Below are 128,994 nucleotides of genomic sequence, written 5' to 3'. Positions count from 1 at the left end.
TTGCTTCTGAATGCTGCTCCTTCAGCTCTTGGATACCTACTCATACAGAGCTGGGAAGAAAATCCCATGGCTGCCTGCTTACAAGGTGAGTTTATGCCAAAGTCAGAGCTCTGGGGGAAATCTCTCCATCCCTATCCTTTTAATGTATCTAATACGTGGGGGTGTGCATAGGTGTGTCTTGTATCCAAAGGAAGGAGTGTGTAAGCAACATGACTGACACTTTTACTCTCCTTGTTTGTTCCATACCCATGGGTACAACAGCATTATGGAAACCTTTGTACAGACAGACCCTTCTGTCCATGGATACAGAGACATCCAAGAGCCCCTTGCACAGATAGATAGATTCTTCTATCCATGGATACAGAGACATCCAAGAGCCCCTTGCACAGATAGATAGATTCTTCTATCCATGGATACAGAGACATCCAAGAGCCCCTTGCACAGATAGATAGATTCTTCTATCCATGGATGCAGAGACATCCAAGAGCCCCTTGCACAGATAGATAGATTCTTCTATCCATGGATGCAGAGACATCCAAGGGCCCCTGGCACAGATAGATAGATTCTTCTGTCCATGGATACAGAGACATCCAAGAGCCCCTTGCACAGATAGATAGATTCTTCTATCCATGGATGCAGAGACATCCAAGGGCCCCTGGCACACACAGACCCTTCTGTCCCTGTAGAACAGAGTGCGGCGGGTGGGGGCGGTTGGTGGGCAGCGAGTCCTGGACAGCAGGCAAGACCCGGCTCCACACCTGCCAGGCTGTGCTCAGGTTAATGCTGGCTCCTCTGCAACAGGAAAGCCCTTCAGCCTTGTCCCTGCGCAGAGGGACACTGCTGGCCTGGCAGCACAGGCTGTTTTCCCCACAGGCTGCAGGAGATGAGAACACAACACTGACTGCAAGGCATAGTTAATGGTGCTCCCCAGGAACGTCAGCTCTGGGACCACTGTGTGTGCCCCAAGCTCCAGGGGCTGCAGTGGGAGCCTGGCTGGGCTCTGCCCTGGGGCCATCCTGCAGTGAGCTGGAAACAGGGAGCATTCAGCTGCCACAAACAGCCACAGCCATGCAACGGGTCCAGACTGCTCTGTGCTCTGGGGCTGGGGCTCTCTGCAGAGGGGCTGGATTGGTGTGCCAGAGGAGACAAAGAGGCTTCAGCTTAAGCCTGATGTGGGTGTGTGGACTGGGAAGAGTGGGGAGGGTGAAGGGGATTCACAGAGCTCATCCTGCTGGAAGGATGAGGAAAGGGAGTGGGAACTCAGCAGTGAGGAGGAGACTATGCACACTGGCATAGTCAGTGTGGAAATACTGCCTCAGTTTGTACCACTAAGGAGCTGGTATCCATCTTAGGAAGGTGGTCTCCTGACAGATTGAATTTGGCATGTGGCCTCCACTTCTCAGAGGTGGCCTTCTGAAATTCTGGCAGCACATCTCTCAGACAAGGTAAGCAGAGACACGGAGTCTGGGTGTGCAGCTGGTCTTGCACCCTGGGTGGGTAATGCCCAGTAACAGTGCTCCAGCACTTTGGTATGGGATCAGTCCCTGCATGTTTTGTAATTTAGAGGAGGGGATGCCATTTCTTTTGAAATGGGCTTGTAGTTCCTCTCTTTGGCAAGGAAAGCAAGTTTGGAGCCGCACACTGGGTGCTCTTAGTGAATTTGGAGGCTTTTCCCAGCAGGCAGTTCTCTGGGTTAGAGCTGTTCAGCTGCCAGGGGGAATGCAAACACCAGGCTCTTGAGCTTTTTGTCCTGGGACCTTCAGTGTGTGAGCAGTCCCCAGTGCCATTCTCTTTGGATCCAGCCTCTGGGAGACTGAAGGCTTCATCTTGGTACCTAGAGCTGAGAAGGAAAGTGCTGACAGCAGGGTGTGTGCTGGTAAATTGATGGATGCAGTTGAAGTTGTAGGGAGGGAGAGCTTTGTCAGCTGGCAGCTTTCTCTGTGAGCTCTGGTTTTGCAGATGTTTTCAAGTTGGTGGCTGGACTCTGGGAGAGTGCAAATCTTTGTTAGGGCAAAGGAGTTTGTGTTGCTCTTTGAGTGGGGTGCAAAGAAGGCTTTGCACTTGGAAGGGGCAGATTGGGGAAATCTTTTGTCCTGACACCGTGGATTAGGGAGCAGGGACATTTCCGACGTGGCTGTGTCCTGGGGGTGGTTTCGAGCTGGGCTCGGTGCATTTCCTTGTTTCACAAGCCGACACCACCATCGTGTGGTTGTTTGATGAGCGCTGCCAGTGCCCAGGACGGAGCCCCGCGCTCTCCTGGCCCGGCCCCGTTCCTGTGGGAGCAGCGGGGGCCAGAGCTCTGGATCCTGGCCCCTGGGTATTGACAGAATGTGGCAGAGAGGAAAGAGGAATCGTTTCACTGTTGGCTTTGCAGTTTGTGGGCTGCAAAGGAAAAGGCAACTCTAGCACAGCCTCTTTCTTTAAAACTTTTTCTGTGATCAGTGTCTTAACATGTGCACCCACTGCGCTGCACCCAGCTCCCTGCACTTTCCCTCTCAACTGTATCTAGAGCATCCTTCCATTCTCTCAAGGTGGCAGAGACCATTGCTACAGCGAGGTGTTCCCAGTTCAGTTCAGACTGAGAGATGTGCCAGGACAGGAGGCATTCAGTGACCTTCCACCTTCCCTGTAAAACCTGATTCCCAGCACAATTGCTTTCACACAGCTCCAGCACAGGTCTGAGAACCTTTCTCTGATACTGTATTGCTTAGCTTTTATTTCTGTGAGTTCCTCTATGTCAACCTGTCTACTGAGTGCTTTAGTACAAAGTTCATGTCTGCTTTGGTAGTTCCTTGAACTGTACTTTGGTGGAGCTGCATTTGGAATCCTTTGGCTTGGGGCTTGTTTTCCTGATAGGTATTACACAGCACAATAAAAAATGAGCTGTGGAGTACTGGCAGTGCAGTGGCTTGCTGTACAACAATGGCCTGGACCCTCTTGATGCCATGGCAGAGCCAGTGGTTGCACATGGTGCTTAAATGTGTAGCAAAGGAACCAAAACTTTTGCTCTAGAGAAAGTGATTTTGACTACAACAACTTCTAGAGAAAGTGATTTTGACTACAACAACTGGCATATCTCAATTCAGATTAACTTGCTTTTTAAATTTGGTTTAGGAGTTTACTAACACTGGATGAATAAAGAAAGAATTGTACTGGGTTTATATGGCTGCAAAAATGATGCCAGCTGCATTAATTGCAATCAGTTGTGGCCCCAGCTGGCCCAAGGTGAAGGCAGCAAAGCAGGCAGTTCTGCTGGAGGTCAGCTGAGGAATTGGGACCTGGGGATGCAATGCTTGGTGACTGTGATGTCACCACCTCAGCCATTAGATCAGACTCCAGAGAGAAGATAACTGTATGAGCTCTGAAAACAGACCCCAAATTTTCACATTTGTTTGGGGTTTTTTTCCAAAACTAAAAGGATATTTTAAATCTTGAAAGCAACAGATGTATCACCTGAGAGTGAGTGTACTTCATGAGACATGAATGAAATCCCATCTTTCTTAATTCATTTAGTTTTCTCAAAGACATTTTGTGATTTTTGTAAGACTATTTCCCATAGTTGTGTTGTAGGACCTTAGTGGGTAGTATGATTTATTTGGTGGCAAAGAAGGTTTATAAATCAGTCCCCTGTGTCATAGACAGTGAGGACAAAATATTTCAGTGAGATGAGTTTTTAATTTGGAAAGGATTCTAATCAGCATAGAGGAGCATCCTGTCTCTGTTTCCTCAGGGCAAAGTGTGGAGCTGTACGGCCTTTAGGCAGAACTGGGAAAGCCTGGAAGAGAGGTGGTCATTGCAGCCCAGTGTTAAGAGCCAAGAGTACTTGGGGATGCAGAAACAGCTGAGCTGTTCACAGGGCTGAGGAAGGAGGATTCCTGCTTGGCTGGAATCTGCTCTGGTGGCATCTCTCAGAGAGGTCTGAGGAGGCTTGGTGGTTAATCCTCTCTGCCATTTGTGTAGGAGATCTTTGCATATGAGATGCCCTGTTGGCAGAGCAGTAAGAGAAAAATCTGCTCTGCTGCTGACAGCAATCTGAGGGCTCCTGAGGAAAGCAGGAACAGCAGCCTCCAGGGTTATCAGATGAGTCTTGGTTGGGGCCAGACCTGACATCTTGGGCCTTTATCTGTATTCCCTGCTCCTGTGTGGGCTACAGGGACCGTAGCACTCTGGCTGTGTGTTAGGCCTTCAGGCCTTCATCACAGTTTCCCTCCATCCTCCTCCCTTCCTGCCAACTTTACCATAAAATCAACAGAGCTTTCCAGCCCACCTTATTTTCTGAAACAACAGGACAACACTATGTATGTTTTCACATCATATCACACCCACTTAGCCTTACAACGATGAAGTAGTTTGTTCTGGGCAAAATCCAGATGTGCAGGGAATCAGGAAATTTAAAGTTGCTTAGAAGGAACAAAGAGAAAAAAACTCCCCTAATGATGACTCCTTCCTCATCCTTTATCACAAGTCCATTTTACTGGCTACTAGTTTTACCTGTAACTGGTTTATTGTTACACACACGCCCCTAAGATAAAACTGATCTATTAATAGCTTTTACTATGGAAAATTTTAGAGGTCAAGATATTAGTAACAACTTTCCCATTCCTTTCTGATGAGAGAAATCACTGGTGGAAACATATCATCATCAGTGAATGTCATAGAATGGTTTGGCTTGGAAGGGATCTTAGAGATCATCTTGATCCAACCCTCCTGCCATGGGCAGGGACAACTTCCACTTGTCCAGATTACTCAGAGCCCCATCCAACCTGGCCTGGAACACTTCCAGGGATAGGGCAGACACAGCTTCTCTGGTGCCCTGTTCCAGTGGCTCACCACCCTCACAGAGAAGAATTTCTTCCTACTTTCTAATCTACCCCTGACCTCTGCCAGTGTGAAGCCGCCCCCTTTATCCTATCACTGCTGTCACCGGGAAGATTTTTCTGCAGGTGTTCGTGTCTTATTTGCGTGGAGTTAGATTGACCCAGTGCTGCAGAGACTGAGTTCATGCGAGGATAAAAACATCTCTTTTCAGCGATCGCAGCGCTGGATTTTCTCTGGGAAGGATGGAAAATGCGCCTTTTCCCGGGTCGCCTTTTCCCGGGTCACATTTTCCCGGGTCACAGTTTCCCAGTGGCGGGGCCCAGCTGGAGCGGGCCGCCAGGGGGCGCTGTGCCGCCGGGCCGCGGGGAGCGGGCCTGGATTAAACCATGGGATGAACCCGCTATCCCTGCGGGATAAACCTGCTATCCCCATGGCATTAACCCGCTATCCCTGCGGGATAAACCTGCTATCCCTGCGGGATAAACCCGCTATGCCTGCGGGATAAACCTCTATCCCCATGGCATTAACCCGCTATCCCTGCGGGATAAACCCGGTATCCCCATGGCATTAACCCGCTATCCCTGCGGGATGAACCCGCTATCCCTGCGGGATACACCCGCTATCCCTGCGGGATAAACCTCTATCCCCATGGCATTAACCCGCTATCCCTGCGGGATAAACCTCTATCCCCATGGCATTAACCCGCTATCCCTGCGGGATAAACCTCTATCCCCATGGCATTAACCCGCTATCCCTGCGGGATAAACCTGCTATCCCCATGGCATTAACCCGCTATCCCTGCGGGATAAACCCGCTATCCCCATGGCATTAACCCGCTATCCCTGCGGGATGAACCCGCTATCCCCATGGCATTAACCCGCTATCCCTGCGGGATGAACCCGCTATCCCCATGGCATTAACCCGCTATCCCTGCGGGATGAACCCGCTATCCCCATGGCATTAACCCGCTATCCCTGCGGGATGAACCCGCTATCCCCATGGCATTAACCCGCTATCCCTGTGGCATTAACCCGCTCTCCCCGTGGCATTAACCCGCTATCCCTGCAGGATGAACCCGCTATCCCCATGGCATTAACCCGCTATCCCTGCGGGCTAAACCCGCTATCCCTGCAGGATAAACCCACTATCCCTGTGGCATTAACCCGCTATCCCCGCAGGATGAACCCTCTATCCCCGTGGCATTAACCCGCTATCCCTGTGGGATGAACCTGCTATCCCCACTGCCCTGTGGCTGCCGGTCCAGAGAGCAGCCCAGCCGAAATGCAGGTGTGTCCTGTGTGGTTCTCTCCCAGGGATCTGCGGGAAGGGAACGCTCCCCTGGTTACAGCCAGCGCGGCTGGGGAGCAGTGGTGCCTGGTCCAGCAGGGATGGGCTGATTCCTGTTTGCCTGTGCGACAGGAATCATTGGCAAGCCTAAAAATACCTGAAATAAATGGTTGTGGATCTGCATTTCCTTCCAACTTGTTTCTGGGATATTCTGTGTCCTCCAAGTCTGTTACCTCAGAAGCATTTTGAGGTAGGATCTTATTAACTGTCCATGCAATATATATTTTAAAACAGTGGGCTGAATGCCCGACAATTTATGGGTTTACATTTTGTTTTGAAAGCTGCTATAAAATTTTGGTCAGGTTCCCCATCTTACCTCTCTAAAATACTGTTTAGGAGATCTTCAGAGTAGTTTATGTTTTAGAGGACATTTTGCATCAACTTCTGTATTTCCTACAGAAAGAGCTGGACTCTTTGTTCAAGCTCTGAAGACAGTCTGTGGGACCTGCATGTGAAAACAAATTGACTTCCAAGAACATCCATATAAAAGCACGTGCCATGAACTTCCCTTTTCCTTGATTTCTTGTGAAGTCAGTTACCTGGCCAACAGCCATCCCGATGCCTCCATGAACTCAGTGTTCTCATAGTGTAATTTAAATTCTTCCATTTATTGCCCAAGAGAATTACCCACTTATCTCCATGTCTTTGGTGCAGGGAAAGGTGTGGCTGCAGGGAGGGCAGAGCTGGAAGGGCAGAGCCCACAGCCCTGCAGCAGCAGGAGTGTCACTGCTGGGAGAGCTTGGGAGCACTGGGGGACAGGGACCAGCTGGACAGGGCTTGAGGGGTTCTCATCCACAATACAAATCCCCCAGGGGGCCAGGGAGGGTAAATATGATGGAAGCAGGCTTCTTTCAGTGGTGCCTAGTGAAATCAACAGAGGGCACAGACAAGGAATTCTATAAAAAATAACTTTTTTTCACTTCTTTGAAAATCCCTGAGCTTCAGTCCATGCTGGTGTGTAAGATGCCTTTTGTGCTTGTGGCATGGCAGGAAAGCAGCGCCAGGTGCTGGACCTTCCCAGACTGGTGCACAGGTGGAAGCAGGACAGCAGTACCTAGAGAAAAGAAGTTGATTTGTGAGTAGACCTCTCACTGGGCAGATGTCACACAAATGCAGCAAAGGCTGTTACCACATTGCACTGCTTAGTACATTTAAAGTATGTAGAACTGAATATTTCATCCTACATGTTAGGACATCCTGACTCTGAAAGAAATATCAGAATGGTGAGGAATATAGATAATCTGCTAAAGACATTAAAGGATTTAATTTTATTTTGCTCAAGTGTTATTTGAAATATTCATGATGAAAGCTGGGAAGGAGAGATAATTACTCCTGCAGTATGTAGATGGACAATATCCAATCCTTGTCATTAACTTGATATTTTGCTACTCTAATCAGTCTGTGGAGGCACCACCACCCTAATTTATGCTGGACTTGATATGATATGATGACTTCAGTTCATGAAGTGCTGCAGTGTTAGTTTGTGATCTCACCACCCTGCCTGTCTGCCTTCTCCCTGCCAGTGCAGCACTTTCAGCCTGGAGCAAAGGCCCTCTCTGCTGGCTGCTTTATTTCTCCTGCTGCTCATTGACACAGCTAGAAAAGCCAACTAGTTTGGATCCCAGGTCTGTCAGAACAAGTGAACTTTGCCATGTGAAGCCAAGATACAGAGTCTTGACCCCTGCACAATGTCCCAGGAATCACCTTTGTTGCTGCTGTGAATTGTCAGTGCTGAGGGTGAAATACTGGGGGAGCACATGCCCTGTCTCTGGAAACCATGGCTGACCAAAGCACTGTGCTCTGAAATCTTGCATTTGCAGCTGTCTGTTGTCTCCAGCACTGCTTTCAAAGCAAAATAGGGAGAAGGCAAACTGTGTATAGCTAAAGATACTGTAGAGTGTAGAAAACTGCTGAGTCCTGGGTCTTCAAGGTGATAATTTGGAATTACTGTGTTATAGAACTAGTGCAACACGGAAAAGGGGAGCATATAAGGAAGGGAGTTAATAGTAGATGTGAACATCTTGGATTCTTTCTTTCCATTTTCATTTAATGTCTGGAAAGCTGTTTGGCTTTTCCAAGAATCTCTTCCACAGTGATGTTTGCTCTTTTCAAGACCCTTTTCTGGAGAACTAGCTGGAGCTCCTGTCACAAGATGTGCCCCCAAATTGCAACTTCTCTTGGCTTTCCACACTGCCTGCAGCAGGACTCTTGCAGCAAACCTGGACAAAGGTTTTGAGAACTTGACAACTTGTCCTTTATTTTCCTGGTGGACTGGGGTGTTGTGCCATGGGTAAGGTTTTCATTGTTACTGTTCTACGCTGAGAAAACATGAAGGGAAACCAGGAATTGTTAGAGAATACAAGCCTGGAATCTCCAGAGCCTGCAGGCACAAGTGGAGAGTTGAGTGATAATCATTCCAGCCTCTCAGTGGACATCTTTCAAGTCATGTGGAATGTGAAAATGGTCTGGCAGAGGGAGTTTGTTTCTGAATTCAGTGTAGATGGTTCCACATCTCATGCTTTGGGGCATCAATCAAGAGCACAACCAGCCCATGAAAAGCACCAGAACAAGCTGGACCTCTCCAAGTAGACAACTGAAAGAATCTGAAAAGGAGAAATGCAGGAAATTACTTGGTTAACCTTGCCTGGAAGAAGGGTAATTTTTCTAAGAATTACTAATACATTCCCTTTGCTTTTGACCTTCTTAACAAGGCTATTTGCATCACAGATTCCCCATGAAGTGAGAACTGAGGGCTTATGTAACTGCGTGAAAGATGACCTGTTCCTCTGCAGGGACACTCGGCTGGAAACAGGAGCGGGGCGCTCCTGGGGAAGCATCACCCGAGGTGGGATTTGTGCCGTGCTGGGAGACGAGGAGGAGCAGAAGGAGGAGGAGGAGGAGGAAGTTTGGGCTGCGGGACATTCCGCCTGCCCCGCGATGGGCGGGCGTGTCCCTGTCCCGGGGCTCACCTGGCACGGCTGAGCTGCCGGCACTGCCCAGCTCACCTGGCTGGTGTCAGGTTCCGCTGGGACTCGGCTGCATTCCGTGATCACCAGCAGCGGAAAATACCTCTGGACATCTCCGTTTCCTGCTGCTGGGAAGAAGAAATGGAGCAAGTCAAGAAGTTCTGGTTTCTCTTTCTCCTGGTGGATTTTTTAATTTCATTCCACGCTACAGAGGCAATTTCTGTGCTGGCCTCTCTCAGTTTATTCTATTTCAACAGCACCAGCAACAGGACTGTGTTTGAGCGCTGTGAATGTGGCCTGTATGGTTTTAATTCTCCTTATATTGGCGCTCAGGGGGTGGTGGGCATTCCGGTGTCTGATGCTGATCCTTATGCCTGCAACAAAAATACTGCCTTCACTGTCATGGAAGCACCGTGGATAGCCCTGATTGAAAGAGGCAATTGCAGTTTTGCTGAAAAAATTCAGGTGGCAACCAGAAGGGGAGCAGCAGCGGCCGTGATCTACAATTCACGGGGCAGAGGCAACAACACCCTCCTGATGGCACACCAAGGTGAGTGGAAGGCTGCAGGCACTTTCAGGTCATTTCTTACCCTGAAATTGGGGTCAGGGCAGCACAGCCAGGCTCTGAGGAATCAGGGGTATTTGTGGATGATTGCTGTTCTGATCAAGAGATTCAAATAGAAAAGTAACATGTTATGCAACTTGAGTCTTGACTTCAGTGCTTAGTCAGCAAGACCCTGCTCTTACGTTCTGATTGGTACAGGGCAGGCAAAGGGCCGAGGGTCTGAAGTTAGTCCTGGCTTTTACTTAGTGTTTGTTTTGAAGGCACCAGTGTGTTTTTTGAGGTGAGAGGACACAAATGAACCTACAGGTATCTGCAGCATAGATATGTTCTTTGCAGATTGCAAGATAGATCTTGTCTATTTTTTTTTTCCCTAATTCTGAGAGCCAGGAAGTTCTCAGTGTGAGTTATGTGGCTTCAAATAGGTACAACTGGCATGTGGGTTTTAAAACATATCAGCTCTGCTGGGATTTCCACTCCTCACTGGCCCAGAGGAGTCACTGGCCAGGCTGGGATGCACAGGGACTGCTGGCCCCTTGCAGCTGGCTTCCCTGCCAAGCCAGGCAGGGTGGTTGAGCTTCTCCTCAATCACCACCCTTCCTTCCACCACCAATCCTTGTCAGGGCTGCTCTCAATGCATTCTTCACATTTCTTAATTTGTGCTTTTTAATCATATGATGTACTGTAATGCATGCATGCATGTGTTATAGACTGTGACTAAGCCTTATACTCAAAATCCCCAGATCTATAGGAAATTTTGTATTCTGAGAAGGTTCCAACCTTTGGCTTTGGTTCAGTTTTGTCTGGGTGAAAATGCTAGAGCTAAACATCCTTAAAGTTTTGTAGGCATTTGAGTCTGAGCAGATTGGCTGCTGTTGAGTGCATAAAGCTTGGTTGTGTTTTCAGAGGTGTGTTAAGGTTTTCTTTGCCCCTACACGGAACAGGTTTCAAAACAAAAGCACGTTTCTCTGATTGCTCATGGATTTACTTCTCATTATAGCTGGAGCTATTGCTGTTGAAATAAGTTGTCTACTTAGATGTGGAAGGGGAAAACGAAGGTTTGTTTAGGTTAGGACAAAAGTGTTCACTCAGTAAGCAATATTTATCTTGAGCAAATGGCTTAATCTGCTCTTCATTACTTGCTCTGCACGCTGCTATTGCAGCAGCAAAACCAAACCAAATGTCCTTGTGCTACTGAGCTGCCAAGAGCTGCCAAAAGCTGCCAAAAGCTGTAGCTGCTGTGCTGGCAGGTAGATGCTGGTGCAGGGGTTGGTTTTGGAGCACCTGTGGCTGGCAGGGGGAGTGGGCTGGTTCTGAAGCCCCTGTCCCAGGGGGCATTCAAACCTGAGCTGGGTTTGGCCGTGTAATGCTCCGTGTGCTGCTCTGAGCACAGGGGAGGGAAAGGCAATGGGCACCACGGGCAGATGACACATTCCTGGTTATCAGTCACACAGGCTCAGAATCTGCCCAAAGCCTGGGGTAAAAACTGAGTGGTGCTGACTCGGATGAGAAAGGGTTGAACTCGGTTTACACTAGTTTTGTTGGTGCTTGCATAGGCAGCAGCTGATCCTGGGCCATGTAATCACTGCCCAGGAATATTCCTTTCTCAGTGATGGGCTCTCACCCAGAGCTCCAGCCTGTGCATGGTGCTGTGGCTGTTTGGGATGTGTTTGAGAGGCTCCTGGGGCTGGGGGCAATTCCCGCAGGGCAGCTGATAGGAGGCAAGGCCTCTCAGTCAAAAGAGTGGCTCTCTGGAGAAGAGGAGCTTGAAATGTTCTTTCTCATGTTATTTTCCTTTGTTAATTCCCTGGCAGGACTCTACAGCATTTCACACTTGTGGTTGCAATGACTCTGCCAGCACTGATTGCACTGCCTGGTGCAGGACACCCATGCAAAAGTGTGTAAGTGCTGGAGCAAAGGACTGGTGCATGCAAAGTGGCTGCCCCAAAAATAACAGCAGGGCCCTCGAGAAACAGGACTTTTTGTTGTGAGTTCCATAGATCAAATAATAATTAATGATGCAAACACAACTAATATATAAGTAGAAAAAGGGTTTGCTGGTTGAAGTGGCAGGTTTGTAGCATCTGTCAAGTGATCGGGACAGCAATGGCCAGTCCAGTGAGGGAGCAGTGCTACCCAGTATTTTGTAAGACAACAAACATCAGTCAGGATGGACGCCGTGCTGCTGAGTGTTCAGCAAACATGAATTCAGCTGTTGGAGGCAGGCTGGCTCACGGCTGAGCACCTTGTGCTGGTGTCACTGTGTCTCCGGGCTGCTCTGGAGTGCCAGGATCAGGAGATCGGCATCTCCCGGAGTCCCCTGCCCGCCCCCGTGCTCTGTCCCCTGCGGGCACTGGGGCGGGCCGGGGGAGGAGGCCGCTGTGCCGGGGCCGCATGCTCCGCGATGGAGGAGGTGAGCCACCCTCCCTGGGGGCACCCGGGGATCACCCATCCCCCGAGAGGTGATGTCAGGAGGAGCCATCACTTTTGAGAGGTGGCCCGGGCGGGTGACCCTCCGCATCCCCTCGGGAGAAACGCGGGTTGGTGGCGCACTGCGCCCGGGAGTACACAGCGAGGGGGATGCCCGGATGCGCACCCCGCAGCACCGCAGCGCCCGGGGGTCCGCACTCCCCGGGCAGTGGTGGGGGCCCGTTCCCGGCGGGGTTCCCGCGGCGGCGGGCGGTGCGGTGGTGTGCGGTGCGGTGCGGTGGTGTGCGGGGTGCGGTGCGGTGCGATGGTGCGTGGGGCCGTGCGGTGTGCAGTGTGGTGCGGTGCGGTGCGGTGCGATGGTGTGCGGTGCGGTGGTGCGTGGGGCCGTGCGGTGCGGGGTGCGGTGTGGTGCGGTGTTGTGCGGTGCGGTGTGCAGTGTGGTGCGGTGCGGTGTGCGGTGTGGTGCGGTGTGCAGTGTGGTGCGGTGCGGGGTGCGGTGCGGTGCGGTGCAGTGTTGCGCGGTGCCGTGCGGTGCGCTGGTGCGGGGATACGGTGCGCTGGTGCGGCGGTGCGCGGTGCCGTGCGGGGCCGGGGGCGTGCCGCGGCGAGGGCGGCCCCGCTCCTCCCCCGGCAGCCGCGGCGCGGCTTTAGGCGGCGGGCGGCCGGGCCGGGCCGTGCTGGGATGCCGTCGGGGGCCGCGCTGCTGGCGCTGGCCGCGTTGCTTTGCGCCGTCCCGCCGCCCGGTCCCCGCGGGGCGGCGGCGGCAGCGGCGTGGACCGCCTGGCTGAACGTGTCGTGGGAGAACGGCGTGGACCGCAACCGGAGCGGCTGGGAGGCGGGCGAGAGCGGCCTGTACGGGCTGGACTCGCCGCTGCAGCCGGCCGAGGGGCTGCTGGTGCTGCCCGACAGCCCCGACGCCTTCAATGCCTGCAGCGCGCTCACCAACTTCAGCGGGGCCCCCCCGGCCGGCGGCTCCCCGCGCTGGCTCGCCCTCATCGAGCGCGGCGGCGGCTGCTCCTTCGCCGACAAGATCCGCCGGGCCGCCGAGCGCGGCGCCGCCGCCGCCGTCATCTACAACTACCGCGGCACCGGCAACGAGGTGCTGCCCATGTCCCACCACGGTGAGCGCCGGGGAGCGGCGGGGGGCTCGCAGACAGGGGGGTCCCCGCGCTGGGAGCGGCCCCTTCCCTCCCTCGGGGGCCGCGGGAGCGGGGCCCGGCCCGGCCGCACATCCGCGGCTCCTCGGTGGCAGCCGGGAATGTCGCTGCCTCCCCGCACCACTGGAGTTTCTGCCTGGACTGGCCAGTGCTGTTTCAGGCGCTGATGATGTTGTTTTTTCTCCGATTAATGAGTAACCGTGTCCCAAATCTCTGGCTGCTGCTGGGGCTGAGGACGAGTGGGCTCGGGCCGGGTCGGGCCCTGGGTTTCTGGCCCGAGCCTGTAGAGGTGATGGATGCAGAGGTTTTTAATGCCTGTTGAGACTCTGGAGTTGATTGGGGCTGTAAAGTAGGCTGGGTTTCCACGCTCAGGTGCTGTTTCTCCCTATGCCCTGCACACTAACCAGCTCAGGCATAAGCGAAGTACGAGACTCTTCTGTAGGTAACTTTTCAGCAGCAAAATGCCTCTTCTAATGCAAGTAGCTGAAGGTCTTTAAAGGTTGTTTTCCAGTTTGAACAGGCTGATAACAGAGCTCCTCCTCTCTTGCTATAGAAAGTCTCCTACTTAGTGGAAAGTTTTTCCTGACCTGCCCATCTTTTAAATGAAGAGTGAGATTTGGCTGTGTTTTAGGCTAACGTTACCTAAGGAACAGACCTAGGCTGAAAGCTGTGTAAATGCCTTCTGGTGCCCTGTGTGTGACAGGATGAGTGGCTTTGGTGGCTCTGTTGGACAGACATGCACTCTTGTGGGTGTGTTGGAGTTCTGTCAAGTGACACTGCTTTGGGAAGCCCCATCTTCTGGAGAGAAACTGAACCATGAAAATGAATACTGCATCTTAAAGCTCTGAGTGGTTTGAAAAATAATTATATCCCTGCAGCAACCCTCTTTGAAGGTTTGGAGAGGATTTCTGTTAGCAGTGGAGGCAAGTGTTCTGGTGAGACAAGAAAACAGTAGCTGCCTCTGGAGGTCTGCTGTCTTAATGAGCTTGCAATCTTAAAGAGCTGTAGGACTGTTGCTACTCTGCTTTAAGAATTCAAAACATACAGTCTGGATAGGCTCTGGCCTTTCTGAGGCAAGGCTTTCTTATGTAATCAAATCATCAGCTGACAAATGCTATTGAGATCTGACTATTGCTGGGCGAGTTCCTCCTGCTGAACTGACAGAGCCTCCCTGCCCTGAGCCCTGTTCTGTGTGCCTGCCTAATCCTGCAGCTCTTGGAGGAGCTCCCTTGGCACTGCTGGCCTGGCTAGGTCACTGCTGAACCTGTTCTTGAGGGGAAGGACCATGTGCTCCTGCCCCTCCTCCATGCTGGCTGCTGGGAGACTCACAGCATCTTAACCTTGCTGGGAGCTGCCTCTCGACATGAGCCAGGGGCTCCTGGCAGGGTTTGCTCCAAGAGGAGCTCCCTCCTTTCCTGTGCTGTCCTTAAGCTTTTGCTGGGGCATTTATGTCAGAGTGGCTCTAACTGTCCTGATTATCCTGCATGATGGCATGGATACTCGAGGGCATGTTGAAACTTCCCAGCTGAACTGCAGACAAATAGGACAGGGACTCCTTGGAGAAGACAGCTTCTGTCAAACCACTTATTTAATCTGCCTGACTCCTCCTTGCCACGCCATAGCACAATTGTTAGGCTAAGCTTGGGCTAAGCTTGTTGCTGCTGTTGCTTTTACTGCTTGTCTTTGTTTTAGTCCCTCACTTTCTTTCCTGTTCCACCCTCCTTTTTGTTATTCTCTGGACGTGAGTTCTTTTTCCATCCTTGTGTCTGTCTGCAAGTCCCTGCTCTTGGCTCTTCCTGCAGTGCTGCTCTTCCTCCTGCTTAAGGGGCTTTGGTGACAGCTGTGCCTGGGCCAGCCCTGCCTCCTGTCCCTGCTGGGGGCTCTCTGGTCAAACTGGACAAACACTGCAGGCTTTGAACACAGCACAGCCAGGATGGAGCTGGCTGCAAGGCATCAGCCTCGTTCTGTTTGCCAGGTGCAGGGTATCCCCTGTGCAATGCTGATGAGCTCAGCCTCCAGCACTGCCCCTCAAACTCAGGAGGTAAGAGCAGGTCACAGTGCCCTTTGCTGAGCTGTGCTTTGGGATGGCTCCCCTCTCCTGGCCTCCTTGGTGGCACCGGGTGCTCTGACTCTCCTGGAGCCAGGGGGAAGGTGGCCATGCCCATTAAAGAATGGGCTTTGTGCAACCACACCTCCCACCGTGTCTGCAGTGGCTGTAGCTGTGCTGGTGGTGACTTTGCAGTCTGGGTTTCCTACTTGGCTGCATTTCTGCTCTGACTGGGGCCATATGCCATCAAGAGAAACCAAGCAAGGCCAGATGCTTCCTCCAAGCTGAGGCCGTGGGAAGTAGCAGGAGATGGCTTTGCTGGGGCAGGGGGGAATTAAACCAGCAGTATCTAGTGCTCTCCTCTCACCTGTGGGGCATGGAGCTGCCATCTGCTTGGCAGGGAAGGAAGATCTCTGTGGGTGGGCTCTGTATGGCACAATGCACTTTTCTTTAAAGAACTTTGGTAGCAACAAAACACACAATTATTAACAGAAGCTTATCTAAAAGTGTAGTGTGCCTTCAGACACACTGGGGCCTTCAGACTTGGCTTTTGCAGCAACTTTCTTGTTTAGAGACTTAAATGGGCCTGTATTTGCAGCAGTGTTTGTCCTAGTCATCCTGCTTCCAGAGACTTTTTTTCTTATAATCATCATGTTTAGTCTGATGAATTCTTCATTGCATCAGTGCTCCATATAACCTTTTGGTGTGCCAACTTAAAAAAAAAAAAAAAGAAACAACAAAAGCTACCCCAAAAAAGCAAACCACTCTGGCAATTAAAACAACAGAATGCAGCGAATAGCCGAATCAGATATGATCAAATCCTGCCTAATCATCTCTAACAGGTACAATGTGAAGAATTTAATGGAGTCCAAAGTAAAATTTACTTTGTGGTTTATAAGCTCAAACCCATATCAATTAGCAAACTTGAGTTTTTAACTGTGCACATTTTAAGATGGTACCGCTCTGTGTCAGGCTGAGCAGGGTTTCAAAGTACAGTTCTGTGTGCTCATAATTGCACCTCTCTGTAATCTCTATTGACCTTCTGGAAAGACATTTGATTGGAGAAAACCAGCAGCATGTGGGGAAAAAAGTGGAGGGCAAGAGTTGGTGTGTGTTAAAGGTGGACCTTACCTTAAGGTAGAACCAGGCTGTTGGGTGGCTTTGGCTTGAGGGCATGGTGGTGCCTGTGGGAAGCATTCTTTGCTGTTCAGTATTTCCTTGCAGCTGGGGAAGAAGGATTCTTTGCAGGTCAGAAAGCAACTGTGGTAATTTTCTTTGGTTTCTGTGCTGTGGTGTAACTCTAGACTGAGAAGCACATCACCTGCTCTGCAGAGGGCTTATTCTGGGGAAACACAACTGAATGGTTCTCCCTCAAGCAGTAACAGTGTGAATCAGGCTGACAAGGTCTGGTTCAAGTGCAAACATGCATCAGTGGGTGAAAGGGGAAGGAAAGGTTAAATATGCAGCACTGCTACTTATTCTGCAGGAGTTTCACTGAGGTGAAGTCTTACCTTCATATGCTTAGAGAAAACAGTGTATGGCAGAAGAGTCTAGCTGTGCTCCACTGCTTTTTGTGAGGTATGATCTTCAGAAACAAGCTAAAACTTTGCCAAGGTATTGAAAGGCTGATGGGAGCTGTAGAACTGTTAAAGACTGAGTCAGAATTGTAATCCCAAGGCAGGCTGTGCTGAGACTTTGTAAGCCTTGAGAAAACAAATAGTGCACCTCTCTCTGCAGTGAGAGAAACTTGTGCTGAGAACATCTGAGGAGAGGAATGAGGATGGAGGATCTAATTAATGACACTTCCTCTCTCATGTTCCTTGGCTGTGGCCAGATGAGCCTCTGCAGATCATTAAGCCTTTCCTACAGCTCCTTTTTGAGAAGGACCTTGCCTGCATCTGCTGTGCCTGGATGGTACTTGCAGTCTGTAGTGTCTGGAGTTTATAGTTCTTTGCATCTGAAAATAGCTTTTTGATGTGTATGTGCTGAGCTTTGTCTTTATGCACTCAAACTCAGTTTGGTTCTCCTGGCTGCCTGGCTCAGAATAAATTAATGCCACAGCTGTAGTGGCATTCAGATAAGCCATTGTAGCAGGTGGGTCTGGCTGGTGACCCTGATCCCCCACCTCAGGGGATGGTGGGGTGTGACAGTGACTGGGGCTGCCCCCAGCACAGCAGTCTGTGAGCAAACAGGAGGGGCATTGAGAAACTGGATGACACAAACGGGTGCTATTGACAGCTTCTGATCCCTGCTCTTTGTCTTTATGATATAATTTAGCTACCGCTGTGCCATGGAAAACTGTAGGGTAGGCATCATCCCTTAGGTAGCCTGGAATAGGTCTGTGAAGTGCCCTTGCACTTTGGGTTTACTGAGCTGCTGAAATGTGAAGGGATGAATTAAAATCCTCAGTGACAGCTGTGGTAGCAGAGGCTTCATTGTGAGGGACATCATGTTACTAAAACAATGACAGTGCTTGTTTGCCTCCAGCCTTGAGTGTGCTGGTGAGCACACAGCAGTCAGCTCAGCACAGCTCCCCACTGTGTCCACTGTGACCTGTCATCTCTTCACAGACAGATGCTTTCTGGCTGAGACTGTGCCATTTACATCGTTTTACCATTAGCTTTCTCAAACTCACTTCTTCCCAGGGAGCACTGAGCTGCCACATGAGTGGTGAGCTCGTTCTCATTCAGAGAGGGTGAGCAATGTATTTACTAAACCAAAACTGCTGAAAACTGTTGAGTAAAGTCACCAAAGAATTTTCATTAGGAATTTTGCTTGCTCTTTCTCCAGGAGGTTGTAGATGCTGTTTGCTAGATTGAAAGGTGGTGCTTCAGTCCTGCAGGTGCCACTGACCAAGCAGCATGTGAAGAGAGCTGTCCTACAAGATCTCATTCATTTCTGTGCCCTTGAAAAGTGTTACTGTCCTGGCTGCTGTTTTAGAGGATGATTTCATGTTGTAAGTGTTCTAAGATTTAGGGGACAGGAGCATTTATGTTACACTTTAAGGCTCAAAAGGGGCGGGGGGGGGGAGAAAAAAAGGGCTGGTAATGTTGGATTCATTTGACAAATAATAATAGTATTTAAACTGAATAGAGTGAAGGTTGGTGTCCACCTCCAGTATTCCACTGTGGTGCTGTGGAGAGCTGGGCAGAGAAGAACTAATGAAGTTTAGGAGCTGTCTGCACCTGGGGAGGAATACCCCATCCAGGCTGGGGCTGATCTGCTGGAAAGCAGCTCTGTGAAGAACGCCCCACATGCCCTGGTGGACTCCTCTCCATGACCAGCAGTGTGTTCTTGTGGCAAGAAGGCCAGTGGGATCCTGGGTGCATTGGGAGGAGGTGAGGGAGGTGGTCCTGCCCCTCTGCTTTGCCCTGGTGAGGCCTCATGTGGGGTTCTGTGTGCAGTTCTGGGCTCCTGGGTTCAAGACAGACATGGAACACCTGCAGTGAGTCCAGAGAAGGCCTGTGAAGATGATGAGGGACTGGAGCATCTGTCATACAACCAAAGGTTGGGTGAGCTGGGCCTGTTCAGGCTGGAGGTGAGAAGACTGAGAGGGGACCTCATCAGGGCACACAAATGTGTTAAGGGCGGGTGTCAGGAAGATGGGACCAGAATCTCCAGTGGTGTCCAGAGCCAGACAAGGGACAGTGGGCACAAACTGAAACAGAGAAAGTTCCATCTGAAAAGGAGGAGAAACTCCTTTAGTGTGAAGGTGACTGAGCACTGGAACCGACTGCCCAGAGAGGTTGTGGAGTCTCCCTCATGGAGATATTGCAAACCTGTCTGGATGTGATCCTGTGCAGCCTGCTCTGGGTGACCCTGCTTTGGCAGGGCACTGAGCTAGGTGATCTCCAGAGGCACCTCCCCACCCCAGCCATTCCATGATTTTGTGTGAATTTTGCTTGCCCCTGTCTGTGGAAAGGCTTCTGTGTTTAGGAGGAAGAGATCAGACATAGTGCCTTATGTCAAGTAAAGCAAGCTGAAAGTAGACTTAATTAAGCTTAGGTAAGAGTGTGAGGGAAAAGGCAGTCCAGTCAAGCAGTTTAGATCATAAGGGGCTGTAGCTTTAAATGACTGCAAAATAACCTGAAGGTAAATGATTCTTTTATCTTGGTGCTAGGTGATGTTTGTGCAGAACATGCAAAGCAGGGGAAGAAGGAACAAGCCGACAACATCAGCTTATCCAGTCTTATATTGCACTCTCTTGAACTGTGAGTTCAATCACCTTCCCCTCCTGCAAAGGGGAGAGCTTATCACAGGGCAATGAAGGTGTTTCCTCTGACAGTGTCTAGGATGGAGGATGACTGTGGGCCTGGGCACATTCCTGATGAGATTTTCCCTTGTTCCTGTGGATGACAGCAATCAGCACTTTATTTTTTTATCCACACTGTACCATGGATGACAGCAGAGCTGGCCTGCAGGGTCTGGTTTCAGTGTCTGAGGCCAGGGAGAGCCCTCATGTCCCAGAGTGAGGAGTGCTGCTGACACTTGATGGCTTTTCTGTGCAGTGCTGGCCTGTGATCTGAGGTGAATTACGTAAGGCTGGCAATGCCAGCTCAGCCTGTGTACACTGCTAGTTTATTTTTCCTCCTACAGTAACAGATAGCAGTGAGCTTGTACCAGCCTGTTTGATAACCACCAGAAATCCTGTTTCTTACTATTCAAGTACAGTGAGATAAGCAGTGTTCAAGACACAGTACTTTTGTTTTTTCTGAACATGGAAGATAGGCTATCAGATACTCCTCTTACCTGCCTGAGGAGCCAGGTGTGCCAAACTGGTACGAAATGGTTGCAGTGCAAACTGACAGTGCCTTTCATGTTACAGAACAGGAGATAGCTTGATCTCCTAATGCCTTTTTTGCTGATGGAGGGGTTGGAGGGGTGCCAGGGGAATACCTCTAGCTCCTTTGGCATAAGGCACAACTATTACTGCTCTGTGCTGCACGGACCATATCTTGTAGATAAAAACAATGATCCAGGTACCAAGGCTGGAGTTGTGTTTGATCTCCTGAAAGAACCTTCAGATAGCATTTCTGCTCTGGTACTGTGGTTAAGGAGAACATGTTAATTCTTTGAGAATTCAAACTCCAAAGTCTGCACTTCTCTTATTTTTTTTTTCTTTCTTTCAAAATATATGAAACATTCAAAATCAAAAGTAATTTCTTCCATTCTGCTTTTTCTGAGTGGGTGGCTTATGTGGTTGCCAGCTGGGTTGTTGAAATGGCTTGGTGATCCCACCAGCAGCAAGGATGGGGTGGGGGTGTTCCCAAGTGGAGTGCTGGGAACACTGGGATGAGCTGTGCTGGTCCTGGGGAGAAGCAGCGTGGCCATAGCAAAGGCACTGTTTGCACAAGGTGCTCTCTGGAAAGAGTGCAGGAATACTGGTAAAACTGTAGGCACTTAATTTCAGTCTGATTAAAGATGAGGCAAAACTTCAAACTCTGAGAAAGCTGGGGGGAAAAAATGATGGGATCCAAAATGTTGTAGGCTGTGTTGGCATGCTAGCTTCTTCCTTGTTCTGGTTTTAAGAGCTGGCAATAGAATGCATACTTTTGGTTGCATCTTGCTTTGCCACCTAAGACACCCACCCCTCTAGTACCTTGTTTCCTGCCTGAGGCCAAGCCCTGTCAGGACCTCTGTCTGGGCTGGTGGTCTCAAGGCCACCATAACATGTTTCAGTTCCTGTCATAATGGGACCCAGGCAGCAGCTCAGGATGTATTGGGTGGGGGTGATCCTCTTGCTTTTGTTATGGAAGCACAGAAGTTGTCACAAACGTGTGCTGATGGAAATGGCCTCTCACTGCTGCCCTTGTGCCAGTGTCAGGGCCACCAGCTGGCCACTCACATGTGTTCATCTAAAGCAGAGCTGAAATTGCAGCAGGAATCTCTGGGGTTGAGAAGAGTCAGTGAGGACTGAAGCTGTCATCTGGTGGCATCCTTGTGAGCTATGGAGTCTGAAACAAATGGAATAGGTTTCCTTCTTTAAGGGTAAAACTTTTTCACAAAGTATGGCTTAGTAGCTGGAATGGTTTTGCAGGCTGATGGTGACATTTCATTAATAGAAATTGCTATTCTGTGTCTTGTGTTGTGCATGTGTGGTTGCAAAATAGATTTACTGTGAGACATGCAGAAATATCGGGGAATAGGTTTTTTTTTTGCTTTTTTTTGACAGGCTTTTTATTTTCTCATTGTTGCAGCCTGTTCTTCCACACTTTCTTCCATGCTTATGAAAGAAAGTCTCAGCTTCTGACTTCTTTGCTTGCTGCTAACACCTGACTCCAGCTCATTTTATATGTGACCTATAAGCCCTAGTTCATCCTTAAGAGTAGTTGCAGTCTGGGAGACTTATTTTTTTCTCTTCTCTGTGTGATGTCGTCTTTACGAGGAGCTTTCTGAATAAAATATGAGTTTTGTCCCACTGAGGAAAATTGCTTGCTGTGTTGGATCACAAGCATTATGTGAACAAGCTGGAAAACTAATAAACACTTCTCCAAAGCCAGCCTTTGTGGTTTAACACCAATCCAAGGGGTTTTTGGTAGCTGAAAATTGAATAACTTTCAGCAGAGGGAAATAACTTGAGTAACTCAGCAGAGGCAAAAACAATTGCTCTTCCCATTAAAGAGTGTTTGGCCGGGGGGTTAGCTAAAAATAGCACTTTGTTCACAGTCTTTATTCTTCCTCATGCAATGTTTATTATGAATGTTTTGCAGGTGATGGTTTAACGCAGTGAGACTCCTGATTAGCTGGTCTCAAATCTGCTTTTCTTGTATTTAGTTTAGGGAGAGCAGTGATAATTTACTCATCTCCCTTTTTTTCCCCTCTTAACAGCTTTTCTGTTATATTGGGACTTTCTAATGTTTCTGCAAATGGTATCAAGTGTCCTCAAGCCCTTGCATGTCACTGAAAGGAAACCAGTTTGCTCTGGTCTGTGCTTGACTGGAGTTGCTTGAAATTTCTTCCTACCATAAACACCTTGGTTCCTTTGACTTGTTGTGGTGTTCAATTAAGCCAATAAAACCTGTTGTTAAAATCAGGATGGCATTTGGCATCTTGCCCCCAACTGTTTGAAAGTGGAGCACCTCTCCCTTCATATTTACTTCCCTCCAAATCTGCAGTAGAAACTCATAAAAACACTTAGACTTCACAATGTAATTTCCCTCAATAATTTCTCTATTGCTGCTGAAAATACAGAAGTGAAGGGCAATCTATGTCTTTGATTGCTCAGTGGCTGGGGAAGTGCTCAAAAGTACTGTCAAATTTAGAAAAGAGGTGCTAAGAAGCAGGAGGAGGGAGTTGAATCCATTACAGGAAGCAAGCCCTACACAGATATCACAATCCCCAGTGACCTTACTCTGTAGAGGATTTATTTTCAACTTCATGTAGTTCAAAGGCATGTTAAAATGTAAATCACCAAAGTGTTGTGTCTAAAATAGGACAGTCTGTGTCCTATATAGAAGTGAGGAATGCTGTGGAGAGGAATGAGTCCTGAACGTGGTTCACTTATGCCTCTCATAGGTAGTGGCACACACTTTCAGCTGGACAAGCACACAGTGGTGACACTTGTTCCATTGGTTCATATTGAATCTATAAATACTATTTAGAAACCTCCCTCAGCCATTTCTTTAGCACTTGAAGCAGGACATCTAAGACAATGCCTCTGATACAACAGCTGGGAACTGAGCATGGCTTCCCCTTCTTTGCAGGTGCTGAAAAGATTGTAGCAATTATGATTGGCAACCTGAAGGGCATGGAGATCCTGCGCCGGATCCAGAGCGGCCTGAGAGTCACCATGGTCATCGAAGTGGGCAAAAAGCGCAGCCTCTCCATGAACATCTTCACCATCCTCTTCATCTCTGTGTCCTTCTTTGTTGTGGCAGCAGCAACTGTGGGCTGCTATGTCTCTTACTCTGCTCGGAGACTCATTATGGCAAGGGCTCAGTCCAGGGAGCAGGTGAGTTTGTGCTGTTGTTTCTTTATATCCCCATCCCTCCATGGTGTGGAACTTGAGGTTTGCAAGTTTTGGTTGAGCACCAAAATTACTGAATTTGTTTGATCTTTAAAATGCTAGGGGATACATCTTTGTGCAGCTTAAAACTTTCCTAAAGAGCAGCCAAGAGTAAACTGCAGGGAGAAAAGTTGATTGTGCTGAGCTAACTGTGTTTCCTACAAATATTCCCTGAACTGCAGTGTAGTGCTAATGCTGATGTAGTGGGGGCTGTGAGAGAGCTAAACTGCTTTTAGCTGAGCCTCATCCTTCCCACACAGCACTGCCTATTTGCTTGCCATAACAGGAGACACGACTGGAAGTGTGTCTGACTTTAGCTACAGGTTAGGAGGCTGCTGCTTGTTGAAAGCTGCTTTCTGACTGAAAGCTTTCTGAGAATTACAGTGGCAGACTCAGGGTTGGAAATATTGGAAGTTGTCATCTGCCTGTGGGATGTAGCATTGCCACTCCTGGATAAAATGTGGAGTTATCTCTAAGCTGATGCTGTTCTCTTGCTGACATTTGTGGACAGAGATGCAGCCTCCTGCTGATGAATCCCCTCCTTCAATACCCTGCCATCTACCTTAGTCTCACAGCTCTGTTTAACAATGCTAAATAAATCTGAGCAGGAAAATCTGGGTGCCCTATGCACTGTTCATTAAAGCAAATTCAAATGTTTCCTTCTTTGAAGGTACTTAAGAGTGCAGTTGTGAGCTATAAGGCTTTCAAGAAACTGCAGATGTCATTAATGTCTCAGTGATAGCTGGTACTGGAAAAATCCAGTCTGCTTGGCTAGAAGTCTTGGGTTCCATGTGCACAAGGAGGTTGAAAAAATAGCATTGATAAATGACATGCCAGTTCCACATGATTTCAGCAGAACTGAAATCAAGGAGCCCCAAGAAGTGCTTTGTGGAATATAAGAATACAAGAAACCTTCTCTGCTGTCAGGGTGTAAAAATATACTATTCTGTCAAAGGGAAACTCAAAGACAATCCAGAATTGTTTTCAATTGTTTTTATACCCTGACATCTCACACTGCCCTCACAGTGATTAGGTAAGTAAGGAATAACAAGAAAATGCTTGTTAGTTGAGGTGAACTAATAAAAGGTGATGCTGCCCTGTTAGCTGCTGACTGGATTTTTAGTGTAGCTCAGAGTTTGAGAGTTCTAAGTGCTTTGGCTCCAGGAAGTACTGAATATTAGTCAAACAACTTCCTGGCTTGTATGGCACATCTTGGTGGCTTTTCTGTCACCATTCAGCCCTTTGCTTGGACTTGAGTGAATATTGAGAAAACCCAGTCATGTCAGCTTCTGATCCAAGTGAAAAAAGAAGTTTGGTAGCACAGCTGTCCTAACCTAACAGTCAAACCAGAGCAGTTCTTTCCTCTTGAGCAAGCTACACTGTGCAACTTGCTTGTTCCTTCTTGAATGCATCTTTTATTCTGGGCCTGACATTCAAGTCTCCACCTCTGCAGTTTCTTCCTGCATTGGGAGGTCAGTAGCAGGAAGGTGGAGAATTGAGGGAAGTGTGGTAGTTGGCTTTCTACCTTTCTAGTCAGTGGAGTGCTGACAAATTCAGTTCTCAATATAGTAACCTTTCTTAATAGAGCAAAATGACCCATGATGTTATCTGTGGCCTGGTTTCTAATTTCAGCTCAAGTCTTTGCTTCCTTTGATTTCATAAAGATTAGATGTTGCAGCTGAGAAATTACCTAATTAATGGCTTTGGAGGAGGCAAATTGCTCAACTTTCCAACAATTCAAAACTGCTTCAGTGGCAATAGCTACCTGTGGGGAAGAACTTCCTTAGCTTACAGGAGAAAAGCAGGAGTTCCCAACCTCCTCAGAGCTGTCTGGTCTGCACTGCTATGGTTGTGCTCACAGGCTGCCAGGAAGGCACCCTTATGCAGAAAGGGCTGGAGGTAAAATTGGCAGCTTTGAACAAGGAAGACCTAGGACTGAGTGACTCCAAACCTAATTTTCCCATTTAGATACCTCACTACTTCTACCTGCCAGAGCCTGATAAGAGTTGGGACCTGACCTGTTTTGTGATATCTTGATTCTATTTCCTCAACTTAGCTTTTTTTTTCTAGCTTTTTCTATGTTGGGGATTTTATACTTCTAATACAATTCATGTTTCACATTATCCTGAAAAACCTGGCTTCACAAAATGCTTTGACATTCCAAGCTCAAGTATCCTGGTAGACTATTCCACATAAAGCTTCTTCTGCAACCTTTCTCCATCCCCTGGAGGGGTGTTCTGCTGTACTTGCCAAAATCACTGTTAAAGGTGACTTTGTCATTGATGCATTTAACGAGGAGCAATTAAACTGGCGCCCATGCAAAACTTAAAATATTGTTTCAAGTAAATTATTGACAGTGCAGCCAGTTGGGTCCTGTCTAATATGCTTGGCCTGACATAGATGTGTAGATGAGATATTGTCTGAGGGAGTACATTCCTAGAAAGTTTAGTTTTCAGTTAATAAACTGTAGTAGTGGTGACAGTGCTGGCCATGTTTGAGAAGTGCTTGTCTTGCTGCATTCCTGCTTAGTTGATGCTGCCACATTTGCTGCTCAGACTTTTGGGGCCCTCAGCCAGCAGCAGTATTGTGGCTGCTGCCCTGTGGCTGCAGCCTCAAACCTTGACAAGGGCAACATCATTTCAAAGTTAACCATAAGTGACATACAGAAACATATTGATGTCTTCAGCAGAACTTCACAAACTTGCAAGAAAACCTCAGTAGTTCTTGTTTCTAAACAAATGTGCATGTCTGCATGCCTCACCTTTGGATTCTATGTGTCTCTTCCTTGATAGTTGTTAGTAGCTGCTAGCTATTAAACTCCTAAAACCAATACTAATACAAATATAGCTCATTTTGTGCTAGGATATTTGACGTGTTCCCAGGGGGATGTATAAATCAACTTGTTTGCTATTAACTGCTTTAGCACAAGGAATCTTGTGCAGACTTGAATGGCCAGTCCTTGCATGATTGTTAGGTGTCAGCAACAGCCCTTGTCCCACTTGTCCTTCTGTACTTGTGCCACCAGTACTGCACTTGGAAAAATTTCATGTAACTGAGCTAAAATGCCTAAGGAGATGGAATGCTGGAAAGGCAACAGTGTGGGGCTCCTGCACAGAGCGGTGGAATTAGAAAGAGGCTTTTTGGTTAGCTGCAAAACTTGAGTCTGGTCTGTCCCTGAGGTTAGTGTTGTGTTGGGGATGGCACTGTCAGAGCTGCCTGAAGTGCACCAGGCAGGGAGAGGTCAGTCCCATTCTTGGAGTCAGGAGCACCACCAACCTGTGACCTTTACACAGAGCTTGGCTCCTGGGCTAATCCCAGGTACTGCAGTGACAGCTGGACAGCAACAGTTGCCTGGCAAGCTGTAAAGCAGTGGGAGCAGAGGAGTAGTTCAGGGTGTATGGTGCTAAGTGGGCTGATTGGTAAAGAATCTTTCACCTTTCATCAGAATGTTTGTGGCAGGAAGGTGTCCTAAAGTGAGTATAACATAAAACAATTGATTGTTGAACTCCATGCTCAGTCTTCTGTACCAAGTCAGTTTGAAAGCTTCAGTTTCTTTTAGCTGGGTCTAATGTGATCAGGGTATTATCTTTCATCTTCTCAAACTAAAAAACCCTTATAATTCCTGTGCTTTGTGAGGAGGTTAGCTACAACCAAAGCAGACAGAAATGTGTGTCTGGTGTGTCATCCAGTCAGGAGCTGCATCAGTATGTCCCAAAACTCCATTTCATGTTGACTCCAAATAGTATGGTCATGCTTACTTGGCTTTTTCTGATAACATCTGGGTTTTTTAAACTGTTGCTTGCTTGCAGTAGGCACCTGGGTAAGTATTAGTAAATGAATAGTGAGATGGCAGTGTCTGACCAGGACTGCTTTGTGTCACAGAGGCGGCTGAGGGCCAGGGCCAAGAAGGCCATTGAGCAGATGCAGCTGCGCACCCTGAAGGAAGGGGACAAGGTAGGACTGACCCTGTGACCCCCCCTGCATTCAGCACAGCCCTGGCATGAAACCTGGGCAGCTCCCTGGTACTGGAGCAGGAGGCAGAAGCTTCTCTGAGCCTGTAACTCTTGGTGGCAGAGACAGTTCCTCTTTCAGACCGGGTCCTTTTCCAGGCCTCAAGACTTCTATTCAGTATAAACCAGTTTATTTTGTTAGCTGCTTGCTTGTAGTCTTGCTGATGTGAGAGGACCCAATTTGCTGGCATGAAGGCTTAAACATAAACTAGAATCTAATCAGCTTCCCTAGCTCTTGTGACTAAAACTGGAGGCAGCAGTTTCTAAACCTCTACACTAGTGCCTCCAGTAATCCAATAACAGTTTCAGCTGGAATTCTAAACCATGGGTTTAAATTTTCAGTGCTTGTTTTGAAGTGTCAGCTTGACTCTGAGTAATCCACGAAGTGTGTTTATATAAGATTATATTTGGGAGCATTGTGGATGACTCTAGCTAGACCCCTTCATAAAGTAAATCTGACTGGAGTTCAGAGGAATCTTTCAAAGTGTGTTAAAGCTGAAACTTCATTTCACTGTTTTAGGAAACTGGTCCAGATGGAGATTCCTGTGTTGTGTGCTTTGAGCAGTACAAGCCGAACGATGTCATGCGTGTTCTGACTTGCAAGTAAGTTGTCTTCCAAACTGGCCCTTTATCCAAAATTCTGCCATGTTTGTTAACAAACTTTCCTCAAGCTGTTGTACAGTGAGAATTCTTGAATATGTATCAAAACAATGTTTTGAACAACAGAAACAGTGTGAATACACAACTGTAGTGTGTCCCCATGGCCTGTGTTCGTCACCTCCCCTGTGAGTGGATTGTCACACATAACTTGGCAAGCCACAGGGTCCCTCAGTGGGATGCCAGGACTTTTTAAAGATTTCTTCCTTTGCTGGTGTATCAGAATGTTACCACTAACTTGTAGGTAATTGGCATAATGTTGCCCATTTCTTGTCCCTTATATTACTGTTTACTACGAGGGTTGTGTTTTTGCTAAATTTGTTAAAACATGCTGGCTTTTGTAGTTTAGAAGAAAGCATTTCTATTCTTGTATGCATCCTCTGAAACAGAGACCAAAATAGAGCTGTAGCAGTTTATTTTTCTGCAGTTCTCTCCTGTTGTACCTCACTGCTGTGCTGCTGTGGAAGCCAGTAGTGAAGCACTAAGGCTTTATTTAATGTGATTGCTCCTAAGGTGAGCAGTGAAGCTGCCTCAGGGCTTAAGGAAACTTGTTCTGTGGGATTTCCGCCTGTGCCTGCTGACTTGAACTGCTCTGGCCAAGCTTCTAAAATCAGAAGGCTGCCGCATGAACTACCTGAATTGTGCAAAGGAGGAGGTGTCATGACCCTCAGGGAGGGTTACAGAAAGTACTTGTAAACATTTTGATGTAGGCAAATGAAGTTCTGAAGAATAGAAAAATGGGTAGCTGCTGTTGTGTGCTGAGCAGTGCTGTCAAACACTGGCAAATCTCAGCTGCAGTTACCTGTGCACCAGGTTTCAGCTTTGCAAGGCTTTCTCTGCTCACAAGCAGTAGGACCTCTAAGCTGTTTTGGTAATACAAAGTTGGTCTGCTAAGGTGTTATCAACCAACTCCCTTGATCTAATGCTTGATACTTTAAAAAACCCCAAAACTCAATAACCTTTCAGGCATGTATGTTAATGATAATCCAGTTGTCGTGTTTATGCTCATAGGTAGTTTTGTTTAGTAATGGACTAAGTCCATGAGTACAGAAACTTGTAGACAGGCTCCAGACACTTTGCCTGATAGGAGACCTGACTTCTCATTATTTCCCTATAAACCCTGTTAATCTTGGTATGAACCTGCAAACAAAGCATGACTTATTTGGGTAAGAGTGGAGTAATATCTTTTGATTGTGTTCTTTATACACGAATTTGCTGCATTTGCTCTGAGACTGCTTTTACATACATTTGTGATGTTTCCTTCCTCTGTGGCCCAAATGCAGTTCTCAGAGGCATGCTAGCTTAAAATGACTCATGGACTTGATAATCCTCACGAGTGGTGATATCTGCCAGTATCAACCATATTAAATTTTCCCTCATGTGAGAGATAAACTAATATTTACTCCAAGTACATGCTTGATTTTGGTGGTTGACCTCAACACTGAGACCCTACTTGCTGGAAGCATTTAACTCTATCTATAAAAGAACCAATCAAAGGAATGTTCCTATGAATCACACTGATGGTATCTGAGTCCCTGGGGTGTGGGTATTTGCCAAGGGCATTCTTGCCCAGAGAGTCAAACTGAAGGCATTTATAGTTGCAAAGGTTCACAAGTCCAGTATTAAGTTCAAGGACTTAAAATAGTCAAGCATTGAGAAAGTTTTAGATTTTATACCAAGCGTAACGTGGGTGCAGCTGGAAGGAAGTGCCAGTGGTGTGAGCTGAATTGGAGAATCCTTGGATCCTGCTGGAGTGTGGGCTGCTGAGCACTGGATGTGTGATTTTGCTTACCTCATAATAGGGTTGATTAATACTGAGCAGTGCTTGTTTGCCTTGCTGTTTCTATTCAGGCTGAGGAAACAGGCAGATCACAGGATTTCAAGTCATCCTCCTGAATCTGTGGCCTAATTTAAACCCACTGTGGAATTGAGTGTCTTAATAGAAGCACACATTTGCATCTGTGATGGCTGAGCTATATTTACTTTGAGTGTACAGCCTGCCAAATATCCACTTGGAATACACAGTGGTTGCACAGACACAGTTAATGGGTGGGAGTACAGTTTATCTTGAGGACATAACTCTGTGAGATGGTTTGCCTATGTAATTACAACAGAAACAAATGCTATTTAGTTTACATCTGTATGACAGAAGTTAACTTTAAAGCTAAGGCTGAGGTGTCCATAGTTTTATCATTTAAATTATCAGCTGGGAATGTATTGTACATGGTTTTGGAAAAACAGCTTTAGACTGTTCAGGTGTACCAAAAATGTTAATGCTGAATTATAGCAAGTTGTATTGGGGTACTAATAAGCACAAACCAGCTACAGGTTGAAAGATCAACTATCCATAACTTTCAGCTGAAACTTGTGGCAAAATAAGGTCATCCATTCTAGAAGGAATAAATTCTTGGTGTTCAAAAGGGTCCTTCATAGCTGGCACATGAGCAATCTTCCTAGAATGAAACCTAACCTGTTGGCTGCCTTCTTCCACCAGCCATGTCTTCCACAAGACCTGTATTGACCCCTGGCTTCTGGAACACGGGACGTGTCCTCTGTGCAAATGTGACATCCTCAAAGTGTTGGGTGTTGAGGTAAGCCAGCAGCCTGCTGTGGTGGCAGCTCCCAGTCACAGTGTTACACTGGTGTTGTGGCCATTCCTTCAGCTTTTTCATGCTGCCTCTAGAGTGCAGGTGATAACACAGGTGTGCCATGTCTGTGACCAGATGCTCTAGGAATAATTGTGGTGTCCCTTTTTGGGAAGCCTGCAGCTGACCTGGTGAGTTGGTATCACCTAAAGGCTTGGGCAGAATGTCAGCCAGAGCTGACTCACACCTGATGGAAATATTGCTCTTGACTCCTGTGCTTGCAGCTAAGGGTGTTTCTCAAATCTTCAGGCAGACTCTGACAGCTCATACTGTCCCTGAAACCAGCTTCTCTTAGTTGCTCACTACCTGGAGCCCTTCAAAAGTGAATGTGTTAGCAGGTATGGCATTTCTGGAACTGCATGACTTCCTAGGATACATCAGGAGTTTGATGTGTTCTGTAATTGCTCATTGTTGCAAGTGCCAGAGGAAGATGCTGTTGCCAGTGCCTGATGCTGCCTGGACCAGTTAAACTGTGAGCCAGCATTTGCCTGGGGGACAGATCTGCCCTGAGAGTGGAAGGAAGCCTTTTCCTGATACTGGGTAAAAATGCAGAAGCTGTGTCTGAGCTTCCCACTCAATTAGGCAGTAACTGGATTTCCCCTCTGATAACAGCAGATCTTTTATTCCATTTCACATTTTTCCCTGTGCGTAAAAGTGCTCCGGACTCCATCCTTGCAGGCATTGTTCTCTCAGAAAGATGCACCCTCCTTCCAAGTTGTAATTTAACCATTTTCTCTTTTTTTCACATAGATGGATGTAGAACCACGGTCTGAGCCTGTGCAAGCCCCAGGATCCAGTGGCCAAAGACCTCTATCCACTGTCACTATAGTTAATGAAGAGGACAACCTTAGTGAAACAGCATCATCTGGATATGATTCTGTACAGGGACCAGATGAATCTGCTCAGGAGGCACAGGCACCATCAGAAGGTATGTCTGCTCTTTCATCTGCCTTCCTCTACATCATTTGCACTTGGCTGCTTAGGCTGTGAATTTGGGGGAGTTGCCTTCATAGCATCTCACAGGGCTTGAATACTTTGTTTTTCAGGGTTATCTTAATCTTCCCTTTTGTTTTAGCCCTTAGCTCTGACACTTGATCTTTGTTTTCAAATGAAACACAACCTTAATGTGAATTAAAAGCCAAAGTCTATGAAAGAATAGTTCAATGTCAGACGCTTACTACTTCAAGAGCAAAGAGATTTTTCCAAAGATGTCCCTTGTCCCTTTGTCTCTTTGGAGATTTCATTTGGATGAGTGAGTTTTGTTTTGCTACTAGATCTGTCTGCTTTAAGTAGTTACTTACAAAAAACTTGTGGGGAGTCAGTCTTGCTCTAGCTTAGATGGTGCAAGATGGAGTAGACCAATCCTCCAATTGAATTTCAGATTTGCCGAGGCTGAGTCATCCTTGGCTTTAGAGGGTGTTAATTTGTGAAGAATATCAGATTTTCCAAATACTTTATCTTTTTGAACAAGAGCAAACAAATTGAAAATGTCTTTTTAGTGCTCAGCTTTACACACACATACACACACACATACTCAGTGTTGCTGTTGGCTTTAAAAATTGAAAGGTTGCAGGTAAACAAATGAAAGTTACTATCCCCTGAATTGTGGCCTGGCCTTAGGAAGGGGATGCTCCATTTCCCATGGGAAGCCTAGCTGATGGGAAAATTTGGGATTTGCTGCCTGTCTCCTGCAGGACATGTTGCTACAGCAATGGTGTGTGTTTGGGAGTGCCCTGTTGAAGCACCCCAGTAGGGAAGAGGACACTTCCTATGAGCTAAACATCAGAAGTTGAAATTGCATCCCTCTCAGCAGCTCAAGGCATGCTGGGCCATTACATTACATGGGTCATTCTCATGTATTCTCACTTGAAGTGGGAAGGACACACAGGGACATCAGCCAGACAAGGTTAGTCTGTAGGGAGAAAGCCTTCTCCAAATCAGCACAGGTCCCCCTCAGTTTATCCTGAGCCTGGTCTCTAGGAGTTGCTCTTGATGCCTGCCTTCAGCAGCCTTAGGATACAAGACCTGCTAATATCCTCCAAGTTGGATTCTGTAGCTTTCTGTGGCTTATGCACACAACTTCAGCTTGCTCAGCACTACTGAGCTGAGCAGGCATCTCCAGAAAGGACAGGCAGTGGCTCCCAACTAACAAGGGGCAGCAGGAGAGAGGTAGTTGGAGCATGGCCTTGGATTTCCATCTCTGCAGGAAAATGCAGTTTTTTGAGCTTGTGCAAATCAAGTTTGCGTGGTTTGCTTTAGGATGGTAACACTTGGCTGCAGCACTTTTTAACTTGTCTTGGCTTGGTTTTCTTCTGGACAGATGACAACACACATCCTGTGAGTGAAGAACCTCAGCCCTCCACTGTGACTGTCCTTTCACATGGTGACAACCCAGGTTTTGAGGGAGATGAAACACAAGTTGGTGAAAGCAGAGTTGTGCGTGAAGTCACGTCCTAAGACCATGCCCAGCCGCGTGGTGCAAGCCTTCTGCAAGGAGCTGCCTACTGCCATTCCATATAAACCAAAAGTTGCAAGACTGTTGCAGAAAATACTGCATTGGCAATGTTTAGATAAATAGACCTGTCCAAATCATAATTGTATGGTTTACCTTTCTTAAAACTGTATTTCCTACAGGAGTTTTTAGCACTCTCCAGATAAAGCTGTCTTAAATATAAAGAAAACCAGCAGATTTTAACTAAAACAAAAATTCCATCTTCAGCAAAGCTTCTCTACCATATTTGAGTCAAGTGAGAAGATTTTTTATGTTTCCTAGTTGTCTCCACTGGGAATTGTTTTGAGTTGGGGTTTTTTGTTTGTTATTTTCATTCAAGTGGATTTTCATTGTCAACAAATTTATTTTGATTGTTCTGATACTTATTTATGAGACAGTTTTGTTTAAAGCAACATGGTATTTAATGTTTCAGTGCACTATTTTGATAGGAGAAAGTGCAAACTAATGCTTGTCAAACTGGATTTTGTCCACAGTGTCTTTGGTTCTCTAGTAACCAACTGATTCTCTACCTCTCAACTCCAGCCTGCCAACCACACGTTCCTAAAGGGGAAGAAAAGAGAGCTGCAAGCTGATAGGCCAAATCTCACTTACTGTAAAGGGAACAACTGCAGGAACTTTTCAAACCTCGTTAGTTTGTCAGTCTGAAAGATCCTCAAGTGATTTGAGGAGCTGTGACCATCTCTAGCACCAGCAATGTGGCAGAGTCCTGGCTTTGTGGGAGTCTGGGATGACTTCAGGAAAGACTCAGCTGAAGATGAAAAGATAGTTCTTACAAAAGGATCTGCTGTGTTTTGCTCAGAAATGATGCAGTCTCTGAAAAATGCTGACTGTTGCTGTACATTGTCTTGCTCAAGTGCACAAGCTGCAGGGAGAGCTAATGTCCTGTGAGTGTAACTGAGGGCTGGAGAAGCTGTCTGTCCTCTGTGTGGAGTTGAGATGGGGTCAAGTAGGAACACTGGGTGCCTCAGTAGTAAGTGACTTGGCCTTGTCCAGGGAAGGTAACTAAGGACATCTTCTAAATGCACTTTATTTTTTTACCTCTGCATCTTTGACTAGTTTCTATTGTTTAGTAGGATTTTGTCTTAGAGCCTCCAATAAATAACTTAAGAATCTGGGGGGGAAAGCAATGCATTTTCGTAGCTATAGTACAAATGAAATGGTTGTAAATATTTCATAATTTGTATTGAATTTGAATATGAAAATGTAAATGTAAATAAAACACTATTTTTGATGATCCCGACTGACATAAAATATTATCAGTTCTCATGGAAGCAGATGCTGAATTTGCCCTGTCCCACAACCTTGAAACATATCCTTCCTTTGGGAGGCCAAAAAGAAGCAGTGTTTGCTCAAAGTAATTGGAATAGGGAGTGCTAGTTACGTGCAGGATGCTACTGTTACATGGATTGAAAGTGTGTTGAGATGCTGAAACCTAGTAGCTGTAAGGAAAATCCAGCCACCTTAGATGTGTTCAGTGAGCTGCTGAATTGTGCTTGTAGGCATGTTCAGCACAAGGCAGTCTGCCATGTGAACTTCAGACCAGACTGGCTGCATCTCACTTTTCCTTTGTCAGGTTGCTCAGCATCCCTTCCTTACTCCAAAGTCTATGTTTGCTTTGAGGAAAAAACATTTAAAAGTTATTTCTTGTCCTTTGTTCTGTTCTGGCTGGTTTGGGAGCAGTTAAGTCTTGTATTTCCTTATAGCTCAGTTCCAAGTCTAGTCTAGAAAATACCAGTTGGCTCTGAGCTCCAGTTGCAAAGCTGACTGTAATCAGGCTCTACTCTGAAGCTGTCATTTGCTGTGATTGCCTTTTTATTCTACCTCTGAAGTGCAGAGCAGTGAAAGGAACAGCCAAGCAGTAAATAGGCAGCCCCTGATCACTTCATTCCATTTCCATTTCACAAAGTTGGTATAAATTTATTGTGGTGTGTAAGCCGCAATGTAGTAGAATCTTAGGAGGGTACAGACTCATGATGCCAGTTTTGTGTTCAATAGGAGCAAAATCTGATGTTCAAGGAAAACAAGGGAAGGGATTCAGATTAATTCAATACATTGAAAGGCACTTTTGGGGTTGCTTTGTTTATAGAATTCAAGCTTTACATTTACTGCCTTTTTAGAGTAACAAACTGCCTTTCCCCCAGTACTTGTATTTCTAAGGGTGAGGTGAATGCACAGCCCTTTCTCAAGGGATGCACCACTGGAGAACTGAGCAGAAGCTCCCATGGATGAACCTGTCATCTGTAGGATCAGATGAAGTCTATGTGATCTCTCTAGCCAGGCTTGCTTGCTCAGGGCACTTATGCTAATTTTCAGAGAGAGATTTATTTCAGAAGGAAATTTCCAGAGGGATTCTCATATGAAATGTGACCACTGCTAAAGGAGCACATGCAGGGTCAGTACCTGAGCAGTGTGTGAGCTGCTGCAAGTCTGCCATGTTCTTATCTGTGCAGATTTGTTTGTAATTAGTAGCTATGCAAGGGATTTGGTTTAAAAATGAAAGTGAACACCATCTTGATACTAAACTTGGCTGAACACCTTCATGAGCACTATTTTGATACTAAACCTGAGTCTGTTGCTGTCAGACTGCCTTAAAGAAATTTCAAAGATCCACTCTCACTTTTTTGTATTTCCAAGTTCCATGGATAGCAGCTGTCTTTACCAACCTTACTTAGGGGACTGTGCAGCAAAATGTTCACTTTTTTGTGGTGATGCCACAGGTTAGAATGTCTCTGGGTCATGTGTATATATGTTTGTGTGTGTGTGCTGTGGCATGACAGACTCTTTCCTCTAAGCAAGAAGCCAACAGGAGTGTGCCTGGGGCTAGGGTTTTTCCTGAAAAGCAATAAAAACCTGCTGTTATTGTGCAATAGTTTTGGGGTTTTCTATAGATACACTATTGCTCATGTCTAAGAAAATGGAAATAGTGAGCCCACAGGTGGTGCAGTTGCTAAAATGTCTGCCTGTTGACTGTGTTAATATTCGCTCTGAGTCACACAGACATGTCAATTCTTCTGTCCCCAAAGAGCAAACTGAACAGGCTCTGGCATCACTCCAAGTGTTTGCTCACTCCTTCAGGGAAAGGGAGGGAGTTACCCCTGTCCCTCAGGAATGCTCTGATCTAAACACTTGTGTGCTCTCAAAGAGGGACTGGGAAAGTTTTTTTATCCCTGCAGGAGAGGAAGAAGCCTTGGTGCTGGATTACTGTGCTCTCTTGTGATTCAGGCTTTACAACAGCAGGGCTTCATTCTAAATTTCAAATCAAAATAGTACAGTTTTCTCATCTTGAGGAAAATTTTCAGGTGTCCCTATAGAAATATAGTTTCAGATGAGAATTTTGTTTAAAGGGAAAAGCAGGATTGTGATGAGGGCTGCAAACATATAAAAGCAGATTGAGCCATCAGGGCAGTTGGACTCTTCATAAAATGGAGAGATTTAGTCCATCTCAGTCTTCAGAGGGAAAATTCTACACTTCTCAAGCGACCTTACAGTTGGACATAATAAATAAAGACATCTACCTTGCCTGTGTGATTTAATGTAATTTCTTTCCATGTTTAACACACCAGCACAGAAGGTAGCCCTGCCTTTTCCCTCAAGTTTAGCCTGATGCCTTTCCTGTGCACATGTGAATGGGGCTCCTCTCCTGCAGGGGTGTAATGTCTGCACTTTGGAAGAGATTAAAGGAAATCTACTGCCTTCAGCAATTAATTTTGGTTTCAAGAGAAAGTTGAAATCAAATTACAGTGTTCATGCAGTGTGAACTAAAAATTATGTAATTCTCTTAGAGCAACTCTGCACTGGTTGTTCAACTGATACAGAGTGAAGCCAACATTTATTTAGCTATTTATTTATGTAATCTTGACATGGTTATTTGAGGGACGTAATTTACAATTTCTAGGATAAGTCTTGAATAAGTGAAAGAAAAATTCTGCAGCACTAAATAGATCTGTGTTGCTATAGAAGGCATTGATTACACTGTAGCACAATTGTGCACTGATTAAAAAGGTTTTCAAGTGGCTATAAATAAATTCCTCCATGTCCATAGAGGAGCACTCTTTGCATCTGAACATTATTTGATTAAGAATCCAGTGCCTGAGGGAACTGGAAAAGAGAAAGACATTCAAGACTTTGAAACATGGTGAGAAATACAAGACAGACATTTTCCAAGCAGTAGCATTTTACTGTTAAATATTAACCAATTAACAAAGTTTGAATGTTATATAAGCAAGTAACACATGTCCTAATGTGTCCAGTGTGTGTGTGAGTCACCAAAGGAAAGGTAGGAAATGCCAAGGGCATCTCTCCTAAAAATTAGCATCAGAATTAGAAGATCTGTGTTAGGTCCTTAATTTCCTGTATCCAGGGGGCTTGTGTAATTGGAGAAAATTAAATGGTAAACACTCTCTCAGGGAATGCTCTTAGAGGAGCAGGAGCCATGCAGGAACCACTCAGTCAATTCACCTGGTAAATCCCCAGCAATGTCTGTTACTGTGGCTCCAGGTGGGGGATTGAAGACTCTGCCTCATGAAGAGCTGGGTGCCAGGGTATCAGGGACTCTCATTAATTTTGACTTGTGTTCGCTACCATGTGCTGGCTAATGACTTTTATCTTATTTTTCCCTTCTAGTAAAGATAGACCACCAGAAATTTGTTGCTTCCTCTTCTGTTATAAAAACGAGTAAAAGAATTGCAATAGTTAAATCTACATCCAGTCCCCAAAGTACAGCTCTTCAATTCTACAGCTTCCATTGCTTTGGTGCAACGAGTGACTGAAAAGGAAGAAAAGTCTTATGCCAGTGCAATTCACCGTTTTGAAGCTTCCTGTGAGTTGTGATTGCACACTTGGGTCTGCTTTCACACTGCTCCTTTTGTAGGTGATTGTTTGTGCAGCTGGAAGTAGATGGGCATTGTCAAATAATTTCTGTGGCTGCTTGGCAAAACTTCACTGTGCCTGTGCTCACAAATAGCCCAGTGCTAGCAGCAGCATTTTTGGTAGTGAAGTACTATTGAAAAGCATGAAGGAAGGCAGTATAAAGCAAAAATGCCAAGGTTGCAATGTACAATTAGTGCATAATGGGCATAATTTTTTTTAGAAAGAGCTCAAAGCAGAGGCTGAATTTAAACAACTGGCTGCTGAATTTTTGTATGACACACAATCAATCAAGTATTATCCTTGGAAATTTAGGAAGGTCAATTATGCTGGAAATAGAGTGCTAAGGAAAGTGCACAGAAGTTCTTGGGAATCAGGAAGACTTAGTCACTCAATTTGTACTGAATGACATTGTGTTAGGAGCAGGAGTGAATCTTAACATGGAGGTGGGAAAAAATGGCAATTCTGGGAAGTCCTGGGCATCAGAGACTGAGCAGAGCAGGCAGTGGGGCGTACAGCCCTCTGAAGCTTTGTTTGTGCTTTCTGTCAGCCTCTTTGCACACCAAACCCCACCTGCAGTGGAAAACACACCTGGGCGCCAAAACCCGTCCCCAGTGACGTCTGTCTGTCTGTCCCGCGGACTGAGAATGGGGTCAGGCTTGGCCAGAACTGAAAACGGGACTCGTGCCATGGGCAGAGCGGGCACGACGGCTTCTGCCGCGCCGGGGCAGGGCAGGGGCAGCGGGGCAGGGCTGTGTGCGGGAGAGCACAGGAGCCGCCCCGGGCACACAGCCGGGGCTAGGGACGCCCGATCCCCGCTCCGGGGCACCGCACAGCTGGGACCCGGCACCCCCGATCCCCTCCCCGGGCACACAGCCGGGATAAGGGACCCCGGCCCCGCTCCCCGCTTCGGGACACCGCACGGCCCGGACCCCCGCCCCCGCTCCGGGGCACATACAGCCGGGACTAGGGACCCCAGATCCCTGCTCCGGGACAACACAGCCTGGACTACCGGCCCCCCGCTCCGGGGCACCGCACAGCCGGGATCCCCGATCCGGAACAGGCCGCCGGGGCTAACGGGGCGGAGCAGCCCCGCCCCGCCACGCGGCACGGAGCGCGCAGGACCCGACGGGATCTGTAGTCCCGCGGCAGGGGAGCGCACAGCCGACGGGAGTTGTAGTCCTATTGCAGCAGTGCAGAGCGGCTCCCTGGCGGTAAGGACTTCAGCTCCCAGCATGCTTTGGGAGCGACGCCTTCCCCTGCCTGGTACCGCGGTTGCGAGCGCGGAGCGGGCACGGCGCTGGAAGCGCTGCGCCGTGAGGGGCCGCGCGATGTGGCTGAAGCCCGAGGAGGTGCTGCTGAAAAATGCCCTCAAGCTGTGGGTGCAGGAGCGCTCCAACCAGTACTTCGTGCTGCAGAGGCGGCGGGGCTATGGCGAGGAGGGCGGAGGCGGGCTAGCAGGTACTGCCCCCGTGGGGCCGGGGCAGGGCTGGAGCGGGAGGACGGGGTCTGTCAGCCCCAGGACTCCCAGCCAGAGGGGCGGGAAGGGGACCCGCTCGGGTTCTGGAGCCCCGGCCCTTCCTGGGTTTCTCATGGGGCTCTTCCCGCCTTCCTTTGCCCGGGCAGCAGGGTCCGGCGGGCACGGGCAGCGGGCAGGGCTGGGGCGGCGGGCGCTCCGCATGCCCGGGGCACCGTGGGCAGCGCAGCCCCGGCGCCGGCTGAGGAGCCTCTGCTCCGGCGGAGCCCCGCACGGCTCATGGGCAGCTCGGTGCAAGTGGACGCGTCTGAAGAAGGACTGATCTGTCTTGCTTTGTTGGCAAGATGCTCGTTTCCAAATCCCTTTTTCTGGGGCTGCTTGAGATGAACTCCTGCTCAGGCATTTCGGATTGCTTGTTTTAAAAGCAAGCAGATGATTTGGTGGGGCTTGTCAGCAGTGGTGGGTCAGGAGAGTGACAGAGGAGTGGGACAGGAAATCAATCATCGTTTAATAAAGTTTATTCCATGAGAACTTCAAGGTATGGAGCTGAGTTTCTATTTATAATTCTTGCCTGATTGTATCATCAGGCACTGCAGGGGCCCCAGCTGCTGCTGAGACCTCTGTGATAGTGGCAGCTATTCTGACTAGAACCGACTCCTCCAGAGACTGGTGGTGTCTGTCATTGACCCTGTCAAGGAGAAATCCTACAGGGAATCAGCACAAAGTCATTCCCCACTGGGATGTGGTTCTCGAGTGTTTTGCATTTCTGTAGCTTTTCTAGGCTTTCTCTAATTCGTGTCATCCTGAAGCAAGCTGTGTTAAACATAAGGCATAATTGTCGTGTGGGAACATTTATTAATTTTATTGAATAAAACCGCAAGGTTCAAACTTCTGGCTGGTGAATTTCAGATATAGAAATGGCCCTTGCAGCTGGAGGTGGGGCATTCTTCATTGGCATCTGAACCACTGGCAGGGCACGTGAAAAGTGTGAAAGAAAGCATCCCAAAATCCCAGGTTGCTATGCATATCATAGTATTATAAGCAGATAGGTGATGTCAGGCCTTGGCTTAGAACTAAGGGTGATATATTGTGAGCTTGGAAGTCTTGTGGGGATCAGGCTTGATGGCCTGTTCTCTACCTTGATTTATTTGTAAGCCAAGGAAACCAAGTTGCTATGAAGGTTCACTTTCTGCATGATAAAATTCATTGAAGGATTGTGATTAAAGTGGAACAATGAGAACTGGAATAAGTTGTTCTTCTGAAAACCTCCTCATAGGCTTACAGCTGGGTAGACAGCTGGCCCTGCACGTGCCCTTTGGGTTTTGGTGAAGGTGAGGTTTCTGTAACTGCTCTCCTGCTCTTGGTGGCTGTTGACAGTGTGGGAAAAACATTTGGATGGGATAGTTGCTGTAGTATGCTTTTTTTGCTGTAGCGTTGCACATTTTATTTCTGCAACTTTTCCTGTGAATTCTTAGATTCTTCTGTGCAAGTTACCTTTTTCCCTGGACAGAAACAAAAGGAGTGAGATGTTCTTGAATTAAAATTGTGATTAAGAAAGATTAACAAGACAGTTGCATAAAACTGCAATTACATTTGTGTTAGCAGGTTTGGAAATAGTCAAACCTCCTAGGTATAAGCCAGCATTAATTTGATATTGCTGCATGTCACTTGAGAAAATTAGCACTTCTTTAGGAAAAAGCAAAGCACAGCTGCTGTGTTATGAAATCATCCCAAATGTACAATCCTGTTCTCCTGGAGAGCATTTTACAGCTGGTGAGACAAGGCCTGAGGTGACTGGCAGCACTGAGGAGTGAAAAGAGGGAGGCAGCAGTGCAGGAGTCACAAGGGAAGAGTCACAATGCCTGAGGACAGGAGTGGAGACAAAGATGGGTAGTGCTGCAGGGTTTGAATAGCACTAATGGGGAGGTGACTAAGGATTCCCAAAAGTACAGGAGTACAGTGGGCAGGACAGGCTCTAAGGAGGGAAGTTTTGGGGAAGCAGCCAGTACCTGGAGAAAGGTACAGACAAAGGAGCAAAAGACAGATGTCAACAGAGGTGCTTACCTGGAGGAAGGCTGGGAATTCTGGTGCTGTCCTAGGAATAGAATGCAGTCTGCAGTTGGGTTTGTTTGTAAGACCCCTCTGGACTGACAGGGGCAGGACCAGTTTGTGGTCTGTAGGTGACACAGGGAGCTGTTGTGGCTTGTGTGCACACACACCACCCTTCTGAGTTTGCTTGTGTGGATGACTTGTGAACAGGTCCAACAACCTTGTCCTGACTGTGCTCAGCCTTGCCTCCCTCCCTGCTTAGCTTCACACTTCATTCTCTGTTTTAGAGCTCCTGAAGGATTCAGATGCTGTAACCTGTCTGAGTGGTGCTCCCTTGGGTAAATAATTCATCATGCAGTGGGCTGTCCCAAAGTGTGCTGTCTGACATGTCCTCTGGTTGTTCTGTCTCCTGCAGAACCACTCTGGGAGAGCTGGTCAGGTTTTCAGAGTGGATGGATAAGAATATAGTTGTGAATATGTGTGCTGTAACTCAGGTCTAGTGAGATGAAGCATGCTGGTCACAGAGCTCTAGCTTTGCTTCTGATTTAGGAAGGACCTTGATTAGGAGATGGGTATGCTGGGAGTAGTTTTGCACACGAGTATTTGGTGTCACAAGGTTCCAGCCTTTCACTGAAATTTCAATGCTGGTTTTTTTGTGACATGTCTCTGAGCTAATGTTGATATTTTTCTAACCAAGTCTTTTAGAGACATCTTGGGAATGACACATCTGTATTTCAAAGCTGTTCTGGATCCTTGCCCTTTATTTTGGTTTCTAGAGTATTTTACTCTATTTAGTGAAACATCTAGGGTATTTCCCAGTTGTTTTACTCAGGCAGCTGTGAAACTGAGAATGTTTTCTAAAAGCAGAGCCTTTTTTCCATATAAGTGTGCATCACTTTTCATAGATACAACTGAAGTCATTCTCTGAGCAAAGCAGGAGGATGTTTAGGTGGAATCCTCAGGAAAAACTCTAGTTTTAGGCAGAGATGGAAGTAGGGACCCCCTGTAAGTTGTCCCTTGGTTCCCATTGGGAAATAGCAATCCAAGGGAGTGCCTGGGGAGAAACACACAAGAACTTGAGGATACAGCAACCAATAATGCAGAATTCCAAACACTGGCAGCTTGTGGAGGACTTTCAGGACTAGGATGAGAAGATGAGTGAGCCTCTGCTTGTTCCTCACGGTTATGGCAGTGCCCATAGCCATGGAATTAGTTTGTTCTGTACTAAGGGGCTGTTTGTTGCCTTGGGCTCAAACCTGTAGTCTGGATCCCATTCATGACTGGCAATGCTGAGGTGATGGATACTCACCTGGTACAGTTCATTGTGTCTGAAATCTGATGACCTTCCAAGGAGACAGGAGCTGTGATGGCATTTTGAGGAGTGCTCCTTTCTAGTGCACTGTGCTAACCATTGGCTCAAGCTGAGTTAGCCTTATAAATGGTGAATAATATCCTTGTACTGTATATTATAACAGAAAATATTATTAGGAGATTTGTGAATGAAATAATGCAATATTTGCTGAAGCAAAGCCATCTTTGAGATCAGCTCAGTGTCATGACTCATTCAGTAAGCAAAAGCTGCTTAAACAGACATAAATGTTGTTACTTATTCAATGTCTGTCTTCAGTCAGGAACTACAAAATAATTCTACTTTCCAACAGCAATTTACAATCTGTTAATTGCAGACAAAACCAGAGATGTAATGTGCTGCTCTGGTTGTGGGTTTTTTGTTTGTTTTTTTTTGTGTGGTTTTATTTTGTTTTTCTTGTTGGTTTTGGGGGTTTTTTTGGTGGTTTGTTGTAATTATTTACTTCCATGTTTTTGAGGAGAAGCAAAGACATTTGAAACTTGAATAGCCACAGTGATGTAGTCCCACAGGCTCTATGCTGAAAGCGTATCCTCAGGAAGACCATGCTCTGAGGATAAGTGTCTAGACTTATAAATTCTGCTTTATTTTGTTTCCTTGTATTCTTTCACAATTTATATTTTTCATAATTTGGGAGGGGGTTAATGGAAAGAAAGTGAAACCCAAAGTCCCAAAGCAGCCAACATAAAAATTCCAAAATAACTTTTGAGGGATGCATTTGCAGTTGTCTAAATCTAGTGCTTCTACAGAATATTAAAAACCAAAATCAAAAAATCATTTTCTTTTAAACAGGGAAGGGTATTTAAAGATATAAAGGTTCTGTAAGGGCTATGTTAGTTTTGTATTCTAGCTCTACTGGCATTTATTTGGAATGATTTTCCTCCACGATCTCAACCGGTTGCTGAAACAGACTTTACAGCAGCTCCTTGAGTAATTGTATCATGATTTTTTGGGTAATCTCATCTCTTATTTTTCTGTTCTTCTGTAGGAGAAAAAGAGCCCAGTGTGATTGCTTTGGTAACTTTGCTTCAATTGAATTTTCTGTTTCTGTGGCCATGCTAGAAGGGGGCAAACATAGGAAATGCAGGAAAGAAGCATAAGATCCTGTTGATTGTGTTTTTGTTTCTGTTGTAACAAGAAAAGATTTTATGGTGCATCAGGAACCAAAAGTTTCAATTGTTTTTTCAGTATTGATTTTTCTTCTTTTAGATTTTCCTGATTTTTAGATTTTAAAGGATCGATTAAGATATCTGGGCTAATATCTTTTCTACTGCACAGTGAGAGAGAATGGTTTTGAGTCATTATGAAATGCACCCTCATTTTCCCAGACAATGTTTTTGTCCTGGTTCTGGAGAGATGAAGTTTATCTTTTTAGTGAAATTAGTATATTTTCTTCTGAACCCTATTTAATGGGAGCTAATTCAATACTTAGTGGCAGGGAGGTGACAGCCAATTATGGTCTTGAAGGGCTCTTTCCTGTGCCTGGAAAACAGAACAACAGTAAATAACTAATTAAGAGGTAGTTCAATTACTGGTTGTGCACGCTGAAGGCTGGGACTGCCCTGGTTGTGCTCTGGTTTCACACATACTGCATGGCTGTCACTTCACAGGGGCCATCTCAAGAAACTTGTTCACCCTCATTTGTGCCTCATGGCTTTTACTGGATCAAAATATCACATCCCAAAGAAATTCCTCTGGGAATTCTTTGTGTTCTTCTCTATTGTGCGTTTTATTTTCTCAGAGTTCATTAGTCCTTACTTGGGCAGCGTTCCTGCTCCCCAAGGAAGGAATCAGAGGGGAGTGTGCATTTCAGAACTCAAGTTTCACTGTGCTGTGTACTTTTCTTGGACACACCAGGTCTCCTTGTGGGAACATTGGATGCAGTGCTGGACTCCACGTCCAAGGTGGCCCCGTTCCGCATCCTGCACCAGACGCCCGACTCGCAGGTGTACTGGTCCATCGCGTGCGGTACGTACCACACCGGGCACAGCAGCTGCGGCGCGTGGGGCTCATCTTTGCCTTACTCCTCTCACATTGCCACTCCTTCTCATGACCTCTAAATGGTTTAAAAGCATTTGCAAGCCTGAGCTTGACAGCACAGTGTGGTTCCGGTTTTTCAGAATAGATCTATGGACTCGTCCTATTACACCTTTTTATTGCCTGATTTCTGCAGGACCCCTTCAGATACCAAAGCCTTTGGGCACTGTGTCAGTGACAGAGGCACAATGTTTTCTTTTGAAAGGTGCAAGGATAACTTGACACAGTTCAGGAGATGGTCCCAGCTCATCTCAGCTTATTCCAAACTGTGCTGTAGGTAGGAGTAACAGTAGATGCTTATCCTAATATTTTTGTTTGCTTTGTCTCTGCATGTTAAAACATGCAGGTTCACAGTCATGGTCAGAGATGAATTCTTCCTTCTATCTGTTGCTCTTGTAGTTCAAGTTCTATCTCTTTCTCATGTTGTGTTACTAATCAACAGGGAATGGAAAAGTAAATATGGATTTGTTCTTGTGGCTTTAATTTATGTCACTTTAAAAGAGCAGCCTTAAAGAATTTGAACAGTTTGTGAATTGATAATAACATTTCAGAGCCACTTCTGAAGAAGTCAGTCTTGGTGATAGGCTATCAAAAAGTAATATGCATGTTAGAAGTGTCCTCTGGGGAATTCTACTGCCATCAGGTCAGCCCTTGGGAAAATACAAAGGGCAATCTTCATTTTAGGGCTGAATTTATATAGATTTTGTGAGGCATAGATACACTTTACAACAGAAAGCTACATAATATAATTGTTCTAATTGTGTTAGTTTGTTTCTTCTGTGAAGAAATTCAAAGGTTGATACTTTGTTCCTGCTATTACATATTACGGGTCTGAAACAATGCTCTTAAACCATTTAAACAATGACAAAAAACTTTCCTTATTTCTAGGTCACCTCTGTGCCTCTGATTCACATTGTGACTCAAATAATTGGCCTACATGTGTAGTCTGAGAAAAAGAATTACTTTTGAGATGTAATTGCTATGTTAATTACTCTTCATATAATTTGTTAAGTGTAGCTGCAAATCCACCCAGTGTAATACAGTTTATTTAACTATATTTAGAGCAATTTTTATTCATTCACAGGGCCACTTTAATTCTATGGAGTCCATTGAAAGTTGGTTAATTACCCTTTACAAAGTAAGCTGAGAAAAAAGCAATTGTTCAAGGTGTGTTCTTGCTTGAGGGTATCAACATATGTGATCACACTGCCTGCTTTGATTGGTGAGCATTCTTGTGGAGAATAAATTAATTTATATTCTAGAATGCCTTTATTCAAACCTGTGTAAGTTCTTTCACTTTCACTGTCCCCCAGCATCTGATGGTGACTGCCTTTAAAGCACTGACTCTGTTTTGAATGTGCTGAAACCCTGCAGTTTCACTCGTGGCATCTCAGTCCTTGCTGCCTCCCTGGTTCCAGTGATGTTTGCTGTACATCCTCACACATGTAAGGGATTTTGCACAGCAGGCCTGAGTCTTGAAGTTCTGCTCTGGAAACGGTTGTGGGCCAGTGATCAAAGCTGAGGATATCAAAGGCACAGATTTAATTTCCTGCTGAGCCTCGTGGGTTTGGTCTCACATTTCCCATATTCTGGCCTGTTAAACTGGGAGTGTTGCAGTGGTGCTGTGCTGTCTGTGTTGGGGAGGTGCTGTTGACAGGAAGGAGCTGTCAGTCCAACTCAGGCTTCAGCACTGAGCCACATAATGTTGACAAAGCTTAGATGCTTTTGGATTTAATGGCCAGAAATAGAGCTGCATGAAGGACTTGAAAGATAAAAACACAGCAGTGCATATGTTTCATGTACACTGAATACATTTTCAGTGTTCACAAGAGGTAACAAGAAATTTAAGACTTGTGATTTTGACTTGTGTATCTAAATTGCTCTGTGACTCAGGAATTTGCTAAGTATTCTCTTGATGAATAGTTTTGGTGAAATGATTGAAGTCTGTCCTAATTTAAAGTAATACTTTCTTTTTCAATAGGATCCAGCAGAGAAGAAATAACAGAACATTGGGAGTGGCTGGAACACAATGTTATGAAGACTCTATCAGTGTTTGATTCAAATGAAGACATTACAAGCTTTGTCCAGGGAAAGATAAGAGTAAGTAACAGGCATAATTGGGAAAGGCTAAGTATTCTTTTTCCTTTAACTGTACACAAATAATATGTTCTCTATAGAATATTCAAGCACAGCTTTGCAATGCTGCATGTTCTGATTGAGTAGCATGTGACTCCTCACTTTAACATGTGCCATTGTTCCTGTGTCTCTGCCCCATAGCTAAGTAAGATTGTTGGACCTAAACTCCACTTAGTAAATGACATATCAAATGCCTTTACATAGTGGTCTAAAACTGTTGATAAATTATTTCACAGTAATTTTAACAGTGCCTGGGAAGCATATGGTCTCTTTTTTTTTTTTTTTTTCCATATATGCTAAATATTTAGCCCAGGAACTCTTGGGATTAAGTGAGGAAAATATGTCTGTTTCAGAGGAGGAGACACAGGAATGTGTGTCTTGCCTAAGCTGTGTTGGAGACTTGGAGGATGAGTCTGAAATAGCACATTTTATTTGTGACCTTGATTTGATTCTCAGACTCTTCTTCCCCTTCTAAAACTTGCTCTCCTGTTGGAAGAATGCTGTGCTGTGTGCATGCAGGTGCATATATGACAACCACCCACATGGACACATGCATAAAGTAATGTGATTTTTTTGTTGTAGGGTTTGATTGCTGAAGAGGGAAAATATTCTTTTGTAAGAGAAGATGATCCTGAGAAGTTTCGTGAAGGTCTTATGAAGTTTGAGAAGTGCTTTGGATTACCAGAGCAGGAGAAGTTGATTACCTACTACTCATGCAGTTACTGGAAGGGCAGAGTGCCCTGTCAAGGATGGCTGTACCTCAGTACCAACTTCCTGAGTTTCTACTCCTTTTTGCTTGGAGCAGAAGGTAAGTAAGCCTTGATGCTGAGCTGTGTCCCTTCATGCTGCACTGCTCATCCTTCAGATTAGGAGGAATTCTTCCTGTGTGCTAAGGGAGCTGCTTTGGCATGTGAGCAGATGTCTACAGAGATGAGCAGAAACTGCCAACATAATTTATGGAAATGCATACATTTGTGTAACATACTACTCAATATCCATTATTATGCTTCCTCAATTCAAGCTTCAGAGAGAAGGCAGGCTTCCAGAAGTTAACTGTAGCAAAAAGTTGTCCATCACCTTTAGTTCATGCTGCAGTATTAACTCTATGAGGATTACAGTTATTTCTTCACACACAGGCTTAATATTTCACATGGCTGCACTACACACTGGTGGTAATTGCAGATAACTCTGTTTTTCCCTGTGTAACATTAGTTTGAAATGCCCAAATAAATGCTTCTAATAGTGTGTTCTATAACTGTATTTATGTGGAAAATGGGAAACATACAAAAATAGGATCCTTTCAAAGCTGATTTTGATCTGTATTGAGAAATGCCATAGCTAAAAGGCACAGTTCCTCTACATGCCAACACATGATGGATTTAATTTAAGAAGCCCTGTTGAAGGGGGTTGGCTTGTATGATGGTGTTTATTTGCTGTTTGCAGTTTCATATAAGAGCAAGGAAAAGGAGGTGTAAACTTGTGTTGTTATGCATGGTCTGTGTTTTAATGCTTTTCTATGAAATTCTTTCTAATGGAATTAATTTTTAGGAAATATGAAGAGAATGCATTTTGTGCTTATTAGTTTGTAGTCCTTTCTAAGTGTGTTATCATTTGACTATGTTGTTTAATTATACTCTATTAGAGCTGCTACTACTGCATTTCTTTTTTAATACAGGCAGATATTGAGAACTGACTCATATGTCCTTACATTATTATTTTCAGTAAAACTTATTATCTCCTGGGATGAAATATCAAAACTTGAGAAAACTTCCAATGTGATTCTGACAGAGAGCATTCATGTGTGCTCCCATGGGGAAGATCATTATTTTTCCATGTTTTTGCACATAAGTGAAACATTCCTGCTTATGGAGCAGCTGGCAAACTATGCAGTTAGAAGACTTTTTGACAAGGAGACATTTGAGAATGATCCAGTCCTTCATGATCCTCTGCAGATCACCAAGAGGTAATGCATTGCTTATAGTTCACCTGCTCTGGGCCCAGTATTTGTTTGAGCAAAAGAGGAAGAGAATCCTTGTCTCAAGGAGATTGTAAATATTAGCAAAGCTGATATTTTCTTAACCAAGTGAATCATTAAAATGTTGGACCAAAGCCATGTGAGGCATTGTAATTTGTTGTTACTTGTCAGGATCCAAAGTCTGTTTGAAGGCAGGAGGTGATCAAATCTTCAGTGCTGGTCTTCCAAGTAAAAGGTGTATATTAGTTTGAATTTTGAAAAGGGGTTCTTGCAGCATTTAGAATTAGAAAATTCAGGTTAAGCTACAGTGTCTCCAGAGATACCTGATGAGGAAGGATAAGGTGGGGAAGAAATCATTTAATAGGCATGTGTAAATGATAACTCCATGAGTTATATGATGATAACTGATGGGTGCATGGCTTTCCTGAGGTACAGCATTATTTTAGGTGGTGGGAAAGACATGAATACCAATAATTTAATGATTAAGGTCCTTCCTTTTCCTTTGATTCCTCAGTTTGGTAGCAATGCTGGAGAGGGATGCTGCTCTACAAAATACTGTTTCTGGCTGCAGTTACCTGTGAAAAATTAGCCCCTGGCAGATGTTTACAACATGTGCTACATTTCTAGCTAATTAACCCTCCATCAAGCCAAAAGTTGCTCTAGTTTTAAATGGATTATTCTTGTGTGTGGGGAAATAGAGCACATAATGCTCTATTTTCTGCACTACCTGTAGGCCCTGCAGTGCTCTACTGTGTAAGAACATTATTGAATCTGGTCTTGTTTAGTGACATATTTAAATATTTCGTTAAGTGAATGTACAGGTAGGTCTGGTCTTGCCCTTTGTTGCCTCTTCAAGAAAAAACATTGAACCCTCCAAACTGATGCCATAGATTATGGGAGAGGAGAGCATGATATTTTACTGTCTTTTCCCAAGATATTTTTGACTTTTGTATTTGCAAAGACATTTAAAACTTACTAATTTTTCTTTTCTCTTTCCTACCCATGTGTTATGTTTTTAATCCAGAGGCTTGGAGAGCTATGCCCACAGTAAGCATTTTAGTGCATTCTTCAGGCTACCTAAAGAAGAGTCCTTGAAGGAAGTTCATGAGTGCTTCTTATGGGTTCCTTTCAGTCATTATAACACCCATGGGAAAATGTGCATTTCAGAAAACTACATCTGCTTTGCTAGCCAGGATGGCAGCCTGTGCAGTGTAATCATTCCATTGAGAGAGGTAATGCAAACTACAAATCAGAGTCACTTCTATCAGCAGTTTTGCACTTGTGTAGTTTAATGCCACTTTAGCAGATTTTCATTAGAATCTCCTTATTTTATGTGATGTCATGTATTTCCCCCTACCCTGGATACCACATGTAGGAATTCTGTTTGTAGATTTCTGGAACTGCTTTCATGTTTCAGACTTGTTTCTCTGTCTTCTTTCCCTTTTCTGTTTACTCTTATTTCTGTAGCTCGGTACAGAATTGAAATTTTTTAAAACTTATTTTTATTAAATGAAAAAGCTTTTTCTTAGTACTTGTAGGTGAGTTAATGAGACATTCTCAAGGTAAGAAGTAAAGAATTGTAGTGGGTAGAGGACTTTGAAGATCAGTAATGCTGCTGTGTTTCTTAGCTCAGTAGTGCAGTTTTTTGCAGCAGTTGAGCAGTGCTGTCTGTTAAAAAAGCCTGGGAAAATCCAGGTGTTGAGCAAGTAGCAATGCCATTACAGCTGATAATCTCAACAGACTATAAGGACAGAATAAAGACCATATAGCAAAGGGCACAGCTTTGGAATTTCAATGGAGATCTATAGTATACTGCAGAATAACTTCTGGGAAAAAAGCAGCCAACCCTCTTCATTTCTGTCTTGACTTCATGTGACCTGGGACATTGCCACATTTCAGTGCCACATTTCAATAGAGACTTCCATAACATAAGAGGGTGTGTTAAAGGAGCTGGCTCTAAATTTATTCTTGTGGGCTGTCAGACCTTCACTCTTTATTCTGGAGGACTGCAGTTACCTCATTTCAGTGGTCTTTCCTTCTTACCTATAATAACGTGCTCAGTGGATTTCCATTTTTTACCTTTAACAACACGAATACATCAGCAATGCCAGTCAGTCTAGATTCTCATGATTGTCACACTTGAACTTGCATGATTAAACTGTTTTAACTGCTCCAGTCTGTAACTGTTCCATCATGGCAATTAAAGTCAGCTCTAGCTGTCATCTGTTATGACAGCTGTTTTGACAGGGTATTCTCAGTGGAAATTCAGTCTTGTAAAACTTGTTTTATTTGATTACTTACAAAAGTCATGTTTTTCTCTGCTTTTGGATGGTAAGAAAAAAAGCAACTGCTTCAGTGGGTAGAAGGTGACAAGGTTTTTCAAAGAAGCTGACCATTCACAGCTGGGAAAATGTTTTTGAAGATTTCTGGTACTCTGTCAAAAATCTGTTGCATAATACTTAGTGCCTTTTGCTAAAATAGCTACAGGCAGTTGAGCTTTCAACTTGTGGCTTGTGTTACCTAGTCTGCTTGTGTGCTTCACCCACTGTTCCATTTACACATGTATTCCTAACAGGTTTTCTCTTTTATAAGTAAGCAGGTAAAATTCCTTGCTTAATTTATGTGTCCTTGGTTCCATAGGTCACAGGGGTGGATAAAGGAGATCCAGCCAACAGAGGAGTCAGCATTAGTACCAAAGGGAAAACAGCTTTTCGTTTCACAGAGGTGAGAGATTTTGAACTGCTTGTGGCAAAGCTCAGGATGAAATGCAATGCAACTGCAAGTCCACAACACATCATAAGTACTGAGGTAACTGCTCTGGCAATTCTAATTTCTAGAAATTTGCTCATAGGAATAAGTCATGAACCTCTGGTTTTAAGGTTTAGAAAAATAAAAAGCTCTGCCCATGTGAAAGAGAATGATGTGGACAATGGTGCTACTGTAAATGCATTCCTGTTTGGGTTCTTTTACCTTGTTTTTCATCAGGTTTTGAAAAACAACTCCAGCCTTAATGCTGGTTTTTAAGTGCTCTCAGGTTTTCTATATAGTTCACTGTATGAATGGGTTTTTTTTGGTGATGATGAATGGTCAGACATCCTTATCCTCCTATTCTCAGTTCTCATTATGAATATTTGTCCTTTTGTAATTTAGTTTTTTGCTTGAGAGGTGCCTTTTTTTCCCTGAGTACAGCCTCCTGAAAGCCCAGCTGTGCAGAGCAGGGACTGCTGTTTATTATTTATTTTAGAAGTCTGTATCTGGCACCTGTAACTTAGTATAATGACCAATAATGGTCTGGTATCAGTGCTGCTTCTTGGAGGATTTTTTGTTATTTACAAGTACCACTGTTAAATTTTTCTCAAGGTTGCAGCTGGTTCTGCCACTGACAGCCCAAAGGATTTTGGTGCAGGACAGTCAAAGATGGGCCAGAGAGATAACAGCAAAACTGTCAGTACAGAAGCACTTATGACTGTCTACCATCCTCAGGATGCTGAGAACCTTGACTCTAAAATGGTAAGGGATAAAATGGCCAACAGGTTTTGGAATTGAATTGGAAAGGAGTGAAGTATATCAAAGTGAATTCCAGCCAGGCTGCTGATTTCCTTGGGGGCTTTGCCAGTATTCTTTCATCTGCATTTTCTGTATTTGGAGTCCACAGGGTGCTTCTTCATAGCTCCATTCAATTTTCTGCTCATTTTGTTTAAAATGATATGCCTTATCTTCATGGACTTCGTTTCTCCTGCTCTTCTACCCCTCAGGGAAGAGTTGGCTGTTTGTTTTATGATACTGAACATGTTGCATTTCTTTCTGAATTTTCAAGATACAAAGTCACTATAAACTCTGTGGGAGCAAGGAGAATGTCTAAGAAATTGATTTAACTTCTTTCTTGTTTCTTTCTCCTGCACCACTGTCTAACAGAGTTAGGTTCTGGAGAATATTTATGTAGTTGTTTTTGCAGCACATCATCCAATTTTTGCTTCTGCATAGTATGTGAAAGAAGACAGGTTTTATTTCAAAATAAATCTTTCAGCAGAACTGAGTAAATTAGGATATGAAATATATTATATTATAAATACCAGAAAACAAACCTGTCCTTTGGGCAGGACAAAAGGGAGTCCAGATTTTTAGATCTGCATTTTACAGTATGGTGAACAAAAGTGAACAAAATCTACTTTTCCTTTCAGTATCTTCAATTGCTTTAACAATGTTAAATCTTAGTGCTGCATGCACAGAAATTGTAGTGATGACATTCACCCTGTCTCGGCCCTGGAGCCTCACATGAGCTGGAGCACCTGATCAACAATTGCTTTGCTTCAGAGAAATGTCTGTTTGACCTCCTGTGCTGTGGCACTTGTTGGTTTTTGTCAGATGGGATACTGAATTAGATCTACCTTCTGTGGCATCTTGTATAAACATACTTTAAAGAATAGTGGGTCATGTATGAGATGGCATTTCATGCTAAATTTGTGCTCTGCATGGGCTGGATTTTGCTCTGATTTGCTTCAGCGCTCATTTCACACATCAATACGGATGCCAACGCTGCAGTTTCCAGTTTATATGAATCTTACTGGGAGCAAAATTTACTTCTGCTCTCTGACACTTGAGGAGAATCTACCAGTATACTTAATTCTTGTTATCTTCTGCTTTTGGTAGTTGAAAGAAAAAATGAAGGAGCAGTCGTGGAACATCCTGTTTGCAGAACGGGGCCATGGGGTCAGTATGTTTCGGACAAAGAAGACTCGAGACCTGGTTGTGAGAGGCATCCCAGAGGCATTAAGAGGAGAACTCTGGCTTCTCTTCTCAGGTATTGCATAACAAGTATAATTGGTTCATTTTGGGAGTCATCATTGGCAATTTTCATTGCTGATTGTTTCCATTAATTCCAGTAGAATTACTAAAATATCTGGAGATTCATGAGGTACCTCAGTAGTCACCAAAATTTTTATACAAATTGCAAACAATCAAATTGCTGCTTTACTGTTGTCCTCTAATACTGTGCTATGCAATGTATTGGCAGGTGCTGTAAATGATATGGCATCCAACCCTGGTTATTACACTGAGCTGGTGGAGAAGTCCTTAGGAACGTGCACTTTGGCTACTGATGAAATTGAACGAGATTTACGTCGCTCCTTACCTGAGCATCCTGCTTTTCAAAGTGACACAGGAATTTCTGCCCTCAGGAGAGTTCTTACAGCTTATGCATTCAGGAATCCACAAATTGGATATTGTCAGGTATAGAAGATTTGAGAGTCTTAGTGTTAGTTGTTGAAATATTAGCTCATGATGGCAGTATGGTAGCACCTCATAAAATCTGTCACAGAAATGTGGAATAGTTTCTTGCTTAGTGGCTCACTTACTTTGCTTATTTCATGCCATTGTATAAAATGAGTTTTTACATTGTACTTGGATTAGTTTATAAATGGTGTCATGTCTACTTCGTATATGCATTTGCATTCTAATGAGACATATAGCACTTAAAAATATTTTATGTACTTTAGATACTCTTTTCTGTGTTTAATAACATAGAAGTAAAAGTCTTGTCCTGGATATGGCTGTAGGTTATCCTAGCACTTTAAAAATATGCTGGAAAGTGCTTTCAGAAATATAAATTCTAAGAAATAATACCAGTTGTGTTTTCTCTGTCTTTTCTCTTAAATGTTTCCTTTCCTATTTGACTCTTGTAGGCAATGAATATTTTGACATCAGTGCTTCTGCTGTATGCTAAAGAGGAGGAAGCATTCTGGCTTTTGGTTGCTGTGTGTGAAAGGATGCTCCCTGATTATTTCAATCGCCGAATCATCGGTAACATCCATCTGCTTTTTTATCCATCTTGAATTGAATGTCTACCTCTATTGAATGTCAATGGTTATTCATTAAGAACAAATGTAAGGAATGAGCTGAAGACTGACCAGTGGAGAGAAACCATTGCATTTGTTTCAGTATTGTGGAGTAGAAAATGGAGAACATCCCATGATTTCTCCTTAAATAGGCATGGATGTGATTTTCAGATATTGTCAGTATTCTAGGCATAGCTATTCAGGAAATAGTTAGACTATTATACTGTTCTTTTGGAATTACAAGTGCAGTTCATACTATTTATTTGAAACTTAGCCAGTTTAGGTAAAGGAGTTACTTCAGGTCCAGACTTGGACTTTGATCTCATATGCAGTTCTTACAGGTGTATATATTAGAAGAAAATGGTGTGAAGTTTCTCTCTTGTTGCACAGGGATTGTACTGGCTGTCAGGAGAGTCACTGGAAGCAGCCATGTACTCACCAAAGTGCCAACACACTTGGAGCATGCCCAAGGCTCTGTCCCCAGGCATGGAGAGCACAGCTTCCAGCATGGGGGAAGGAGCCAATGGCTCCCTGCAGCTGGGCCTGGGTGTGCTTGTGCAACAAAGCTGCACTAGGACAGGAACTCTGTTTCTGGCTGGTGCTCTGAGAAGTGTGCTTCTCTGTGTTAAGATTTGGGTGGTGGTTTTGTTATCCTTTCCCTGCAGGTGCCTTGGTAGATCAGGCAGTGTTTGAGGAGCTCATCAGGGTTCACCTGCCTCAGTTGACAGACCACATGACGGACATGACTTTTTTCTCCTCGGTCTCTCTCTCCTGGTTCCTTACCCTTTTTATCAGTGTGCTGCCAATTGAATGTGCAGTCAATGTGGTGGACTGTTTCTTCTATGATGGAATAAAGGCAATCTTACAGCTGGGCCTTGCAGTGCTGGAATACAACATGGAGAAGTTGCTCACTTGTAAGGATGATGCAGAAGCAGTCACTGTTCTCAACAGGTATCAGTGTAACTGTTACTCGTTCAGGCTACATAGCAGCTGCTATAATTGCATGTAGATAAGTCATTCTGAGGTAGCTGAGAAGACATCTAGCCAAGACTTCAAAAGGCTTCAAAAGAATTAGTGCTCATCTCAGGCTGAAATTCTGGAAGAGGTGGCTGGAAATTGGGCCTGGATCCTCTGAGCATCCCATCCTAAAGTTCTACTAAAACCATAACTATTTTGTGAATTTTAAAGAAAAAGCTATGTGCTTTTAACCTTGAATTTGTATCATGTATATAAGGCAGATTGCCTTGATGAGAATATCTAAAGCCCATTATGACTGTTCCAGACATCAGTTCAGGCATCAATTTATAGCAGCAAGTTCTTCAGCTTGGTTCTTGTAGTTTAGGCTGCTGAATCCTCTGATGTTAATGGTTTAAGACAGAAATTAGACCAAAAAAATGTGATGAGCTCATCAGTCATGATGAGATGTTTGTTCTATGTTAGCAACGTGAAGTGTGCTTCTAACTGACTTTAAACTGTACTGCAAACAAAACTTGTACTGTTTTTTCTTCACTAACTAAATTCTCTTGTTGATGCTCTGGTTGTGTATCATGGAGTATTAGAACAGCAAAATTACTGTGCTATAGCAGTTGACAAGTTATGACTGTTAAGAACTGATAATAAGAATTTCTGTTTAATGAGGTTTTTACATGTTGCATGTTTGAATGGGGTAGGAGCTACAGAATTATTGAAGAAAATGTAGTTTTTGTTATGAGACCATGCAGTCTGGTGTTTATTGTAAAATCTGCTTCCCCACTGGATATATTTAGGCTGGTTATGTGGGTGAGATAAGCAGATCAGATCAGATCTGCTTATCTACAGATCAGGCATGTCTTTGTCTTATACATCTGGGGGAATTAAGATTGTCTTGTTCACTGTTCAGGACAAGCCTTTTTCTAAGCCCAGTTCGTACAACCTTGCTATATGAATTAGAAAACCAGGGGATTGCCAAATGGAACAGACTTTGGAAAGAGTCTAGTTTGACTTCCCACTCAAAAGGGGATTGCTGCTGGCACTAGATCACATAAGCTCAGTCCTAAAATCTCTCAAAGTTAGGTGTTCTACAACCTTCTCTGGGTGGGCAGTTCCAATGTTTATGTATCTTTGTTACTATTATAGCACATTTGTGCTACTGACTCTGATATTCTTTGTTTTTTCCTATTCTCTGCTCACTTTTTCTTCAGTAGATGCCAATGTTATTGTTTTATTGTGATAAACTGGTTCCTGCTGATCTCTCATGTGTTTGCTTTGTGCAGATTTTTTGACAGTGTCACTAACAAAGACAGTCCTTTACCTCCAGCTGTGCAGCAGGGCTCCAACCTCAGTGATACAAAGAGTGACCATCCAAAAGTGGACATCACTGATCTGATCCGAGAGTCAAATGAAGTATGTGCTCTTGTGGGCATGTTTTTGCATCCTGTGCAGTGTTAATGTTTCATGGGCTACTTTGAAACAGTGCAGTTGCATTGTACAAACTAGGGTAGAAAATCTGTCTGGATTGGTAGAAATTTGGCTCTTTACTTTGTTGAATTTTAAAATGTAGTTCAGTTTCATTCCTTTGACTCATGCACAAATGCAGATTCTTTGGCAGTCTAATCAGGCATGAAGAAGTCATGTGTACCTAGAGAATGGAAGACTGTATAACATTTTAGCACATTAAATTAATTCAGATTTTCATTATATATTGTGTGTATGTTCTTACTAAGGCCATTGCCCAATACCAGTGCTCAGAAGCCACGCCAGTGAATGAGTTACAATTCAGAGATGCTATTTCTCTCTGCTTCCACTTTGTTTCAAACCAGAGGGATGCTGGTAGTGGTCTCCACAGGAATACAGAAAGCCAGTTCTGGAAGAAAACTCAACAGCTTATCCAGTTCAGCTTCCTGTCCAGCATCCTCCCAGATCATCCTTTAAAAAGTCTAGTGTTGTTAAAACAGTTCCACAAAAGAAAATCTGCAGAAACTCTAGTCCATCATAGGGTTTGTCTGCCCATGTGGGATAATATCGAGTTAATTTCTCTCCGATGTTCAGAAAGCACTATTGAGGAGAGTTGGCTGTGGTTTTCTCCATAGCTCCTTGTTGCTGTTAGGTGGTTGTTCATCATTTACCCTTTCAAGTCTGGTCATAGAATCAATTATAGAATAGTTTGGGTTGATAGGGGCCTTTAAAGACCATCTAATCCAACCCCCCTGCAGTGAGCAGGGACAACTAGATCAGGCTGCTCAGTTGGAGTCCAGCCTCATCATGACTCCAAGTGAGAAGCATGAGTTTTAACAGATTGCTCTCCTAAAAGGGAGTTGCCAGATCTGTTCTTTTGCTAGGTTTAATACAACCAGTTCCTTTAACCTTTCATCAAAGTTAATGTGCTCAGACTCTTTTGTCTGTGTTGTTGTTTTTCATATCTTGTTTAAAGGGCATTGCTGATAAGGGGACAAAAACATTGCAGAAGAGCTTCTGGAAGTCCTGCCTAATTTTTTTGTTTATCAACTTATTGGTTCTCAGTTTGTTATTAGAAGCAGTTTTGCCCCTGGTGCATGGTGGTCATAGTTAGGCCATGTCTTTCTGGTTGCCTGTGCTGCTGAAAAGTGTCAAAAAACTTACAGAAGAGAAGTTGGATCTAGTGAATTTCCTCATAAAAGGAAATTTAATCGATTTGACATGGTCTTGATAAAGAATATCCTGTTTCGATCAACTGGTTTCTGTTTATATTTTAATTGTTTAATAATTTGTTCCATGATTTCTCTGGTAATTTGTTTCTAGTTCTTTCCTCCTATCCCACTTTTCCTTAAAGATAAATGCGTTTATTCACTCCAGTGCTCAGATACCTTTCATGTCCTTTAGAAATTACAGAGGTAGCCAGGAATGATTCAGAAATTACTTAGCTGATTTCTTAATTTCACTAGAGTGAACTTCAGTCCCTGAAAACATGCACATCTTAGACTTTGCTGCCTTGCAGAAGTAGTCACTATGTGATAACAGAGTTGGGTATAAAGCCAACACACAGTAAAATCTCTTCCTTTTTCTTCCCACACAGGGAACTACTCCAGTTTCTTCTTTCTCCATCACCCTCTGAAACACCCTTTCAAACACCCTTTTAAAAGTTACACTGGTTAAGGAGAATGTTAGTGCTCTAATAAATTATTTTTTTCCTCAGAGTTTCTTTGATCTTCCTTTGTGTCCATGCCTGTAATGTGCTTATTAGATGCAAGAGAGACAAAGGTCCTTGTTTAGATGTGTCTCCCAGCAGCTGATTGCATGGACTGGTGCTTTTCTCCTCAGAGGTACGGTGACATTCGCTATGAGGACGTGGAGAGCTTGCGCTGCAGGAACCGACTTTATGTGATCCAGACCTTGGAAGCTACGACCAAGCAGAATGTGGTGAGTGACTGGCAAGAGTTCCAGCCTTCTCCCTGATAAAATTCCCTTTTGGAAGGTTCTGAGAAGAGCTGCAGTTTCCAGGCCAAATATATGATTTTGTACTGAACCCCCTTATGTCTGCAGGGTGTCTGTTAACTGAGGCTTGGCCTGTGATGTTTTCAGGCTGTAAATCACAGCATGACCTTCTGGTCTCCTTACAAGCAGCACCATTGCCAACCACTTCAAAAGGCTGGTGCATCTCTCACACTTTGTGTGGATTGGAACAGTCTGACCTATATTTCTATCTGCTGGTGTTAATACTGTTCTCTCAGAGGCATAGAGCACCATACAGTAAAACAATTAAGCACCTGCATTTTTTCTTCAGGAAGCAGCACTGAAGAGGTTATTGTAGTGCATTCAACAGAGGTTGCTTTTTGTCTGTGTTGTTTGTGAATGTCTGGTAATGTGGCAGCTATCTGCCTATCTCATCCTTTCAATTCAGACTGCTCAGTGAAGGTGAGAAGCTTCCTTTGTTTGCCTGTTTTCTTCAGTGGCTCTTTTCCATACCTGATGATGATACTAGTCTGTCCACCACCTAGTGCTTCTTTCTGTAGTAAATGTGGCTGATAGCAACTGAAACTAAATGCTGGTGGTTATGCTAAGATGGTATTGTTGTATTTAATTTTACAAAACATATATAATGTGAAGTTAGAAGCTGGTCTTACTGCAAACTTTTTTTTTTTTAAAAGTGATGAACAATTTTTTTTTAATTAAAAAAACCTGAGGGTTCAGCTTCACCGTTGAGAGCTGAACATGCATTTGTGCATTTAAAGGAAGCTATATGTTATGTCATTATAAATAATTGAGTTCTATCTCCTGGTTTTCATAGTGTAGGCTCCATGTATGTTAGTAATGTGACTAGCCTTAAGCTTGTCTTTTTTTTGAGACATTATTTACTTTGATATATAATCTTCTGATTACTTTTTAAAAGAAGTGCTCTTCTTCTAATTGTAACATGGCAAAACCTGGAATATGCAAACACTGTCTCTTAATGTAATGTTAAATCTCCCATAATGTTGTTCCAAAGAGGGAAGACACATTAATTAATTTTTTTCTTGATTTTGTTTCAGCTACGTGTTGTGTCTCAAGAAGTAAAATTCAGTCCTAGTGATCTTGAAGAGCTTTATGAATTATTCAAGGTAATGTGCCATTTTCCTCACTTACCAAACAGCCATCTTAACAGTAGATTTTGAAATGGTTTTAGTAAATAAAGGTTGGACTCAATCTGTGTTTTATATGCCAGCTGTACTACTCATTATGTAGTTAACTCCTCACATCTTTCCCCCAGAGAGACTTCTTGTTTCCTGACACCTAATGTTTTATCTTTGCTTTGCAGAAGGAGCATTTTCTTTCCTGTTACTGGAGTGTAAATAGTCCTGTGCTGCAGCACCATGATGCCAGCCTGCCCTACCTTGAGCAGTACCGGGTTGATTGCCAGCAGTTCAGGGTTCTGTGCCACCTGCTGAGCCCCTGGTCACACTGTGCCAACAGAGACTCCCTGGCTCTCTGGACGTTCCGACTGATGGATGAGAGTTCCAACTGCCTTATAAACTTCAAACAATTTGCCTGTGTTCTTGGTATGGCAACAAAACACACATGAGGACATTCACAAGGCTCCTGGGAGTAGTCCTGGGGTGTATCACCTTCCATACTCTATACAAAAGCTGAGGAGATTGAGTCTCTTAACACAGGGTCAAATAATGTGATTTTTATTACAGGCACAATAGTTTCCTCTTGGAGATTAGATTTAAATATGGCTTGGCCATCAATATATCCACAAATGAAGAATGGTCTGATCTCATTGCCCAGCCTGTTTGGTTTATGATAATTCTTCATATTAAGTCATCTTTTACACTGATTGTGCAGGATGACCAATGCCTTATTCCTCTGGGAAACTGAAAGTTTTCTTGGCTCACTGCTCTGTTCCTTTCATCTTGTTTTCAAAGTGGTATGTTCAGGAAACAAAAATTTAAGGGAAATTCTGAAGACATTAGTGCTTTATTTCTTTTGGTGCTGTGGTTTTATTTTAGTAAGTCATAGACATTATTAGTGTTCTTTCATCAGTGTAGGCTAACCCCAGGCTCAGCCACAGGTGATAGAGCTTTCTTTAAGCTTCATATTTAATTATAATCCCTGTAAGGTAGGGCACATGTCCAGTTCCAACCTCTCTGGGTTGTATTTGTTTAAGTTAAGAGGGTATTTTAAAGTTTGGTCCAGTTGAATAGACTGTCCTTTCCCCTAACAGATACGATGTATAATGGAAGCTTCACTGACAAACTCAAGTTTCTTTTTAAGTTGCACATCCCTCCAGGTAAGTGAGAAACAGTGTCATTTGTTTTTTGTCATTGTTATCACTGCTTTGGTAATGCCTGGGCACCGTGAACCCACGTTATTTAATCATTTATTGCAGCTTTTACTGAAGTAGAATCTCTAAGCCCTTCCAAAGGGGATGATCTTTCAAAAGAAGAACTGATGCACTTCAGCCAGCTCAGTGGTAAGCTCCAGAGTGTGAGGTTTTGCCTGCAGAATACTAGAAGGAATCTATTAATTATCCTGTGAAAAATGGGGAGCTTTCTTCTAAAAACAAGTAAATCCAGTAAATCATATCCCTTTTAACAGAATCCCTTGTGAAGATCTTCTGTAGATAGTTACAATTTAATAAATTGTACAATTTAATAAACTTGTGCACAAGTTGTGGATAGCTCATCTGATGGTTGAATTCAAAGGCCCCTGGGTGTTTACATGGAAATAGGGGAGTGGATTTGCTTGGCTTTGTCAGCATTGTGGGCAGCCTGTTGCAGTGTTGAAGTGATGGCTGTTTGATTTTTCCTGGGCATAAAGGAATGGTATTTTCTGCCTCAGGAATTAAAAATACCAAATCCATACTTACTTTGAGGCACATAAGTGTTTCAAAATTCTTTGCTTTCATTTTAGACCAAGTGAGCTGAAAAAGCTTTAGTAAATTTATGGAGTTGATAAAATAATCTGTTTCAAATACTCTTGAAACCTGTGGAATTTTTATAGGGAAGACAGATCCCTTTTTGGTTTTAAAATCTGCCTAAAGTTGACAAATATATAGGTACTGTTCCTGCTGCTCTTCAAGTCGTGCACCATGAACATTATAAAGATTATTTAATTGATAGCAGTTTCATTGGGGATCTTCACAGTGGCTTCTAGTTTTATAGAAAGTATGCAGATTTTGCCATGTGGTTTCTTCTTGACCTAATCTGTGCTGAGAACATTGAGGGTCTTGTGCCTTAAGGAAGGAACTTTTGATAAGGGAAATGAAACATTGGTCCTTTTTTCTGAAATAAGTAACTTTTTTTTTTTTTCCTCCTAAATTGTAGTTTCATCTGTTGGGGATAATCTCGAAAGTGGTTCTTTGAAGAGCAGCCCAGAAAAAGGTAAAAGATTCCTGGTGGCACATTTGGTAACTGTGTCTTTTGGGGGAGTAGAGCTGGGAAAGTGTGTGGTGACAGAGTATATTAAGTAACATCAACCTTAGCATGCTGCTAACATTCTGTCCTCTTATGTAAGTGTAGTCATGGGAGCAAAAGGGCAAAAGTAAACTCTGGTCCTCTGTAAGTCCTTGCCCCACCACTCTGTTGAGAAGGAGTGACATTGAATATTCCAGTTCTTTTGCTTATCATCCCTCATGGGAAGGTCTCAGTTCTTGTTTGTTCACTTTTTTTTTTTTTTACATTTCTTCCCCTTTAAAAAGGAAAGGGGAAGGTTGATATTCAGGCATATCTGAAGCAATGGCAAGATGAACTTCTTAAAAAAGAAGAAAATGTCAAGGATTTGCCAAGAATGAATCAGGTAAACTGTTTGAGTCTTATTTAAATCCCTTTTAGGACCCTTTAAGTCCTATTACAATATTTCTGAAGGATTTTTAGGATCCCTTTAATTTCAAATCTTCACATCAATCATTAGACTGTGGCTTTTTAAAACTGCTGTAATGTATCAAGGGAGGGACTGTGAGACACACGTAGGTTTCTCAGGGCTAGTCCATGCTGTTGTTAGAGCTGCTGCACCAGGTGCCAGGCAGCAGCAGTGAAACAGAACAGTTGTGTTGCTCTTCTCTGAGCAGTCTCCTCTGTATCTCTCTGTAGTCTCAGTTCATCCAGTTCTCAAAAACTCTCTACAATCTGTTCCATGGGGATCCTGAGGAGGAGCTCCTGTACCGGGCCATCGCCGTGGTGACCAGCCTCCTGCTGAAAATGGAAGAGGTTGGCAGAAGGCTGCAGAGTCCCATGTCACCTGTCAGAAGCCCAATTGCTGTTACAGAAGTGGCTGCTGAGGGCAGAGAGAGGCAGGAGGAAAGCAGCTCTGAGCAGACTGAAGGCAGTAGAACGCAGAGTTTGGAAGGGAACCATGAATGGTCTTTTGCCTTTGAACAGATTCTGGCATCCTTATTAAATGAGCCAGCCTTTGTGAGATTTTTTGAAAAACCTCATGACATAAAAGCTAAAATAGAGAGTGCTAAAAATTTACAACTTAAAGCAAGAACCAGAGTGTAATTTTCTTTACATTTGATTCTGAATTAATCACATAAAGTGCTTACAAATGAAGGCTGTAACTATGGAAATCAAGTCTGGTGTTGACATAGGAAATTAAATTTGAAGAATTAGCTTCAAGTATCAGATTACTGGTATGTAATGTAAATAAAAATAGTTTGAAGCACAGTCACTTTCTTGCATTGTTCATAAGTTTCACTCCAAAAGAGGAACTGAATAATGAACTGCCTTTACCATGTTATTAAAACATGCAGCATTGCTTGGAGATACTGGATGTGTACCTGTTGCAAACCTGTCTGAATCACTGTTACACGAGGTGTTCTCCAGGTTTTTTTCTATTACTGTGATAAAAGGAATGACTTATTCCCATTTTCACTTTAAAGGAGTGTCAACAGCTTGGAGGTTGTCTTCCACATTAATTAGTTATTTCCAAATTGCTTGTGGACTGGGGCCAAAGCAGGGTGAAGACTAAGAACAGAGGCTGTGGTAGCATGACAGGACCATGAGATTAGAAAAGGAAGTTGTCCTGCTCACAGTTCCTCTGCTTTGATGTTACCCATGGGTCTGGACTCTAGTAGATTCCAGCCCCTCCTTCGCATTTTCATACCAATCCTCCTACAAAGAAAAGGTGAAAAGGATGGAAGCTTCTTTGGTCATCCAGACTACACAAGGATGCAGAACCTAATAGTGATTGTTTAAAATCAAGGGAAAGCAGTGGTTAAATCTGTCTGACCACATGGTGGTTGTAGTTTATCTGGCAAGAGGAGCCATTGTTGGCTTCCTAGGAGCATGTTGATGAAATGTGGAGTTTTGCTGGTGTTTGGAAAGCCCAAACACAGGCCATCTGTAGCTGTGTTGACTGTTGAGCTGCTTAGGGACAGATTGCAGTCGCTTCTTTGCCTACCCTGAGTTCATATCTCAACCCAGTAATTGCTATTGCTTTTCTATAGCACTGTGGATTGTTGCTGCTGTAATATTTTCCCTCTGTCAGGATTCAAGGCAACAAGAAAATCCCCTTGAATCTGACTTGAAATTTTTAATATATAAAATATGATATAGTAGAGATCCTGTGGAGGAAAGCTCTGCCAGTGTAAAAGCTGAGAAATGTTGACCTTGAATTTTTGGTAGCTGATGCTAGAAGGAATTTAGAGAAAGAGGGTAAGAGCTTGTATTTTAACAACAACAGCAAAGTAAGTGGGGAGTCTTGCTAAACTAGTTTAAAACATCTGTTTCCAAAGCCTATATGACAATCTTTCTCTGCAAAGCAGCATTATTTTTATACTGTTCATGTTTTTCAAAGAAGCAGAATGGGGATGATGGTATATTTCAGAGGCTTTTTATGCAATACTAGTGTGAATGAAGAATAAAACAAATTTCTGACTTGTGTTACAGGCACTTTGTGAAATGCCATCATTGCAGTTGGTGTTAAATTTATGAATTATGTCTTACACTCTCCTCAATACTCTCAGGTATTAATGTAAAATAAAGTTTTACTGAAGAAGTCCAAAAGCTGTATCATATATGTGGAGGATGAGGAAGCTTTTTTCAGAAGCCTTCACAAAGTAATTGCAGCTGATACAATATACTGCTGATTTGTATTTTTATGTATAAAATAAAAAAATCTGAATTTATCCATTTATGTAGATATGGATAGGGCCACTCTGTATTACTTTTTAAAAATGTTTTCACAAAGTTGTTCAGAAATACAAAGCAGATGATGTTTTTCTAGGCCAGGATGTACCCAGATAATTTTGATCAGTGAGTAATTCTGCAAATAGCCATGATAAAATCAATGGAGCCTTATGAGAACAGATACAGCTGCCCCTACCAAAAGCTTTTGTAGGTTTATGAGAGCTATTGTTTATGTCAGCAAGTTGTCAAAGCTGTAAACTATTTGCTAATGAAAGAAAAGAGATATGAAAGTCTTAAAACTCAAGGAATTTTTTGATTGAGAGCCAAGATGTGAAGACTGAAGTGCAGAAGAAGGTGAAGGAACTTGCAAAGTACAACAACCTTCTGTTGTTACCTGGCTGTAAAAAGGTGCTCAGTTTGTACAATGCCCTTTGCTCTTAGTGCCCACCCAAGAGACTGCAGAGCCTTTGCCAGCTGGGTAGTAGCTCTTGCCAGATGTCATATCCATGTATGAAGAGAATATTTATCAAAATAGATTTAAGGTGATGATGTAGGGGGGAACACTAACTTTTATTAACTGCATGGATTTTTTGGTTAAATTTGTTTATATTTTTTCCCAAAAGGGGTGGTGTCTTGAATTTTTTCCTGTAATACAGCTGCAGGCTGATCCAGGAAGACTAGTCACAGTGACCAGGCATCCAGTCTCAGCAGGATGGAGGCTGGCAGCACTCAGGCAATGGCCCAGCTGGCAGCTTCTTCCTTTTGCAACCTCTGGATCATGGGCTGGTTGTCTGGGGAGAGGTAGATGGAGCAAGTGCCAATGATTTCCAAGGAGTGTAACCCAGAGGTGTATTTGCTGAGCTACCTCCTCAGTGCACCATAAGCTGAGCTCTGCTTGTGACAGAGGAACTCTGGAGTTAGTGTCTAGCTTCTTTCCTTCCCTTTCCTATTCCAGCTCCTTCCATCCCTATTCCAGACAGGCTGGCTAACAAATAGGTGCAGGTTTAGCTGGGACTGGTGGAGCTGGAGCAACAGCAGCTCATTCCCTTCCTTCAGTCCTGGAGAGTGATGCCTTGACTGCACAGCCCTGCACAGCCAGGGACAGAGAGCCCTGAGCTGTGCTGCTTCTTGGCCAGGTGAAGTTGGTGATACAGAGATGGCTCCAGACTCCCATCACATCCCCTGAGGATGCTGGGTGTGCACATGAACAGGAAGCAGCTTGGTTAGGTGAATTCTGTTCTGTCATTTCACTCAACTGTGTTTCTTTTTTTCTGTAAGTTTCCATGAAGTTTTACACCTTTATTTTCAGGTTCAATCATAGGAAATAAATGAAGGTGCATCATTCAGTACAAAATATGGAATGTGCTGCTCTGGGTGACCAGTGACAGCCCTGACCCCCACAAGGAACTGGCTTCTTGGCCTCTGTGTGCCCAGCTCAGGGGAGGGAATAGCTCAAATAATAAAAATACCAGCTCTTTCCACCATGGGGGACAACTGATGGTAATCAAACTGGTAGCATTTTCCAGGACATGGAAGTGGCTGCTGCCATGTGATACAGAATAATCACTTTCTGTTTCCATCCATTTCTAAAACAAGCCACTTGCTCATCACTCTAATGGCTAAATAATAATGTAATTTTAGAAGAGTTTGCTACCGTAGTGACTAAGAAATTGCTGTGTGTTGATTTTATCAGAATTTTCTCATCCAATTGTACCATATAAGGTTCTTGATTGTGATTGCTGTTGTTATCTGGACTAAAACAGAAGGAAATACTCTGATTTGTTTCCAGAAAAATAGGCTATTTTGTAATTTTTGCTATAGCTTTGTCACTTTACCAAGACGGCAGCACACGTTTGTGTGACAGATTGGCTTTTATACAATGTGTTGTATGCAGAGGTACTGTAAGACAAATGGGGTGTTAAATAAAATATTGTTTCCCTTAAGTAAAAAAACCCCTGTGTTTGAGGCATTATTATTTCCTGTGATGGTTTGCTGTGGAAGTTCCCTCAAGAGTGTTGGTTATGTTAAAGCCACATTTAGTCAGTGCTTTGCAAAACAAGGAGCAAGCCAAAGCCCCTGCTGGGACAGCAGCCTCCCAGAGGAAGAGGAAAAATGGAGACCTGAATTTTGAAGCCTGAGCTGGCTTCAGTGCTGAGCTGCTGAGTACTGGCACTTGCTTTTCCCATCCAAATTAAAACACAGTGTGCAGACCCTGATGCCTTTTTCTTTCTAATTTATGTGCTGCTCCTATTGCCTCTGGTGACAGAAATCCCAGTCCTTGTCCTGAGCCCCATCCCTGCAGCTGTCCATGCACATGGACACAATGGCTGCTGCTCTTGTCTCTCCTGGAGAGCAGGGATCAGATCCCTAACAGACCCACACCACCCAGGAAATAACAAGAGTACATAGTGTGTAAGAGGTCCTACAAGTATTATTTTATTTCTTCTTAATTTTTTTTTTAAATACTATGTACAATCTGTTTAAAGCTTGTCAAAATGCATGGGCTCCCATTCAATGGAGCTGTGCAGGGACATAGATTCAAAACAAGAATAAAATCTTTACTGTTCATCTTCATAAGACACTTACTTTTTCCCATTACAAAATACTTTTAAGAATAGTAACATTTATAAATGTATTTATATTCAACATCATATAAAATAAACCAAGATTTATACTCAATTCTAGAGTTTTTCTTATTTTCTTTTTTTTTCTTGCATGGACTATATACAATATATACAGTAACTCCTCATTGTGTTTGTCAAATCAGCCTGATTATACCCACCAGGCTTTAGCTTATATGTACAAATATGCTAAAAGTGCAAGACTTTATTATTTAAAGCTGCCTGTGTTTTCAGAGGTCTGGAATTGTGTGGCCTATATATATTTATATATAGATATACACCTGCATACATATAAATGTACATTAAAAATAAGTATATCTATATATAGTCATGGAATATAGGTACTTGTGTACTAGAAAACCTCAGAACATTTATGACTGATAGGTCAACACCGACACTGGAGGCCAACCCTGCTGCCATCAGTCACGTCCCTGCCCTCTGCTCATCACCAACAAGTCACACTTTTGTTTTCTTGTAGGAGGCTGGGGGGGCATGAACCAAACCCACCAGCAACCCTCAATTCCAAATGAGTCATAAAAGCACAGGTCATAGCTAACACCGAGGTAAACAAATACAAATCAACCTGAATAAAGACATTTTTTATCCATCTGTTTTTTTGAGAGTGACAATATAAGGCAAAACCCCCCTGGCCCTGACTCAGCCTTGCCCTTGGCTGGAGGCAGACTGAGCAAAGACCAAGCAAGCCCCAGAAAGGGTCGGTGGGATTTTGTCCTTTGGAACATGTTGAGAAAACAAGGCCCTGCCCTGAGGCAGTGCCTGGGACTGTGCAGCCCCCACCCACCAGCAGCGAGGCCAGTGGCTGGGGGGGCTCTGAGAATAAGGGGGCACGTGATAAAGTGCATTTTTAGGTCTCTGGTTTTAGCAAGGCTGGTCTAACATGTAAACATCCTCACCAAGCTCCTGTGCTCCTCGCTGGGAGCTGAGCAGGGGCTGTGCCCCAGCCCTCTGTCCCTGCAGCCCAGGGCTGCCATCAGCAGGGCTGTGCCCAGGGCACGGCCCCATCTGGCACACTCATTGCCCCCCACCTCCCCCAGAACCCCTTCCCAACCCTATTTTTTTTTTTTTGGACTCGCTGTCAAAACCACAGCAATGCCAGAAAACTGCTCTGCCTCAGCTACCTCCCTACCAAGCCCTGTTCAAAAATACACCCCTCAAAGCCCTGACCCCATCCACCACCACCTCTGAGATCTCTGTGATTGCCATATGGCTGGGCTGTGTGGTGCTGGGACACTGCAGACCAGCCATGGGGATGTTGGGGTGATGCAGGTTTAATGGGGAAGCCAGGGAAATCACAGCCTTTCCCTCCAGCCAGCCACAAACTGTGCAGTGCTGGAGCCCTAACACAGATATGTGTTTGCCTCCCCTCTAATGTTATGTGCCAAGGCTATGGTGGAAAAAAATCCCACAAACAACTCCCAAAAAGACAACTCCCTCCTACTGCATCCTCATGAGCAACCCAGCTGCCTTAGAATGGGGAAAGGGAGACCCTAAAACTAAGAGTGCTTTAAAAACAAGTGTTTCCTACCCTGAAGGCTCTGTGCTGGCCCTTCCTGCAGAACAAACCTGCAGAGCAGGGAAGCCCCAGGTGTTCATATTTCAGCCCCAGACTGCCCCCCAAAGGCAGGTGTTCCAAATCCCAGTACCAGCAGTGAGGTGGCCCTGGCCCATGGCTCTGCTGTGGCCACGATTTCTTGTCCCGGTGTGAGATGGAGGGGCTGGCTCAGACTGTGTCCAAGCAACCAGGGGCTGCCTGTGCTATGTGGACAGGGGCCCAGCCAGGGGCTGTGCTGACAAGGCACGAGCCCTGGTATTGGACATAGGCTGTTGGGCATTCATTGCCTCCATCCTGTGGGCAGCCACATTCCCCAGCATGCTGCATGTGGGGAAAAATGTCTTTATGCTGCTCTAACCCAGGGTGATCCATCGTGTCCGGGAGCCCTGGGAGCTGTGCACTCAGTGTCCCAGTCAAAGCTAACCATGAAGCTGCTTTTGCCCAAGGGAGGGGACCCATGAATAGCCAGGGGTTGGCACAACTTTTGTTCACAAATCCACCTCTGCCCTGGCCAAAACACCAAAGCACCCCAGGGCCTTGCACCAGTCCCTGAAAGCTCCTGGCTGACCCCAGCTCCAGCAGCCTGTCCTCCCACTGCCACTGCCACAATGTGGCACAGCAAAACCCCATCCCCTGCCCAGGAGGAGCTGCTGGGAACTGCCCCTGGAGCCTTGCTGTGCCCTTTTCTGAAACACAGAGCTACTGGCAGCTGCTTGTGCCAAAAGCTGCCCCACCAGTAGCATCAGGAACACCAGCTGCTGCAGTGCTGCAAAGGCCCAGAAACAGGCTTGCAGAAGGAAAAGAAGGAAACCAAAAAAACCCCAAAACACCATATTAAAAAAAAAAAAAAAAGGCAAAACCAAGCATTCTTCACTTGGTTTCAACAGACATTAGGAACTAAACATTAGGAACTAACTCCTCCCTAAACCTTGCTCTGTCTGCCAGCTAGAGCTTTACTGCTCTGGTCCTCTGCTCCCCGGTCCTAAGTAACCACTGCCTTCACTGCCTTGCAAAGTCTATAGTAATGGCCAAACCCATCTACATTTGGGCTCTAACAATGCCCAAAGTTAGTACTCAGCTACTAACACTCCAAAAATGTACTTTTAAATTTTTCCTTTGGAAAGACACAAACAGTAGGGACACTTAACTATACACCCACTGAGGAATAAACTGGCTTTTCAATTCATAAATATAAACTTACAGTTAAAAAGTGACAATTTACAAAAATACAATTTATTGCTGACCCTATGGGCTTGTAACATTGTGTGTTGTGATTATACATTTTGGGTTTGCCAAATTGAAATATGACCTAGCAAAACCACAAAGTTTGCTGTCATATGCTGTTCTATGAATGTTTGTTTGTTTTTATGAATAGAAACATTTACAACTACATCACTTGAAACAACAAGAAAAAAAAAAGGAGTAAAGATTCTTTGTCTGTAACCTGAAAAATATTTGGCTACAGGGAGTAAAAACCATACAAATTTATCTTCACTTGTTAACCAAAAATAAAACACGACAAATATTGAACTAGCTGCGATGTGAGCTGGTATAACAACAGTAAGAAATTCAGGCAAAAGTGGTGTTATGTAAATTAGCAGCATTATCCAAACTCCTGGAAAAAAAATCTGCGGGACTGAGGTATAGAAAAAGGAAAAAGAATTCACAATGGACCTACTACAGCAAAACGAGTTATGTACACGGTAATCCAATGGTGTCCTGTGGACTGGTACAGTCTATGTGCTCCAAATGCTGGGCTTAAATTCACAGTGACTTTCAGCATTGAAGTCCTGAATGGAAAAAGGTTTTTTCCCATTGCAAACCGAGCTTCATGACGGCCTGATACCGATACCTGCCCTCCCTGCAGCAAGAAGGCTCCACTTGCAGTGGCACCACGGTGCTGGGCCAGGGCACACCCTGCTGCTGGAACAGCATCACTGAATACATTCCATGCATCTGGCTGCATGGAAATCCCCCCAAACCAGGCCCCTGCAGCCATGCATCCCTGTCAGAGACCATCCATCCCTGCAGGCACCACCTCCCCATGAGCCCAACCTCTCCCGTGCCGTGCTCCGAGGGCGCCGTGCTCTCGCGCGCGCCGGGCGCGGCGGCTGCGGCCGTGTGCTCCTTGTCCCCAGAAGTGACTTCAGGGCAGCTGCATCTCGGGCAGGTCAGGCAGGTTGCAGGGCTGGCCCTGTGTGTGGTGGCTCTGCTGCTGCGGGTGCAGGAAGTAGCTCAAGGGGTTCTGCTGCGGGGCGTGGGGCGGCTGGAAAATGCGCTGCGTTGGAGCCCCCAGCTCGGGACCCTGCATCTGTTGGGAGACACAAATCTGAGCAGTCAGACCTGCCCCAGCACCCAGCTGTCCCTCTCTGCTGCAGGACTGATGCTGGGACTCAAGCCCCAGAGTGTGTGCACCAAGTCCTAAACTTGAGGGTGTGAGCTGTGCTCCTCAGGATGCTGCTGCTGTCAGCAAAACCAACAATGCCTGGAGAGCACAGACCCATCTGTCCTAACAGGCTCCTGGGGAGCCCAGCAGGAATGGAGACCTCCAAAAGCTACTTGGAGGTACACTCTGCAGGATGTGAAACTTTAATCTTTCACAGGAAAGATCTTCAGACAACCAAGGAAGAGGTCCTAGAGTAACCATGTACCCACCCATGGCTGGTACCTCAAAGACCTGGACCTGCTGTTTCACCCCCTGTTAAAGCACTGTGACATCAAACTCTGGTTTACTGTGGAGGTATTTATCTGTTCCAGCATCATCATTCTGCTGTCCACACTGCTGGTCCTCAGGACAGCAATGCAGCCCATGAGGACACACCCAAAGCAGGGACAGCTCGTGCCCACATTTCCTGACAACAGCAATTCATTTCTCACTTTAAATCCAGTCCTGCTGTGTGGCTGCTTTCAGCTGAACCTCCTCCTCTTGCTTTATTCTTTGCCTGGAGGACTGTAACTTAACCTCTGCCATCCAGGCAAGGCTTGGAGAGTGTATTACTGATGAATTATTAGTTTCAACTACCCCTCTCCTTGGTGGTGTCACTAGTTCAGCATGTACTGATGTAAACTGTGTGCTGAAAAACCAAAATCACCTCATCCAGAGATGTGTGTTGTGAAATACCCTTTTTTAAAAGAAAGCTGTGATGGCAGCTGATAAAAACCATGCTCTGATGAGATGTAACAGCAGGAGGTATGTTTCCCAAAGACCTTCTCTCTTACAATTTTTCATGACTACAACAAGCTTCCCACCAGAGCTCCTCTGGATGGAAAGCTGTGTTTGAAAAACTGGGTATTTCTTCTGTGCACTGTGTGATAACAGAGTTTGTTGGAAAATTTGGCCTTGAGCAGTTGCAGAGTCAGCCTGGAAGGGCTGAGCACCTGGCTATGTGGAGATACAATGGGAATAGAGGATGTGCAAAGGCCGTGACCAGGTTTGATCAGCCAGATAAACCCTATTTCTTCCAAAAACCCCAACCCATCCCAAACCATCTCTCAGAAAGCTGCTCCTGCTCCAATACCTGAAGGTAGAGGCGGTGCTGCTGAACCTGCTGCTGTGGCCACTGGGGCAGGTGAAGTGGTGTGCTGGGCTGGTGGGAGGTGAAGCTGGAGTGTGGGACAATGAGGGATGGGGAGAAGATGGGTGGCGGGGCTGGAGGCCGGGCGGGGCTGCAGGTGGCTGGCTGCACCTGTGCTGCTGGGGGAGCCAGGCTCTGCTGCTCTGCAACAAACCTGCCACAGGGAGGAAAAGCAGGCATGAGAACCCACACCCAGACCCTCCCTCAGAATGGGCACGGGGGAGCCCAGCTGCTGCAGGAACCTGCCTGGAGCAGGACTGCTCAAACCATGCAGCCCCAGGAGGCCCCTGATTCCCCTCTGCCCACAAAGCATGGACTGGAACTAAATTAAGGTTTTTAAGGTTGTACATTTCTTCTATGTCTTGGTTAAGCATTTTATGTTTTGCAAAAGCCAGGAAATGGTTAATTTTTAAATGCACTTCATTTATCATAAAGGTCTTTGTAATTAAAAAAATATCATTATTTTTTCCTAGCTGGCTAAACTTTTGTTTCACTTCAGACTGAGACTGTTTGTGTTTGCATGACCAGGTACAAGTTTTTTCATGTCTTTTTCAATGCCATAAAGTGTCCTGCTAAGACCCTGCAGGAAAACAGGGGACAGCAGAGACTCACTTTCCTTGCTGCCTGCTGGCACTGCTCTGCACAGGCTGGCAGCTGCTGTTGGCTGTGGGCATCATGGCTTGGATGGACTGATCCAACAGCATCCTGTGGTGGAAGGAAAACAGAATGGTCAGGGAAGGGAGAGGTCCAGGGTCCAAGGTCCTGTCAGTCTCCAGTCTCCCTTGAAAATCCTCCATGAAAGCAGGCAAACCACTACCTAGAAAACAAACTAATGAAGTAGGATGCTTCTTATCACCTCACATCTCTCCTGTGAGTACTTGCTGAGAAGATTGGGATTGTTGAGACAGGAGAAGGCTCCAGGGACACCTTATGGCACCCTCCAGCACCTAAAGGGGCTAAAAGAGAGCAGGAGAGGGACTTCCAGCAAGGGCATGGGGGACTGACTTTAAATTGACAGAGGGTAGGGTTACATTAATTGATGGAAATATGGTGAGAAGAGGATTTAAGGCCCCTGATGACACAGCAGGATGTGCACAGCACCCTGCCTGCCTGCACACTCTGTGGGCTCACCCCACAGAGGGAACATCCTCACGCTGGCTGTGGCATCCCAAGCCCTGAGCCCAGCCACGCCTGCCCTCCTTTCTGCTGTTCCTGCCGCTGCCCCAGGATGGTCCCAGCAGGGCTCTGGTACCTGAGGCTCCTGTCCTGGCTGTAGTCAGCTGGTGGCTGCCTCTCACTGCTGTCAGTGGGCACCTGTGCAGCCACGGTGATGGGGTGTGCTTGGGAGAACACCATGGGGCTGTTGTAGAAGGGTACTGGAATGCTGCCCTGCCCTGGCACACACGTTTGCTGGCCTTGGTTTCCTCTCATTGGGTGCTGCTGCTTCTGCTGCTGTACCTGAAATGAAGACATAGGTACCCATGTAAACTTTAAACCTCCCTAATGGAAGGATAAAATAGCCACTCACAGTGGGCAGATGGGAAAAGGAGAAGGAACAATAGGATATTGTCCCTGAACACTGCAGTAGGAACAGTATAACTACTCAAGACCACCAACCCCTTAGCATTTATTGTCCCTGCAGGGCAGGTATGGCATCCCCAGACAGTCTTTTGAGAAATTAGAGTACAAGGGTAAGGGCAAAAGGCTTGAGGAGGAAGAGAACAGCTTAAGAGGGGAAGTGCAAATCTGAAGTCTCCAAGGAAAGTATCTCATTGGTCCTTTAAAGCAGCAGTGTTGGCTTTTTTGTTTTTGAACAACTCAAGTCTTTCCCATCTTAATAGTGGATTTAGGTCTAGTGGTGACAAAATTGTTTTTTCAAAGCTGCCTTCCAAGACTGCTCAGGCAGATCAAAAGTAATCTTTTAAAATGATACCCACTCCTGTGTTATGAAACCACAACTCTCACTGGCTATGAATAACGAGCATGGTGTTGATGAGAGCCCAGACCTCCCATTCACATCCTCCCCAGGCACCAGGAGAGCTCCAGCACTCTCTGGGGTTTAAATGCTTTTTGGCTACCTGGTTTTTATTTTTACAGTTGAGTGTCATTTGTGTCAGGAGATACCTGTTTTTTATTTTTACAGTTGAATGACATTTGTGTCAGGAGACATTTGTTCACAAGTGACTCCTGACACAAACTCCTCAGTAAAACCAACACAGAGGGGACGCATGGAACCCCGGGGAGGAGTGGCAGACAAGTGTTCAGAAGCCAGAGAAGCGGACGATGAGGACAATGCAGCAGCCGGTGACCTGGGGGGCAGTGCCACAGGGGTCCCTGAGGAATGGCTGCGGTGACAGCAGGTGGGGGCTGCAGTGCTGCTTTGTCCCCGGCAGGGCTGGCTGCTGGGATTTCTTGGCCGTGCTGTGCCTGGGTGTGCCCTGGGGCGGCCTCCGGGGGCTGGGCTGCTGCACGGCGGCGTTGAGGATGACGGGGATCGGCTGCTGCATCAGCATCTGTGGGGGACAGAGGCACAGGAGGTGGCTGCTGGTTGTGCTGCCTGGCAGGAACAGCACTGCAGCAGCAGCAGCAGCAGTATCTCTAAATCCAGGGGCAAAATGAACCATGAGTAACAGAAAATCAAATGTTAGCTTGTGTCAAATATTTATTCAGAGGCAGGAACGTTCCAGCTCCATTGTGCCTGCTGTGTTTTGCAGGAGTGGCAGTGGGGATCCAGCTGCACTAACCAGACATGGAACCACCAAGCTTTTTGTGCATGGGAGACTTTGGATTAATTTGGGATTGCTTTTTTCTAAATCACAGAAATTACTGATTCAATACTCAGCCAGATACTGACATCACTCATCTCTGGGGAAACACCACTCCCACAGCTGAAACCAAATTACCAATTTGTCAAGAGTTCATTCCCAAATGCTTTTGCCACGGACAATTTTGTTACTGCTCTGTGTGCTCAAAGGAAAAGCAAATGTTTGGTGAGTTTGGGGGCACCAGGGGTAGCAGGTACCTGCAGGTTGGAGTCCTGCACGAGCTGGAGCTGCTCCTTGATGACATGGAGCTCTTCTTGCTGTGTTTTGATGTCAGCTTGCAGGATGCGAGTCCTCTCCTCCAGCTGCTCTTTCAGCTGGTGCATCATCCCCAGCTGGGTGGGAAAATGGTACACTGGCTGCAGAGAACAGAGAAAAGGGACCATATGGTAGGACCAGTCCTGCTACTCACATCTATAGCAATGCTGGATTCAGAAAAATGATTGCTTGTCGGCTTTTGCCATAAAAAACATGATGCTGACAAAAAATGGCAATTGCATATTTAACCAAAGTGCCACTGCAGTTCCAGAGCAGCAGCACATCTGGCTTACAGTGCCTCCCTGCAGGTGTTGGTCTCTATAATTTCTGCATAAATGAAGTGTCTACACATGGGACTCTCCTCTCCCCTCAGGAGAACACCCTGCTGGTTTGGGCCCACTTGTGTTTTGGGGCAGACACTGCATCCAAACCCTTGCCACACCTGCTGGCTGGGCATTCAGTTGTGCTGCTAATGATATTTGGCAGATGCCAGGCCCAATATGGGCTGCAATCCCACCTGGGGAACCATCCTTCACACCTACAGTGCCCATTTTCAATCTCCATTTTATAGTCTGAACAATTACCTCACTGATATCAAAGCCCTGTAAGGACAGACCTTGTCATTATGGTTAATGACTCATTTTTCTTGGGGTTTTTGTTTTCTTTTCTTTTCCTGGCCTAACTCAAACCTTCCATGACATCCCTTTCCTCTACTAAAACTCTTCAGCATTGTATCAGCCTGTAGGTAGCTGCTAGAGATTTAGGGAGAAGCCTTCAGCAGCCCTCAACACTTTTTACAGGTGTAAACCTTCTCCTGTGCTATTTCTCTGGGTGTCTCACCTGCTCTCTTTGCTCTCTGAAATAAGTGGTTGCAGTAAGGTTGTTGCAGGTAAATCTCAGCAACAGAAAGGGTACAGAAACCTTGTCCCCACTCTGGGATGAGCCAGCAAGGATGTGAGGGCAGTGAACCAAAGCCACCTGGGCTGCCCTGCTGACAGGCCACAGCAGTGCACTGAACAAAACCAAAGCACATCCCATCACAGGGTGCTGGGAGGGCACTGCCAGCTGAGCCACGGGTGCTCAGACAGGTGCTCACCACGGGCTTGAGGAGTGGCCTAGAAATGAGAACTCTGCCTTACTGTAGGCCCATAGCACCTCAAGTGCAGAGCTGGTGCTTTAACAGCTCATACCAGGGATGAACAAGCGCAGGGAATTGGACAAGGATATATCTGAAGGGAGAATTTAGGTTCCTGCATGTCCCTGATAATTTCAAGGCCTTGGTGTCAGCACCCATTTTGGATAAAGGCCACCTCATGCGTACAAACCCCAAGAGAAGAGGGTTGGTGGTGTGAAAAGGCATTTAGCCTGGAGGAGCAAACTGAGTGCTGGAAGAAGGCAGCAGAGGAGCCTCTGGTGTCTCTCCATGGCTCTGCCAGCCAGTGGCACTCCCCAGGAAGCCCCAGCACACCCGGAGTGTGGGATCCAGCATCTCTGGGGGTGAGACCAGCGCTTGCTGTGCTCATTTCCCTGCAGCCTCAGAGGGCGCAGCGCTGACCTGGGCGCTGCCGGGCGCTGCCAGCCGCAGGGCCGCCTTGTCCCCCGGAGCCCCCGCCCGCGTGGGGGTGCTGGTGTCCGTGCGCCGCATGGACGACGTGGCTGTGGGAGAGACATTCACTGAGACACAGCACAGCCCGGCCTGGGTGCTCGGGCTGAGCCTCAAATCCACCTATGCACCTGTCCACCCACCCAAACAGCGCCCAAGTGGGTCCTCAGCCTGCCCCTCTACGGGCAGCTTGGCTCCCTGCCCCTCTCTGGTCCCTCTGGCTCCCCCCTATCACTTGCTGCGTTCCTCCTGATGCTAACCCCCTGTTCAGCCTGCCCGCCATGGGTGCATCCAGATGAGATCACTCTCCCAACAGCAACAATCTCAAGAAAAGTCCCCAGAGTTTCCTGTTTACACAGGGCACTGCAGTCATTTTGCAGCCTCCCCCAGGGGGAGGAGGGCGCTGATGGGAGCTGGGATGGAGCTGCCAGCAAGGCAGGCATCCTTCCATGCTCTTCTGCAGGGATTTCACATGAGAGATCCCATAGTAAAATTATATTATCTCAACATAAAACTTTCACCAATGAGCTTGGTTCAATCAAGCTAGCGAGTCCCCTCTTGTCCCCAGAAGCACAGCAAACAGCCGTGGCCCTCGGCTGGTGACAAGCCCGGGGAAATGGCTCTCACACAGGGGTGGGTTAGCGGGAGGAGGCGGCAGGTGGCCGTGGCTCTGTCGCTGCTCTGTGACTTGTGACACTTGGCTCTGTGCTGCTCTGTGACTTGCCATGACTCGCTGGGTCAGCCCCAGCGCTGAGCATCCCCCTCCCACCCCTCCCTGGTCACTCCCAGCCCAACCCCAGCATTTGGGAGGCTGCTCCGCCCTCCTGCCCACCCAAGCTGGGCTGCCCCGGCACCTACAGGTGGAGTCGGACAGGGTGGTGTGCGAGGAGCGCCGGGAGCTGTGCGAGGACAGCGACACTCCCTCCCGGCTGGCGTCCTGGCTGCTGCCGCACTGCCCCACCTCCAGGTAGCTGCTGTGGCTCTGCGGGGAGCGAAGCACAAGGGTGAGGCCCTCAGCAGCAGGGAACGGCCCTGGAAGGGACCTCCGCCTCCTGGAGCCGCTGTTTGCAGACAAACCCTGCCCGCCCGGCGCCGCTGCGCTCACCCCAAAGCCCGCGGGCACAAAGGAGCCTCTCTCCAGCCCCGGGCACCCACCCGATGGCAGCCAGCAGCACTGGAGCATTGCTCCTCACTGTCATTGCTGCCCACGGCCCGCACTCTGCTGTGCCAGCTCCTTCTCCCTGCCCACAGAGCCCTGGGCAACGGGAAATTGCTTTGGTCAGGCTCTTTCTGCCCGATCTCTTCAGGGATGTCACAGCTGGCTGGCTGCGGTGCACTGGGGGTGGTGGCAGGGGGAATGAATGATGCTGGCAGGAGGTGCTACCTGGGGAATGGTTTGATCCATGGAAGAGATGGAGACGACTGGGAAGGGACAGGGAGCAGTGGCATGGAGACATCAGCTAGAGCCCCAAGAGGACCTACAGCAAAGGTCTCCTGAGGGGGACAGGCACTGGGCAGTGCTGAGAGCTGCAATCCCACTCACTGCTCCTTGGGCAGCAGAGGGGAACAGCCTGAGCCCCCATAAAATAATGTCTGAAAGGCAATGAGGCTGATGGAATGACAGCTACACAATGATCCACTTGAAATGACTTTGATTGCTGGTCTTATTGGTAAACTACCAAGAGGAGAAACTTAAAAGTAGTTAAAATGACCCTGACTCAAGCCATGGAAATTATTGCTCATGGAAGTTATAGGTCACAATCCTACACTTGATGTGATCCAGCAGCTGAGGTGAAATCTAGGTAAGTGTTTTCCCTTGCCTTCCCATCTTCATCTGAGTATCAGTGAAGAGCTGGCACAAGCAAAACAGGTACCCTGTGGTACTGCCCTACTCTGGGATCCTCTGTGCCTTGCTAAGGTACAGCAATCTGGCCTCCAGCTCCAGCTCTACTTCTCTGCTTCTGAGCTGAGGTTTGTGTCCTGGTCTCAGAAAGATTACAGGGACCAGAACAGAGAATGCAACTGCTGAGTTCACAGCTATTGTGGAATCAGAGAATACCTGGTGTTACAGACCATCTGCCATGGGCAGGGACATCTTCCACTAGATCAGGAAGTTCAAAGCTCATCCAGCCTGTCCTAAACCAACATGGACAATTTGGAGCCATGCACCAGAAAGCTTCTTAGGGCCTGCCTGAATAATGACCCAGTTCAAGGCTTGGAATGAGATGAGAGTAAAGAAAATGGAGAGGAACAGATATTTCCCTCAGATTGGTAAGCTATGACTCAGTTTGGTTTGAACATCTCCTCAATCAGCTGTGAAGGAAGGTGGTACCTTTAGAGAAGAGGATGCCAGTTCAATTGATGACTCTTCAAGGCCAAGATCTCGTCTTCTCTCAGCCCGAACCTCTGCGTAACTAAAGCAAAACCAAAAATAAAAAACCAAAAAACCAAAAAAACAAACCCCAAACAAACCCCCCAAAAAACAACAAAAAATATTTTACAGCTTCTGTGCAGGTACACTACCACAACAAATGTACATTCATTTTCTAACCTGATGATGATGAGCAAGCATCCTTTTTTTGCATGGTAGTTCAGTGATCCCTATCACAATGCCTTGGGCAGGTCCTTCCTTCTGAAGGTGCACAGAACTGTACATGCATCAGAGTTAACATCCTGCACTCCAGTGGAAGCTCCAAATACAAACAGGCAGCTACACAAGTGCAGGAACCCCTATAAGGCACCTCTGGAACTGTATATTTTCTTCCCTTACTTTTTTCCCTCTGAAATAATGAAATATTTACAGTAACAAATGCCCCATGATTCACCACTGGGATAAATTGGAGAGGATGTTTCAAAGACTCTGAGTGCTCATGCATTGTGGGCACTGAGAGGTGCCAGACTTTAGGGTGATGAAATATTAATGAACTGCAACCTTTGTGGGAGGCAAGAGAAGCTGCTGAACCGACCTCACTTATATCATTGTGGTAATGAATTTTCCTGAAAGAACATTTTAACTTGGGTGCTTCAGTAACATATTTTAAGCCTTAACTATCTGAGACAGAATTGAACTTCAAAATCTACTTAGGACTACATAATTAGGTTTAAGAGGTACTGGAAGCAGAAAGAAGAAACAAGTTCATGCACAATAAATTCAGCCCTTAAAGTGAAGCTGAATACCCTGAAGGATGGCAGAAGTAAGACAACTGAGAAGTAATGTCTCAGTGTAACATTTGCTTATGTTAGCACTTCATGTGTAGTTTATACCACAGATCACAGAATCAGAATCAAAATAATTTGGGTTGAAAGGGACCTTAAAAATTATCTGGTTCCAAGCCCTCTACTGTGGGCAGAGCACCTTCCACTAGCCCAGGCTGTTCAGGGCCCCAGCCAACCTGGCCTTAAAACTTCCAGGGATGGGGCAGCCACAGCTTCTCTGGGCTTACAGTGCCTCACCATTCTCACGGGGAACCATTTCTACCTAAGATCTAATCCAAATCTATCTCTGAGAGTTTAAAGTCATTCCCCCTCGTTCTACAACTCCAGAACTCCTTCTCCAGCTCTCTTAGAGCTCCCTTAGGCATGGAAGAGGCTCTAAGGTCTCTCTGGAGCCTTTTCTTCTCCAGGCTGAACAACCCCAGCTATCTCTTCCTGTCTTCACAGGAGAGGTGCTCCAGCCCTCGGAGCATCTTCATGGCCCTCCTCTGGCTCACTCCAACAGACCCATATATTTCACATTTACTAGTGTTTGCTCTTCCAGATGTTTGACAGGAAAAGAGGGGGACCAGAAAAAAAATTGATTCTTGACACATACAAAAATACAGCGAGCAATAAGTTTACTCAAGTTAATAGAGCAAACCAGTGTGTCACTATTTTTTCAAGCCCTTCAGAAAATAGATTCTTACTCTTCACATAGTTCTTTTTGAGCTGGCTGTGGTAATCCAGCAGATTCCCCTCCAGAAGGTGCATTCACAGAGCATCCTCTACATGCACTGCCTTCCAGCACGGGCTGGAACTCAGCACCAGCAGCTTTCCACTAGGGGGGGATCCAGGGCTGGATTTGGGTGAGGAATAAGGCCAGCAAGCCAGCGGCTAACTTCAAGTCATAAATACTTAAAGCTCTGATCAAAAGGTTTTGTAGGAGTTATATGATCTCATTCATGCCCAGAAAGATATGTCTGATTCCCAACAGCTTTAATTCTTTTCTGTGGCCATGTCATCAACCAGGGACCAAAGGGGAATGTAACACACTGATAGATTTGGCCAAAGCTGGCTTCCAGGCTTTTGGCTCAGTTGCAAAAAAAGAAAAAAAAAAGAAAAAAGAGTAAATAAAAGACATATTCCCTGTTAGAATAGTTTTATGGAATTACACATAATTTTATGTGTCAGAAGGCACAGCAAGGCACACGAAGCATGTTGGTCAACATGAAACAGAACTAGAAGAAGCAGTGGCTGAACACTGAGACACAGCACACTGTGAAGAGTTTGGTGCTTACCTAACTACCAGATGAGTGCAAACAATGAACTCAGGCTTGGAGTTCCACTGGTGGTAGGTGATGTAGTAGTGAGTCTGCAGCCATATCCACTGCTGCCCTTTGGTCAGGAACCGATAGTAACAGGATTTGCCTTTTCCAAACTGCATCACTGTTTAACAGAAAGAAAGCAATTTATAGCAAAAGGGGATTTTATGGTGCAAAGGTGATCTAATCACCACTCAGTCCCACACCCCTCTCCCAGACTGGGCAGTGCTAAAATGGTTCTTGAGCTTTATGAAGAAGACAGATGATACATAACCATGTACTCAGCTCATTTGGGGTCATTCCTACTGACTTTCAGGAGTGCCCTTTGCTATTTTGAGATTTCTCTTATAACTGGTATAACTGTATAACTAACTACATTCTTATAACTTACAGGCTCCCTGAAATAAGCATAAATAACATTAATTAAACAATTTATTTGCCTTTCATAAGTACATGAGAATGCATTTCAAAGACTGAAGATGTGAAGTAAGAATCCTAATAATGACACAAAACAACAAGATTGTGGATTTTAGTTGAGAGTTTTCTTCTAAGACCTGGCCTACTCCAATGTGGTATATATTATCAGGCTATGTGCAGAAGAATCTCAGGTGCTGTAATACAACTGGAAAATAGTGCGGGGAACTACATTAAATAACCACACAAATTGTTCCAGACTGCTGGGAGTACAAAATGAAACATGCTCACTTAAGTACCCACAATTAATGCAAAGTAAAATACAAACATGGTTTTAGCAAACCCATTTCACTCGACAGTAGTCAGGATGTCTGCCCAAAGTGTCAATGTGACAAGCAGGAACCTAGCAAGCCACACTAACCCAAGTGGTTTTTTTACTCACCTGAACACCTCTATTTTGTTAAAATATCAGGACTGACTTCTTCAGTGATCCCATTACCAGTGATGGGCTTTAGATGAAGCACTTAGCAGAGATTTTCTGGCTAACATGAGATGCTGGGGATCCCTCAGTTCCTAGTCCTGGCAGACATGTCCTGAAACATGTCTCTAAGTCACTTTGCCAGAACTTTACTTTGTTTCCCTGTGCGCTAAAACAAAATGATCCTTTCCTACAGGTGTGTTGTGAAAATATTCTTCTAATAGATAAGAGGAATGCCTGGATGATAGAGATGTAGAATATAAATCATCAAATTGATTCTCTGCTGAATGATCTGACCCACTCTCAGTACAGTTTGTGGCTATACCAAACTGCACATCCATTACCAAAAGGCTCTCACTTGTATCTGAATTATCTTTTAAGCAAACAGCACTAAGAAGTACTCTACTTGAGAGTAGTTATAATACTCTGTTAATATTCACTTTTGCTGCATTTGACACAACTTTGTGTCCCCCTGTCACAGCTTCCTCTATGTGCTCAGCCAGGCAACCCAGTTCCCTGGCACCTGGGCAGGGCAGGGCAGCCAGCAGGGAAGTGGAGCAGGGAAACCTGACATGCAGAGAAGTATTTTCCCCATTTTTCCCCATTCTCTTCCAGGTCCCTCAGCTCCTCATATATGTAAGTGGTAGAGGTGTGTGGTAGAGATGAGGGTGGTTTGCAGGTTTTCTCCAGTGGGCTGTGGGGCTTCTTGGTGGAGTTTCTTGGTCCCAGCCTTGTGCTGCTCTGCATCTCAGAGCAATTACAGCATCCTGCTTGCTCCACTTTCTGGGGTGTCCTTGTTTCCTTTGAACAAAACACTCTCAAGTGGAGATAGCAGAGAGACAGACAGTGTCCCCCACAAGAAACCTGTAAGTAATACTTCTTAGCAAAATACCTGATTTCCTAGATTTTACAAAGTATGTAGTAGTTATTTTTCATTGCAGTGCTTGGCAATGCAAAACCACCACAGGACACATATCTCAGTCTGAAATGCACCCAATAAAATGGAAAAGTCTGGGTCCTGGGATAAAGCATCTCACATCTGGTAGGAGCTGCACACTGACTAAGAGCAGACCACACCTGCAGACACCTTCTGCCCTTCTTCATGTTAGCTCCAGCCCTCAACAAGACACAGCTCTTCAGCACTGCCGTGGAAACCAGGTGAGTTCTCCTTCTGCCCTGCCTCTGACAGGCCACACTATTTCTCCTTGCATGAAAATAAACTTCTTGGACCTTCTTTGGTGTTCACACATTAGCCTGAATTTGACTCTTCTGCTTTGTTGTTTTCCTTTCAGGTTGACCAAACATGAGCCATCTTCACCCACAGGGAAAGTGTGTTCAGTACTTCTGTGTGTAAAATAATTCTGAACCTCCAGAAGCATTTTGCTAATGAGTAAGTGAGGTTCACAGCACCTAATTGCACAGGGAGGTGATCCAAATGATGCTCTCAAAAGGTGTTTTGGTGAGCTGAGCCTCCTGGTTAACTCCAGAGCCCAGGGCAATGGCAAGACCCCATGAACTGTGACAAATGAACAAAACTCACAGGGCAGAGGGGGGATAGTTCTGACTCCCAGTCTTCTAATCTCATTTCACTCTGAGACAGCCTGTGCTCAAACAAGGTATCTGCCAATTTAGGAAACCTGCACTAACAGCTCCTGATCTGAGGGAATTCTGCAGATTCCAACCTCCCAGGTAAGTGTCAGCTGTGACAGTCTGACATGGGCAGGGAGAGTTCCTGCATGTTCCTGAAGAAGAAGCCTTTTGCAATGACAGTGAAAGGTTTTGCACAAGTGACAAAGGAGATCAGAGACAGACACGCTGCAGAGGCAGGACAACTTACAGTGTTCATGGCACCTAGCAAGAAGCTCCAGGTCATCTGCGTGGTAGTAATCATACCCTGACGTTCCCAGAACCTCAAAGGGCAAATATCCTATAATAGGTGGAGCCCTAGAAAGGAAGCAAAGGGCAGGGAGTGAGCACAAAACTTGACTCTGACATCCTGGCAGATAAGCTGTGATACAGCAACAAACACCATCATTCACTTGGCAGGGAAATCTGGAGTGGGTTTTCATCTAGGCAGTGATGCATTTTCATATACAAACCAAAAAACTGACAGCAAGGGAGAGGTGCAAATTGAGCAAATGAAAAGGTGTGTGTTTACTGTTCCACAGCCTATTCATTATGTGGGTGTAGAGAAAGGCATGTACATATGTGAGTGACTCAATTCATTAAGGATGCTTGTGAGACACAGCTTGAGAAATGCTATGGCTGATCCTGCACACAACAACTTGGAGCCAGAGTAAAATTATCCAGTAGGTTGGATGTAAGTGTCATCTGGGTAGCAACTGGAGAAGAGAGAATAAGTGGGAAGCTGCAGCTTGGGAAAAAGTAATTGCTCCCCTGGAAAAGCTTGGGAAACTACAGCCAACAAAACTTTCTGTGCTGGTAGTGCAGATAGCAATAGGCATGGGGCTGATTTAGGCCTGTCTGTGCTTTGGTTGGTAGAGAAGGAATTGATGAAGTATTTAGACAGGCACATTGCAATGACTTACCTCACTATTCTGCTATCAATTCTAGATTTTCCTTTTTCTAGGCAAAACATGAGGTTTTTTAAAAGCAGGCATCCTAACACAGCCTGACAGCTTATGATTACGAAACAACACTGAAATGTGGGGGGAAAACCACTGGTTTTGTCTCTGCTCCCTGTATCAGCCTGTCACTCTGCATCTCCCAGAGCTCAGGTCCAACCCTGCCTGCACCAACTCAAGCACTCAGTGAGGCAGGACCTGTGCTGATGTGGCTGCAGGATGTGCTGGCAGTGTTCACCTGCCAAGTTCAGTGTGTTTCTCAGGAATAGGGCAAAATGGTAAATAACTCAAAATGGGGCAGCCTGAAGGTGATGGTGCCTATCAAACCTGCCTCTCCTGCTGCCCCTCTCCTGTTCATTCCCTTAAGAGCTGAATGCTCTTAAGGAAGAAGTCCTAAGGAAGTGTTAAGAAGTCTTAAGGAAGACTACAAGGAAAAAGCTATTTCATTGTATTACACATGCAATGGATGGATCAGTCCTGAGTTTCTTGGTTATTACTGTGTGAAACTCTCTCTTGGCTGTGCCACATTTCTCCCCTTGAGAGACACCGTGGGCATTGGTTCTTCAGCCACAGAGACCCCAGGCAGGTCTGTAACCTCCCTCCTCCCCACAGCTGTGGCAGCCTGGCACCAAGAAATGGGGGAGAAGGACAATCTGCCTGACAGCAGTGCCAGGAGGAGCAAGGTGTGAGCAGGAGCTCCTGAGTCCCAGCACAAGGGGTGAGCTGGGAGAGCCAGGCCTCCACTCCACAGCAAATCCCCTGGAACAGAATGTGCTGAGCACACATGTGGTCTCTGTCACAATACAGCTTTATTTATTTAAGTAACTTTTCATAGCACTCTGTTCCTTTTCCTCATGTGACCCAGATTTCTGTTAATGATGATAAGATGTGTATTTATTAAAGTGTCCTTGCTGTCTCTTTGGCAGAAGGCATCACTGTTTCTCCTACTTTTAATAACATGCTTATATTCAAGAGAATAGTGTCTTTCAGATGCACATCAGATAAACATTTAAGCTGATCAGGAAATTATTATGCTTTCCTGAATATCACCAGAGCTCTTCATAAAAGAAAGAAACCACAAAATGCTCCTCATCTGTCATTTAACAAGGAGATGCCTTGTGGAGCAATTTAAAAGTGTCTTGTTAGCTCAAGTTCCAGTCCTGAGATCTGCAGCTTGCTGTGCAAATGGGAATGCACAGTCTTTAGAGAGTCTTTTGGGTGCAGTCTCTTAATAAATGAAGGGAAAATAAGAACAGTACCACAGTGCAGAAGAGAAACAAATCATTATCAAAGTTGATGGGTTTTTCTTCCTCTACACATATTTACATAGAGACCCAGAATACAGATTTTTCCTATCTTATGTTTATCCACATCTATGGAACATTTTTATTGCATCTATCTTTACTCTGATTTGAATTGTGATCATGACAGCAAAGGTCCTGGTTCCAGCTTCTGCTGGGTACCCTCTGCCCTGCTGGTGGCACACCTCAGTGTCAGGCAGCCTGTGCTGATGCAAATCAGCAAGAAAGAGCAACATTTCCAGTGTCCTGCAGACTGTACTGAAGAGAGCTTGGAATTGGTGATTAAATGAGACAACTCCCATGATCTCCTGCTCACTCTTGGGTCTGAGCTCACTGCTTGCATCTGGATCTGTCACAAACTCTGCCTCAGCATCTGCATCATCTTAATTTCCTCTCAGTAGCAATGGCCTCCTCTCTGGGGATATCAGAGGCACTGGAGTGTCTGCAAGCACCCAGCACAGAGATTCCTCTCTGAGTCATAACCCACATTCATCAAAGGACTCTTTGACAAGTTTCAAAGTAGCTCCTACTCAACCCTTTCACAGGAGCTGCTGGGACACAGCCCTGTGGAGAAGCAGCTCACTTCATCAGTGACGTGAGGGGCCTAGGGCTCTTTTACAGATCTTAACATCAATCAGCTGATTCTAAAAATGTGCATTATCAGACAGGCCAATTAAAGTCTAACAAAGCCACTCCAGCAAGGGAGTGGCTTTGTTAGAGATCTCATCTGAATTAATAATTATCTGTCTGTCCCAAACCACACATTATCAACTGTAGGGCTGTCACAGGGTCAGTTCCTCCATGCTTCAAGGTATGATGTGAGGCACACACCTTCTGTTCTATAGAAATGAAAGTTATTACTCATTTTTATTTGCTCTCTCTCTTTCTTGCTCTAATGGAGATGGTATTTAGATTTTTTTTCCCCACCAATATTTTTTTCCTTACAGCCTTATTTACTAGTCTTCTGTTTTCACTTTGCACAGCTCACAAAGGGAGGGATAATGAAGAGGGTAGGATTTTACAATGTGCTTATGCACATATGTCAAATACAGAGAAGTCAGAGAGTGAATAAAACCCACCAGCTTCTTTTGAAGAAAATTAATCCTGAATTAAGCAGCTTAATAAACTGGTTCCAGTCTGTTTCATTCACCAAGCTGAATTCCAGCCCACCATATTGCATTGTCAAAAACTAATCTACAATTAAATAATAAAACCCACTGGTTTTTATTTTGGTTTTAGAAACGCTATCCTTTCTCAAGGAGAAAAGTCAAAAGTTTATTGACACAGCAAAAGATTTAGAAGGATTCCTGGAAGCTGTAATTGTAGAAAGGAGGAGACAAACCAATATGGGGAACATATTGGGATCCACACTGCTCACTTTCAATGACTTATTATCTTGGTTAGGATTTTTCTAGACATTCTTGACATTTTCCATGGTTACTTACTTGCCTAAAGTATGGAAAACAGGGAAGCATTTAAGGATGCCTAATAGCTAAGTTCAGAGTACTGCTACTCACTAAGTTGCATGTAATTACAACTATACCATTTGGGATCTCAGGCAATAGGTACACAAAGTTTTTTATTTTTAAGCTACAGTTTATTTATTCTTCAGTGACTAAACCCAAATCTCTTACCGGTGGTCCAAGAATAAAAACTTCCATTCTAAACTATGCCTCGATGTAAATTCTTCACATGGCTCTTCAACATTGCAGAGCTCCTGCAAAAGAGTGGGTACATTCAGACATTTAATTCTGTGAAATGACAAAAGGAGCCTGCTATCAAAACCTAGCATGCATCTTGCTCATAAAATAAACCATAGCAAAATACAGTGCTTTTAAAGCACTTGACTTATTTTCCTCTAAGGAATGTGTAAGACATGTTTTATAGATGCATGAACTGATGAAAAACGGGTGAATAGTTTACCTTGAACTGAATTTCAGAGCTAGGATAAATAGTCAAAGAGTCTTGTCTTGCACTCTAGGCAAAATTCCCCAGCTTTTTGCAAATTGAATATGGTATTTGAATATGGATGAGAGCTCCAGGCTCAGGCTCTAACTGAGCTGGTAATGCCCTCTTGAGCAAGCAGCACCCAGGGTTGTTATCCCTGCCATCAGTGCCAGGGGACATTCACAGACCAGCAGGAGGAGGCCATGACACACATTTTCAGTGTTTCAAGATGCAGATCCTTACACAAAGGAGTGGTGGATGCTCGTCTTTGAAGGCTGCAAATTCCCAAGTGGTGCAGCTGGTCACCTTGTCCTGGAGCTTCCCTCTGAGGCACCCCCCACAAACCCACCTCTTCTCAAAAGCAGCTTCTGCTTCATCCCTTATCTTTCCAAAATACAGACTTATGTCATCTCCCACTCCCAGCTGCTGTGTTGTGATTTCAGGGTTTACTCCAGAACCCCGGATCCCTCCCTGATAATTCCCTGCCAGGTGTGTCAGTCACCTCTCCCTCCTCTTCCCTTGCCCCCTGCCCAGCACTGTCTGTCAGTCCTGGCATTCCAGAAGGGCATTGAGTGATTGGCAGAGTCACAGGATGCCCTCTACCCTTGGGGGGCATTGGGCCATCCAGGTGTCCTTTGTCCCTTGAGACTCCCCCCTGTACCTGGTTGGTGGCTCCCTGCCCCTTCCCTGCCCCTCTCCCCGGGGTTCAAAGGAGCAGCAGCCACAGGCTCAGGGAGTTCTGTTGGGGCTGTTGCTGGATCCAGAGGCCTGAGGGCCAAAATAAAGCTTTGGATCCAAAGCCTCCATCAGAACCAACTCCTTTCCTTCACCATCGCCTTAAAGCTTCTCCAGCAGAGGAAAACCTGAGGAGCAGCCCCTGTTATGGGGGAAAAGCCCTATCCCACCACCACCAGAGCTCCTGCAGGCCTGGACTTGCATCCAAGTGCCCAGCTCCAGCATCCAGCCAGCCAAAATTGTCTGTGGGGTGAAGCACCACACATCCATCTGGCCAAAAGTGTCTCTGGGGTGAAGCACCACACATCCATCTGGCCAAAAGTGTCTCTGGGGTGAAGCACCACACATCCATCTGGCCAAAAGTGTCTCTGGGGTGAAGCACCACACATCCATCTGGCCAAAAGTGTCTGTGGGGTGAAACACCACACATCCATCTGGCCAAAAGTGTCTCTGGGGTGAAGCACCACACACCCATCTGGCCAAAAGTGTCTCTGGGGTAAAACACCACACATCCAGCCAGCCAGAAGTGTCTCTGGGGTAAAACACCACAGTGCCGCTGTTTGGTTCAGCACCAAGTGCCAGACAAGCTCAGGCACGTCCTGCCCAGCTCTATTGGCAATTATTCCAATACCCAGCCACAGCCACGTCCCCTCTCCTCCACCACCCCTGTGCTGCTGCCCCTGCTGCTGTGGGTGTTTCAGGGCTCACCTTGAGGAACTGTGGCGTGACCAGGCGCACGGTGGCCACCAGGCAGATCTGCTCCTCTGGGGCTGACCTGAAAGCCCGTGCAATAGCTGACTCAAAGCCATTACAGGAGGGTGTAGGCACTAGGAACAACCAGACAATTTATTCAAGAAGAAGAGGAAGGAGAGGTTTCTTCTTGTGTTAAGACAGGTACAGTGAGTGGAGAAACCCAGCAACCAGCTCCTGCTGCCCACAGGGTGATGCCACCCTGATCCACGCTGGTGTTATTTGAAGCATGACCCTTTAGGATCCAGGCTGTAACCCCTACCCAGGGCAGCTTTGTAAGACAGCTCGGAGCAGCTCACAGTGTGCAGCTGCTGTCTCCTTGTCAGTCTTTCTCTAGGCCAACATTTGCAAGATTCAGGATTTTACAGGCACCTCAAAGTATTTAATCTCAAAGTGTAATTCCGCTGCCACAAGTGAAACAGAATACCATCTTTTAATGGGTATTTGAATAAGTAGGCTGCTTTACAATTGGCAGTGGGTCCAACAGAGGCATTTTCAGTCTGGTATCAGCTTTAGGCACAACATGCAGGAGAGTGCACTCTTCTGATCAACAGACTCCCCACCACTTTTGTATGAAAAGTATACCCAATGTATGTACAGCTCATTCCATCCCTGACAATTATGGGGCATTTTCAGCAGAAACAGAGCCTTTAAGATGCTACAGGTCAAGAAAATTTAAAGGAGAGAGGTGGAGAGACAAAGGTAGGCTGGAACAGTAACTTACCATGAGTAAAATATTTAAAATCCACTACAAATTTCACATATTCATACATCAGGGGTTCATTTGGATCTAAGCTGCCTCTTGCTAAATGGCAACAAAACTCTATTTGTTTTTCTGCTGAAATGAGAGAAAGAGAGGGAGACACAGACAATGTTATTAGAAGTCTGTACTTTAGCTCGCTCACATATTTAATTTATCTACCAAGTGGTATCTGAGCACACCCTGATGGGAAGCTTCTGATGCCCAGAAGTAAATATATAACTACTAGGAGCAATTATCATCTGTTTCTGCTTAAGGAAATGTATTCTCACTCTTTTTTCTGTCTTTGCAGTCACCCCAGTGAGCTGAGTGTGAAGCCCTGGCTGCACTGGCCAGCAGGATTTTCCCCTGACTCCATGGATCTAGGATTTCATGCAGGGCAGGTACAGGGTATTGCAGCACTCTGCTTTGGCACGGCTCAGTAGGACCAAAGGGCACTGAACTCACCCTAAGCCCTTCCATTAACAGGGGAGGGCACTGTGCCAAGCTCTAATTCAGTTTTCTGCCCCAAGTCTGAACTCTATGGATTAGACCACATGGCCTGAGGAAAACCACCCCCAGGCAGAGCATCACCAGGCTGCTCAGAGCATCAAGAGGCTGCTTAGAGCATCAAGAGGCTGCTTAGAGCATCAAGAGGCTACTCAGAGCATCACCAGGCTGCTCAGAGCATCAAGAGGCTGCTCAGAGCATCACCAGGCAGCTCAGAGCATCATGAGAGTGCTCAGAGCATCACCAGGCTGCTCAGAGCATCATGAGAGTGCTCAGAGCATCATCAGGCTGCTCAGAGCATCACCAAGGTTCTCAGAGCATCCTCAGGCTGCTCAGAGCATCATCAGGGTGCTCAGAGCATCCTCAGGCTGCTCAGCTCCTGCTGGTGCTCATGGGGCAGCAGGGAGGGAGCCCAGTGCTGCTTGGTGGCTTTGCCAAACCCACTGGGAAAGGGGTGGAGGCTCAGCACAGGCTGAAACATTAATTAATGAAATACAGGTGTTGGGAAGATGCTGTTGCCTGCTCTGGTCCTGGGGACATTTTCTGAGGGGAAGGGACATGGGACAGCAGCCAGCAGTACAGATCCTGATGGACTGTTCAGATAGGAAGTTGCTTAAGTTACCATAGGGCTTCTCTTGTGTCCTGAGACATTCAAGCTTCCTAAGGAATAATGGCTCTGCCAAAACTGTTTGGGATTTCTCCAATTTTTTTTCCCTTCTCAGGGTTAGTCTAGCATCCCATCTGGGGAAAAGCATCTACCATCCAAGGGGCAAAGCAGATGGTAAAACAAAGAGTTTCCTAATCAAAGAGCAAGTACTGGGAGCACATACGAACATTAGAGATGTGATGCACTAAAACCCACAAATGCAGCAAAGCAGAAGTCAAGAGCCAGCTGGAGAGCTCTGTGCAGACTTCCCTGGGAGCTGTTCACCTTTGGCAAACTTCTCTCACCAAGAGACAAGAGCAGAACTTACCATTCAGAAAATCAGCTGCAACAGGATCTGTCATGAGCACATGTGGAGAAAGTAGCTTGTACACCTCGCTCTGCTCCCCCTCAGGCAGAAAGTTTAATATATTTTGGTCCACCAAATCTGACTGATGCAAAAGAATGCTTTGTCATGTTCAGCAGTACAGCCTGACACAACCACATGCCTTTTCACCCCTCAGCAGAGCACAGACACTGCAGGTCTGGTGCAGATGCCTAAGACAAGGAAGCCCAATCAATCTGCAGATGGATCTGGGGCAGAATGTAGCCCTTAGACTATTTTACCCCAGGATTACTGTCTATTTGCAAAACATCGAATGAGTCCCAGAGGCTGCCCTTCAGTTCAGGCAGATACAGGCTGGAGAAGAAACCCTGGTAGCCCAGGAATGTAACATGATGAGAAGTGAAACATTTTTCTTTGAAAGCAGGACACAGAAGGAGAGCTCCTCCCTACATCCTCCATTTGTCTTCTAGGCTGAACATCTGGCAAAATCAGCTTGACTTGCAAGTGATTCAGTGCTCATCAACCCACACATCCTGATTAAAGGGGTTCTACCAAAATGTCAGCAGAGATTTGTTCTTTGCACACATGACATTCAGGTAACTATGTGCTCCAATTTCCCCTCATTTAGGACATCCTTGGTGCTTCATGCTTGGCACCAGATAAAGAGAAAACTGTTTTTGAGGGGCCAAGCTGAAATTTCTGCACCTGACAACTGACTAGTTTCTAGAGGTTCCCCCAGAAAACTCTGAGGCCACACATTTGTTACTGAAGACTATGGGCTCAAAGTAGAAAAACCCAATGTCATTCAAAGAGCATAGATTCAGTTTTGAAATAATATTTACATTATCTAAGAAGAGCTCCAGCACTCATTTCACAATCATAAGATTTTCCATTAACCTGGTGGGTTAAACACCTCTCAGATCTTTAGATGGATAGCCAAGTGATGAGCTATGAGCACAGTGATTTTGCACAGTTGGGTTTTTTTTAAGCTAACTCACAGACCCTGGGAGAGAATGTTATTCACAGGAACTTGAGAAACTCCACAAGAATTTCTTGGTTGACCTCCCACCCACAGTCAGTTCCCTCTTTGGTTGGACAAAACCAATCCCCAGCCCTGCACTGACTGATTTGCCCTGAGGAGGGGAATGAGCCTCAGGGTATTGCATGGTCAGAACTTACCGGTAAGTGTCCCAGCAGAGATGAAACACTATCAGACACATAAATAATAATCCCATCAGTGGTAAGAGCAATGAGAAAGCCATCCAGTGCCTAATGATAATAGGCAGGAAAAAAAAAAGGAAAAAAAAAACCAAAACAGAATTATGCAATAGAAAAACTTAAAATATTTTAGATTCATTGATTCTTTAGTGATGCTTCTAACAGCTTAAACCTAGCAGAAATTAATCAAAGAAATGACAGTTCAATGTGGAAAAATAAAAATTACACGTGCTGTCTAATTCAACATTCTTTTTATATTCTTACTTTCTCATTCTCTTGATTATTAAATTGACTTGTATTTTTCACCCAGTGAATATTTATTTAACATGAAGTGAGACAGTGATGCTTAGAATTTCAACACCCACACAATCCTGCTGACTCCAGTCACTTCATTATGTGTTCTGAATTACACAATAGTTAACAAACTCAGTGCGTAAGGAGATGTCAGACATCATCATGGCAAATCCAGCTTTGTGGATGGATAAGCAGAGACATAAAAATTATACAATTATGTATTTTTAGCAGTTTATGGACAATTTGAAAAGGATCTAAAGCCTTATTTATTTTGCTTAAAGCGCTGATTTGTAAGGTTAGTGACAAAACAATTTCAAGGCTTGTTCTGTTTCCTCTTTCTCACTCACGGTGGTTTCTGTCCCAGAGTCAAACCTCTCTGTCCCTTTTAAGTCACTGTCTATGCTCTTCTCCTTGGATGTTGTGTTCTCCCTATTCTTCACAGTATCTCCTTGTACCATTTATGCAGTGTCTGTCCTTATTCTTCCCTAACATCAAGATCTGGGAGGTTTAATAGCTGGTCAGCACTGTGCACAAAGCCAGCTCTTCTAAAGACACTGTTAGGCTGCTCTGCAGCTTAGCTACAGGGATCCAAAGATGCAGCATTCCCCATCTCCCCCACCTCACTGCCACACTCTGCCTTTGCTCAAATTGCGTCCTCTCTGGAAAAATCCCACTGATTTCAAGCAAACTGTTCAATGGCCTGCCAGAGTCCAGCCAGCCAGCAGTTATTAGAGGGCTTGCTCTCCCCCACCACTTCCAATCTAAGGGGGGAATTTGTTTGGATTCAGCTGGAACAAGCTGACTTGTTTGGCAAGAGATTCCCAGAAAGAATGAACAGACTTTTCCAGAGAGGTGAGTCATGACATCCTGATGAAAAGGAGTAACTAAGACACAGCAGCACCTCCCAGCTCAGCCCAGCATCCACCCTTCTTTTGGTGGGGCAAAGAGCAGCAGTGCCCACGCAGGGCAGGAGATGTCCCTGCCACAGGAGCCTGCAGCACAGACCCAGGGCACAAATGTGGGTTTGGGGGATGTTTCTAGATCAGCACAGCATTTCAGAGGTGGGAGTATAAGAGCTGTTTTCCTGAATGCACTTCAAGGCAATTCAAGCAGAAGAGGCAGCACTCCCAAGGAGAGGACAGCAGCGCACAGGCAGCAGCTGCAGAGGCAGCACAGGCAGTGCTGCTTGCCTAATGGCATGTGGGAGGAACAGAGCTGCTCTGCTTTTTTCAGGTCCTTTCAAGTTTTTCCTAAAACTGCCAGCTCTAGCGGCTCTTCTGAAAAAGGAAATTCTCTTTTTCCTCTCTCACCAGGCCAAATCTGGGCCAAATCAGCCTTGATTCCCAAATGAAAAGCCCTTTATCTTCAAGGGGAAGCAATCTTATTTTTAATTCTGTGTCTGCAAAGCATTTAGTACAACATTGGTCTCAGGTTTGCATTGTATGTGCCAGCAGAGCAGAAATCATTAACATTGGGACCTACAGGTGACAAAGAACTGCATATCCCTGATCTACTCCACTGAACTGATTATTTCTCACTAATCTATTTAATTTCTTCTTACCTCTAACATCAACTGGGTGAACTCCTCGTTGCTAAGAAATGAAGGCTTCCAGTCTTGTCTAATCTGACAGGCTTCTGTCTGTGCTGTGATTTCTTAAAGAGAAAATATCAAAAAAGCAACATGACTCATGCTACTTGGATTTTTTTTTATTTTCAAGTAAGATTTCTTTAAAGAGGCTGTTAGAGGAATAATCCTTATATCATTCTTCACACAAAGCCTTCTTGCATGCAACAGTCATTTTTCATGCTATCATGATACAAATGCAGTAGAAATCAAGAAAGGGAAATGGAGACATTTTAGGTGACCTGAAGACAACCTTAAAAACTAAGATCAATGGGCTAATTTTAGAGTAGTAGAGAATTCCTGTGAGCAAAGGGTATCTGCAATTCTGGAGCTGTGCCCTTCAATTCTGGAGCTGTTTCACAAGCTGCTCTTGTGAGTGCCCAGGCAGCAGGACAGGTTTATCATCTCCTAATCCAAGAGACCTGGGAAGATGGCATAGAACACCCTCTCCCCTGACTTTTGTAAGGGTGCTGGTCCTCAGCTTTTCTGTTTGAGAGGGAACAAAGCAGGCCAGGGGATGTGGAGGCCAGTGAGGGTAATGTAGCCACATAAAAGGTGCACAGCACTGCATCTTTTCAAATCTGTCCGTGTTTAAGTGGTCAGCAATGTATTCGGCCCTAGCTATCCTGAGGCCAACTGCTGTCCCTTATTCTGCCCCTCACTCAGGCTCCTGTCCTCTCTGGGTGGCACCTGAGATGCTTGGGATTTGCATTTCCTGGTGGAAGCTGGCTGCTGGGCAGCTGCAGGGCCAGACCCCCAGTACCTTTCTGTTTCTGTAGGAAGTCAATGGTCCTCTGCAGTATTGTGGACTTGTCCATCTTGAGAGGGTGGCCATGGCCCTGCAGCATGGTGCAAAGCTCTTTAATGAGGACATTGAACTGGTCTCTCCTCTTCTTCTCAGATTTGTTGCGTGATGCCCTGGGGACAAAACCATAAATGTCACTCAGCAGAATGAAGGACCTACAGCACAAACCAGGGTGAGGTATCTACCCTGCCCCAGCAAAACACTTTTAATAAAGAATCTAAACTCTGCTGGGAATGTTTATTTGTTTAAAATTGGGCTTGCACACAAAGATTTTGCTGGTAGCAAGACTGAATGCACCAGCAGCAAGGAACACCTGGAGGTAACACAGGCTTGGGTTCATTTGGGAAAGATCATATCCTGACATACATTTCATACATTTCAGTTCCCACTGTTTCAAAAGCAGTGACAGTGAAGGTGTTATGGGAGAAATTCCTCCAATAAGAGAAAAGTATGTTCATGCATATTCATGTTTTTCTCACTTAATTTTTATGAACTTTTGTTTTGCAGTTAGTACACAAACATATAAACGTCAAAATGTGAAGGATTTCTCTGATTTGCACTTGCAAAAGGAGCTTATCAAGAGACAACAGTGTGCAGAGGCAACTGAACTGCAAAATAAAATCTTGTATGTGGTCTTGAAAATCTACTGCTGTGATGTATGAAACTGGGAATGTTACAGGTCTGGCTGCAGAACTACAACGGGTTTTCAGTTGACAAATCAAGAGTATTTATTAGGCTTTCCCCCTCCATTAAAAACAATAGAGGAGAAAGCAAATCCATTTAGTTCCTTCCAAAGTTTTCTTTCCAGTGCTCATATCTGAGATAACACTTTTCATACAACCTCTTCCAGTAGTAATTAATTTGCTTTACAAGTGTATTCATGATGATGCATACTTGCTGTGATCTAGACTGAGGGTGGTATGCAGAAAGCATTTTGATTCACATTCAGGTTGGCATTTGGCTGTTCTCAGATCCAGCATTCACAGCCACCTCTCTTTTGGCACTAGTGTACAATGACTAAGCAGAACTGAGCCAAGAGCTTCTCTGACAGGAGACTAATTCAGGCCTGGGCTAAAGCAGGACTGCTAAGGGAGCTCTGCCCCAGGTGGGCAGCACTGCTTGATGTCAATAAAATCACAGGTCAGGAATCCTCCTTCAAGATAATAAATAGCCATGGGATAGCAGCAGCTCCTGAGGGCACAGCAGTGGAATTTAAGGACCACTCAGCCAAATAACCCATTGTAGGGGTGGCCAAACTGTGAGAAGCCTGAACAGTGACTTAAATTGTGCTGCTTGTGGTCAGCTGTACACAGCCTGTAAACTGTGTAGGAGTTTTGCCTCTGACATCAGTGGGGTCAAGTTCATTGTCAAGCACTGGACAACACAGCATTTACAGTTCTCCTCCAGGAGTGCATGCTGTCATACCTCTTTGCCCTGTCCTTCTCATCTTCATCCATCAGTTCGTTTACACAACACAGGGCTCTGCAAGGGAAAGACAGAAGCACTTACTGAGACACATTCCCTATCTTGCTCAGAATGTCAAAACATGGAGTGTAGTGGTTTGTACTTAAAGACCTCCTGGATGTTTCAATCTTCCCTTTCCCAAATTTCACTCTTGGTATGTCTTTCTTTGCGTGTTCAGTCAGCTACTGAGGCATGAGAAGTGAGACTGCTGCTACATGCCCAAACATCCTCCTACTTTAAGGACTTTAAAGGGAAAGATTAAAAGCTAGCAGCCCCTCAGCCTGCCTTTGTCCTGCCCTCTGAGCCAGCATAGGGAATCCTGCTGAAGCACCCATCTCTGCACAGGAATCAGCATCTTCCTGCCAAATTCAAGACCAAAAAAGAGAGAAATCTGCCCTGGTGTCTGCAGCAGGCAGCACCACAGCTGGTCGTGTTCTGGGAAGTCACATAAGTTCCTGGTTGATTTCAATCACTGCCCACCCTGCTTGAAACATATCTGAGATTTCTTTTCCAGTGGAAAGACAGAGGAGAAAGAAACTGTGCTAATCCCCTAAAGGACAGGCATTAGGCAGCAGCAGCAGCATGTTATCAGGCTATCTAAGAGATGATAGACAGACAGGTTCACCCAAAGCATCCTGCAGCCAGTGACTGCTGCTTGCCATGCTGGACTGCTCCCACATCATCTGAGCTGCATCCTGGGATTCATGCCCAAGGCTTCAATTTAAAATATCCTCACCTGGCACTAACCAGGGAAGGAGAAAAGTGGCAACAACTCCCAGTAAGGACACAGTGCTCTCAAGCTCCATTAAATGATGGAAAATTCAAATCAAAGGTAACTTCTTCACTGGTGGCTTGCCTTCTGTGACTCAGATGGGCTGAGTCTGAGGGACAGGAGCCAGGGAGGTGCAGGTGAGGCAGCTGCTGTCACCCCACTCCACATTGCCCAGGTCAGCTCTGCTGGATTGCCCTTCAGCCACCTCCAAAGAGGAAATCACACCCATCCCCACCATCAGAACCAATCTGCCCCCCATCTCCACTGAGCACTTTCCCTGCAAAACACCCCATGCTGCCCAGAACTCAAGGGGCATTTTTCAATAGGTACATCCAAAAACGTTTCTCTGTTTAGAGACTACTCCAAGCTCAAACAAGTTGGTAGCTATAAAAATAACACAAAACGGAACCACCCACAGTTGTCAGGAAGTCAAGGATGCTGCTCACAGCAACAGCACAAAATTTTATCCTTCCTTCCCTGCTCCAGGGCAAGGATCTCCCTCCCTGCAGATGACCTGGGCAGAAGATGCTGTACGAATTCTTTTGTTATGAATGCACCCCATAGAGAGGGAGTGGTTCTCACTGCCTGAGTCACCAAAAGCTACAAGCCAAATTAGAAATTACCTGTTCTATTCCTCAGATTCATCAGTCCAGACTGACAGAGTGGGATTAGCACTTCTTATCACCATGTAAATAGAGACGGAGAAAAATTAATCCTGGAAGGAAAAGCAAGTCCAGTTAAAACACAGTTGCAGGTAAGACAGCCTAGACAGCTGCAATCACTTCAAGCTGAGAAAAGCCTACCACCACAAATTAGAACCATGCTCAAATATGACTAATGAAAGCTCAGCAGAGCAATGGGAGTTGGACCAAGTTCTTGGGCTCATAGCTCTGTGGGCATCACCTACTGCCACAGAAGCCACCTGGGAAGGCCAATGTGACCTCTCATGTCCAAAAAGCTGTGTGACCCAGCAGGGTGGGAGAATGGCCCTACTGACCAGGAGCCACCTAGGATCAACTGGAGTTCTTCCAAATTTGAGAGTTTACCTGGTGAGCTGTGAAAACCAGAAGTAGAACCTGTACCTCATCTATCAAATCTTGCAACCAAAACCACCTTCAAGACAACGTGATCAGCAAAGTCAGCACAAGCCACAACCACCCAGCTGTGAATGGGCTCAAGGCTTCCCCTTTGTACTTGCTACTGATGGGACACACAAAATCTAGAGAAAATATCATGTAACTCCTGACACCCCAGTGAAGCTGTAACTGGAAACAACACCTGCATAGCAAACTTAAACTCAGTGGATCTGCTGTGTCTCTGTTCTCACAGCAGTGCTACCCCAGTCATGCTTCATTCCAGTTCAAAAGGAGTGTGTGATCTTATTTGTTACCCAATTGAGCTGAGGCTCTTATCCCCACTGCTCATCCCTCAGTGCTGTTCTATCAAAATCACTCAGTTGTTTCTTCTATAGAAGAATGTCCCCTACAGAAGATTTGGTGGCTGGGGATAAGCTCAGAGATACACAGGTATAAAGAAAAGTCTTTTTAAAGCAATGGGTTAAATTATGAAAAAATGCTTGGGGATACACAGAAAGATCTATCAAAATTTTTCAGGGAACATTCTTTGTGTGCAGACTTGCCCATGCAAAAATTCAGCTAAAGAAAAGGATTTTTCCCAATCTTGTAGTGCAAAGCATTATATGGAAACTTTGCCCACAGGTTGTCTAACAACCAAAAGCTCCCAGGAAGTCTGGTGGGTTTTCTGCCTCATTAGAAGGGCTGGCCTCCCACCCAGCTGGAACAGCAGCAAGTTGAGGGAAGCAGTTTGGTCACCAAGAGTGTCAAGAGTATAGCTGATGCTACTGAGCCCAAACTGGGCTCTCCAGTCCCCAGGAGGAGCTGTCACTGCTGCAGTACAGCAGATCTGGGCTGCCAGAGGAATAAGGCTTCCTAATGAAAGTGAGCAATGCCCTCAGCCAACAGCAGACTTGGAGGAGCTCGCAGAATAAATATCCATAAAAGAATTCACAGGCCCAACCACACAGAGCAGCTTTCTGCATGATGCAGCAGGACAGTGAGCAAGAAAAAGTCTTAGCAGAAGACACCTAAGCACAAAATAATCTTAACTGGATTAAGCACTTCAGGACTGCATTTAGCTAAGTGCTTTTTGTCTTGTTGTAAGACAGAGCTAAATATAGTAACCAGAATACTTAAGAATAGTTTCATAAGGGTTGTATACATTCCTCAGCCAGCTAAGACACTTAGCACTACTGACAGCAGTATGTCTGCAGGTTAAGAGTATTTTAAATAGATCCAGATAGAATCTCTTTGACCTTAACTGCATTAACCAGAGGGATCAAAATTTATTTATTGCCTCCTGAAAATCCCCTTCTGTAACACTTTGAGAGAGGGATTCCTGAACTCTGTGGGCAGTAAAGAGGAAACTTGTCAGTGCTGCTGGCATAGTTTCTCACTCCACCTACAACAGGTGAGGATCAGCTTTCTCACAAAGCAATGCACATCCATCACTGCTTAATGACCCCTGTAAAGGGAAATTATTTTTTCCTTCCTTTGTACAGGGAGTCTCAAAAACCACTCATAGCATTTTAAGGGTACATTATATTTCAGATTTTTCAAGTATCACAGCATTTGAAGTTGTTTCCAGGGTTACAGAAAGGGTAATGTAGCCAAATGACAGCCTTAACAAGACAAATGGACTTTGCAGTCAACAACTAATAGTTAAAGCATTATTCCATGCTATCTGCTATATTCTGGCATGTTTTTTACTGAAGAGAGAACAGCAGAGGGAATTTTCTGTTTCACAAAACTATCTGACTCCAGGAGCTATCTAAAACTGCAAACCTGTGAGTAAAGAAAATGTTTATTTATTGACTTGCTGCAAACCATCAAAATATTAACATTACCTTAGGATAATTCTTAATGGAACAGTCAGACTTGTGTCCCGAAACCAGCAGTTCCTATGAACGTTTCATTATAGGTTAAATTTTAGTTATTTGGTTATGTCACTCATGGCAAGGCAAGGATATTTCTATGAGAGATGCTGCCCATTTCTTTGTGATCAGCAATGAATAAAGCTTTCATCCATCACCTAAAAGTGTCCCTGAAGCAGGATGATTTGATTGCTTTTCCCAGCTATAACAACTGCTCTAATGAAAAACATTCTCCATGCATAGAAGCTTTGTTCTGCTTGTATTTGAGTTTTCATAGAATTTTGCATTAAAGTAACATCCAGCAGTTAGGGAGTCTTCAAATATATACCATAGGAAACACTTTAATTATGGAAATGTGCTGTGCTAATAATTTTCACAGACTTTGCCTGCAATGAATTCATCAGAGAGCCCTCAATTACAAGATGCAGCACTTTGTGGCACGATGCAGTCACAAATAAGAGAGATAACACATTCCCCAGCAATGATTTACATGTCAGTATGCCAATGTTTCATTATTCTTGAGGCAACAGGAGGGCACAACTCCCTGGCAGCAAAACAGCTGATTTCATCTTTAAAAGGTAGAATTTAACCTCTTCAGTAAAGTGCTGGTTCAACTATAAGATGCTTACATAGATGGCAATTGAAAAGCAAGCAGTGTGTCTGAGTGCCTGTGGTTGTTTAGCCCAGGAAGGATCAGCAGCTCTGCTGATGCCCAGCAGCCCTGAAGCCCTGGCCCTGCTGTGCCCCCCACGCTGTGCTCCAGCCATCCTCTGTCACACAGGGACAGATGTTTGCCAGTGTCCCAGCACGTGGTGACAGCAGCTGGGCTCAGCTCAGCTGTGCCACCCCATCTGCCAGAGCCCCCCACAGGGCACGGCCCCACCTCTGCTGTGCCACAGCCCAGCATGGAGGCATCACACAGAAACACAGAGACTGAACAGCTGTGGCAAAGGAGTAGCAGATCTGTGTTATTTGATCTGCTTGCTTAATTTTTTCTGCCTCTACCTCACCCTCTCCTTTCCTTGCTATGCCTTGCCTCCTGCAGTTCTTCACTCTTTTCTGCCCTTCCCTCACTTATCCCCTGTACTTAACATCCATTGGATCACAATTCAGAGAACTGGATCTCTTTTGAATATGGTTTCTCTCCATCTTGCTGTTTCTTACATCACCTGTCTTCATCTTTCCATTGCTTTTTCTCCTCCATGTTCCTCACTTTCTTCTTCTCAAAAGAGAAAAAATGTACCATGATCTCAGTTTTGACAATGATGCAGCCATCCACTGGGGGAACTTGGCTTCCCAGGTCTGAGGCCCCCATGTCTGACAGGTTCTCCTCTTTAGGAACACACTGCCTGAGGAATCAAGCTGGGGATCTAATGGATTTTGGCTCCAATGTCCAGCTCCAGGAGCTCTGGGTCCTGTCCTGCCTCACAGCTCCCAGTCCCAGTTTCAGACCCTCTTTGGAGGAACTGGGCTCTGCCTCAGGTCAGTGGCAGAGCTGTGCAGCTCCAAGCTTGACACAAACACCACCCTACACCCCCAGGGAAGTGTCCCAGCACAGCAGAGCCCTCCTCAGCAGCAGCACACCCTGCAGCTCTGGGGCTGCTCTGACTGCACCTGAATCCTCACAGCATCTTTGTTGGCCACAGTGTGGGTGATGGTGGCCAGTAGGAATGTTCTGTGCTTCCCCTTTGTCACCTGCCAAAAGTGGACTTTTTGTGCTACTACTGTAACTTTTGCATCCCAATGCTCTTATCTACAGCTCCCCTGGTTTATTGAGCTCTAAATTTAGCTGGTTACCTGTGACAGATTTATGACAACATTCATTACAGCAGTAACAGTTTCAGACAGAAGCTAAAAAATGTCAAAAGAAAATGGATTATACAAAACACTTACACCATAAAAAAGGCTGTAATGGAACACTGTGATTCAGCACAGAAGTGAAATTAAAGATACAGGCAGGAACAATGGTGGTATGTTGGGGTTTTTTGTGTTTGTTTGGTTTTGTTTTGGTTTGGTTTTGGTTTCAACCAATACATGGTGCTTCTGCAAAATGAAGGGCAAAAAAGGATTAAAAACTAGCAGATACTTAAAAAGAAAAGATGATTACTGGAACATTTTGTTCTCTAGGATTTTTGTCAAATCCTGGAGAAAATAGCTGTCCAAGTTTGCTCTGTTCTAGCAAATTGCTGAACCTTGCAGGGTAAAGATACAGCATTGTGGAATATTATTCAAAATGTCTCTGGGGTTTCTGTAACAAGAAGAACATGCATCTAATTAATTCTACCAATTTGTCTAATGGCCCCTTAAAATTCCCAAAACACGGCAAAAAGCAGAATGCTGATTCACAACTGTAAGAAATACAAAATTGTACTTTTAGCACAAGCAAAATAATATTTCTTCTGCAGTCTTGGGTGGATACCTGTGTTCATTTGTTGCCATTCAGTTACTACAGGAAAGGTAAATAAATGTGTGTTGTGATATGAAATGATGATATCCAACTTATAAACAATTCTTTACCATACCTGACTCAGACAAAGAGCCAAATAATCCTCAAATAACAACATGGCCCTCCCTCAGGTAGGATGAGAGCAAAGGCAGTTGTTCAGTCAATCCTTCAGCAGCAGTTGAGACTGTGTATTTTCAGGGCAAGAATATTGAAAGTGAATGGTCAAAAGTCTTTTGAACAGAGTGTTCTCCAAAACTTACAGCTCTTAAAGCTCTGAGTCTGTTTCTGGCTGATCCAAATGATGCAAATACATGTGTGTGGGGGTGAGTGCATAAACACATATTTTACTTCAGAGCAATTTGCAAAAAAATACCAAGAGCCATTTCTACCCAGGAAAGCAGGGATGACATTAAGGGTGACTCCTGCAGTGCTCACCTCCTGATCTTGGGAGTTAAGTAACCATTGCTGCTGGGTGCACGGGAGGGGAGGTGAGCAGGGAGCCCTTTCTCCTGCCTCAGGTCACTTCCTATCATAGTCACTTCTCTGGCAAATCACAAAGGCATGGGGGGTGTGGGAAGGTTAACCCAATAAATTTCAGTAATGAAAACAGTGACATAACAAGCTAAAATAATTCCTCCCAAAGCTATTGATTCTCCAGCTTAAAACAATTACACCATCTGATCACAAACCTGGTGTTGAAATTCTGGCTCATTTCAGGGTTTCATTCAGAAGAGTTTTAACACTGTGAGAGCCAACCAGCAAAGGTCAGTTTTAAAGAAGCCAGCACTCTGCTCTGCTGGCAGGGTTATCTTCTGCAGGGTTATCTGCCTGCCAAGCTGCTGCTGGGCACCCTGACCCCTCCTGCTCCATTTTCAGGGAGTGCCAGCTGGAGCAGGGATCACCAGACTCCCTGGAGCTGCTGTGCATTACTCCCACCCAGAGGACACAGCCCACATCACCTGCACTGGTGCCATTAACTGAGGTCGTTTGGTCCTCTTTTGGTTCTGGATTTTGTTTTGGCAACAAGGTAGGTATGAGGACAAACATGTCAAAGCTGCCTGTTTGGATGCATCACCCTGAAATCCTCTTGTAATTCCTCTTCTATTTACTATGGGTGAAATTCATTGCAAGCAGAGAGCTGCATGAAGTCTATGTGTCATTGAACTGCCTGAACCTTTATTCCTTGAGCTCTCCCTGTCCACAGAATAAATGTAATCATTAGACAGCAAAGAAAATCAGTGATCTAATTAAACTAAATAAGTTCTCTACTTTTCTGAGTAAGAGAACACTCCTAGCAACTATCAGTTCATTGAAAGAGGCAATAATAGCATTCATGTCCTCAGCTGTTCTCTTTTTCTCCTCAAAAAATACATTTTTTGTGGTTTTTTTCTTTGCCTTTCTCAATCTTGTATATAAAATGCATTTCAGATGCTCAAGGATGGTACAGATAAGGAGATGAGCACTTGTGCTTTGTGTTTGCTTGTGCTAGAGGTTGAACTCATATTGCAAAAATAAAATGTAAGGCCTGAGGGGCTGCTTGCTCTGTACAGTGGAAGCAGGGGCCTTTAACCGGGTCAGAAGTGGGTCCTAGGTGGTTTCAGGACTACCCTGCAGAAGTGGGGCAAAACCACTGAGTATGACTTGGCTCCATGGTGCATCTACTCCCAGCCTGCAGGACCAGCAGAGGGTAGGAGCTGGTTGTGGACTGGAGGATTTCCCTTCCCTCTGTCTACAAGCATTGCTCCCATTGCTCTGCAAGTGTGCTTCAGCTCATTTTAAAGGCTGGCAGGAGTCAGGATGCACCATGGACGTGAGGCACTCACACCCCTGACAGCAGGAAGAGCCCAGCAGATCCGAGCCCTGCTCAGGAGAGGAGCTGGACACTCCCAGGGCTCTTCCACTGTCGGAGCAGATGTTCAGCAGAACTGCTCCACACTTGCACATCAGGTCTGCCCCTCTCTGGCACGCCTGGGCTGACTGTGTGTGACACAAATCAGAGTCTGGTAGGAGCACACAGCTTGCTCCACCTGCATCACCCTGCCTGTGATCAGTCCAAAGGCTCTGGATGCCCCTTCCCAGAAAGGACAATTCAGCTGCTCCTCTGCTGCTGTGGGAGCAGGTGGGAGGCAGCTGGATGGGCTGGATGCTGCACACAGTCTGCAGACAGCCAGCAACCTTTGGCCTCATCATTTCTGCCCTTCCTTAGATCTGCTTGGTCCTCTGACACTCTGGGGAGCCCTTCAGCTGGTGAACTCTGGGAAGATTGGTTCTTGTTCAGCATCCTTTGATTTCTGCTGAACAATGTCTGCTTTTCTGACTCTTTGCAAGCAGCTTGCTGCCATCCTTTCTCCTGTCTAGTGCTTTTACCTCAGGAAGCCTCAGCACACTCTACTAACAAAGTTATCCATCCTTGTTGTACAAATGAGGAAACAGGGGCACACATTTTACTTCTGTCTCCTTTTTACAAGTGTCCCAGTTTTGGGAGGTGAATTTGAAACAGTGAATGCAGTTACAGCCTAATTTTCAGTAATGCTGAAATCCAGCATAAGCACCTACAAATACTGAACATTTTGGAAAAACTCGACCTAAATCATTGACCCAAGGTCATGCAGGAGAGTTAAGAAGTGAATCCAGATGTCCCCATGATTAGCTCTGTCTACTGGCATTCAGTCAAGTCTTCCCTCCTAAAATAAGCTTCCTGAAGCATCTAAGACTATAGTCTTAGAACTCCCCTGAACACCCAGCACTGGTAAGACCTGATTTTCAAATGAAGAAGGGGGGAAAAGCCCAGTTCATTATTTTTTGCTCAAGTGATCACTGAATGACCAATCAAAGGGCAGCTCAGAGTCATTTGATCTCAAACTTCTTCCTATAAATAAAAAAGGGAAGATTCTTCTCCCTTTTCAAACAGCATGAAGAAAAAATGTTCTGCCTCATTAATTCTGGACCTGAGTAATTAAATCTGCTCTCTGTTGCAATCTGTTTCCCATGTGTATCACCAACCTGGAATTTCTGGAACTCAATACATAAGGAAGCTATTCAAGAAAAGGAAATACTAGGACAAAAGGATTAGAGATAGGTCTGACCCAGACTGAAAGACTCCCTATATCAGAGAAGAATCCAGTTCCTCATCCAGAGTTCAACTTTTCAATTTTGACCAGTATCTCAAACCAAATCCTGCAAAAACAATGGGTCTCCCAGAACCAGGCCACCTCTCACCTCTGGTTCAGGGGCAGAAGAAAAGAGGGAACAAGTTGAGGAGACCTGTGTGGTATTGCAGCAGAAGTGGAACAGCACTACCTGTCTGTACAGTTTAACTGCTTGGCAGAAGAGAATAAAACAAAATATTTCAGTTGGAAGGGACCTACAATGACCAGCTAGTCCATCTGCCTGACCAGAGCCAACCAAAAGTTAAAGTATGGTATTATGGGCACTGTCCAAATGCCTCCTAAATGCTGTCAGGCTTGGGAAATTGACAATTCCTCTCTAGGAAGCCTGTTTCAGTTTTTGACCACTCTCTCCTTAAAGAAAGGCTTCCCAATGTCCAGTTTATGTAAAAGACCTCTGAGAAAATTATAAGGAGCTTTAGTAGTTAAAATTCAAAGTCTTCCCTGCAAGCTCAGTTATATCTACTTATCCATTAAATGAATATCAAAGGATTCACTGCAGCTGAGCTAAGTGACCTCATTTTCCATCTTTGCCGTCATGCATTCAAGTTCAAGCATAAGAAACATCCTTACCCTCTTGGTGTTTTTAATTCTAGAGCATTTCAGGTATAATCTGAACCTAAGTCAAAAGGCATTTAAACAAAGCCCTTAGATTTCAAAATGTGTCTTATCCTCATTTGGCTCCTGTTCTGCATTTGGCAGAATTTCAGCTGCTTTCCTTACATGATCTGCTCACATCTGTGCTCCAGCTGAGCCATGTTCATGCCCCACTGACCTGACCACTGCTATCTCTGTAATCTTGCAGCTGAGAATAACCAGCAATGCACTCAGTCCCTGTGAGCATCAAGAGCCTTTCAAGGAGGAGGAGGCAGAGAAGAGCCAGCCTTTATATAACAGGGAAAAGTAGGATTTCACAGGAAAAACACTGTTCAGCTAAGGTGAGTAATGGGAGCTGCACGCCTGAAGTGCCCTGGTCCAGCTCCCCTGGGCAATGTGGACTGGAGGTGTCAGCACCTTGCAGGATTACTCTCTGCAATGGCAGCTGGCAGATATTTTTCTAACAGAGAGCACAGCAACATGGTTCACACTCATCTGACTCCATTGGCTGCTGCTGCTACTCAAACTCGGCTAATCCGATCAAGTTATTTCTTGGCCTGTGCCTTAAAGCTGAGTAAGTAAACACCTTTCATAAGGCCTGAGCCCACTTCTTTCAAGTGCATGATTAAGGGCTAGATTTGAGCATTATTGTGAGAAAACCTACTACATTACTTGCAATTCCCAAAATCACTCTCAGGTGTCTTGAAGTGGCACTTTCCATCCAGTGTTTTACTCCTTGCATTACAAATATATAATACAGTCACAAAGGGGCACAAACACCAAATATCCATCTGTATTTCAGCTGCCCTGGAGAACAGCTCTTTGAGCTGAGAATAGCTCACAATGGCACCACTTAGAGACTGTGATGCAAAATATTTTCTGTGGCTACCAGACCTTCTCCACAGATGTCTCTTCTTGTTTACTATGAAGAAGGCAGATGATAAATATAGTCAGCAAATGTATTTTGGACAAAGTTGTACTCATCTGTAGTATTTGCATTAAGTAACACTAGAAGACTTATGCAGCAGAAAAGATGTTGGCCCAACTGTAATTCCTTCTCTGGTACACCAAGGATGAACTATTGAAGTTTACAAGTTATTTTCAAGAAGAATTGTTGCCACTTATGCTGGTATTGCTAATAATATAACTGATCTTGATAATAATATAACTGGGGTATTTTCTCCTTTTTTTAAAAACACCCCCACATGTTTCTCTTTCTCTTCTCTGAAGCACTTTTAACTTCACATCCAATATTCTCTTTTGCACTATCTTGCCCACATCACTTCTCAACTAGCTCCTCAAAAGATGGATACTTGTTTTGAAAGCTTCAGGAATAAAGGAATATTTAAACAATTAACTGCAATCATATTCATCATCCAGCATGGTACCATGGATATGCACTAGAAATATAATGAGAAAATAAAACTTTCCTTCAGGGAGAAGAAAAGAGAAGATAAACATCTACAGATCTCTCTCTCATTACTTTCTTATCTTTTTTAGACTGCAAATATGTCAGTCACTGGAACACTTTCATACTAGGTCATTATTGTTACACATATTATGCACAAAGACCCAAGGCCTCATTCTGTCATAGATAAGCTATTCACACACATCCTTTTTTTCCCCTTACAGTTTATTTGCATGGCTGGCTGGATAATCAGTCATAATAACAAAATATGACTCAGCATGGCTGAATGTCCAATTCACTTTGGGGATTTTCTTGGAGTTTTTTTTTTTTTTTTTAACTATTGAAGACCAGAAAAGATGTGTCCCTCCCAGATAATGTTAATGTAAAAAAGATTTGATTAAACATAGAGGTCAGGGGAAGGGGAATGGATCAAACAGCAACATTTCTACTGCCATGCCCTCAAAGAGGCTTTGGCCTCTTCAGCAGCTCTGACCATGCTGCAGGGTGCAGGGTCCCCCACTGCAGCATGGACAGGGGGATTTGTCCCAAAATCCCCTCCTCAGGGTGGAGGGAGGATGCAGGACAGAGAACTGGTCACATTCCTCAAGGATGGGCATCCTTGATATTAAGGACATATGTACATTTCTGGACATCTAAATTGTGTCTGTGGGTTACTATAATTGTGCAAGCACACAAAATATTTTAAAATATGATTTATTTCACATCTGCAATAGTCCAGTAGTAAGAATCCTCCTAGTATCAGTCAAAATCAACACTCCAGCATGACCACTAAATGAAATATGTGGGTCCCTCTCTCCCAAAGGATAACTCTCCTCTACTCAAGCAAGTTAATAGCAGTAGCAGTGGGCACTGCCATCCTGCTCAGCAATCCTGGCTGCATGAATGTGACTGACAAAGATGGTGAATCTGAATGTTTGACACCTCTGGTCTCTGGTTTTCAAGCAAGAGACTAGCCCAGCAGAAAAGGCTGCAGTGTGAGAACATACTTCACCTGGGACAGAGTGAAAATAGCATTCAGAACTTGGCCCTCTATTCAGACAGATCCAGTGGCACATGTCTCTATTTTTAACCATCTGTGTAATGCTTGGGTGAAAGAAGCAGGATATATTTGTGTTTTCCAGAATTAGGGTAAACATGAGTTTTTTACCTTGGGCTTTCCTGACTAAAGCACCTTAAATTGTGTAACCAAATACTAATAATGTCTGTTACTGTATTTAACAGAACAAAATTAGGCTGGCTGAGAAAACCCACATTAAAATCAGCTGATGAAAGGAATCACATTGTGATGTAAATGCACAAAAATCACATGGAGCTTTTTTCTATGATAATCTGACTACAGAAGACCACCATGGCCAGCAAGACTCCTTACAAACATCTACACAGGAGCATGAAGCCGGCAGCAGAAGTTAAAAATGCCCATGACCTTTAGCTGGCAGTCCCAGTTCCCTCAGAATTCCACACCACGTTTGAGAGGTAAACATCATCTGTACTCCCAGGCTCCTTCCTTAGTGCAGCGCTTACGTGCACACCTGCTAAAAATCACAAGCAAACTACACAGTAGTTTAACTGAAACTCAAACAGGGAAAACATTCAATTAGGCAGAGAGAAAAGCTAACTTTCTTCTTCCTTTCCTTCCTCTCAGCAGCCTTTCTGCAAGAGAGCAGCACTGAAATTCTTTATCTACTTTGAAACTGGTTTTATACCCGCCCTGATTTAATGACGAAGTTTCTTCCAATTCAATTTGGTTTTAACAAGTGAGAAGTGCAAAACAAACAAGGAATTAAATCTGTGTCCCTAATTATTGCTTACATAGAGCAAGTGCTCCAAAGAGCCAGCAGAGATTTGAGGCAGCACTGCCCGAAGGGGCACAGAGCACCCGATCCTGCCCCAGCCACCACAGTGGCTGTGCTCATCCCCACAGCCTGGCACCAACTGCAAGAGCTGAGGCAGAGGATGGGTGCTCAGGCTGTCATCTTCCTCTCAAAGCCAGAATTTACCCTGGTGCCGTGAACACCTCCCAGTGGCAGGATCTCCAGCTCTGCGCTCATCCCGAGGACGATGGTTATCAGGTTCGGGATGTTAAGGATTGCGCTTCTCCCCCTCTGCTCTGCCCTCATGAGAGCCCACCTGGAGTTCTGCATCCAGCTCTGAGGTCTTCAGCACAAGAAAGATGTGGACCTGCTGCAGGAAGTCCAGAGAAGGGGCCACAAAAATGCTGAGAGGGCTGGGGCACCTCTGCTGTGGAGATAGGCTGAGAGAGCTGGGGTTCTTCAGCCCAGAGAGGAGATGCCTCTGGGGAGACCTCATTGTGGCATTCAAAGACTAAAGGGAGCTTATAAAAAAGAGACAGAGATACTTTTTACATAGGTAGATATTTATAGGAAAAGGGGGAATGATTTTAAACTAAATGAGATTAGATTTGGATTAGATATTAGGAGGGAATCCTTCACAGTGAGGGTGGTGAAGCCCTGGCACAGTTTGCTCAGAGAGGCTGTGGATACCCATCCTGGAAGTGTTCAAGGCCAGGTTGGGTGTGACCCTGAGCAACCAGGTCTGGTGGAAGGTGTCCCTGCCATGGCAGAGGGGTTGGAATCAGATATCTTTAAGGTCCCTTCCAATCCAAACCTTTCAATGATTCTCTTTGGCTGTCTTCAAAGTGAGCCCCTGGTTACGATCAGAGCTGTCACAAAATGTAATCCAAAGTACCCAAACTTATTTCTTCTACACTGAAGTTAAAATGAATAAGAAATCAAGTACAGTGCCACAAAATGCTTCTCTTCAGCCTCAGAAGCTTGTTTACCATTGCTGTAGTAGCTGAGCTGCTGAATGAAATATTTACAACTATTCATGCAATCAAACTCATTTTCCTTAGGAAATAAGTGATTAGGTGTCTCACATCTGTTCCTGACAATGATTTAAGCCTCTGCTGATCCCTATCTAGACCTGACATGAATGTTAATGCTTTAGAAACCATCATCCTCAATAGGAGGGTGATAACAGACTCTCTGGGTCTGCTGGTGCTGTACTGCAATGGGGGAGCTCTGCTGCATCTGCAGTTGAAGGGTGACACAACCAGCCCACAGTTCTAACCCTGTGACCCAGGGCTTGGGAAGCCTGGCAGGAGACAGAAGCTAGAGCAGAGCTCAATGCAGAATTATCTAAATAATTATCTTCCTATCCTTGTCAGAAGTTTTTATTATCTCCCAGATGCTTGCTTCCTTTATGCAGAGTAGCAATCCTGCTCCTCCACTCTCCAGTGCTGCATGTCATCCTTTCACCAATGTTTCCCCATCAGGGCCCTTTGATGGAAGCTGCTGCAAGTGTTGCAAGGTTGTGAGAAAAATCAGCTGCTAATAAAGGTGATTGACATTTTACCCTCACAAAGCATGATGCTCATGTCAGGAAAGACAAAAATTAATTCCAAATTTTTTCTCAAATAAAAGCAAAGACTCCAATGACAGAGCAGTTGGTCTCTATTACTCCTTCTGGTAAGGGTGATAACTCAGCCTCCAAAGTTCTGACCAGAGCAACTCGGCCAGAAGAAAAATTTTGGCAACACTTATCAAGTATTAACCTGAAGGTCAAGGGACTAAAAACTAAGTGAAATAAATGAACATTGGCCTGCCAGTGACCTTGTAGAGCTGTAATTCAAATAGAAATGAAGTCAATGTAAGTGTCTGAAGAGTAATCTCTAAAGCAGTCAGAAATGCTGCATAAAAGTAGATTTCAAACACAATCCAAAGAAGATTAAACTGGCAATTCATCTCTCTTAGGACTTCTATACATCATAAATAGGCATTATGCCTTCTATGTAAAGCAGCCCATTATCTGATTTATTCACCAATATCTCTTCTTATTCAAACAATTCAAACCAGCCTATATTAGAAAATCCCAGAAAAATTTCCTCAGCACTGCAACTTTTGAAATAAGTTGATGATTTATAGTTATAAAATTTTACTTACTGTACAACTAAATTCATGTTTGTTAATATAATACACTATCTCTAATGACAATTTTAAAGAAAGATGCTATCCCAGCTGGATCATTTATTAATATTCACATGCTTTCCTTCAAAAAAAAATCACAACACAGAAGTTGTTCTTGTTGGCATTAGTCTTTTTTTCATCCCCCAAGTGAAAACAGAAATTCTGCTCTAGTCACAACAGCGTACTACCAACAAACTCATCATTCTAACACTTCAGACTCCATTTGAACACTCATGCCTGTTTAACTATGAATATACCCAATATAAGGAATTCAGCTCCAGATTCAAAACATGTACCCTGGATAAGACAAAACTCTGACTCAGCCCATTTCAGGTTTACAAATGGCTTAGTGGCAATTTTAGTCCAGTTTTTTGCAATTATTCTTCTCCCATTTTAGGCATTGGATTTTTGCCCTTTCCAGACAATACACCAAGATTATTGCAGAATCATATACACTTTCCTTCTAACCACCTTCTTCTGGAAGCTTCTCCTTCCATACTCTGAATTATTTCCAGAAAGTTGAAAAACAGAATTGCAGACAATTTTCCCATGCAACATAATTTTCAGCAAGGCTTCCCGAGTGGTACAACCTTCCCCAAATAATGGACTTCAGCTCCAGTCCAGTGAGACACAGACACCTGGAGGTCTCACTGGACAGGAGCTGAAGTCCATTGAAAGGCCAAGTTGAAAGGCCAAGTCCCACGAGATGCGCAGATGGCTCAGATAAGAAAGTGCTTTCTCGGAAGCCCATGCTGCAGCAGAATGAGCAATGGGAATTGTCAGCCCCAGGAGTGGCACCCAAGGCCGAGCAAGCTCCCTGTGCAATTACACAGCTGCACATCCCTGCTGAGTGTGGGAGGTTAACCCCAGCGTTTATGACGGAAAGAAAATACAGTAACTCACTTTTCCTCTGTTGACACATTGTCTCCACTAATGAGAAGGCTCAGCCCTCTGCATAAGCAAAATTAAACAGAAAATGTAGGTGTCAAGATTAGCACAAAGAGTTTGTTTTATTAATACTTCCTGCTGTGCCCTTTGGACGGAAAAGCTGCCCCAAAAGGAAGCCATTACAATTATTCAAGAGTAAAAGCAAACTATTGATACTCATCTTTAATATATACATCAGTAGTAGAGTTAACCCAAGTCCCACCTTTTTGTCTCATGTGAGTCATTTAACACACACACTTAACACATCACTTAATAAAATTTGATTGGAAGCAGTTTGATCAGAGTGAATGTTTTTAAGTTACTGTAAATTGAGCCAGTGTACATTGCCCTCAGAGACAGGACAAACAGGTTTATGGTCAAACTTCCTCAGCAAGGGGTGTAACCCTCCCCAGCCATTAGAGCCTCCCTAATTGCTGCCTTGGCTGTGACAAGCCAACAGTGGACCAAACACACAGCATCCTCCTCTATACATAAACACCTATTTGCAGTTTGTGCAGCAGAGCTTAGAACAGCCTAAAAACAAGGACTGACTCCTACTTTTCTCTTCAGCTGATACTTTGGGAGAGGTCCCCACAAAGAAGCTGGTGGAAGTTCAACCTTTGTCTTCATCAGGGCCAGGGGTTTATCTCATCCCCTTCAGATAAAGCCTCTGCATTGGCTTGGAAATCTTCCTGTAATGCTGCCATATCTATGCAAAATACCTATCAGCAATGGGAACTCTTATCAGCTCATCTATTGCACATTAATTACTCTAAAAAATTGTTTACTTAGTATTTTGTTTATGATCAAAACTTTATTGTCCGGAAGCAATGCACTGCATTGTGCTCTGCATTAAACCAAGATTAAAGTAGGCTGAGCCCAGAAAAGAACCAACAAACCTTTTATTAGTTTCCTTCAAGCATGTGTGTATGCATGTGTTTGTGGGCTGAACAGATGAAGCAAGACAGGAGATTAGCATTTTTATAGATATGATTCCTGCCATTGCTACATACTCGAAAATCTTGCCTAGGCTTTGGCACTTTGTAAACAAGAATAAACACACCTACAAATATCTTTGCATTTATCTATTAGTCAATCAGTCAATCTCCTTATAACTGGCACTCAGCAAACCACCTCACATTTACTTATAGGTGAGGGGGAACACCTGGATGATCCTTCCAACTCTGAATATTCCACAATCATAGGGAGGCAGAGGCCCAGTGCAGGTCTCTGCTGAGCCATGATGGATAAAGAGAGGTGAAGCCTCTGCCCAGAGCCAGGACACAGAGAACAGAGCAGGTACAAGTGCAGGTACCACACAGCAGCCAGCCAAAACCTGGGAACTTGATGTAAAACTAAAAACACATTTCTATTTCACACAACAGGCACCTGCAGAGCAGCCCTGAAGAACTGAGGTCCCAGGAGTTGATGAAAGGTGATGTGCAGGGTGGCAGAGCCCTGCATGCCATGGGAGAGTGGTGCAGGAAAGACCAAATCCTTTGCTGTCCCTGCCTGCTGTCACAGCAAGTGACAGGGACCCAGCAGGAGGGTGGTGCAGCCTGTCAGCTCTGCAAAGATCAGGTAGCAAATGTGTTGAAGGCAGTTGTTAGCCAGGTCACCTCTCTGATCATCCCAGAACATGTGTGTGACCCACAAAGCACCCAACGCTCACCTTCCACCACCTGCAACAGGAGCCCAGCTCCGGTGCACAGCTGTGTGTGTGTCTGTGTGTCTGTGTGTCTGTGTGTGTCTGTGTGTCTCTGTGTGTGCAGCAGTCCTCCAAAGCCCGGGCTCCAAGGCCTGGCTCTGCCCCCCTCCCTCTCCCCCAAACAAAGATGTTTGGCAGCACTCTCCACAGCAATGTTTAGCGAGCCTCTCGGTTACCATAGCGTTATGCACTAAAGGAATGTCGACAAATTAATCAATTGTATAATTGTGTTTGCCTAAGAATACAAGTCAGTCAGATGATTCAATGCATTTCAACAGCTCCATGGAGTTTGGTTAACGTACTTCCTCTTCTACCACCTCAGTGTTACCCTCATCAGCTCTGACATTTTTCAATATTTCAATTTCCCTTTACAGGCACATTGGCAGGTAGGCAATCTCTGCTGCAGGCTAAGTTGAGCTGTTTTTTTTCTTCCTTGCCTGCTTAATTTCTGTCTTGTTTTATCTACTCCCTTCTCTCCTTCTTGCAATAAGATAGACATCATACATTCAACTTTACACTAACCACTCTGTGTTTTTAAAGTGACTAATTCATCACTAGTGGTCAGCAGTCACTTCTTTCTTCTAGATTTTATCCTGCATGATTTAGAGAACTTTGCTCTGATCATCAGCACCAGAGCAGAGCTGATACTAAGTCCAGGTTCCCAACTTACTTCAGGAATATCAGGTTAAAAGGGAACCCCAACCCAGCACTCATTGTCTTGGAAAACAATGCTGGAAAACAACAACATCTCTTCAACCTGCCAAGGGGCACCAGAAACCCAAGAACACATCCTCATGTCATACAATAAACTTATGATTCACATAAGAAGCATGTAAGATTAAACTGTTCTGTGACACAGCAAAGGGCAGGTGAAGATCACTGCCAGTATTGCAAGCCCATGGAGCCACACAGAGTTCATTTATGCCAGCAACAGAGCCCAGAAAATTCACCCTGAAGTGTAATACGGTGACTGGCAACACAGTCTGAAGGAAAAATGTCTCTAGCCCAAAATCTGATGAACAGGTTGAACCAGGGAGCATGCCAGAAAAATCTGAAGGCAATTGTGCCTGTCTAATGCTACAAGGAATCTGCACGGTACATTTTCAATGTCTAGTGTTGAGAGGAACTCAGGTGTGGGAGAAAAAAGATTCAAACCTGCAGCAACAGAGAATAATATTTCTTGCCTCATCTCCCAAGAAAACAGCAGAAGACTTGATACATGGGGTTAAAAGTGTAAACAGACAAGATCCATTCTCCTTTCAAGCATACATTAGAAATATGACTACACTGCAGAGCAAAGAACTAATTCTGCAAATGTAATTTCCTATCTCCAGGAACTCTCTAATTTAATTGTATAACCTCTTTCATAGGATTGTCAAGATCTATCTCAAAACTACCCTAATTGAAAGACTCTTATGTAACTTCAATCCTTGGGTAGATACAAGCTTTCTTCTAATTCTCCACCCAAATTTATTCATGACCAATTTAGAAAATTTGACCTAGTGCAGATGCTATCTTTTAGCTTATTTTTTTTCCTGCTCTCTTGCTATATAGTGCCAATTGTGTGCAAAATACCCCAATGTAGCCTGTCCCTTCACTGTTTCACCTGGCCAGAGCTAAAGAGATGATGCTCTTTAACCTCACTTTGTACAACAGTTGTGTTTGTGTAACCACATCTCTCGCTCTCCTACCACTGGAATTTAATGTTTTCTTGGCAGGGGTGTCTGGAATTATGCAAAACATCAGTAAACCACTCCAAAAACATTGTGGAGCTCTTGTACTGACACCCTGTATGATGATCTGTACAATGATCGTTATCACATTGCTCTGAATTTCTCACATTATTTTCCTTTGGTATCCAAGGACATCAGTGGTCCCCTTCCCAGCTGCATCTCAGTGCTTGCTCCCAGGTATCTTCTGAGCAAACAGTGCATCCAGATCTCTCCCTTCTGTCATGTACAACTGAAGGGCTCCTATTTCACACTGGAAATTCTTGTTACTGGTCTCCATGCTTACGACTTTACTTGACTTTGCACTCAGCACTATTAAATGCCATTTTATGTCTATAACTCCCAATCAACAAAGTCATCTAAATAGCTTTCATGTGATAATCTGACCCTCCTCTGTACTGACAATTCCTCCCAAGTTTTTGTCATCCCACACAGCTCCTGGGCACACACCCTGCACACAGGTCAGAGTGGATCCATTCAGCAGGCCCAAGCCTGGTCCCAAGGGAGCAGCACCACCAATCTCCCTCTGTCCTGGTGACTTTCTCTGAATATCTCTTTCCATTTAGAGAACTTTATTTGCATGCAATAGTTGTATCTTCTCTTTGGCCAGGTTCTTTTCTACCTTTCAATTCTTGTCTTGAACCACTATCTTCATTTTAAGCCATAACATCCTGTGGGGCATGGTATCACATACTTGACTTTAGATAAATGACATTCCTACCCTACGCGATATAAATAATCTGTTATACAAAAAAGAAGTTAGATTAGTCTAGCACAATCCATCTTTGATCAAATCTTGTTGTAATTTACCCTGCTTCCTCATTATTTCCACGCCTAATTATTCTTTCCTACAAAATACGTCATAAGACGCTGGGTACTGTTGTGTTCAAACCAGCTGGCCTAACATTTCCTGCATTGCTTTTTTATTTTCTGAGTCTCTAGGGACTCCCTGTAAAGGACACAAATGCTTGCCCTCTTCTGCATCTGAAGAGCCATGGGAGAGCCTTGCTGCAAGCTTTGCAAGCCTTGTGCCACTGCTTTCAGTATTCCAGGACTGGGATTATTGGCACTTCTTCATTTGTCTCACCAAGATATTTAAGTTTTGCCTGTTTTCCCTGGGTTTTTTTGAAACCTTTGCTATGAATAGCTTTCACTTGCCTGCAGATTTGTCAGTAATTACACTCTGTTCCAGATTCTACAGAAGGTTCTGCTTTCATGAGAAAGTTGTGTCATTATTTAGAGACATCAGTTCCCCTTCCAGTTTAGGCATGTCTAATTTCAGTTCTGTGCAAATTGACTAAGTGCAGGTTTTGGTTGAACCCAAATAAGCTCATTTGAACCTAAATAAGAATGTCCGTACACAAGGTCACATCAGGTTAATCAAATCACTTTAAAAACAGACTTAAACTGAATTGGTGTAATTTCCCCATGTAGGCACGGCCGAAGACAATAAAGGAATATGAAATAGGTCAAAGTCTCTCATTAATTGCACACACCTTTGTGGTTTGACTGAATCTGGTGATTCTGAGGCTGGGCAGATGTGCAGCCAGCATGCCCAGCTGTGCACAGAGCTCCTGCTGGGGCCTGTCACCACCTCAGCCTCCCTTAAATCTGGGCTTAAGTGAGACTGGAGTAACAATAAGTATGGTCTTGCAGGACTTTTCTACAGGGACATTGCTCCTTCAGCTTATAGGACACAGGACATATAGGCCATATTCTTTTGGTCAGACCAAAATAGCAGTGAAACAAGGCAAAAAACCTAGAATGGCCTCAGGCTGGGCTGAGGATGGGACAGAGCTGGTGGAGCTACAGCCAGGAAAGCTGATCACCAGGGCCATTGTGGTGGCCTGAGCATGGCCCCAGCTGAGCCAGGACTCACCCAAAAGAAGGGGGTCATCCAGGTCCTAACAAATAAATACAGTTGTTTACCTGCCTCACTTCCCTGACAGAGATTTGGAACTGAAATGGTAGAGAGGTCTATCATTTCAATAATACCAGAAAGCATTGGTTCATACTATTTTGGTGTTTGTAAGCTTTACTGTTCTGTTTAAAGCCATATCATTTCACTAGGATCTGTAAGCGTTCCAGTACAAGCCTGAATTCAGTTATTCTAATATAGGCACACAGCTTATTCCTCCAGTCTTGAAAGAATGATCTATGTTGGCATTAAAACCTTTGTACCATTACATGTGAATCTTGGGAGGTTGAGTAATTTAGGACAAAACAAAGCAACTTCTGTTCACAGACAAGCCTTGGCTCCAAACCGTAAAGACATCCTACCAATATTTTGATACTACTAATGAGCAGAAGTTGGATTTGACATCAGTATCTCTGCAATGTAATGCCACTTCCTCTATCATGAGACTTTAATTATGAACTGCTCATTTGCTAATTTTAATCTTTAACTCTGAGCTATTTTTGTATACTTGATGTATGTCTTAAACCAGAAGAATAATTTAATACAGATATAGTTTCAGTGGCTAAAACCCAGGAACCATCACATATCTTACTAAAGTTTGCAGTTTATAAATACATTTCAAACCAATTTAACTTTTTCCTCTAAATCAATTAATTGTAATCCACAACTAGGAACAACCAGGATAAGTGAGCAGCAAGCAATCACTCCTAAAGCCATGTTCATTTTTCCTATTACCTCTTCCAAAAAAATTCTAAAGATTTGGTACTACACATGTTTAACCCAAGAGATACGAACGCCTCCTTTCCACACAAATTTCAGGTTTTGGGTTTTCCTGGAGCTTCCTGTCCTCATTAGTGCCTGCTGTGTTTCTCAAGGCTCCATCAGCTGCAGAGTCCCAAGTGCAGTTGTTCTGGTCCTCCCTGGTGCAGCACTGACACTCAGGCTTACTCTGATTAGCACATTACAGGAGAATGATCTAGTTGTTTGGGGTTTTTTAATACAGTTTCTAAAAACCCAAAATCCAATGTATTTTTCTGAAATACATGAAATTCAGTCAGAATGTATTATTCTGACTGAATAACTATGGTGAGGGACTGCAGCCTTGGAAGTTAATAAAAATTACACAAATTCCCAACCAAAACACCACATTGTCAGACATTCAGTACCAGGGCTGCACACTGCGTACTCTTGGAAGTGTCTGCAGCTTCAAACAACATCCCTTACATCTCTGAGGACTGTGAAGCCTACACATCAAACCCATGAAGAGCTAGCTGTCTCTTTAAGCCAAATTCACATTTGCAGAGCAAGGGATTAGCCAGCAGTGATCCAGCAAAATAAGGACAGGGGAGCACCAGCATTCTGCTCAAAAAAGCAGGAAGTGACTCCTAAGATTTTCTCATGGATACACCAGAAAGTCTCATCCCTCTAGTGAAATCAGCACCACAGCTTTCACTGCACTCAGCAAAATAAACTTCAGCTAATAAATAACCCTACTCTCCCCCAGGCAGGTAAGGCATGGGGCATTTCAACAGCTTTGATTTCAGGGCATTATTTCCGGAGCTCCCTCCCTGCTGAAGGGGACAACTTCATCCACGGATCGGGGTACTTGGCACTCGGGTGCCAGTTCTGTCTCCGAAAAGGGACTGATGTGCTGGACTTCTCCAAAATCCACTGAGCAGGGACCTGCCTCCTGCCCTCGGGGACTGTGGCACTTCACAAAGGACTACAGCAAACCGCGTGCGACACCTCACTGATGAATCACACAGGGCTCAGCTCCGACCTGCGCTTCCAGTGCGAGCTACCCAGAGCAATCACTTCACAATTTCTGCCACTAAGAACCAAGGCGTGGAGTTACCATTCACAAATCCGTGGCTGAAACATGTGAGGGACTTTCAAACCGTTCTTATTTCCCCACATATAATGTAAACATTCTGTAAAATCAAATGACACAACAACCCTGGTGGGAAGAATGACTTTTCCACCTGGATTTTAGATGCTACCTTTAGGTGCAAGACTTATTTTGGAGGTTTTTCTCCAGCCTATTTCAGTCAAATACATTCTACGAACAACGAACTTCAAGACAGAACGAGAAGGCTGCGATCGCACCCATTTCAGTCTCCTGAAAATCAGCTTCCCCTCAATCCCAAATCACCGCAGCTCTCAGCGGCGCTCAGCCCGTGGCGGCTCCGAGCGCCGCGGTCCGCGGGCGCTGCGGGACGGGGGTGCCGGTGCCGGCTTCGGGATGCGCTCCTGCATCCCAGTCCCGGGGTCCCCTTCCCGCCTGCCCTCTACAGCCAGAGCCCCCCCGGACACCCTGCGCTGCGTCCTCGGCCCGTCTTGATGGTCCATGGGTCCATGGATTTTTAAAGGAAAAAAACCAGAGGACTTGTGGCTGTCAGTTTTCCTTTTCAGAACTTACCTGGGACCATCCTGACAGTGTCCGAAGGCAGGGCGGAGCGGCGAGTGCCGCGTCCCGGCCCTGCAGCGGGGGCTTTTCCCACGGGCTGCAGGTGCGGGTCCCCTCCATCCCTCCCTCCCTCCCGCCTGACCCGGCAGGGTTGGCGGCCCCGCGGCCGTACGTACCGCCTAGGAAGATGCGCGTCCCGGAGCCGCTCTCAGTGCCATGCCCAGCCCCGGCGCGATGTCCCCCCGGCCGCAGGGGTTACCGCTGCCCGCGGGGTCCCGCTGCCCGGCGGTGACATGGCATGAGCGCGGCAGGCCGGGGGCAGTGCCGGGGATCCGCGGCGATGCGCGGCGGTGGGCGCACGGGGGGCGAGGGCTGCGGGACTTGTGAAACTCGGCTGTGGCGGCGGCCGGTTGTGTAACGCGGCGGGCTGGGCCCGGCCCCCGGCACTGCACAGGCGCGCTGCTTCCCCGCCCCGCCGCCACCGGCACCCGCCGCCGGCCGCCGCGGGCAGAGCGCGGGGCGGAGCGGAGCGCCCCGCACGGGAGGAGCCGCGCACCTCGGCGGGCGCGGGGCCCGGACGGGGCCGGGCCGGTGGCGCGGGCGGCGGCGGTGCCGTGCGCCGGGAGGAAGCGGCGGAAAGTGGGTCACGCCGCCGATGCGCGGGTACCGGCCGAGGGCTGGCCGCGGAGCCCTGCCGGGACCGGCCTGTCCTCCCTCCGTGCGGAGCGAGGCCCGGCCCCGGCTGCCCCGACGGAGCCGCAGCCGTTCTGCGCTCCCCGCCCGGAGAGCGGCACCGGCTCCCTGCGCAGTACGAGCTGTGCCCTGACGGGATTAGTCATCCCGCATCGTGAGTCACCCATTTAACATTTGCCGCTTCCTTCCTCATAGGTTTTTTGGTTTTTTTTTTAATTCCCTTTCTCCGGTGTAACTGTTTACCCTCCTCTCCAAGGACAGCGGGCAGCTCCTTTCCCTGCCCGTGACTACAGAGCCGCAGCCGGCGGCAGGAGCAGCGGGGTCCCGCCTGCGCTGCCACGGTGTCCCCGGACAGTCGGGCTGGGGCCGCTGCTCGGAAGTGCCGTGTGGTCCTGCCCATCGCCAGAGTTTGGTTTATGCTCCTCTTGTATCTGGAAGCAGTAGGTACCAAATCTGGGGCATTAAGACTCTTCTGGAGTCTCTTCCTCTCTCTTCTCAAGGCACCAGCGCTGCGCTGGGAAACCGCTGGTTGACGCCACAGTTGGGACGACTTGGGAGAACATCGCTGGGTCCCTGACTCCGGCCCCGGGCTACTCCAAGCAGCTTCCAAAACAGAGTGCACTCCCTTACCAGCAAGTTAATTTTTGGGGTCCTTTCCCCCCTGTCCACTCCAAGCAGCTTCCTCCTGGAAAGCTGCTCCTTCACCTATGCAATGCTGGGGGATCTGCTCCCTCTGGGAGTATGTTACTGCCTAGTAGCCCTTTCCCACAGCTGGCATTCTCACCGCTGGCTTTCTTTGCTCAGCCAAAATTCCTGTTCCTCTCCCAGCCCTCGTTCTGCGGGAGGAAAGGGGCAGGCACGCAGGCAGCCTGCACGGCCCCATTCCCACATGTGCCAGTGTCCCAAAGCACAGCACGGGGGACAAAAGCACAACCCACAAACACAGCAGTGGACAAACGACTTTGCTATGGGGCCATGAGGTTTTTGATATGAACCTGATGCCAGTGAGGAAAGGAAAGTGATGCTACAGCAATAACCCTGAGGGACATCAGCTGTTATTGATGAGCACAAGTAAAAGGGCACCTTTGCACACAGTTAATATTTCTTATTTACTTTGCTATCGGAGGCAAAGAAAATAGCTTGGTTGTGCCACAAGTGGCAAATCTCTTTTTCTCACTTAGAGTGGGTCATGCGAAACACAGCAACCCTTCCCTCATTCATGTGGTAAAAATCCTTCCTGCTCACTTTCAGGCAAGACACCAACAGATGTCAAATGCAGCGTTTCTCTCCACTTTTACCTGGGTTCAGGTGTGCCTCTGCAGCCTGCAGTGCAGCCCTGTCCAGCAGGAACCATCACCAATGGGATGGATGGATGGATGTCACTGCCTCCCTACATGGACATGCAGATACACATTTGGGAAAGTAGATGAGGAATGATGAAAACATCAAACTCTGTGTCTGAGGCACTTGAAGATTCAGTACCCACAGATGGATAGGTGGGAAGCACAGGCAGGCAGGATGTGGCCCCAAAGAGGCTGTGGCAGGTTTCCCCTCAAGGTACAAGTGCCACAGCCATTGCCCTGAGCTGTGCTAGCAGCTGGCCAGGGGTGCTGGGACACTTCCTTGGCCACCCCCAGTCCCACAAGTCTGACAGGCACAGGAAACAGCATCAACACTGCCTTCTAATAAAGCAAACTGTTCAGAAGTACCACTTTACCTCATAAAAAACCCATTATTTGCTGACCAGAAAACATGTCTTATTTGAAGTGTTCCAACACCCCTGCAGCCCCCGGCAGGTAGAGCTAGCAGGCTGGGCAAATACAGGGGCCTCTCCTCCTGCAGCAATGGTGAAGGAGTTTTCATATCAATTACTTTAATTATCTCCTTTAGAATAACACACTTTTCACCAAGATCTTTCCAAAAGTTAAGAAAGAACAGGGAAACAGACATTTCTGCCACTGCAAAATTCACACATTGTTCAGCAAGTTGTGGCATTGGGCAGCTTTGGCTGTGCTCAGCAATGGTTGGCACAGCCTCAAATTTGTTTATATTGTTAGTTTTTGACAGTGCTGCATTGCAAAGACATGCCAGCAGCAATAAAACCAAGAGAGAGCTGGTTTTGGCCAGAAAATAAGAACATCAAAGAAAAAAAAATCTTTGTCGCTCTTGCGTATGGTTTTGTATATGTTCTTGTGTGTGAATAGAAGTATGTATAATACATATATTATATAAATATTATATATATATATAATAGATACTATGTACTATATATATAGTATCTATGTATATATAAAAATATGTACATACATGTATATTCATTTATATATGCATATAAAATCCAGCCTGCTGCACTTACTCAGTGGACTGGGAGATCCTGCAGCCTGACAGGCACCACTAAGGAGCAACATAATTAAATGAAGAACTAGAAGGATACCTTGAGCTGTATTTTGGAAGATCACACTCCCATTCACCATCCATCATCCCGAGCAAAGGGCTGTCCAAACTAGCTTGTAAATTACACACTGCAAAAATTCCTACGCAGGAAACGCTTGCATTCCTCGGCGCTAAGTCAACAACCAGCCCCGGTTCAGGATCAGGCACCTCAGCCTTGTCTCCCTCCGGAGTGTGCCCAGAAATCCAGCGTGATGTTTTCCCCTTTTCACACGGCAGTAACCGCGAGGGCTGGGATCACGCAAGCGAAAAGGAAAGAGAGGAGCGGAGACGGCAAAGAGGGGAGAGCAGCCTTGCCTTGGTCCGGAGCGCTGTTCCCGCCGGGTTCCGCGGCGGCCCCGGGCGCGGCAGGGAGCGGAGAGCGGCAGCGCCCACCCCGCGCTCGCCATCGGAGGGTGCGGGCGGGAGCCCAAGGCAGGGACACAGAGTTAATTGTGTCAGCGCTATTGCACAACACTGTTGCCTTGACACTGTGTCATGTAAAGATTTTAAACTGCCTCTTTATTAGTCATCCTCTATTCATTTTAATTGTGCCTGATAAGCAGGGCCATTTCACCTTTGTGTTTTCTGTTCGAGCTTATCGTGCGTATTTATGTCGCCCAAGAGACTTTCAATCTCTTCCTGTAGCGTTGGTAGATGCAGAGGAATGAGGAGGCATTGCCATCACAGCCTGCTGGGTTCTCATCTGTTTGCTTGCTACCTTTTCAGAGCCCTGCTCTCCCGGTGTGGGAATTTCCACAGGTCCTTGATCCTGACCCCAAAAATGCTCCAGGAGAGGCTTAGGTTAATGCATGGGAACCAGTAAGAAGGGATAGGCTGATTGAAACGTGCACCTAACTTTTTTTTTTTCAGGATCAAGTGCTGTAGGTGTGTGCTTAACACCACGGGACTCACTTTGATCTTCTCCCAGGACAGAATTTTCTATGGATTAAATTCTTGCCTCTGAATTAGGGTATTGGTTATTTAACAAAATCAAAGCTGGGAGATGAATAACTAATTATTGGATTTAATGCAAAGAATATAGTGAAAGTTTATGGAATATTTTAGTCTCAATTGCAACATAAAAATATACTGCCTGAGAGTTTACCCTCAGTGTGAACTCTGTCCCTGAAATTCCTTATCTAGCCTTATCTCTGTCAAGTCTGAAGTTTCACTGAAAGTTCCTGGAAATAGAGCATTTTCCCTTCTGTGGCATTATGACCTCCTCACCTCAAGCACCCCCTTTTGTGTTTGCTGTGGGAGGAGGAAGGGCCAGGGAGAACGCTGCCCACCTGTAGGAGCAGGGCAGATGGCACAGCTGCTGTCCCAGGACCTGGAGCATGGCTGGCACTGAGGGACTGTTTGCTTGGAGCACACCTCTGCTTCAGGAAGGTTATCACAGTCCTTCTCCACCTGGAGATGGATCTATTCACTGGGTTTATGTAGTTTCACTTTAATTTTCCCCATTTAAAAATGCTCAAAGCTAGAATTCAGGTTTGAGCCAGAATCATGTGAGGAGATGGGTAAAATCCCATTCTCAATTAAGTTCAGAAAAAGGAGCAGAAACACCATTAAAGGCAGAACAAAAAACACATTTACTCCAGTGTGAACAGTATTTCCCCCCTAGCATATGATCTTGCATTCCTGTGGGCTGAAATGAGCTACTTACTGTCCTACACAGCATCTTTGAGGGCCACTTGGAATATTATGCAACTGCTTAAAAGGATTATGAACATACATGAATGAGTTAATCACCATTTAGGACAAAATTCTGCCTAAGCTTTTGAGAACCAACTGGAATTTTTTCATTTCCATCATCCAGCACCTTATTTTGTAGAAAATGGTTTAAGATGGTTCTTATAGAGGCAACAGAAGTACCCAAATTTTGTGTGTATTTAAGGCCCTGTATTGCCTTGTGCTGGAGTAATACCTTGGCCAGATAAATGAATGTATTTATTTGAAAAGCTGAGAAGTGCCCAAGTCACAATTTTGGCCCAGAAAAAGATTAAAGAATACTTTTCATGTGGCTGATCGTACTTCCAAAAATAATTATTGTTTTTGTAAATGAATAAAGTGTTCTGACTTAACTGCAGTAAAATATTCTCTGATAAGTATTCTTGTGATCTGTTATTCTGCCTAACTCAAAGAAGGGAGGGGGGAAACTTGCACAAACAAGAGCCTGTCTGCCTTCTCCTGCCCATATCCTTACATGAGAGCATACAAGCTAAAGCTAAAGCTCTTTGACCACATTTTAGCTTGATCCCACAGGATAATGTACCTATGAATTAATTTTCTTTGATGCTTGGTTCATATCTTCTGGAGACTGCGCTGAAGACAAATTCAGACTGCTGCATTTAAATATGGGTTAAGTCACCTCTGATTAGTATAATCAGCTACCAAAGAGCCTCTTGAACAGGGACAAAAAATAGAAACTTAATAATAATTATGTTAAAGGCACAAATCCCACTGAATTCAGCAGGCAGAGGACAAATGAGCAGAGGGAGCACCAGGCAGCAGCAGCAGCTGCAGTATTGCCTTTGGATGGAGCACAGAGGAAGAACAGACAAGTCAGTGCAGAATTACTGTCCATCATCTGCAAGTGCATCCTTCCTAATGAATCAGTGGTTACTAGTTAGCACATGAAATAATCCACATTGATAAACACTGATATTTCCTATTAATATTTAGCTGAAATTTATTCATATGAGGTGGTAACACTTTAAAGCTACTCTCTGGTACTTGTCCATTCATAGTTACTTGATCCCATTCACAGCAGCTGGAATTGTGTAGGTCAACTATTCCTTGCACTGAAGGTTTCCACTTTCCCCCTTGGGCCTTTACTCAGGGCACATGCAAAGGTAACATTATAATCTTACAGTTTTCAACATATTGGATTAGAGCAGCAGCTGCTGATGCCAAGATAAAACCCAATGGGCTTCTGGCCAAACATGCCAGATGGAAAGTTCCCCATGTCACCTGGACTTCCTACTCCAACCTAGAGTCTGAGCAGACACCCAGTTTGTACCTGTGGGTGACAAAGGACACCCTTGTTGGGAAGGCTTTGCTGTACAGGAGCTGCTCCATCCATACCTCCCCATCTTTCTCACAGCTACTGTCATTCTCCTCCTCTGTTGTGTCTGGACTGGGCTATTTCCAGAGGGATCCCAGCTATATCCTAATCTCCTCCCCAAACTGGGTAACTGGGTCAGAAAGTGGCATTAGGGTGGCTGTGCCTTGCAGGCAGTTCCAGAGGCTCCATTTGCCCCCTTTGCAGCCTTCCCCCTGCAGACCCACCTGCAATGGGGTGCTGAGAGAAGCTACTGCTGAGAGAAGCTACTGCTGATTTCACTTGGTAAAGAAAGCAAAATCTTCCTTTTCATGACCAAGTGACCTGAGTGGCCCTTTCCCAGCTCTGTACAAGAAGACACTAAAATCAAGATTATTTAAGATGGATAAGGATGCAGCAGAAAGCAGACAGGGTATTTGTGTGGAGAAGACAGTGGGGTCGACACTTCTACCACATCCTGATTGGAAAACACTGAAAAAACAATACA

At 45.2% G+C, this 128,994-nt stretch overlaps 3 protein-coding genes across 5 annotated transcripts; 2 read left to right on the top strand and 1 right to left on the bottom strand.

The window, feature by feature from the left end:
• Positions 1–12,805: 12,805 nt before the first annotated feature.
• RNF128 (ring finger protein 128) lies at positions 12,806–34,390 on the top strand. The gene is made up of 7 exons (XM_066559525.1): positions 12,806–13,244; positions 23,031–23,278; positions 27,215–27,286; positions 27,863–27,945; positions 30,494–30,590; positions 31,395–31,572; positions 32,965–34,390. The coding sequence occupies exons 1-7, from the start codon at positions 12,806–12,808 to the stop codon at positions 33,099–33,101; spliced, it is 1,254 nt and encodes a 417-aa protein (XP_066415622.1). The 3' UTR covers positions 33,102–34,390.
• Positions 34,391–39,334: 4,944 nt separating this feature from the next.
• Positions 39,335–67,410, top strand: TBC1D8B (TBC1 domain family member 8B). 2 transcript variants are annotated; one of them, XM_066559250.1, is made up of 21 exons: positions 39,335–39,483; positions 44,772–44,882; positions 46,933–47,051; positions 47,670–47,895; positions 48,810–49,050; positions 50,087–50,294; positions 51,703–51,786; positions 52,423–52,572; positions 53,713–53,863; positions 54,077–54,291; positions 54,744–54,861; positions 55,562–55,847; positions 57,149–57,278; positions 59,172–59,270; positions 60,380–60,448; positions 60,646–60,886; positions 61,555–61,620; positions 61,720–61,803; positions 62,657–62,713; positions 63,031–63,128; positions 63,422–67,410. In XM_066559250.1, exons 1-21 carry the CDS (start codon positions 39,354–39,356, stop codon positions 63,827–63,829), a joined length of 3,291 nt encoding a protein of 1,096 aa, XP_066415347.1. In that variant the 5' UTR covers positions 39,335–39,353; the 3' UTR covers positions 63,830–67,410. The 2 variants fall into 2 exon arrangements, with proteins under 2 accessions (XP_066415347.1, XP_066415345.1); XM_066559248.1 differs by having other exon boundaries at positions 51,703–51,870.
• A 3,116-nt stretch (positions 67,411–70,526) lies between these two features.
• Positions 70,527–122,692, bottom strand: PASD1 (PAS domain containing repressor 1). 2 transcript variants are annotated; one of them, XM_066559655.1, is made up of 21 exons: positions 122,494–122,692; positions 99,676–99,767; positions 98,242–98,298; positions 96,775–96,929; positions 95,949–96,040; positions 94,055–94,144; positions 92,861–92,981; positions 91,362–91,475; positions 90,596–90,714; positions 88,840–88,922; positions 85,157–85,263; positions 82,404–82,551; positions 80,243–80,324; positions 78,769–78,892; positions 77,863–77,963; positions 76,250–76,408; positions 75,537–75,740; positions 74,480–74,685; positions 73,840–73,932; positions 73,171–73,381; positions 70,527–71,963 (listed from the first exon to the last, which is right to left on the bottom strand). In XM_066559655.1, exons 3-21 carry the CDS (start codon positions 98,271–98,273, stop codon positions 71,799–71,801), a joined length of 2,406 nt encoding a protein of 801 aa, XP_066415752.1. In that variant the 5' UTR covers positions 98,274–98,298; positions 99,676–99,767; positions 122,494–122,692; the 3' UTR covers positions 70,527–71,798. The 2 variants fall into 2 exon arrangements, with proteins under 2 accessions (XP_066415752.1, XP_066415754.1); XM_066559657.1 differs by having other exon boundaries at positions 91,362–91,472.
• Between the last annotated feature and the right edge of the window lie 6,302 nt (positions 122,693–128,994).

The sequence above is a fragment of the Molothrus aeneus genome, chromosome 14 (assembly GCF_037042795.1).
Source record: "Molothrus aeneus isolate 106 chromosome 14, BPBGC_Maene_1.0, whole genome shotgun sequence".
NCBI lineage: Eukaryota > Metazoa > Chordata > Aves > Passeriformes > Icteridae > Molothrus > Molothrus aeneus.
Note: the sequence above shows the minus strand (reverse complement) of the source record. Positions and strands in the feature narration are given on the sequence as shown.

Excerpts from the sequence above, each read along its gene's own strand:
- RNF128 (XM_066559525.1), top strand. The coding sequence starts at position 12,806 with ATGCCGTCGGGGGCCGCGCTGCTGGCGCTGGCCGCGTTGCTTTGCGCC. Across the intron at positions 27,287-27,862 it reads CCCTGAAGGAAGGGGACAAG|GAAACTGGTCCAGATGGAGA; the intron begins GTAGGACTGACC and ends TCACTGTTTTAG. Across the intron at positions 30,591-31,394 it reads TCAAAGTGTTGGGTGTTGAG|ATGGATGTAGAACCACGGTC; the intron begins GTAAGCCAGCAG and ends TTTTTCACATAG.
- PASD1 (XM_066559655.1), bottom strand. The coding sequence starts at position 98,273 with ATGGATGAAGATGAGAAGGACAGGGCAAAGAG. Across the intron at positions 74,686-75,536 it reads CCTGTGGCACTGCCCCCCAG|GTACAGCAGCAGAAGCAGCA; the intron begins GTCACCGGCTGC and ends TCTTCATTTCAG. Across the intron at positions 71,964-73,170 it reads AGCACCGCCTCTACCTTCAG|ATGCAGGGTCCCGAGCTGGG; the intron begins GTATTGGAGCAG and ends GTCTCCCAACAG.
- TBC1D8B (XM_066559248.1), top strand. The coding sequence starts at position 39,354 with ATGTGGCTGAAGCCCGAGGAGGTGCTGCTGAAAAATGCCCTCAAGCTG. Across the intron at positions 49,051-50,086 it reads CCTCTGCAGATCACCAAGAG|AGGCTTGGAGAGCTATGCCC; the intron begins GTAATGCATTGC and ends TTTTTAATCCAG. Across the intron at positions 57,279-59,171 it reads TGATCCGAGAGTCAAATGAA|AGGTACGGTGACATTCGCTA; the intron begins GTATGTGCTCTT and ends TTTTCTCCTCAG.